The sequence below is a fragment of the Dipteris shenzhenensis genome, chromosome 33, assembly GCF_047967505.1.
Source record: "Dipteris shenzhenensis isolate YYH24624 ecotype China chromosome 33, Dip_SZ_1.0, whole genome shotgun sequence".
Lineage (NCBI taxonomy): Eukaryota > Viridiplantae > Streptophyta > Polypodiopsida > Gleicheniales > Dipteridaceae > Dipteris > Dipteris shenzhenensis.
In genome coordinates, this window is record NC_141628.1 from 13717084 (window position 1) to 13859610 (window position 142527).

Genomic DNA, 142527 nt, shown 5'->3' on the forward strand with positions numbered 1-142527 from the left:
CGCTAAGCAATACTGATCCTCATACTCCATAATCCGAGAGAGAGGTCCAAATCCGTGCCCAAATAAACAGTGAAATCTGCCACGGATCTCATAATATAAAGGGCATCTGCAAACAAAGTGCTCCTCAGTCTCCACCTCCCCCATAGTGCAACAAGGGCATATCCTAGTCTCTCGCCTGGGTCTATGTCCGGTAGCTGTACGACGCATCCTACCGGCCTCAACGTCTAATCTGTGGGAAGATACCCTGAGCTGGCCCAAGGCAATCCTGAGTGAGTGCGACATATGAACGCTGATATATCCTGGGGATATGATGAAGCCATCCTCTGAAATCCTGAGAAAATGGTCACGATATGTGGCCATCTTCGTAGGAAGCTTCGTGGGATGAACCCAAGTGCGAAACATGTGTAGCTGCAACAAATCTGCCCTGATAACCTGGCTGAGCTCATGTCAAGTGAGAGGGAGGCGAGGGGCATCTATGCTATATCGAAATGGTGGCAGCCTATCCATATCCAAGCCTAGCGATGTGAGCCATCTGGAGAGTGTGTGGTACCAACAAAAAGTATGACCTCTCTCTGCTAACATCTGCGAGGATGTCAGTGCTAGCCACGGTAATCGTGCTCTGCCTGCTGCTGAGTCTCCGAGTGCCCTGATCCTATGCAAGTACGTAACTGACTGAAATGCTGCATCTAGCGCTAGGGGTGTAGCTCCAAACTCTGCGAACGTAATCTGATGCGGTACCGTGGGCTTCGCTCTGATCAATCTGCAAACATGAGAGAGGGAGAGAGAGAGAGAGAGAGAGAGAGAGAGAGACCTTATACTTGAACACCTTTTCAATGCTTAATGTTTAGAATTACTTCACATGGCATTATTTTTAAAATACCTTATATATTAGATGTGTGAATTGAGATATCTAAAATTCAAAATGATACTCCTAATTTTAAATGTTTATGTTAGATTTGAATAAACTATAAACTGAGATAAACAAAGTAAGAACAATATCATGAAAGTACCAAAATGGTAATACATCATAAAAGTAAGAACAACATCATGAAAGTACCAAAATGAATGTGTACATCATCATCATCATCGTGTAGAAGTGCATCCCTAAACATATCTCCTCAGCTCCCAAAGTCATGCATCTGCAAATACCCGTGCCTCAAATCCAACTCAAGTAATCGTCTCTACATGTAAAAGACGCTGGTGCCTCGCCACCCAAGCTGCTGCTCCACCCACTGCTGCAATGATATATGAAGCTCTGCCTCTCGCTCAATACAACGTGCCTCCTCTGCTCATGCCTCGTCACCTAGCATGAAATTGCCATACGAGAAGTATCATGGAACACATCCTGCAACCACTGAAGTATCATCACCCTCCTGCTATAGCAAAGCTCTCTATGCCTGCTCCCTATAGTGCTCTGTCAAGACCACGTGGGCAAATGGATCAATGGCCTGACAATGACCAGGATACAGATCATCCATGCCTAGTCCTCTGTATGTGGCCACATCAATGTCAGCAAAGCATACAGGGCACAGTGATCGTGCCACCATAAGGCGGGTCATGCAATGGAGATGTGCGATGTGGCTGCACCCTAGTTGCACCCTAGTCCAAGCCACCCTACAGTGTCAAAATCCTCGTGGCAAAGGACGCAAGTGGCAGTAGGAAGCTTGGCTATGACTGGTGCATCTATGGGTGTCCTAGTCAACACATCTACAGGAGGGCAGGAGTACAGGGCCACACTGGGGTGGATTCTATGGCGAGATGGATCACGACTAATATGTCTCAACTGCAAAATATAGTGCTCCGCTTGATGGTAGGCTATGCATGTCCGAATCCTTTGCTCCTCCAAATCCGCCTCCAACTGTCGTACACGAGACTCCATATCCACCTCCAACTATCGTACAAAAGACTCCATATCTGCCTCCAACTGTTGTACACGAGACTCCATATCATGTAGCAATAATAGATGTGCCTACCAAGCAAACATGTCGCGTACATGGTGAGAATGAACCAAAAAACTTCAGTTCAAAACACACAACAAAAAAATAAACTAAAATAATCAGAATAACTAACCTTGACCCTAGACTCAGACAACAATGCCTCCAACTTTGCAATCCGTGTGTCTCGAGTATCCAACTCATGTTGAGGTGGTGTAGATGTGGAAGGTGGTGCACATGTGGGAGGTGGTGTAGATGTGGGAGGCTCCATAGATGTGGGAGGTGGAATCAAAAGTGATCTCGATAGGGTAGATACCATGTCGTGCAAGGATGAGGCCATTGAATGAACATCCCTCCTAATTCATCCTTCAATAGCTCGCAATGTTAGTGTAGGGATAGTGTGTAGCTGTGGTGCCTTGCGTCGATGCCAAACACCTGTAGTCTAATGCTCCTAACACCCCATCCTACCATGTCCCACTCCTGATCCTAGACGGGTACTAAGGTAGTCTACCCGAAAGCACAAACTTGGCATATAGCTGCATGGCAAATGATCTAGCTATCTAACGGTTGTGAGGCAATCGACCACCATTCGTAGCAAGATATCTCGGATAAATGTGTGTTGCTATAATGGGGTGCCTACAATGAAAAATATAAAAGGGCTGCCCTCATCATGGTCGCATCGCCTCAGTGTCACCATCCCAAAACATATTCTCTAATGCCTGCCTATGAGGTGACTCGCGCACAAACAACTCTTGAATGGCTCTCCAACCCAAGCCATGACCACCGATCTCTACCTCAGCCTGTGCCTGAAAGGTATCCAAAACGTCCTCAAATGTATCTAATCGACCTAGAGCATCGATGACTGAATCGAGACTCGAGAACAAGTGAGGGGGTGCCCTAGCATCCTGCAGTGCCCTCATCTCAGCTCTCAAAATTGCTATCTGCATATGAACAGTGGTGTCAGAACCTGCACGCTGGTTGGTGCATGCACAAAAAAACACATGGAAACTAATATTATATTTTGGTAATGAAAATTAATATTCTATTTAATGGGACTTAATATTCTATTTGGGTAATGAAACTTTTAGCTAGCCAATTTTGATTGAATTTTTGCAAAAGCTCATGACAAGGTCTCATGGAATCATATAAGTCTTTGTATTTGTCTATGTAACTATATCCATACATAGATCTATAACCTTCCCTAGCTCCCTATTTCTATAGTTTCACGTGCCACTTAAAGGGATTGCTAGTCACATGATCTACCCTCTCCATGCATCAACCTCTCGCACCATATGATTTGAAAATGATGTGTAGGTGAATGTGTTGTTCAAATCATCCTATTTGTTTGATTGATTACACTTAGTCAAGTACTCCTTGATGAGGTAGGATGTCGTTGGGATCATCCTATGATGGTAGATGGGCCAAATGTGTGGCGATGTCTACAACAGTGCTATTTTGCAAATGCAACACATGCACTCTTGCATGCTCCAAGTTGCTCCACTCTTCAATGGAAGATGCACACACGATAGTTATTTAACGGTGTTATTTCCAAAGGGATTTAGATGTACATCCTTGGTCTTATTTTATTTTTAAAGAAATTTCAAACTTTGTGTTAAAGCTACTACACTTTCTATTGTATAGTTAGTGGTCACGTACATGGTGATAATATATGCTAAGAGAACAACCATTTTGGCAAATATACTAGAAGGACAAGTTTAGTAGAGCTATGTTCTTTGAAGTTGAACACTTCATTTACAATTTATTACACATTGAGTTTCCCATCAATATATTTAAAGTTCCATGGCTTGGTAATAGCCCTTTAAGGTACTAGCTTCTATATGAATTTCAATCACCTATTGCTTGGTTCTCTTACAACCCTACACATCGATCGATCACTCGCATGATGGTTGTAGACTACATGCAATTAATTTTTATATAATCGATCGCATGATGGTTGTAGACTACATCTTTTAAGTATAGAGTCTAAAGCCTCACCCTTTCAAAAATAATATAAAAACTATATTGAACTCGTGTTTTCTCTTTTTTTTTAATATATGATTTTTAAAAACAAACTATATATGTTTTTACTTTTGACATTTTATTGAAAACTTCACTAACTTGAAAAATTATATAAAAACTACTTTAAACTCTTGTTTTCTTTTTTTTTTTAAAGATGATTTTTAAAAATAAAATTTAAACATTTTTATATTTAATTAAAAACTTCACTAATTTGAAAAATAACATAAAAACTACTTTAATCTCTCTTTTTTTTAATAAATGATTTTAAAAAACAAAATATATACGTTTTGACATTTAAATAAAAACTTCACTAATTTGAAAAATAATATAAAAACTACTTTAAACTCTAGTTTTTCTTTTTTTTTAATAGATGATTTTTAAAAACAAAATTTAAACGTTTTTATATTTAAATATAAACTTCACTAATTTGAGAAATAACATAAAAACTACTTTAATCTCTTTTTTTTTTAAAGATGATTTTAAAATACAAAATATATATGTTTTGACATTTAATTTAAAACTTCACTAACTTGAAAAATAAGATAAAAACTACTTTAAACTCTTTTTTTTTATAAATGATTTTTTTTAAGAAAAATTATTATTTTTATATTTAATTAAAAGCTTCACTAATTTAAAAAATAACATAAAAACTACTTTAATCTCTCTTTTTTTAATAGATGATTTTAAAAAACAAAATATATACGTTTTGACATTTAAATAAAAACTTCACTAACTTGAAAAACAATATACACGCTATTTTAAACTCTTGTTTTCTTTTTTTTTTATAGATGATTTTTAAAAGCAAAATTTAAACGTTTTTATATTTAAATAAAAATTTCGCTAATTTAAAACAGAAAAACTACTTTAATCTCTTTTTTTTTAATAGATGATTTTAAAAAACAAAATATATACGTTTTGACATTTTAAATAAAAACTTTACTAATTTGAAAAATAATATAAAAATTACTTTAAACTCTTGTTTTCTTTTTTTTTTAAAGTATAATTTTTAAAAATAAAATTTAAACGTTTTTATATTTAAATAAAAACTTTGTTAATTCGAAAAATAACATAAAAACTACTTTAATATTTTTTTTAATCGATGATTTAAGGAAACAAAATATATACATTTTGACATTCACCATGGTAAGACTTCCAGAGATGGGGCTTGTACTTTATAAGATGTTTCAACAATATACCCACCACACACAAAACAAGACATTATCATAGCCACAAACAAGATGACTAGGTGGATAGAGGCCTAATCCTTGTGAGACAACTCATCTTAAAGCATACCCAAATTCATCATTGAAAAATCATCTATATCTATGGGTGCTTGATTGAGTCCTTAGCCCTTCATAAGTGACCAACGAACACACTTCATGAAAAAAGTGTTCAATATATTAGTAAAGAATACCTAATGTTCCATTGAGTAGAAGTAAGATACTACCTGCCGTGTAAAGGCTAGGCAAATTCAATGAGCAAAGTCATAAAGTAGACCTATTCTCATAAAAATAGTTAGTGCACACCAATAAAACTAGGATGTGAAGTCAAATGCATCTCTTTGGGCCTATATCATATATTACAAGGCCACACCAAATCTAATACAAATTTTAATACCTTATCGGTTGGAAGTAATTGTGCCCTTAGAATTCTTGGTCCCAGGTCTTTGAATAATGGCAAAGAATCAATGTAGAGAACATGCTATCCCTAGGAGATTTGGATAGCTAACAGAGTTGGTGGATGAACTTAGACTCTAAGAATAGTGGGACCAATAGGTTATCCAAAGGTAGAGAAAAGCACGGCATGACCACCACATCATAAAGAAAAATATAAAAAAGAATATGCTTGTTCTTCTTTACAATTCAAAGACTGGTCCACTAAACCAAACATCAAGTTAGGGTGGGATGGACTCTTTAGGTTAGTGAAAGTGTTCCAGCATAGCCCAACTTCCAACTTACAGGGGAAGCTAATTCTTGAATTGTTCAATGGAAGTAAATTAAAAGATTGTCATGCAATTACCTTTCAAAATTTGCATTTATGGTACTCTCATGTAGGAGCAATGTCACATGCATAGGGACCATAAAATCGAGCAGAATGTTGCATAATCATGGAGAAGTAACATTGTTAATCAAAGGAGATCAAACCCAAAATGATGGTGTCAATACAAACAATAGCTTGCTTTTGTCTTCTCTACTTGCCCTTGCATAGTAGCCCTTCTATCTAGCTTGCATCCTTTTATTCTCCTTGTAGCTCCAATAGAAGCTCCTTGGGGAGGTAGCAAGCTAAGGGTGTCCACTTCCGGACCACCCGCGGGGGAGTGTGACACCCCCTCAAGTGAAAATACAAAGGTTTTGCTTTGGTGTGCATACCTCAATCGCAGTATTGTGTCTAATGAAATTGGCACATGTGGACATCCCAACCGAGCTAATACCTCGATCGAGGTCTTGCATTTTAATCAACCGCGAACCGAGCCTATACCTCGATTGAGGTATCGTGGCATGACAACTATACCTCGATCAAGGTATTGTGGCAAGTCCACATACCTCTATCGTGGTATGCTAGACCGATGACATGGAAGCGTGTCAAATACCATGATCGAGGTATGTGGCATCCAACATGGTATTCAGCGTAGTGTGCTGGCAGCTGACATACCTCGATCGAGGTATCGTGGCAAGTCCACATACCTCGATCGTGGTATGCTCGACCGATGACATGGGGGCATGTCAAATACCACGATCGAGGTATGTGGCATCCTACATGGCCAATGGATGGACTTGACATGGAACGATTTCCTTATGTGGAGAAACATCCAAGATTATATGTGGCACAAATACCACGATCGTAATGCATGTGGACAACCACGTATGCATGTATAGACATGGCAATGCATGGCATGATATGTTCATGTGAAATACCATGATCGTGGTATTTTGAAACCCTAAATTTTCATATATAAAGAGAGGGACCTCGATCGAGCCCCTCATTGTTCAAACCTCAATCGAGCTCCTCCTCATTGAAATCAACGGAATTCTTGGAGCGACGGAGAACGACGAACGGAGATCGACGGAGAACGATGGAGTGACGGAGATGGATCGAGCGGGAGATTCTAGGTAAGGTTTTTTTAAGTGTAGCATTTTTTTTTCAAAAATTTATTTAAATTTTAGTTTATAGGAAAATGTAATTTAATTATAAAATATTTGAAAATTTAAAATACATTTTAAAGTTTTTATTTTTTTTAAAAACTGAAGTTTTTATTTAAATAGTAAGGGCATATGGTGCTGAGGAAATTTCAGTTCTTGTTATTTGGCAAAAATTACATTCATGCACCACATCTCACCATCTTTGAAAGATTATTCCACCATTTCTTGACTTGAAGTGACCTCCAGCGAGTCCTTTATGTGCGTCTATGGACACACTAGCTTATTCATGTGGCATCAACCCACTTCCATAGGACTCCATTTATGCCTTTTCTATAGAGTTGTTTTCCTATTTAAAGCATGCATCTCCAAGTTTTGAAAGTTAGTTTCCTTGATTTTACTTGGGGTATATTGTCAATAAAGGTCATTTGGGATAGCAATTGTAGCATATCTTCATACTTGTCTATGGGTATGTCAACTACAAACAAGTGTGCATCTCAAAACTTGTGCAAACTCCTTTTTCATTTCTAGGTGTTTGAAGTCTTGAGAGGCAATCCACTCCGAAGTGTGACTTCTTGAGCTTGTGTATAACACAAAAGCTAAAATCCTACACAATAGCATTCAATGCACCAGTCTTCCTTGAATGATTGCTTTTTTAATTAAATAGAGCAATTCTTGGTGTTAAACATAGCATAAGTATTGCTTCGATTTTTGGATGCTATAAACCATACCAAGACCTTTGCACTTGGTGATGCTACAATTTCACTTGGAGACCGCCATCATTCATTTGGCATAGTAGACAAGACAATCTAGTTGACCATCTGATTGTGCCAAGATTATACCTATGGCATAGCCCAAGGCAAACATATACATGGAGAATTAGATGGCAACTTGGTTGGCACACGATGTATGTTGCTACAGTTGCTCATCTTTTTCAAGCTTGGAATTCTTTGGACAAGTTTTCATTCCATAGACTGGGCAATCTAGTCAGCCATTTGATTGTGACAAGATGATACCTATGGCATAGCCAAAGGCAAACATGAACATGGGGAATTAGATGGCAAATTGGTTGGCACACGATGGATGTTGCTACTGCTCATCTTTTTCAAGCTTGGAAAGCTTTGGACAAGTTTTAATTACATAGTTACTCCACCTCCCTTTTTGTGAGCTTGTAAGTGGCACTATAAGCATAGCAAAGTCTTTGATGAATCTTCTATAGAAGATAATGAAGCTAATTAAGGAGTGGAGCCGGTTTAGTTCCTTGGATTTTGAAATTTCCTTTAGATAGCTTCTATCTTGATTGGTAGAGTAGTTAATAGGTTGCATAATCAAGTATAGAGTGACCAAGGGAAAAATACCATCAACACTGGCCATGTAAATTTTAAAAGGAGCTAAGGGATATAGTTGGCTTCCAATTAGTTAGCTTATGGGAAGATAGAAAGGGTTTCCTAGATGCCCTTGTAAACAAAGATCCCTCAGTTGACAATATTGCTTCTAATTCATAGGTGAGTATAGATGGTGTGTGATTGGTATTGTATATTAATGCTATTCATAAGCCCACAAAGTGTCCCTAAGGGTGCAACCAAAAACATATAACAAGAGGATGTGGGTTCAAGAGAAGGGGTATTTAAATCCTTGAAATTTGCAAATATTTACAAGACCAAAGTGATTTTTAAATCATAAATGGTATTATAAGGGGAAAGGGATCTAGGTCCTATATGGAAGTAAGGGATTTCTTGTTTAATTTTAGTTGGACCATCACAAATTCATTTTTCACCTTAGTTAGGGTTTGTCTTATCTTGTGAGAGCACAATAGCCACCCTCTATGATTACAAACTTTGAACAAGGTGGTCACTTTGTAAACATGTATCATAATAGGTTCATTAATGGAATGGAACATTAAATTTGGGGAATTATAGGACATATACGAATAGGAGGATGTTTTAAAATGTTTATTTAATATGATTATGATGCTACATATGACAAAATATGAAGAGGGGAGAGGAGAAGAGTGGAGATGAGGAGAGAGGGCACAGCTAGAGAGCACACCACAAATGAGTAACTGTACACTAGAATTAGTTTAAAAAATATAATATATACAAACCCTTTTAGGGTTAGGGTTAGGGGATCTAACCCTTTCCTTTATAGCACTCTATAAGGTTAGTGCTATGCACATATGATCACTTGATGGTGCTATGCACACATGATCACATGATGTTGAGCGTGAACTCTCAACACCTTCCCTCAAGATCAACATCATGAAGTAGGCCTTCCCTCAAGATGATGATTCTGGGGAATCGAAGAAGGACTGAGCATTACATTCCATCACACCCCTTTAATGGGAATGTCCTTCCTCTGCATCAAACCAAGAGCTAGTCGGTGTTTCTCGAATAGCTCTTTACCGAGTGGTTTGGTAAAGATGTCTGCAACATTTTCTTTGCTATCACAATGCTGCAGTGTGATGTCACCAAGTAACACTCTTTCTCTAATGAAGTGTTCTCTGACATCAATGTGCTTTGTCCTGGAGTGATATACTGGATTTTTGGCCAATGCTTGAGCCGATTGATTATCACAGTATATTGTTGTTGGCTTTGACTCATCAAAGTAATCTGTTTCTGACAATAGTCTTCTGAGCCATATAGCCTCACATGCACCTGTAGTGAGTGCTCTATATTCTGCTTCAGTCGAAGACAAAGAAACAGTTGGCTGTTTGTTTGACAACCATGATATAGCACCTTGACCAAGGAAAAATGCATATCCCTGTGTCGATCTCCTGGTCTCATGATCTCCACCAGCATAGTCACTGTCACAGTATCCATGCAACCGTGGATGACTTCCTCTGTATTCTATCCCAAACTGTCTTGTACCTCTGATGTATCTCAAGACTCTTTTGGCTGCATTCCAGTGAGACTGTTTTGGATTTGCCATAAACTGTGCTAGTGAGCTTACTGCATAACAAATATCTGGCCGTGTGATTGTCAGATATATAAGAGATCCAATGAGTTGCCTGTAGTATCTGTCATTGACTGTAGGCTTTTCTGAATCTTTAGTAAGTTTCAAACTCTGTTCCATGGGGGTGGCTGCAATCTTGCAATCTGCCATATGAAACTTCTTCAGGAGACTGTCAACATATTTGAGCTGACTCATGAATGTGCTATCTGAATCTCTCCAGAACTCAATTCCAAGACAATAGTGCATAAGTCCAAGATCTTTTATGTCAAACTCTGCAGATAAGTCTTGTTTTAGCTTTCTGATGAAGCTATCCTTTCAACATAACCTGCTGGTTGTTGCATGTAGACATCCTCGTCTAGATAACCATTGAGAAATGCATTCTTGACATCGAGCTGATACACATTCCATTTACTGAGTGTCGCTAGTGATATCAAGAACCGTATGGAATCCATCTTTGCTACTGGAGCATAAGTCTCATCATAATCTTGGCCATATTGTTGTGCAAATCCTTTTGCAACTAATCGGGCTTTGTATCTCTGAATACTGCCATCTGGATTGTACTTCACTTTGTAGACCCATTTGTTGGCTATGGCCTTCTTTCCTGGTGGAAGGTCGCATAATTCCCAAGTGTTATTTTTATACAAAGCATCCATTTCTTCATTCATAGCAGTTTGCCATTCTGGCTTTTCTACTGCGTCTTCGAAGTACACTGGCTCTTCTGTAGCCATGATGGTAGTCATAAGAGAATAGTTGGTGGTTTCCACCTGAATTGCTTTGCCTTTCTGAGCATATGTCAATCTGGCTGGTGGTCTGCTTTCCCTAGTAGACCGTCTGAGCTGCTGTGGCACTACTTGGGGTGTTGCTGGCAATTCTTGCTCTTCTTCATCAACCTGTTCTGTAGATGACTGTGAAGTCGATGCTTCTATCTCCTGTGTAGGTGAGGTTTTCCATTCTGATTCCTCATCGAAGATTACATCTCTGGAGATAATGACTTTGCGGTTGATGGGATCATACAATTTGTATGCTTTGCTTTCTTCACTGTAGCCAACCATGATGCATTTGCGTGACTTCGCATCCAATTTCCTGCAATGATCATCATGTATGTGGGCATATGCTATGCAACCAAATATGCAGAGATGCCCAATGCGTGGCTTGTGTCCAGTGAATGCTTCATAAGGAGTCATACCTTGTATCGGTTCGGTAGGAAGCCGATTAAGCAAGTAGTTAGCTGTAGCTATTGCTTCTGCCCAATACAAATTCGGAAGATGCTTTTCACTAAGCATTGCTCTAGCACTGTCTGCTAAAGTCCCATTCTTCCTTTCAGCTATTGCATTTTGCTGAGGAGTATCTGCACATGTGAATTGTCTTCGAATGCCGTGAGTTTTGCAAAAGTTCATGAATGCTGAAGACATGTATTCACCTCCTCTGTCTGATCTCATGACCTTGATCTTTCTGCCTGTTTGGTTTTCTACCATGGCTTTGAATTCTTGAAATCTGGTAAACACTTTAGATTTCTCTTTCAGAAAGTAGACCCAACAATATCTACTGTAGTCGTCGATGAAGGTCAAGTAATAAAGTGAACCATTGATGCTGCGGGTCTGGGCATAACCCCATACATCTGTATGAATCAAATCAAGAATACCTCGTGCACGAGAGGTACTTCTGACAAAGTTGGTTCGCTTTTGTTTGCCGAAGCAGCATGCTTCACAAACTTTTCCAAGAAATTGTAGCTTCGGAATCCCAATTGCCATATTTTGATTCCTGAGATCTAACAAGTACTTGAAGTTGACATGACCATATCTCTTGTGCCATTTTGCAGATAGTGGCATCTGTTGCATTTGAGCTGACATGGCATGCTTATCTGGTACTGTAGCTAGCATCCTGTATAAGCGTCCTTCCTTGACACCTTTTGCTACTAGCTGACCTCTTTTGGATTTGTCTCTGATAGTGCATTCATCACCGTCGAAGATGACTTTGTAGTTGTGTTCCGTCATTTGACCTACTGACAAAAGGTTCTTGCTGAGCTTCGGAACATAGAGCACATCTTTGACTAATCCTTTTGTACCAGTGAAATTGTTCATAGGGATAACACTTGTCCCTTGAACCGGATTCGGTGTATTGTCTACTGTGTAGATGACATTCTTTTGACCTTCTAATGGTTTCATTTCTGTGAACCATTCCTGATGATTTGTCATATGAGATGATGCACCGCTGTCGATGTACCAAGGATCCTATTCCACTTGGTCGACTTGATAGCTGAAATCCTCTTTGGGATTGAAATCAGTGTCTGGGTGCATTGTATCAGTCTGATGCAATTCCTCACTTGCAAGGAACATATTTCCATGTTCATTTGCAAAATGACTGTGACTAGAATGTCCACCACGATGATTTCCTCTTCCTCTAGAATTCCCTCGATTACTGCTGGATTGACCGCCTTGGTCATACTGCTTCTTGCGGCAATCTCTTTCATAGTGTCCAAACTTGTGACAATAGTTGCATTGAATGTTTGACACATTGGTGGATGCATTCCCTCGTCCTTGGAATCTTCCTCGGTTGGAATGATTTCCTCTTTGCTGATTTTGATGTTGCTGATGCTGATGCTGATTTTGTTGATGATGATGACCACTTTTCTGATATGATCTACCTCTGTTTTTGCCTTTGCCTCTGCTTCTGTCTGAAGCTGTGAATGCTTGATCATTAGAATGACCTTTACGTGCTTGAATGGCCTGAGTCCTGAGTTCTTCACCAAGTAGAACTGACTGAAGTTCTTCCAGTGTTGGAATTTGCCGTTGGATGGCAATACTCTGGACTAGATTCTCATATCCTTCTCCTAGTCCATTCAGGATTACTTGAACCATTTCTGCGGGATTCATAGTTTCTCCTGCTGCTGCAAGTTGATTGTTGTAGTCTTTGATGCGGAGTACATAAGCATGACCGGTTTCACTGCTGTTGCGGAAACTCTGGTTGATTTGGTTTCTCAGGGTGAGAATCCTGGATGTGTTCTTGGACTCGTAGAGAGCTGCAAACATATCCCATGCTTCTTTTGATGTCTTGACTGTGTTGAGCTATCCTAGCATGACATCTTGCACATTCTGCTTGATCAGGTGATAGGCATACTTATCTTTCTTATCCCATTCTGCTTGAGCTCGGGCAATGGCAGGATCTGCTACTGGTGCGGAAACTGTTTGTGTAGATGTAGATCCCGATGTAGATCCCGTTGCTGGTGCTGTGACAATAGATGGAGTAGAGCTACTGGTGGCTGGATCTGCCAATGGTCTAGGTATGGATCCATCGACATACTCCCATTTGTTTTGAAGCACAAGAATGGTCTCCATTCGGTATTTCCATGTACCGTAATTGGAGTTGTCTAACTTAGCAGATGCCTCCAGATTGAGGTTGCTAGTCGATATGGTGAAAACAATGTACTCAAAAAGTGTCCTGAAAAACTCTGTATGAATCAACTGCAAATACACTGAAGATGCCAAGTGAAATCTCTGTACCGTCGGTGAAGATAGAACTGCAGTAAATAAGATCTGATCTGTGTTACAAGGCTTGTGGCAATGATGCCGGGAATAGCCAAGAGGCTTTACAAGGCTGAAAAATGATGTGCACGATGCCGTGAGATAGCCAAATAGGCTTTACAATGGTGGCATGTGTGTGTGAAATCAAGTGCTATCTGCCCACTGAATCAATCTGCAATGCCTCTGAAGTCTGAAGTCTGCTCACTGAACTGATGAACGTAAGGTTTCAGGTAATGTAATGATGTGAAATCGGATGTGAGCGTATGGACTGACTCCGAGTAGGTACTAGTCGAGAATTTCGGGCATGGCTTAGATTGGCAACTTGGGGATTTCAAAGCGTCCCCTCTATGGCGATCTAGTCTACTCTGATCTAGATCTAAACCAACCGTCGATCGATGAAAGAGCAGCAAATAATTCCTTTTCCTTTGTTCTTTTTAAGTGCTGGGTCAGATGCGTCGATGTAGAGGCAAATGTGCGTGAAGGAAGTGGTTTTGTCGGCGAGGCTCAAATGTGAGTGTAACTTGCGCCGAAATGTGTGCGTGATGTAACGAGCGCGTAGAGCACGAAAAATCGAGCGACTTTCCTTTTTGGAGCACCCTCAAATTCTTCCTGGATCAAGAGATATGACTTGATCTAGGTGGAGGGGCAAAAGGAGTGCAAATGGTGCTCAATGATGATGTGTCACTGTGAGTCACATGCAGTGATGATGTGGCACTGTGCTTAGCAAGAGGTGTGCCAGTGAAGCTCTGTGCTGAGGTGGCAGGAGTGTGCACATGCAGTGTGCTTGGCAAGGGACTGTGCCTGCAGAGGGTCAGTGCTGACTGGACTGCTGAGGTGGCACAGATGATGTCAGCAGGGTGATGTGGCACTGATGACGTGGCTTGATGATGTGGCCTGATGATGTGGCAGTGCTGACGTGGCAGTGATGACATGGCAGTGCTGATGTGGCAGTGATGACGTGGCAGTTGACGTGGCAGTGCTGATGTGGCACTGTGGATAAGGGTGCCACGTGGCTGATCCTTGACCACACCTGTGTGTGTGGTGACCCTGGGTGGATAAGGTTGGGGATAAGGCCACGTGTCTCAAGGAGGGAGACCGAAATCTTTGAAAGATTCTGATGGAATCTTCGAGATTCCGTCTCCTTGCGGATTTCCGTCGATGGGCTGGAGGCGTTAAAGCAGTCGGTTCGCTTGTTGCAGGCGCGCTTCGAAGATGGAGCAGTACCTAGAGCCTGCTTACGTAGATGTGAGCAGAAGGAGCAGCATTTGCTGGGAGCCCGTGAGCTCGTGAGGTCATGTTGGAGACGCCATTGGCGTTGAAGAAGGAGGTCGTAGGAGCACAGGAGCTCGAGTGTATAGATTACTTTGTGGATGTTGGAGCTCTGGAGCTAGAGCCTCTTGACGATGGAAGACACTTGTGAATTCGGGGCTGCTCGGCCTTTGATGCAGGGTCGCTTGGAAGACGGGAGCTGCTGTAGGTCGATGGTGGTGATGCAAGGGAAAAAACTCTGTGACGCTGTGGTTGATTTGCCGCTGTTGGTCGACGCTTGGCGAGCGCGCCGTTTTGGCGAAGCTTTTGTCCTCAAATCTGCTGCTGCACTCGTCTGCGTAATGGCTATGGCCTTCGCAGCTCTCCTTCGAACCCAGTCCAGCAGCGCACGCCGTGCCACCGCAGCTGCATGGAGCGCTCTCCAGCCAGCTGCTCGTCATTCGTCGGCTTTGCTGGAGTGTCGTTGCAGCTTGATGGTGGCGATGAAGGCGGCTGGCTGTAGTGGCTTCACGATGGCCTTGAGAGCTCTGCGCCTGCTGGCTATGGTGGCTTGGTGACGGCGATGAGAGCTCTGGTGGCTTGGCGATGGCGCTTGCGAAGGAGCCTTCGCTGCTTGAAGCCTCAGGTCGTTGGAGGCGCACAAGCTGCAGTCGTTGTATTGGGAGGCTTAGAGCCTTAGAGCTGTGGAGTCCAAGCTTTGGCTAAGCGAGTCATGGGCTTTGCTTGAAGCCTTAGATAAAAGCTTGAGTGTTGGATCTGGTGATGCTGCTCGGTGGTCGACGTTGATGTTGGGTCTCTGTTGCAGGTGGGAGCTCTAAGTTCTTGCCCTTCTCTCAAGCTCTCTCTCTCTTTCACTCACAAAAGTTCTCAGAGAACTTCACACATCTCAAGGAAACCTTTCTTTCTCATAAATCACAAAGCTCTCTCACACAAATATAAAATAGATATATCTAAATCTCTCTCTTCGGAAGAGAAGAACTCTCACTCTCACGAAAGAATGAACGGAAATATCTCACCAAATGGACGGAATTTTCTCTCAACGGAAGTGAAGGGAAGGATCTCACAATCACTCAAGAGAACTCTCAATCTCACAATCTCTCTCACACTCTCAAGAAACTCAATGTCTCAGTGGAAGACAAGGAAGCTCTAATACCATGACAAAATATGAAGAGGGGAGAGGAGAAGAGTGGAGATGAGGAGAGAGGGCACAGCTAGAGAGCACACCACAAATGACTAACTGTACACTAGAATTAGTTAAAAAAATAGAATATATACAAACCCTTTTAGGGTTAGGGTTAGGGGATCTAACCCTTTCCTTTATAGCACTCTATAAGGTTAGTGCTATGCACATATGATCACGTGATGGTGCTATGCACACATGATCACATGATGTTGAGTGTGAACTCTCAACAACATATACAAAGGGTACTTTATCTAAAAAAGTTTTTTTAATATAGTGGCATTTTAAATGTGTGCTTTCTTGCAAATCTTATATTGAGTTAATGGTCTTAATCTTGATATCCCCATCTACCTCACCTCTTGATTTAGGGACCAACTTGGTGGTCAAAATAATAATTTTGCTAGATTGATTAATATATTTTGCATGTTTTATGGGTTTTATTATGAACTAATGTTCTTGTTGTTTTGGAATGCTCATTTTCTTGGAGCTTAAGCTAAATCCTAGAATGCTAATGTCAAAGTGGTATCTCCAAAATTTCATGCAAAGGGACAATTCGAGTACTTCAACTAAATACATCCACTTTGTTCTCAAGGTCTTACCACTAGGATAAATGAAGATGTTGTGACAGACCACCACTGTATCAAATGTTGTAGGGTGATTCAACAATTCTTGTTGCCATCCTTTATAGCTGGTTTTGGTATGAAGGAATTGTTTTGTCTTTTAACATTCAATTTTCTCAATGTAATTTATGATATTTTGGAAATAATTGGCAAGAGCAAGAGAATGGTCACTCTTGCATCTTTTAGAGAGAAGCTCCTATGCTCATTGCTGCCTGTCCAAAGCATCATACTAATCATATACCATTTGCATGGTTGGGCATGCATTTTTCATTATTTCCATTAGGGGAATTTTGGACTCAAAAAGGACCTCATAAGGAGTGTATTATCAAAATGTATTAAGAACTAATAAGGCCTATAGAGGGTCCCATCACCCCCATATGGGGACAAAAAAGTACATCTCCCTAGTCCCTTGGTGGTCCCCAAAAGTGCACCTCCCTCTCTCACTTGAAGGGGGCCCCAACTCTCAAAAATTTAACTCTCTTTATAACCTTTAGGTGGTCCACATTCCCAAAAAGTATTTGCAGGTACCCCCCCCCCCCCCCCCCGATAAAAATTTGAAGATTTTAAAAATTGCCCAAAATGTCCTAAAACTCTTCCAAACCTTCCCCCAAACAATGCCTATGCACCCAAATCACTTTCCAACATCTAAATCCTACTCCTTCTCACTATAATCATCTTCCAATCCCTCATTCATACTCCTACCATAAACACTTTTCAACATCCAAATTCAATTTCTTCTCATCATTTTGTCACAAACTTGCTTCCATTGATCCTATTATATCCTTTATCCTTGTAGATCTTTGCTCCTTTGAATTTTGAAATCCCTCTCATGGCTCCATTTGAAGATCACACCAACAAGTCGCAAAAAAGCGCCTTGCACATTGAAGTTGCACCAGATTATGCTCGTCAATGCCATGGCCACAATATTGTCATCAAAGAAACACTAGATCAACTACGACAACAAGGAGCAAAGCATGTTGACTTGTGGAGTGTTGGTGGGGTCTATGCAATGGATCCTTTGATAAGTGCTCCACCTATGATTGAAAATGTGATGAGTTTGATTCAATACGTAGGAGATGGCCTTCAAGGCTTACTAGGGTATTGTAAACGCATTGGCCATTCCAATGTTGAAGCAAAATTTGCCAAGGTTCACTTGTTGAGAATGGATAGAGAGACAAAGATACCTAAAAATACCATGCATAACCTCCAAGAACAACTAGGGCCAAGAACAAAAAAAACTTGCTGATTCTAAAACTGCAAAATAAAGGTCATAAGAGACAACCACAAGATTCATAGATGAGAAGAACCCCTCTAGGTTACAAGAATAGGATCAATCATGTGCAACCAATCGAGAGCTTTGCATATGGTGGTGGAGCAAGGAAGCGCAGGATGAAAGCTACAAGGTATGTATGTTTGGACTATTTTGTAATTATGAAGCATTACTTACAAATGAGTCATTTATTTTTCTAATGTTATCATGCTTTTTACAGAAATATTATAAAGGAGGTTATTGGGAGAGATTCATTTGATAAACTTTATGCCATAAAGTGTAGTTAAGAAGAAAGAACTCATTTCTATTCATAGGGATCCCCATCTGTGTGCATTGTTACATGCAATATTACAAGAGGTTGCAGCTGAGTTAGAGAATCTCATAGATCCATTAGAAGTTTTCCATGCATGTGATGCTACTAGCATTAGTCAGAAAGGGTACTTCGAGGTGAAGGTGTAAAGAATCCTTTATTTCTAAGACTTGTATATGTTAGAAATGCAAGGAAAAAAACAAATTCCATTGTCCAGGATTTATTGGGGAGATTTATACAAAACTCAGAAAGCACGATGTTGGAAGACACAAAGAAGACAAATGGTCAACAAAGCAAAAAGAAAGGAGGACAAACTACCAAAAGGGCAAAGAAAAGACCAAGCACCTTTGAGTACATAGAGCATAACAATGTCTTTTTGGATGTACATAGGGTCCAAGCTGCAATGGTGGAGTTTTACAATGTGAAAGCATGGGGTAGGTACAATTATATTGTTTAGAGAGCTGTAATTTTTATTGAAATCTTTTCTAATCATGTAAATATTTTAATCTTTCAGATTGTGAAGGAAAGTTAGTCTTCATTATCAAATTGAATGAGTGCAAAGTTGTAAAAGGCCACAAGTTGGAGAGGGTTAGTATTACTTTGATGAACAAAGCCCTTGGAAATGCCAAAGATAAGGAAGTTAGGGGAGATTGTAGTTTGCAATCGAAAAAGCACATTTGGTGGCTTGTTGCGTTTGAACTTTCTAAAGAGACACACTCATTCTTGAAATGTGTCTTTGATAGATCTCAAATTCAAAGTGTCATAGATGCCCAGACAAAACTAGAGTTGCTTCAAGTTGAAGGGTTTGGATCGTTTAAAGTTGAATGGCACATGGCAAGAGATTTTAAAACATTGAAGTGTATGTTTGGAATGGAATTGAGTGCAAATGCAATATATCTGTGTCTTTATTGTATGCATTTACAACAACTTTGAGGCAATAACATAGGAATACATAGAGGAAAATAGAAAATAAAAAGAGGAAAATACTTTGGGAATGCTAAATTAAAGATGTAATTAATGACATCATAGATGTAGATCTTGGCAAAACTTTAATTTTTTTCTCATAAAAGTTTCAAATCCTGGCAAATATTTCAAATGTTTATATTTATTAGGGCATACAAACTTTTGACACCAATATAAATTTTTTGAGTCTTAATGAAACTAACATGAAAAAATCGTCCATGGGTTGATCCTAATGGATCCTGGAAAGAAGATGAAGCTAGATCATGATATGGGCCGAGAAGAAGTGGAAATAATGACATCATAATGGGGGAAGATGGAGATCACGACATTAGGGATGAGCAAGGGGATCAGATACCACCTGCTGGGATACGAATCTCCACGGCTAGTGGCAAATCTTCTACTCGTACGGGTTACATCTACAAAACTATACCATCGGTGCTCTTTCTAAGCTACTGCGTGTGCATTCGATTTGTGCGTCTCCTGTGCGACAGTTCTCTGGACTGCTGCGATTTCTGGTTGTGGACAATTTTCTATGCGACAGTTCTCTGGACTGCTGCGACTTCTGGTTGCGGACAGTTTTTCTGCGCTCACCTGCGCGACAGTTCTCTGGACTGCTACGATTTCTAGTTGTGGACAGTTCTCTGGACTGCTATGACTTCTGGTTGCAGACAGTTTTCTGCACTCACCTACGCGACAGTTCTCTGGACTGCTGCGGCTTCTGGTCGCGGACTATTTTCTGAGCCCCTGCAAAAGAGTAACAGCAGATCCTGCGCCCCCCTCTCTCTTCTCTTCTTCTTCTCCTTCTCTTCTCCTTCTCCTTCTCCTCTCCTCTCTTTTTATTAAAGAGTAGGATTGGAACCCAAGACCTCCCCCTTCACAAAAGAAAGTCTTATCATTGGGCCAACAAGTTGGAAGTGGTAAAAATGTAATGATTTTTGTTCATATATTGAAATCGCGGGAACTGTAACTCTCTAACCGTAGGGAGTTTGCTCTTGCTGTAAAAAGCAAAAATACTTCATTTTATGTGCTCTATCCACATCTCTTGCTAGATCGCCGATTCAGAACTTCTCCAAGCTCACTTCACGGACGCACGCCACACGAGAAGGGTGGACATTTATGTCACTTCTCGACGCGTTTAAGGAATTGGTGCCTGTTCCTCTGCACCTTACGGCTACCAATGCATGAGATGTCTTCCTTGATCTTCATGTCGACCTTCAACGGCAGATTGTCCAGTGCATTATTGAAGGAGATGACGAGTGGAATGATACACCGTGGATGATTCATGGTGAAGAACTACTGATACGCTGGGAGGATTTTGACTTTACTTCTACTCATTGTGCAGTGATCGAACTACTTGCTGCTTCAGAGGTAATTAAAACGGTGTCCTTCATCGAAGGGTGGGATGCTCCCCAAGCTTGGGGGAGATTTGGCGCATCTACCTGTTGATTCCTGTGGAAAAGCTCGTCCTGAATGGTTTATTCACAATCTCATTACAAAGGTTTCTAGGCCTCGGCTATGGTTGGTAATGTTTCGACCAAGGAATCCATTTGTACCTAATCAGCCTTTTGTGCCTCATTTCTAGCTTCAAATTGTAATTCTTTTTGGGCTTAAGATAAACTATCAACAAAGGATTGCAAGTTTATTTGGTGCTGAACGTTTGGCTCAAGTGTTGAATTCTCCCCACCCTCTTCTCCTACCTATCTTGGGCTACCGAGAAACTTGGGATGTCCGAATTTTAGTCTTGGTGTGATGACATCTTGGATTCTTCAATTTGATGGAGCTTACAAACCTTCAACCAAGGCGGCTGGCGTGGGTGTGAAGCTCACTTCACTGGGTGGTGAGGAGTATTGTTACAGCAAGTCTTCACCCGCAAGTACTTGCAATCAAGCTGAGTACTCAGCGCTCATTTTTGGGCTACAAAAGGCACAAGAACATCATGCCAAGCAATTGGAGGTGCAAGGAGATTCTCAACTAGTGTGTGAACAAGTTAGTGGAAGGTGGAAGGTGCGGAGCAAAGGCTTGGTTCCATGACATCAACAAGCCTTGGAACTTTGCAACCAATTTGAAGAGGTAAAAATTCAGCATATCCCTCGAGCTCGAAATCTTGCTGATTTCTTGGCACGTGAAGCTTGTACTTCAATCACGCTGAGCGAGTGGAAGCGCCACCCCAACAAAGCCGCAAGCCATGAAGGAGGGTGATCATTTGTAAGGAATGCAAAGGTTGTGGTCATCATGAAACTAAGTGTTGGGCATACTTGATACGAGTTCACCGACTTCGGAAGATCATCAGGAGGGTTCTCAAGGACATTCCTCAAAAGAAGGATGCCAGATTGCACACCCCTTGAAAAAATAGCATGGCGACTACAAGAACTGGAAGAAGCTGAAGGTGATGTGCAAGCTCTCCAACTGTTGACATTTGTCATGGCATTCTTGTTTGCCTTGATGAAAAACCTCATGCAACACCGCACCTCTAACCCTCCCTTGTAAAGATCAATGTGATATCATGAGGGTTGGTCCTTTTAAGATTGTCTATGTGCTATTCTATGCTGAAGATTCTTCTCGTGTAATATTTCACACTACACCAGTCACACCCTACCCTGCCTATGTGTGTTTTTTGGATGTATCTTCACCCGATTTTCGGTTCAAGCTTCCTCTTACTATTGTTCATCCATAGATAAGCCCCTCTTTTCCATCTTCCAAGCATGGCTGACATTCCCGTGTTTTGTGGACGGGTAAAAGAAAATCCAAATGAGTATCTTGTGGCCTTCAAGCGCCGTTGTGTTTCTCTCAACTTTCTTACTAAAGACAGATGGCTATTGGTTCTTCCCACATTTCTAGAGGGTTTGGCTCAAGTGTGGTATGGCTCAAGTGTGGTATGAGAAGCAAACCGAAGACGTTCGCCAAAGCTGGCCAAGGTTGCCGGCGGCAATGATTGAGTATTTCGACAAAGAAGAGGAGCCGGAGAATGTGTACCTGCAGGTGGCAAACTTGAAGCAGTCAGAAGGTGAGACGGCACGTCGATTTGTGGATCGAGCGGCCGTGCTCCTGGACCGTTTGATTGCCACACAGGAGGACAATGCCGGGTTTCGAGTTGGAATGACTCAGCATGTGCTCGGCTACCTTGTAGCAGGAGCGAGTGATGAATTCCGCCTCAAGCTTAAATGGGAGAATCCAGAAACTATGGTGCTAGCACATGAGATTGCTCAAAAGTTTGATAAAGTTCAGTCTGACCCTGCTTCAAAGAAGATGATTGTCCCTCCGCAACCCCCTCAATTCCTGCAACAACAACCTGGGGGGTCTAACTCAGGGGCATACCCCCACCCCTCATCAGGGATGTATCCACCGCCTCCACCTCAAATGTATGGTCCTCCCTTAGATGCTTACCCTCAACAAGGTGGATATCCTCATCCTCCGCCTCAAGGATTTCCCCAGCCTTGCCCACGAGCTCCCCTCCTCTCTACTCCCGTGGCCCCTCCAACTAAAGAGGCCCCCCCTGCAACAGAACCTGGAGTCAATGACCTAGCCAAGGCCCTGAATGATCTCTTGAGATGGTGGGCATCAGAAATCAAGCCAACCGCCCTCCAAGAGATCGTGGTAATGTTGTATGCTACGAGTGCCATCAGAAGGGTCATTATCGCACAGAATGCCCCAATATTCCAAGGGTGAATATTCTAAGTGAGTCGGGCACTGAGGATTCTAATGTCGAGATCCTTGATCTCGGGAAAAGAAGTCGTGCCACCTCGGACCCCTCTCCAAACCATGGACCGGGCCGCCCCAGAAAGAAGGTGTCCTTCTCAGAGCCCTCAGATGCTGAGATGGCAGACCCACCAACAGAGAAGACTAAAAGATCTCGCAGGAGTAAGTGGTCACCCTCGGATTTTCCCATCGGCTCATGGCAAGAGGACTATTCGATCGTTCAGGACCTTGCTCATCGGTCTTTGAGCATCACACTCCCTCAACTAATAGCATTAAGCCCTAAGGTGAGGCGTGAGCTACAGCAAGGTCTCTCAACAAGGAAGAGCAAGAAAAAGGGAAAGGTACGAGAGGTATCTTCTATCTCTAAAGAAATTGATCGGCACCCACATACAGTAGATGTCATCATAGATAATTGCCGTGTCAAAAATGTGTGTGTTGATGGGGGAGCTGCATGTAATCATGGTGCCCCGAATCATGAAGAAATTGAATTTGAAATGTACAAGGCATTCCTCCACTCGAATCAAGGTAGCAGATGGTTAACGACTCGCCAGCATGGGAGTCATTGAGGATTTGCCCATCACTGTCAACGGGTTGACCACCACTGTCAATTTCTATGTAGTGGACATTGAAGATACACGCAGAAGTTACCCAGCCATACTCGGGAGACCATGGTTGAGAAAAAGTGATGCAGTCAGCTATTGGAAGACAGGACACATGTCTTTTGGTGCTTCCAAGGAGAAAATCCCGGTGCAACATGGTGCCATGGAACCGGAAGAAGAAGAGGAGCATGACAGTGATACTCTCTCATCCTCAGTGTCTGAGTCCATGGAAGAATCAGACGGGGGGAAGGAATTCTCAGAGGAGGAAGTTTACATGATGGGGGTGTCTCCGACCCTTCCACCTGCAGAAAAGATAACAGCTAGTCCTCAACAGCTCGAATCAATGCTTTCTCTAGACCTCACTCCAGGTGAGAAAGATGAGTTTCTTGAAATGTTCAAAGATTTCCCTGACCTCTTTGCAACTAGCTACCACCACCTTCGCCATGTGACTACCATAGAGCACAAGATAGAGCTGAAGCCTGATGCAAAGCCTGTGGCTCAGAAGTATCAGAGCTTAGGGCTCCTGCAGACCGATGCTTTGCGCCCAGAGTTGCAGAAGCTTGTAGAGGCTGGGTTTATTGTTCCGGTTCACAATACTGAATGGGTTTCACCAGTGGTAGTCATCCCAAAGAAAAACAACAAGTGGCGGGTCTGCATCGACTATAAGAAGCTCAATGCTGCCACCAAGAGGGATCATCATTCTCTGCCCTTTCAAGACCTCATTCTTGAGAAGGTAAGTGGTCATGAGATGTATACTTTCTGTGATGGTTACTCGGGGTTTTATCAAATTAGAATTGCCGAGGAAGATGTGCTTAAAACCACATTTGCCACACCCTGGGGGACATTTGCATTTAAAGTAATGCCATTTGGCCTCACCAATGCTCTTGCTACCTTTCAAAGATTTATGCAGATGGTGTTTGCTCCTTATTTGGGGGATTTCTTGGAGGTGTTTTTAGATGATTTCTGTATATTCTCGTCACGTAAGGAGCACATCATGAAGGTTAGATTGGCCTTCCAAAGGGTCAATGATGCAAATGGCAGTCTCAACCCTGAGAAATGCACCATTGGAGCCACTCAAGGGAGGTTATTGGGACATGTTGTCTCATGCGAGGGCATCAAGCCTGACCCGAGAAGGTAGAAGCCATCCTCAAACTCTCCCCACCTACAACCAAATGTCAGGTACGCTCATTTGTTAATCTAGCAGGATACTATCGCCGCTTCGTTGATCAGTATGCTGCTTTGACACGGCCCATGACTATGCTATTAAAAGATGGGGTTAAGTTTTTCTTGGAATGAGGATTGTGATCATGGGTTTGCACAAATCAAGAATGCTCTAGCTTCAGAACCCATTCTATGCAATCCAGACTGGTCAAAGACCTTCTATATCAATCCTGGGTTTGGTGAGCATACTCTGGCAGGTATTCTTCTCCAGCAAGGGGAGGATCGGTTCATGTATCCCGTTCGATTTGCTTCTCGACAATTGCTCGACACTGAGCGACGCTATTTAGAGGCCGACAAGCATGCCTTGTCTTTAGTGTTTTGCATTGAGAAATTTAAGCATTATGTGGCTGGAAAGTCCTTCTTTATACTCACTGACACTGGTCTTGCAAAGCAGGTTCTTCAATCACCAAATCCCATGGGCAGGTTGGCCAAATGGTTGGCAGTTCTACAAGAATATGATTTCTCTTTCAAAATTGTAAAAGGGGGTTGTTTCAACTTGAAGAATTCTTTGATTGATTTAGAGGAGTGCCTTGATGTAACCCTTGTAGCAGCCATAGAAGTTGGGGATCCTTGGTATGGTGGTATCTACAAGTTTTTGACTGCTTTCTCCTTTCCTTCAGAAAGTACAAGCTATGAGAGAAAGAAGATCCGCAGAGATAGTAGGCGCTACACCCTCCTTGATGGGGTGTTGTACCGTCAATTCATGGATGGGGTACTAAGACGGGCCATTGATGCAGATGAAGTGCCTAAGGTATTGAAGCATTATCATGATGGATTTTGTGGAGGCCACTATGCTAGTGACTATATAGCTAAGAAGATTTTACATGCTGGATACTATTGGCCGACCTTGTTCAAGGATGTCACTTTGTATTGCAAAACCTGTGAACCATGTCAATTCTTTGGTAGGAAGGATTTGCGTCCTGGGCAACATCACCCAGTGATGTCCATCCATCCGTTTCAGAAGTGATGCCCATGACTGCCCTGAAAAAGAAGTATCTTTTGGTAGCCACTCAGTATGTCACTAAGTGGGCTGAAGCTATCGCCCTGTCTGCTGCAAATGGCAAGGCAGTTTCAAATTTCATCTTTGAACGTATCTGCACAAGGTTTGGGACACCCATGGAGATAGTCTCTGACCATGGGAGTCCATTCTTAAATGAAGCAGTGGAGTTACTCATGGATCGCATGGGTATTGATCATCACACTTCTAGCATCTATTATCCAGCATCCATGGGTCAAACAGAGCGGACCAATGGCCTCCTTTGTAAAACCATGGGAAAAATGGCCGCAAGGAACAGGAGCCAATGGGATCAAAAGGTCACTGAAGCCGTGTAGGCTTACAATATCACTCATAAAACATCTACAGGTCACACTGCTTTTGAGTTGGTGTATGGTACTGAGGCAGTTTTACCACTAGAGATAGAGATTCCGGCCTTGAGATTGGCACAGGAACAGAGGATGACAGAAGATGAACATGTAGAGGCCAGATTGGTACAACTTGAGAAGTTAGATGAGACCTGACGCCTTGCACTACACCAAACAGAGATCCAAAAGAATCGACAAAAGGCCCGATTGGATGCTAAGATTCGCAAGGGATGGGAAAGACACTTTGCTGAGGGGGATGTTGTGCTATGCTTTGATAATAGATTGGACCACCAAATGGATAAGAAGTTTCTGCCACTGTGGGCTGGTTAGCCCACATGGGAGACTTTTCCACACATGCATGTGGGAGGATACATTAATGTGGAGAGACCCCCTCTTTTGGCTATAAAAGAAAGGGGCTATTCCTTGATGAGACACGCTCATTCTTGTAAAGCCACCTAGCTAGTATTTTGATATTTCCCTCTCATCCCTTCTTTCAAATAATGTATGGTTCTCTTCCCTTGATGTCTACATCTCAACATTCCTCCTCCTATCATGTACATGCTTCTCTTCCCCCTCTCCTTTTCCCCTTGTGTCATAGTCTCCCTTTTCCTTCCCTCCACTTCTAATTCCTTTTTCACCCCTATGACATCCCTTCGCCCTCATGATCTCCTTTTCTCTATGGCCTTTGACCGTCGCCATACTTAGCCTCTAGCCTCTGGTCTCGATTACTTTTTTGGCTAAAAGTGTTCTTTCACTTCCGTTGAGTGATAGAGAAATTTCCGTCCATTTGAGAGGAATTTTCGTCCATGAGAGATTTTCGTTAATCTCCTTCCATTTGATTCATTGTTTCATTGAGAGATTCATTGTTTGTGAGAGATTTGTGAGAGTGATTTCCATCTTTGAGAGAAAGAAAGAGAGAGTTCTTTGAGTGTGATCTTCATTCGAGAGGAAGAGACCTTGCTTGTGTGAGAGAGAGAGATTCTCAGTTTTTTGTGTTCTCTCAGAGGTTGTCTGTAGGAAGGTTCTGTTCTCCTTCAACCTTAATTCAACAAAGCAATAGAGCTAAGGCTCCTCAACCGGCAAGCTCCTTCTCTACAACTCTACATCATCGACTCTTGCAGCTTGATAGCCTCTACACCAAGAAAAGCCTCCTACAACGACTGGCTACTTTAACACTACACGCATCATCAGCGACTCAGCACGCTCCAACAAGCTTCCACGCACGGGCTTCGACCTGCATTTGTGTTCAGCCTTGACCTGCACAACAAGTATAACCTTGCAACAGATGAGGTTCCAATAGCCCGAGGCCTTAATCCTTGAGCAACTCAGAACGTCCTCCAACGGCCACCTTCAACAAAAAACACCATATTAGAGAATTTGGGAAAATCCTGATAATTTGGGAACTTTTGAGGGGTTGTAATTATGTAACATTCAATGTTTTTCATTGATTTTTCCCATAGATTTGGGAGTCCATCCAAATCTTGCAAATGTGCATGGTTTGCATCAACATAAATAAAATGTCAAATGTTGAAATTTTGACCAATGCATGGTATTTTTTGAGGGGTTACAATTACAATGCATTGAGTGCACTCCATTGACTTTCTCCTTGGATTTGGCCGTGTATATGAAATTCACAATTTGGGGTGTGCCTATTCTGCATTAGCCGAGAAAAAAACATCATATGTTTGAGTTTAACGAAGCATTTTTTGCCTCTTCTCAAAAAAAGGTGGTGTTCAAAAACACCATTTTAGTTTAGTTGGAGAAAAAGTAAGAATGCAACACTAGTCCTTGATATTTTGTCGAGTGTGCAAAACTTGCAACCACAAAGCAATGGTCTGCAAAAAAAAAGATAAAGAAAAAAGATCAATGTCATACCTTCCAAATATTTGTCAGTATTCAAATAAATTATTGTTGTGCAAGGAAAAAAAAGTCATGCTTTTCAAGTACCTTCACTCCATTGTGGAGTCAGCATCAGAGTCGGAATCTGTTCTATGAGCCAAATTGGATAAAGCTCGCTTGCGTGCAATGGTTGGTATCTTCACCTTGATGGGGAGGTTGCTGCTCTTCGAGGAAACCTTCTTTGAGAGGTTACATTTTGGAACCCATGACCATACAATAGCATCAACAGATTCCCAACGTGGAGGATCACCTTTATTGCACATCCAAATCTTGTTCCAACAATCTGCATACACCTCCTCAATTTCTGCATTGTGTCTTTTGCATATAGGTGCCCAATATTGTATGAAAACCTTCTTGAAATTTTTAGATTTATTATCCTTTTGTACATCAGTTTGAGCAATGCCTAGCCAAATTGGGTAAATTTTTTCTACTGGTCGGACCAAAAGAAAGTGTCCTTTTTGTACATCAACCATTGGATCAAATGATTGTTTTGGCTTTTTCCTTTGAGGTCCACAGTAATGATCATTCAACTCTTCAATTCCTTGAAACTCATCATTTTCATTATCAAATACTTGCACACAATCAATATGTTGCGTCTTTGGCCAAAATCTCTCGTACATGCCCTCTACACTATTGTTTGGTTTATCAAGCTCATCAATCATGTTCTTCCAGTTCTTCACTACTGGCTTGTAAAACTTTGTGAAAGATGCATCTGGACCTTGCAGGTGTGCCCATTTTTCCCAAAAGCATACATACTCCTTGATACCAACTATCACATCTAAGTGATCCTTCACATACTTGAACATGGTTACATAAGGCGGCTCTCCACTTGGTAGCATTGGCCGGATGTCTCTTCCATAACTCAATGCCACCTTCACTTGGTTGCCAATCTAATGATCGTGGATGCACTTTATATTGCATGATAGGAACTTCATTTCGCATAAAGAACCGAAATTGGAGAGGCTTTGAGTGTCCCACTAAAGAATCTTTCCCATCGCATAGGCATCCATCAACATAGCTCTTGAAATCAGGGACTTCCGTTACCAAAAATGGCGTCACTAGGAAGATTTGGCCACATGGATAAATCTTCAAACGTTAAACTTAAAAATTGAAAATCCAGATTTTAAATTTTAAAATTTAAAGTTCAAAATTCAAAATTCAAAATTTAAAATAAAAAATTCAAATTTCAAGTTTCAAGTTTCAAATTTTGAAATTCAAATCTAGAGATCCTACTTTCAAAAAAATCGTACATGCTTTTCATGATTCACGCTATTACACTTTAAAATCATACTATTACTTTAAAAGCAAACTAGAAAATCTAAAACTATTAAAAAACCAAAACTTTAAAAGGCAAAGCTAAACAAACCTTTTAAACCAAGCATAAAAAGTAAACCTATGAGAAGGAATTGAATTTGTCTTCATGGGGGATCAAGTGCTAGGCTCACCTTGTTCTCTCCCTTCCTAGATCTCCAATGTGTACGTAGGGTGGTTTGAGAGCTTTAGGACAACGTCTTAGATGGGGTAGTTCTTGGAAAACACTCCTCCCCCCTTGCTTAGCTAATTGCAAGCAAAAAAGTTCAAAACTATGTCAAAATGAGAGGTCCCGGGAGGCTCCCCATCCCAGTTTGTTCCTAACAATGTGTACTTAACTATGTAGGTTTTAAACTTCCATTACCAATTCAACTCTCCATAGATTCCACACACAATAGTTGGATTAGAAAGAGGTCTTTTTTTTTCTTTTCTTTTCTTTTTTCTTTTTTTTTTTTTTCTCTCTTCATGCTTTTGGGTGGATTGCTCCTTCCCCCCAAAACATGCTTTTTTGGGGGGAATTGCTCCTTCCCCCCAAACTCTGCTTTTTTTGGGGCATGCTTTTTTTGCCTATCTTACTCCTTTCTCCTCCCTCGACGCTGCTCCTCCCAGTCCTTTCCCCTCCCACGTCGCTGCTCCTCCCACGGCCCCTCCGCGACGCTGCTCTGCGTTGCTGCTTCCTGCGACGCTCCTTCACGGTCCCAGTACCTCTCCCCTCGCGGCGCTCTTCATTCCCTCCCACGGCCCCTCCGTGACATTGCTCTACGCTACTGCTTCCTGCGACGCTGCCCCGCGACGCTCCTTCACGCTGCTTCTTCTTGCAGCCCCTCCGCGACACTGCTCCTTCCCTCCTCCACCACACTGCTCCTTCCTCCCCTACGCGGCACTGCTCCTTCCCTCCACCACGCCTGCGACGCTACTCCTTCCCCCCATGACGCTATTTTCGGCCTGCTTCTTCTTGCAGGGCACTATTTCGACCTATTTCCTCTTCCTCCGCATAGTTTTGACCTTTCCTCCATGCTGTTTCTTCTTCCTCTGCACAGTTTTGGCCTGCTCTTGCCTTCAGTGGCAGGTTTCCTTCGATCGACGACGCTCCTTGTGTAGGCACAAAGGACAAATCTATTTCTTCTTCACAGCCCTCAGTAGGCCGCTCTTTCCAAACGAGATCTCATTTTGACGAAATCCAAATAGCACAAGCTCACAAACAACAATGGCTACTCAATCATCCAAGTAAGAAAACGAAAGAAATCGAAAGTGTACCTAATTCATGCATGTTCTCCATTTTCTCCATTTCAGAACACCACAATTTGAAAGAAAGACTCTTGTAAAAGTAGGAATCTCGAAGTGTGATTTGAAAGTAGGGTCTTTAGTATATGATTTGACTTTCAGGTCTTTAAATTTGAAATTTGAATTCTGTATCTAAGATTTTGAATTTTGAATTTTGAATTTTAAATTTTAAATTTTGAATCTAAGATTTTGAATTCTTTAGATTTGAAATTTGAATCTTAAGATTTGAATTTTAAATTTTAAATGGGGAGATTTGGCCATGCGGCCAAATCTTCTGGCTTCTTTCAAAACATACAAGATTTGGCCGTACGGCCAAATCTCCCTAGACCTTGGTGATTTCAAAGAAGCTATAAAGATTTGGCATCACAACTAAATCTTCCTAAACCTTGCTGCTTTGAAAAGATTTAGCCATACAACCAAATCTTCCTCGACACTCGTGATTTAAAGAAGATAGCAAGATTTGGCCGCATGGCCAAATCTCCCTAGACCCTCATGATTAGAAAGAAGCTAGCAAGATTTGGCTGCATGGCCAAATCTCTTTAGACCTAGGTGATTTAAAAGAAGCTAGAAAGATTTGGCATCACAATCAAATCTCCCCAAATCCTGCTGCTTTGAAAAGATTTGGCCGCACGGCCAAATCTCCCAAGACCCTTGTGATGAGAAAGAAGCTAGTCGCACAGTCAAATCTCCCTAAACCCTTGTGACTTATAAAAAGCTAGAAAGATTTCGCATCGTAGCCAAATCTCCCCAAACCTTAGTGCTTTGAAAACTTGGTGCTTTGAAAAAATTTGGCTGCACGGCCAAATCTCCCCAAACCTGGTGCTTTGAAAAGATTTGGCTGCATGGCCAAATATTCCTAAACCTATGCTTTGAAAAGAATTGGCCGCACGGCCAAATCTCCATAGACCCTTATGATTAGAAAGAAGCTAGCAAGATTTGACCACACACAAATCTCACCAAACCCTGGTGCTTTGAAAAGATTTGGCTGCACAGCTAAATCTCCATAGACCCTCGTGATTAGAAAGAAGCTAGCAAGATTTGGCCGCACGGCCAAATCTCCCTAAACTTGGTGCTTTGAAAAGATTTGGCTGCACGGCCAAATCTCCCTAAACCTGGTGCTTTGAAAAGAATTGGCCGCACGGCCAAATCTCCCTAAACCTGGTGCTTTGAAAAGAATTGGCTGCACGGCCAAATCTCCATAGACCCTTGTCATTGGAAAGAAGCTAGCAAGATTTGACCGCACACAAATCTCCCCAAACCCTGGTGCTTTGAAAAGATTTGGCCGCACGACCAAATCTCCATAGACCCTCATGATTAGAAAGAAGCTAGCAAGATTTGGCCGCACGGCCAAATCTCACTCATAGAGGAAAGCAAACATCATCATAAAAGGATATATTGTTGCTTCATAGACTTCCGCAAAGCCTTTGACACAATCCCACGGACCGGGCTGATGCAAAGACTACAAGATATTGGAATACCACATGAGATGCAGTGGGGGATATATGCCTTGTATGAGATGGTAATGGCCGAGTTAGAGCACCTAGAGGGCTGTCAGATGTAGTTATGAGTACTATTGGCATGAAGCAGGGGTGCCCTCTCTCTCCCACACTATTTAGCATATACATTGATGAGCTCTCAGAGTATATCGACAAGATAGGAGGACCCAGAGCCAGCCTTTACAGTTGCAAAAGTGCTAGTGTTACTAGGAGTCAAGGAATATTGGTATTCAAACCTTCGACTAGCGTAGGTATTTGTCACTAGATATGACATACCCATGATTGCACTCATGATTGTGTGTGAAACAATTTATCACAAAAGGTCATGAAAGAGATTGTGTGATTGCATAAATGTGCAATCCCTATTCAAGGTTGCTTTTTCTATCGTTGAGATGTTTGGTGGAGAGAAGGAAAAGCATGCTAATCATGTAGAGTCATGATTTGCATCAACTAACAACCAAATAATTTAGATTTCTAAAATATTTATAAGAGGAATTCACCGAGGCTATTGGAATAAGATTATTTTCAAAGGATCAAATTGCCTAATCATTTACCACCTGCTTGAGTAGTTGACAATAAAGTAGACCTATTTCCTTGTGGATTGAGTCTCAAGGAAGAAGATGAGATAGCAAGGCAAATTTAAAAACGGTTGAGGATGGTTCATATTAGTCCAAGTCAATCCTCATGGGGTGCACCAATATTATTGGTCAATAAAAAGGGTGGCAAGATACATATGTGTGTCAATGTCAAGAAATTGAATAACTTTACAATCATGAAAAATAAATAGCCAACTAAAATTGATCTACATATGAGATAAGAATTGATTTTAAAAAGTAAGCTTAGAATAACGTATGGCCACAAGGGAATGGGAATTCATCATATTATCATTGGTCTCACAAATAATCCTTCCAACTTTCAACAAATTATGAACAATTTATTCATGCATTATTTGGGAAAGTTTTCATCGTATTTATGGATGGTATACTAGTTTATAGTAAAACATTGATGGAGCATGTTAAGAAAGATAAATGTCAGTGGTGGGGTAGGTTGGTTACGTGTTACAAGCCTATAGTAGTTAAATGTCTTAGGTGGAGTAATAAATTGATCCAACATTGCAAGCCTATAGTTAGTTAAATGTCTATGGTGGAGTCATAAATTGATCCAACGTTGCCGAAGCACTTGTGGAAATAAGGAAAAAGAATTATGATTGGTGAGGCAAAGAGCACAATAATATTTGGAGTCTAGGTTAATATTTTGGAATATTTTCATTCTTTGCATGGCATAAGGCCCTCATCATTTAAGATTTTATGTAGGGATCAAGTAGTGTGTTGCAAGCCTATAGTTAGTTAAATGTCTAAGGTGGAGTCATAAATTGATTAAATGTTGCAGAAGCACTCAAGGAAATAAGGAAAAAGGAATGATTGGTGAGGCAAAGAGCACACTAATATTTGGAGTATAGGTTAATATTTTGGAATATTTTCATTCTTTGCATTGCATAAGGCCGTTCACATTTTAGATTTTATGTATGGCAATGTAGGTTATATGTTAGAGAAGGTATATTTGAGGTTTCCTTATTAAAATTCTTGTCAATGTATTTAATCCAATGATTTGATTCTTTAATGCATCCCATGCATATCAAAATTTCCCATTCATTCTTTTATACTCAATGCCAACATTACTCTTCAAATAACATTCACAGAAAAAAAGTATATTATATAGAGATCTATATTTAAGAGGAATTTGCAAACATAGTTCATGGGTGTCAGGATAACACACAATTAACACACTAACAAGAAGTACTTTTTACTCATTAAATAAAGTAATTTACTAGCACTTGGCAATTTCTTTCCACCTCAACAACTATCATTCAACCAAACAAAGGGGAGAAATTTGAAAGAACTAGGATGTATGTGTAGGCACAAGCATAGGTACAAGTGGATATCGTAGTTTTTTTGTCCTTTTGCCCTAAAAACCACCATATATGACAAAAGAGCTAACATGCTAAAAAGTAGCACCTCCTCCGACCTAAGCCAATGAAATTAAAAAATTAATCAAAAAGAAAAAAAGAAAAAACCTAGTATGTGTATGTCAATGCAAATAGGAGCCTCATATCGTGCCTAATTGAAGCCAAGGGGGTACATTGATGTGGGTTGAATAGAAGGGGTTTTTTTACTACAAATTCATAGAAATATACTTATGAAAGAGGTGTTTAATTAACAAAATCTAAAATTCATAAATTCCTATAAAGGGAAATGAATGTAGGAGGGTCTGTTGATTTAGCATTGAAGTCCTTGATCAATGCCTTACCATCTTGGTAGATAGCCCATTTATCAAGAGTAGAGTAGCATGAATATTTAGCAGCACCCCAAGTGCAATGGTAACCGTTCCAATTCATCATTTCTTGTAGTCCACCCTTGGTAATGTGCATCCCTAACCTCGATTTCTAAGATACTAACACAAAAGGACTAATTCTCATCTAACATGATAATACATTTACTAGTAAGTACTTTCCATATAATCTTGTATAAACAATAAAAGGGTGGGAGTGGGGAAGAAAAAGTCAAGGATGCATGTTTAGACATGTAGCTACCATCTGCAAGAAAATGATTATAGGTAATTGGTCCCACTTTATTTTTCGAGATTGAGACCTCTTTTGGTGCTAACACATTTTGAAACGATGTCACACTTGGTTGCACTTTGAATAAGTCTCCCTAATTGAAGAGAACTCCTTATCTCATTAATTATCGTATAAGGGACAAAATAGATTACACAATAAAAATTAAGGAGAAATTCAATTTATAATGATATTCCCAATCTAAAGATACCAACTCGAATCATTTTTGTCTTTGCCTCATCTCTCTCTCTCTCTCTCTCTCTCTCTCTCTCTCTCTCTCTCTCTCTCTCTCTCTCTCTCTCTCTCTCTCTCTCTCTCTCTCTCTCTCTCTCTCTCTCTCCTCCCTCCCTCCCTCCCTTCCCTCCCTCCCTCCCTCCCTCCCCCCCCCCCTCTTTCTCTCTCTCTCTCTCCCTCTCTCTCCCCTTGATATGCTTTTCTTGGATCCTTAAAAGGAGGCAAATACAAAGCCCATATATTATCAAAATTTTCATTTGAGCATTAGGTCTCCTTCTTTCTCCTTGTCCTTTTGCTTCCTTCTCTCCCCCCTTTTGCTTATGTTCATCCTTTCACTTCTCTGTCATTCCTTGGCCTCTTTGTAGATTATTCTTCTTGTCTAGTTTTAATGCCTTGTATTGACCTCTCATAATTATTCTACTTTTGGCTTGTTCAAATGATTTTGATCATACTTTTTGGAGGTAGCAAGCTAAGGGTGTCCACTTCCAAACCAACCGCAAGGGAGTGTGACAACCCCTCAAGTGAAAATACAAAGGCTTTGCTTCAGTGTACAATAACTCAATCGAGGTATTGTGTCCAATGAAATTGGTACACGTGGACATCCGAACCGAGCTAATACCTCGATCGAGGTCTTGCATTTTAATCAACCGAACTGAGCCTATACCTCGATCGAGGTATCATGGCACGACATCTATATCTTGATCAAGGTATCATGGCAAGTCCACATACCTCAATCGTGGTATGCTAGACCGATGACATGGAGGCGTGTCAAATACCACGATCGACATATGTGGCATCCGACATGGTATTCAGCATAGCATGCTGGCACAACTGACATACCTCGATTGAGGTATCGTGGTAAGTCCACATACCTCGATCGTGGTATGCTGGACTGACGACATGGGGGCATGTCAAATACCATGAGGTATGTGGCATCCTACATGGCTAGTGGTTGGACTTGATGTGGAACAATTTCCTTATGTGGAGAAACATCCAGGATTATACGTGGCACAAATACCACGATCGTGGGGTAATGCATGTGGATAGCCACGTATGCATGTATAAACATGGCAATGCTGGCATGATATGTTCATGTGAAATACCATGATTGTGATATTTTGAAACCCTAAATTTTTGTATATAAAGAGAGGGACCTCGATCGAGCCCCTCATTGTTCAAACCTCGATCGAGCTCCTCCTCATCGAAATCGACAAAATTGCTAGAGCGACGGAGATCGATGAAGAATGACGGAGTGACGGAGCGATGGAGCAGGAGATTCCAGGTAAGGTTTTGTTAAGTGTAGCTTTTTTTTTGCAAAAATTTATTTAAATTTTAGTTTATAGGAAAATGTAAATGCATTTTAAAGTTTTTTTAATTATTGAAGTTTTTATTTAAATGTCAAAACGTATATATTTTATTTTTTAAAATCATCTATTTAAAAAAAAGAGATTAAAGTAGTTTTTATGTTATTTTGCAAATTAACGAAGTTTTTATTTAAATATAAAAACGTTTAAATTTTATTTTTAAAAATCATCTATTCAAAAAAAAAGAAAACTAGAGCTTAAAGTAGTTTTTATATTATTTTTCAAATTAGTGAAGTTTTTATTTAAATGTCAAAACGTATATATTTTATTTTTTAAAATCATCTATTTTAAAAAAAAGAGATTAAAGTAGTTTTTATGTTATTTTTCAAATTAGTGAAGTTTTTATTTAAATATAAAAATGTATAAATTTTGTTTTTAAAAATCATCTGTCCAAAAAAAGAAAACAAGCGTCTAAAGTAGTTTTTATATTATTTTTCAAGTTAGTGAAGTTTTAAATTAAATGTTTTTGTATTTTTAAATCATCTATTTTTTTATTTAAAGAAAGAGATTAAAGTAGTTTTTATATTATTTTTCAAATTAGGAAAGTTTTCATTTAATTGTAAAAACATATATAGTTTGTTTTTAAAAATCATATATTTAAAAAAAAAAGGGAAAACAAGAGTTTAATGTAGTTTTTATATTATTTTTCAAAGGGTGAGCTTTTAGACTCTATACTTAAAAGATGTAGTCTACAACCATCATGCGATCGATCATATAGAAATTCATCGCATGTAGCCTACAACCATCATGCGAGCGATCGATTGATGTGTAGGGTTGTAAGAGAACCAAGTAATAGGTGATTGAAATTCATATAGAAGCTAGTACTTTAAAGGGCTATTACCAAGCCATGGAACTTTAAATATATTGATGGGAAACTCAATGTGTAATAAATTGTAAATGAAGTGTTCAACCTCAAAGAACATAGCTCTACTAAACTTGTCCTTCTAGTGTATTTGCGAAAATGGTTCTTCACTTAGCATATATTATCACCATGTACGTGACCACTAACTATACAATAGAAAGTGTAGCATCTTTAACACAAAGTTTGAAATTTCTTTGAAAATGAAATAAGACCAAGGATGTACATCTAAATCCCTTTGGCAATTACACTGTTAAATAACTATCGTGTGTGCATCTTCCATTGAAGAGTGGAGCAACTTGGAGCATCCAAGAGTATATGTGTTGCATTTGCAACATAGCACTATTGTAGGCATAGCCATACATTTGGCCCGTCTACCATTAGGTGCATAGGATGATCCCAACGATATCCTACCTCATCAAGGAGTACTTGACTAAGTTAATCAATCAAACAAATAGGATGATTTGAACAACACATTCACCTACACATCATTTTCAAATCATATGCATGGATGATCTGTATCTTGATCATCGTCAGGCCATTGATCCATTTGCCCATGTGGTCTTGACAGAGCACTACAAGGAGGAGGCACAGAGAGCTTTGCTGCAGCAGGAGGGTGCTGATACTTTAGTGGTTGCAGCGTGTGTTCCATGACGCTTCTCGTATGGTGATTTCATGCCACACGAGCAGAGGGAGCAGAGGAGGCATGCCATATTGAGAGACAGGCAGAGCTTCAAATATCTTTGCAGCAGTGGGTGAAGTAGCAGCTTGGAGTGTCTTCTACATGTAGAGATGATTACTCGAGATGGATTTGAGGCACGGGTATTTGCAGGTGCACGACTTTGGAAGCTGAGGCGGACATACATAGAGGAGGCGAGGAGGCAAAGATGGCAGGGGTCATGTAGCATGCCCTCCTCATCATCAGGATGAGGCTAGCCCATCTAATGAGGCTTTGCCCGAGGGTACACAGCAGATGGTTGGGCAGCGGGTCATACAGGAGCCACGTCAAAGGACGACTACAGGATCATATGTGGAGTTATTAGATTCTGATTCAGGATGATTGTTCATGCTTCACACATATATTGTTTAGAGATGCACTTCTGCATGATGATGATGATGATGTACACACTCATTTTGGTACTTTCATGATGTTGTTCTTACTTACTTACTTTTATGATGTATGAGCATTTTGGTACTTTCATGATGTTGTTCTTATTTTGTTTATCTCAGTTTATAGTTTGTTCAAATCTAACATAAACATTTAAAATTAGGAATACCATTTTGAATTTCAGATATCTCAATTCACAAATCTAATATATAAGGTATTTTAAAAATAATGCCGTGTGAAGTAATTCTAAACATTAAGCATTGAAAAGGTGTTCTCATGCTATGTTGATTTGGATGAGGAAAACGTCAGCGGCCGTTTATGCTCCCTCTTGCTTGTAAATATTTTCTGTTGCAATCAAGCGCGTTCTTGCGACCGTTTGGCACTCCATATAGTACCGCTCTGCCAGTAACGTCATCATGCCATCTTGTGGGTTGTGTCCTCGTGGTGCACGTTGAAGCGCACACACAGGAAAGCAAAACGTGGGACGGGTTGAGGGCACGTGAAAGCAAGTGGGGAACGGTGAGGGCCATTTGCATTCTCCATACCATTGTATAAATCGTGAACCATTTGGGTACCGAACCGGGACATTGGGATTGCCCGAAGGGGTCTAACGTGCCGACCCACGTAACGGCCGTTAACAGGGAAAGAAACGTGGGCTGAACAGGACGTTGCACGGTGGACGTTCCTGTGGGTCTTGGAGACCCATGTGATCCTGCAGACCAAGGTGTGTGAAGACTAAGGGCTTGCCCAGTGGGGCGTGGCGCTAAGTGGGGAAAAACGGTGGACGGCCTAGGCAGGGGTCGTGTTGGATAAGCTGCGCATAAAGGGGATTTGGTATCAACAGAGACGTTAAGGGAGGCTGGGACTCGGAAAAGTATAATGTCTCTCTCTCTCTCTCTCTCTCTCTCTCGATCCCTCTCTCGTGCTATGAACTTTATCATTTTGAATATCATATTGAATTTCGTATATATCAATGCTTGCAATTATTACACTAATATTGTCATTAATTTTTGTAAATTGTAGATTAAGAAAAAAATGTCAATGTTTAGCATGGAATGGTGCTCAATGGTAGTAACATGTGTCAAACATTAATACATGATTATGTACAATTGGTCCAAAATCATATAATACGTATAGAATTTTTCAAAGGTACTCACTAGTAGTGAGTGCATGCAAAAATGTATGCATTATACTTTCTACTTGGCACATACCAAATCGATTGGCAACCAAATCTTGCATGGATGTAGATCTAGGGTATCTTAAGAGCTGTGCAAAGTTTCATGCCCAACAGATAAGTCCACATGTGTATTTGGCTAGTATGTTCGCCATTTTTCATACGTAGTCACTAGTATAGTGACTGCTTACAAAAATGTACGCATTATACCTTCCATGCAGCATATACGAAATCGATTGGCAACCAAATCTTGCATGGATGTATGTCTAGGGTAGCCTAAGAGCCGTGCAAAGTTTCATGCCCAACAAATAAGTCCACATGCGTATTTGGTTAGTATGTTCGCCATTTTTCATACGTAGTCACTAGTAGTGAGTGCTTGCAAAAATGTACACATTATACCTTCCACACAGCACATACAAAATTGATTGGCAACCAAATCTTGCATAGTAATTACCAATCAATCAAGTTAAGCTCTACATAATGTAAAGACACCACCTACAAAGTTTCAATAACATTTAATCTAAAATGAGTGAGAAATTTAGAATTTAATATGACACTCTCTGTTCGTGACAAAGGTGTGACCACCCTGGAACCATGCCGTGTGACACAAAGAAATTTTTTGTGCATGCATCGAATTTTCGATTAGACCATACCATTGTGTGCACAATAGCATGTGTGATGTTGTGTCTGAAGACTTCAAAGACTAGATCCATAGGGAAGTAGGTGAGATTTGCATTTTTGTGTGCCAAAAAGCTTGTTTTTCCACCTCCTAAGGATTGGGGAGTGAACAAAAAGTAGACACCATTAGCTTGCTACTTCCCTTTTTCAAGTCTAGCACTATGATTTCTCCCTACTAGGTGCATACTTTAAGTGTTTTTTACACATTTTTCTTTAGCCCGTGTGGGGCCCTTGTGTGTTTTCTTTCCCCTTTAGCTGTGTGTTGGTGATCACCTCTATGCTTGGCTTCACAATGTACTACTACAAGCATTTGATTACATTATTTAATCTAGAGATAGGGTGCAAGTTTTTTGTATGAATTGTATACCTTTCATTAGTGAAGGTTTTTACAGCACCATGGGCATTCTTCTCCAATCAGTGTCATAGATTAGGTTTAAGATATGTTAGCTGTGTGATTAGCTTAAAGTCCGACTGGGTTTCTACTTAGGTGAGTTGTGTACTTCATTAGGTTAGCTCAGTTGAGGTTGTTAGTGTTTATTTAACATTGTCACATGTGGCATTATTTGATACTATGATTTTTGAAATTTTGTTCCTTCTAATGTAGACTCATACATTTTCAACTAGCGTTTATCATTGAACATGATTTTCCCTTGGATATTTATCTTTCCAAAGTGATCAGTTGTACTCCATTCTTCTTCCCATGTTGTGTAACCATTTGGATAGGAGATAAGTAAATTCATAATGTCATGAGGTCATTTTTTCATGTAATGAAATGGAATCTATTTAATATTAATGAAATGCCACCACATTAAAAGATGATATTGGAAAACCCAAGCCTTTAATCATTTCATTGAGCAGTGTACTAAGCAATATACGAAGGTTGCAAGGCAAGTTGCAAAAGGATATCAAGTTGTTTATAAGTTTAAAAAATATAGCAGAACTTTGAGTATCCTTCATTTTCCTCTTATCACTTAGAAGATGTTGCAAAACTAATGCCATGGAAGCCTTTTGGACTAATTCAAAGACGATTTTAGCATGTTATAGTTAGAAGAGGTGGTTCTCCTATTGAGATAAGAGTCAATACTTAAGAGTTAAGTTTCTTTGCATCCATTTCCTATGGATCTACTAAAAGAAATTGGTATTCTTAAAAAACCAAAATTCTACATGGAACATTTAAAAGCACAAAAACACACACATGGTTCCATAAAGTATCTATGTTGATTAAACGTATTAAGCTTTTAGAAAGGATACTACATCTTTGCACAAAAGAGATGCCGCACATGCATGATTGGTTTGGTATTGGAACAAAAGAACATGCTAAGTTTTGACGGCATCGTCATTGTTCAATCAAGCATCTAACTCGGACCCGTATAAATATGGATAGGATTCTCTACGCTAAACCGAGTAATAAGACTTGATAAAAGAAAGAGAAAGGGACAACTGGTATAGAGCACGGCGCATAGGATGCAAACGTAGCAAATGGGGTGGGTATTGAAAGCGAAGCCGAAACGGCAATGAAAGCGTGGAATGTAGATGCTGAGAGGTCATAGAAAGGTCCCTTGTGGCACACATGGCATCAAGTGACGAGGCCACATGTCAAGCACTAGGCTAGGAGGGAGGATTCTTGAGGAAGCTCAAGAAAGTTGGTCTAGAGAGAGAAATCTCATGATTAGAAGAGAGGATAGGTCTCTGGCTAGAATCCGTGGTTGGGAGGTCAAACATATGCAATCCCTCGTTGTGTCCATGGCATTACAATGTGACTATGTGAATGTGACTATGTGTTAGTCTTCTTCCCATCAAATTACAAGGTCAAGACCTCAATAGCTCAAGGATGCAATAGAATCCATTCCTACAACCCATGGAAAAAGTTCCAAATCCCCTTCCATATGTATGGCTAGATGTTTTTTTAATCCTTGCACCAAGGAGAATGGCCCTAAATTTCGGATGGCAAGAGTGCCATCCTCTGTTGGAAATCCAAAATCATGGCTTTGAAAATGGATAATGGAAAGAGTGCCTTTACCCACAACATCATAAGATATTTTAGAGAATGGCATTAATGCCATTCTCACCTTGCAATGGAGAGAATGGAACTTGCCATTTTTGCAAAGCCAACTTTTTAGTTCCTCCATCATCTAGTCTTTTTCAATGTTCAATGCGCTCTGCATGTTGCATAGCCATACTATTGTTTGAGCGATGTGAAAATCTTCTAGAGTATGGAATTGGCCCCGAATATGCAATCGAGCTTCCTATGAATCTCAACTTCTATAGGGATCACTGCTTGTGCAGCTCTGAGGAGGGTTTCATGCATATGTCTAGACTTCGTCCAAAGGTTTGAGAAAGGAAGGTTCACAGCTTGCAAGCATATTTGATTGTAGGTCTTTGTAATGCATGTGTGTCTTTCCATAGGAGAAGAATGCATCTTTCAACACCAGCATTCTATGTCACTTACTCTTCCATCATCAAATACACTCTCCCCTATGCTTGGATTGGGAATTCTTAGAAACAATGCCTAAAAATTTGTGCTTACCCTTTTGATATTCCCTTTTACATGGCCAATGGAATGGAGCCATTCAAAGCTCCCAATGGAGACATCGGTGTCGATGGGATGGTGAGTGTCATTGGGCACGAGCTCGCAGAGCTATCCTCCAATCCCTTGGTCAATGCCTAGTTTGTAGGTACCGACCTGAAAGCTCCCACTAAGATTGCAAATTTGTGCAAAGTAATGTATGGGCCGGGTGTTGGTGGAGGATACACGGGGATGGTCTCACAAGATAGAGTACGCAATTGTTATAGAAAATGCAATTGGAACAGAGAAAGTGGCCAATGCAAAGTCCTCATTTTTTTTGCCTTCTCATACCATTTTTCAGGAAGAATATGTGACTCCTCTTGTGAGAGATGATTTACAACAATGTTGCTTTCAATGAAGGTGCAAGCCTATGTATATGCTCGGGAACTCCCCCATCCTTTGTGATAACATCATTCAAAAGAGTGGGTTTTCCTCCTTTCTCCAATCCCATCTTACCTTCTGAGGACAATAGTGAGGGTCATGGACTATGACTGGGCCTCGAATAATACATGCACAAGGATGAGCAAATTGTAAGGGTCAACCTCAAAATAGCCCACCCCATGACCAACAATCTATTTGTGGCCGAATCAAAAACTACCCAACGTACTACACCCATCAATGTGTTCCAAGCTTGTAACAAGAATGACATGGGAGAGGATTCAGATGAGCACTATTATGCTCCGCTACCAGAGCCTCAGTTCTTCCAAAATTGGACGCATGTCCTAGCGACCATCAATGCAGTCAAGAAAACAGGAACTAAGATGGCAACTTATGTAATGACTTTCTCCCACACAACCACCACTTTCAAATCAATTGCCTTCATGATCCTTTCTTTCCTTGTATTAGAAATTGTTCTTCTTTGTCTTCTTTTTCCCCTTAATTCAACCTCACCTGTGTTGGGAGAACTATCTAACACCACATTATTGGCCTGCAACATGTACCCTCCTTTGTTCAATGCATCCACTTTCTCTTGGCTCATATTAATTCCATTGACAGCTAGCCATTGCTATAGTGGCAATGTGGGTGGATTCACAATGTTCTTGTTTAGATGCCATGTATGAGTCACATCATCAGGACAAAACCACATGAATTGCATTATCTCACCCCCACTAGAAGCCCAGTTTCCAAAGAATCCTAGGTCTACAACATTCTCCATTTCCTTACCCAAGGTGATAGCTTTCCTACATTTTTCTTACCACTACTTGTGCCCATGCATATACCATTACTACCATTAGGAATGCGCCTAATTGACCAAAATGTTTTGTGAATCCAATTTTCCACCAAAGGTTGCACTAGCTAGACATAATTACTTGGCAATGCAGATCTTCGAAGATGCCCAATGTTTGATTCTAGTGTCCTTTCCACATTCACTCCTCAATGTCTATTCTATATGACACATTTGGAGAAGCATTAAGCCACAAACTTTGAATAGTCTTTTTCTTCTCTATAGTGATCTCATTCCCATCCTATTCTTTCTTTTTGGCACCCAAGAAATGCTTCATCAACAACATCACAGACAATATTTTAAAATCCTTGTTCTTAAATTATATTAGGTTTTTTTAGAACATCAAAATCAAGATCTTCTCTTGATATAAGACTCACACCTATTGAGCAACACTTATAACAAAATCCTTGATGAGAGGTAAGGCTAGTTGGCAAGGGTCTAGGACATGGATCTAGAGTGTGAGAGCTCAAGAAAAGAGGTCAAGGGTTTCAAAGGGCAGGTTCTTGTGTGGCTACATTTTCAAAGCATTGTAAACATGCATTAATCTTCAAAGCAATGCAGTGACTAGAAGCATTTGGTTGATTGGAAGAATGCATATCTTCAAATCAATGAAATAATTGGAAGGATGCATTTTTTATTTGAAGGTAACCATTCCAAACCTACATTCTAAATTAAACTTTCAAATCATTGATCTTTGATCCAATGCAATGAAACTAACAATCTCTCATCTCCATTTAATCTATATATACTTGTAGCCATATATCGGACCTATGGATGACCATATTTTCTTTGCTCCATTCCATTCATAGAACCAGTATTTGCATCCACTAGAGGCAATTCAAAAATACAGAGGTGGAAGTTCTTGCATAGGCACTATGTTTTCTATCCCATCCACAAGCTTTTTTCTTTTGTCCTTTAATGGTAATCCCTTAATCAAGGTTTCCAAATGTAGAACTGGAGCATCCAACTTGTCACGCTAGTTTTGTTCCAAGTGTATGTCTTCAAGGCACCCAAACTATTGAAAAAGGGCCTTCACATCATGTCTTGAATCATCTTCTAAGTCACAAATATTTTGTTTACCATGACCCACCTTCTACATGCACTTTCAAGGACAAAAAATATTGTAATCTCTCTCTCTCTCTCTCTCTCTCTCTCTCTCTCTCTCTCTCTCTCTCTCTCTCTCTCTCTCTCTCTCACACACACACACACACACACACACACACACACACACACACACATATAGAGGCACACATGCATGCACACACACACACATAAAACAAAAACAGAAACTCCTATTTTCCCCTATTCCATATTCATTTAAATAATAGAAACTGATTTCCACATACCCCATACATTCTAGATCCTAAACTCCTAAAACCCATAATAGAACCCAATTTCCACATATTCCATACATTCTAGATCCTAAAGTCCTAAAACCCATATGGTACCAAATAGTATACAAGCATGACTTTTCAAAAAAAAAGAAACTCTTTATTGGAAATAGAGTACAATAGGGTTTAGGGTTTAGGGTCTTGGGTATAGGCTTTAGGGTATAGGGTATAGGGTTTAGGCTATAGGGTTAAGGGTTTAGTGTTTAGGGTCTTGGCTATAGGCTTTAGGGTGTAACATATAGGGTTTTGGGTTTTGGGTTTTGAGTTTTGTGTTTTGGGTTTTGGGTTTAGGGCTTAGCGTTTAGGGTTTAGATGATGTACTCTCTAGGATTCGAGTCCGATTCAAGTGACGTTGGGCACAAAGGATAGCCTCTTGTACTTGCTGTTCACAAATTTCCTAAGCGGAGGATAGTGGTGGCGGTGGAGCGGGCAATGGCACCGGTTTACCACTATGGCTCGTTTTCTTTTCCCTTTGAGCTAGTGGGAGAAATCGAAGGCTTTGTTCGTGTCCAAGAAGTATCAATTTGACTGGATGAAAGGTACGGGTATACAGCTGGTACCCAGAGGTCAAGTAATTAGGCACCTTGGGGTCCCCATTGGATTTGGGATATCCATTCAACAGAGGTTCATGTGGTGATGGCCCAAGTTCAAGGCCAAAATCGAAGACTGGTCCAAGGTCATGCTGAATATGCTGGGTGGATGTACCGTGGTGAAGCACATCCTGGCTCCAGCATCCTTTTACATACTGTCAGTCTACGCATTTTTTAAGATGCATTTGAGAATAAAAATGAGAAGGATTCAAATTTCATATCAATAATGTTATGTTCCGATTTGAATATGAATTCTAGACTTACAAAATTTGGACTTGTTAGCCTTAAACAATATCTGTAGCAACATGATAATATTATTATATTGTACATTGGTAAATATAATAGATTACAATGTGCTCCTCATAAATATTCGAGGGATCATTGAACACCAAGTTTAAGGTGCAATGTGACGAGTCCATGCTATAATTATTGCTTGTTCCTAGTACTTCGTTGCATGATGCACTAAGTCATGGAGTAATCAATAATATTAAGTTCCTATTTGAATCTGAAGTCTAGACTTGCAAAATTTGGACTTGTTAGCATCGATCAATAATTGTAGCAACATGAGAATTATTGTGTACATTGGTTCATACAAATGATCACACTATGCTCTGAGAGAGAGAGGGGGCAGGGGGGGGGGGACAATCCAATTCCAAACAGCTTAGATAATTTTGGGAGAATCTTAAAAGACTTCACATGTCAGCCTTTGTGAAAGTTTTGTCATTTCAAATCATTTGGGGGGAATTTTCAAAATACTGCGCAAGTAACTTCAAATGAATCTTCAGTCACTCTGTTCCATGAACTTCCCATCACTATTTTCCCAAAAGTGTGATTGTCTGGGTCCAAAACATGTGATCATTGCCATCAAACGTCATACCCTCCATCGCTCTATTCCAATGCACCTCCCTTGGACAATTGGCTAGCATGTTGCAGCTGCACCATTCTGTCCAGCCTTGGGGATGTGCCTCATCGAACTCTACTATGCTCCACCTTCCATACGATACTACAGCTTGCTACACCTCTCCGTCCACATTTGGAGATGCATTGTCCTCATCCTCTACAACCTATTGGAGCAGTACATCACGTAGGTTGGTTCTTTCTTTATTTATTCTTTATATTTTTTCAGGCATATATGTGATATTCTATCAAGATAGTTTCCTACTGGAGGTAATCGGAATCAAGGTTGAACTTTGATAGGCAACAAAAGTAGGGTTGAACTATGATAGGCAAGAGAAGCAGTGTCATGCATTTCTATCAGATAGTATAATTTTTGCATTGTGGTAGTATAGCAAGCACACTTTTTTGCGCACATAAAAGATTGAACCCACACACATTGCAGAGAAGGAAAGACCAAGTTATTTGTTTTGCTTGGCTACGTTTAGTCCAATGCTTTCTTTTGCCCATACTATGCAACATTGTGTTGTTATTCCAAACCTATGCAGCACCCCCTTTTAAAACTACTAGTGCATGACTAGATCTGGCCATTGGGTGCTGCTAGTGCTGAGCTCTCTGGATAGAATTAAGCTAGGAACGAGCCGATTACTACCAAAACCCAATGCGACGCTAGCCCAAGATTTATAGATCAAAACTTGATGGAATTTCTTTTAAAGAATCTTTCCTACTCTACGTTTATCTTCAGCCATTGCCATCATGACATGTGGTTGTCGAGGCTCCTAGCAAGAACTCTCCTAAGAGGATGATTATAATGACCCGACGTGGTTGCAATGTCTATGTTTTGATATCAAAATGATGCGGGCATCATCATTCTCTGCCTTTTCTTTTTGAAGCATGGTTTAGTGCCAACCTAGAGTATTGGCCATCCTTTAAGTCTAGTATGCGGGTGGAGGTGGGATGTAATATCACTTGAAATAATTTTAATTCAATCAACTTTAATAATATTAATTCATTCCAATTATGATGTACTAAATAATTAATTAATCAATTAATCAACATATTGTTGATTAATTATAATCTAAATATAGTTAAGTAATTGAGAAAAATGTCCTTTTTTAAGGAGATAAGAAAAATATATAGGATTGTGTGTATCATTTTAACTTCTAATAGAGATAGGTAATTCATTTTGATACATCCAAGCGAGCTGTCCATGTCGCGTACATGTGGGATATAATGACTTCTCATCAGAAGGACTTCTAGTGTGGTTGGGAGTGAGAGAGAGAGAGGGATTTCTAGGGGGTGGAGCATTGGTGTCACAAAAGGCCATGCAAGAATGGGAGGGGAGGAAGGGTGGATGAGAGGGGAAAGAAATGCAAGGATGAGAGTGCGAGATAGGGTGGCAAAAGAGCAAAATAAGAAGAGAGAGAGGGTAGAAAGAGATGATCAAATTTGTCTCGAAATTGAGGGATCGTCCCAAAATTACTAAAATAGTCTTCAAATACCTATTCTCAACAAATTCTTGCAACAAGTACATGTAATACATCTCACTTCAAGTTTCAAAAAGCTTCCACCATGCCTCATGTTGCAACTAGACAATTGTGGATTAGAGGGAAAAAATAGATATGTTTTTGCACAACTATCTTTACAAGGTGGGTTTTGTTAATGATAGAGATGGGTTTCTTAATGGTTGGTCATACAATTGAAGATGTTGATGCATTTTTAGTCATTCTTCAGAGCACTTGAGGACAAGTTATACACTCACTCTAGCATATTGTATGAACAATTTTAACGAGTCCATGAGCTCAGGCCCTATCCCTTTTCTGATCGCAAAAGTTCTAGACTACAAAGGGTTTATGGATGGTTGCTTTTGTCAAGGCCAAGCTAAATTTGATGGACATTCAAATTCTCTTCATTTTCTCATTTTCATGCAAGATGAGACTCTAGTAAAGCATTGCAAAATGAATCATTGCATGCCAAAGGGTGGTGTCATGAAGTTGTGGAAAAGAGATGCTCTTGGAAAACGTTTGTTGCTAGTTGGGGACCCTCCCCCCTCCATCTCCACCTCCCCCTCCCCCCTCCATCTCCCCCCTCCATCTCCATCTCCACCTCCCCCCCTCCATCTCCACCTCCCCCTCCTCCCCCCTCCATCTCCATCTCCACCTCCCCCTCCCCCTCCCCCCTCCATTTCCACCACCCCCTCCCCCTTCCCCCTCCATCTCCACCCCCCCCTCCCCCCTCCATCTCCATCTCCCCCTTCCCCCTCCCCCTCCATTTACACCCCCCCTTCCCCCCTCCATCTCCATCTCCCCCTCTCCCTTCCCCCTCCATTTCCACCACCCCCTCCCCCTCCCCCCTCCATCTCCACCTCCCCCTCCCCCTTCCCCCCTTCATCTCCGCCACCCCCTCTCCAGTGGTCAATGGTATAACGGACTATATAAAATATTGGGACAAGCATCGGATTGAGAAAGGCTCACTAGACGCTTATTCTATAGACATAATTCCAGTGATTCAATATTGGGAAACATGATAAGGAGTTTAATGAAGTGGGGCGGGAGAGAGAGAGAGAGAGAGAGAGAGAGAGAGAGAGAGAGAGAGGAGTGCACACGTTTTAGCTACCTGAACACTATGTTGCAATGAACATCAACATGAATATATACATGTGAATCACTTAGGGTTAGGGTTAAGGTTAGGGTTAGGATTAGGGTTTGCCTCGAATGCCCTTAAGATATGTTGCAATTTACACCATCCTCAACACCCCCTCTTAAATTGCACTGGGTAAGTAGAGGGTGCATGTACAAGATCTTTTTATGTTTCATTTGGTGCATATGATAGCATCCAAAACTTAAAAAGAAAACTAGAAAGAATCAAAATGTCATGAGCATGTATGGACACAATGTCAATGCTATTTCACCACTTCCTCTACACCTTCAATTAATGGTTTTTTTCCTTTTCAATGACCGTGCTCTAAACTTGGTAGAGAAAATTAGCCATAATTACTTAGTTGCATTTTACTAAATGGTGAAAAAAACCCTTATAAATATCTAAATCATACCTTCCCAATAGAATTAATACGCTACATGACAAGATTTGGATTTGTCAATCAAAAGATGTAGGTTGTCAAAGTGTGGTTCTTTTCGCAATCAACAGAGATTTTTTCGAGAAAAAAAAATGTTACGGTTACCCAGCGATTTGTCCCAATTTTGAATGAGCACCTAATTTTCTAAAATTTGCCTTTGAAAAAAGCATTGCCTTCCATGCCAAATATGTCCATCCCTACTACCCTCCTCTTGTCTAATGATTTGAATCCTATACTTCTACTCTCTCTAGGGTCGTCATCTAGCAATGCCTTGAGGAATATACACTCTTAGATCGTAACCTCAACGTTACTACCGAGTAGGAATGCTTCAAGGCTACCCCTACTAGGTACAAGAGGAAACATAAATGGTACTAGGAGCCACTCACCTCCAAGTCCCTCAATTGATTGAGGTATTGGGGATTCAAGCTTAAGGATGGAGGTAACAACGTAGATTTATAATGATATAAGGGAGGAGATAATGATGTAGATTTATAATTGGATCCAATCAACCAAGTGGCATTAGGCCCTCTTGTGATAAGGCATTTGCCACTTGAGTGCTTATTTTATTAGAACCACTTGTGGGTGTGCTTTACTAACTACCCTAGTTGGACCCATTTGTGGGTGTGATATACTAACTACGCTAGTTAAAGCATTAGTACCGGTTGTGGGTGTGCTAGACTAACTACCCTAGTTGGAACATGCATAGTTAGAGATCTGTTGATGATGAGGATCTAGGAGATGATTTTAATATGGCAGATCACCGGAGTTGAGATTGTTGATCTCCACCTGTCTCACATTGAAAGGTTAATCCTTTTGAGAACCTTCCACCATGAATCACCAAACTAGAGGCCGCCTTGCTCAATTTCACCATTACGATGTAATCTTACCCAAAACACAAGCTTTCACATACTCAATCAACACTAGAACACTCTCAAGAAACAAAAAGATGGGGAAAATGAAAGCTTGATTTCATTTCAAAGGGGCATCATTAGGTCGACACCTAGTGGTGGATACTAGCTACAAGCTCACAAAAGGGCATAACTAGCTAAGACAGAAGATAGATGGTGATCACTAAGGGTCCGTTCTTTGACAAAAATTCAACTTCCCTTTTAGGGTAAACGATGGGTAAAACCTTGCCCCTATATGAGCTCATTCGGATTGTTGTGGGCCCCCTCCCTCAACTACCTTCATTTGTAAGGTGATATGCTGGAATTCTAGGAGCTGGGTTGAGGGAATCTTGTGGCATCCACATAGAATCTACAAAATCCCAACAAGCATATGCAAGCTTTATTTCATACAAAGGGAGCTTCAGATATGACAGTCAGATTGAGTGATAGGTGGCCTTGTCTGTGGTGACTGGTCCATACCACCTACAGTATGAGGCAGGAAAAACCAAGCAGGAATGCGAGAAGGCTATGTTTCGGGCTTGCAGCAAAATGCTTCAATTTACAAAAGTTTACCAAGCATTTTAATTGGGACAGTAAATGAAAAGGATACATGGACTGCTTACGTTGAAAAAGTATGCTACTTTCTAGACTTTTCAAAGAATGATTCTGATACTAATAAACTCAATCATTTCAGTGCCACTTCAAAACTAAATAATTTTGATGGCCTTTTACTGGTGAAGACAGTACATGGACTCGCATATCTTTAAAAGCTTCTGAAGGATTCCAGCATATCACTTGCTTTCCTTCCCATGTTTTTATCCCTGTCAACTGTTCCTTTTCAAATGTCAATCTTGAATCCCTTTGCAATATGTAAATAAGGCACCCCCAATGCCAACACAACCACAAACCTCCCAACAAAACAATATTTACTGCACTACAAGCTTGATCTCCCAATTGTTCTCTATACTTTCATATTATTAGAACCAGGGCCTTTTCTTTTCGGCAGTTTCCTCAGCTGTTTGAGGTGTCAAAAATGAAATCTGAACTGTTCTTGAAAGTTTTAATACCATGTTCACTGTACATTTAACCTCGATTATAAAAATTTCAAATAAACTACTCGCAATCCTGCAGCTGGGTAGCCAAGTCGCTCATAAAAATGCATATGTTAAGCGCGATCAATCAATTCCTAAAAGCTCCCAATCGACCATGTCAATTTTTTTTGGGCTAGCTGATGTAAAAAGCTTACAGAAGGATGGACATATGCCAATAGGGCAACTGTCTGAAAATAGCTGTACAACCTCCACCTCCTGTAAACCTACTTACATACCCGCCTAGCACTGGAAACCTGATCTTTATTAGAAATTGTTTAAGAAAAGCTGTACAACCTCCGCCACTTCCAGAACTAAGCTGATGAAACTGCAGTCTCCACAGCACTGGCAATGTGATGCTCAACACCACCGCTGGTAGGTCTGCAAGGAGAAATTTTAGAGAGAGATGATCCCCAAGAAGCAGCCATTAGAAATAACCAAAGATGGAACCAGGCGCATTTTTCGAATTGCTGCACCTTTAATTAGGAATGATGAGCTATCTGATCGATGTACTTACAGGCCAATCAGAATCTTGATTGAATCATATGTAAACCATTGTATCGTAACCAGAGGACCCACCAACATGATGCGTATAGGTAGGCTTCTTGTGAATAGCCCACGCAAACCAATGCTTCTAATAGCCTGTCAAAAACATGAAAGAATGTGCAGTCACTAAAATACATTAAGACAGTTCAGACAACACTTGACCATATCATGTCACATAATGGCCACTACAAATGTCAACACCAGACAGAAACCAGCAACTTTATACATTCCCATTAACACACTGACGTATGAACAAATACTTGGAGTAGAGTTTCCGCTTGTTATGGTGATTGAAAACTGAACCCCTGGGCTCCTTATATAGGCTTGCGCCCAGTGCTGCTTAAAAAGCAAAAAACCCTGATTCAAACCCTAATTCATTTGGCCCTTGCAACTCAACCCAAGAATTGCTTGCTTAGCCCTAAGCCTCCCCAAGCTACCTGAGTGCGTAAAGCACACGAGGTATCGGCCAATCCAAAACCTTTTGAATACAATCCAGATCAATGCTAATGCCGTCCCTAGAAATCTTGTGCCCTTAAGTAAATGATATCCTTCATAAAGAAGTCACATTTACTCATCTTGGCATATAGCTTATGCTGTCATAACAGAATCAAGACAATCCTAAGGTGGCCAATATGGTCCTCTAACGTCCTACTATATATCAAGAGTCATCTAAGAACGCAACAACGAAGTTGCCCAAATAGGTTCAAAATGTCGTTCATGGTTTGCTAGAAAGTTGCAGGAGCATTTGTTAAACCAAAAGGTAACATGAGAAACTCGTAATGGCCACACCGAATACAACAAGTGGTTCTTTCTATGTATTCGACATAGATGTGTATTTGGTGATAACCAATACGCAAATCAATCTTTGCGAAATACTTTGCTCCTGCCAATCTGTCTATCAAATCATCTAAGCGGAGAAGAGGGTATTTATTCTTAATTGTCACTTTATTCAAATGTTCATTATCAACACATTCTCCATGAACCATCCTTTTTCTTTCTTAAAAGGACAGATGCACCCCAAAGTGATTTACTCGGGCGTATGCAATGTCACAAGAAACGTTTCTAGAAACGCGTTTCTAGAAACGTTTCTAGATTTTTACAGGCGTTTCATCTAGAAACGCCTAAAAATACGTATTTTATAGAAGTTATATATATAATATACTTCATAAATAATTGTCTTCAGATTCTCTCTCTCTCTTGCCTTGAGACACAGGAGAAGTCTCCCCTCCTCATTGAGACCAAGAAGAGTTACAAGCGTTTGGTGCGACGCAAAAAGCGCCAATTTCTAGCCCGGAATGAGGAGGAGCTGAGAAGTTACTTTTCAGCTGTGATTCCAAGGAATTCTGGAAGAAATTCCTTCGCTTGAAATCTCAAACTCCTCTTACAGACCCGCAGGTTTGGCTTGCCTATACTTCCACTTTATATGATATTCAAGACCAGCCACAGATCGACTTATCCCATGTGCCTAGACCCACCTCCTCTGCCTTATTCTCATCCAATAGTGTCCGAGCAGCAGCTCATCGTTTGAAGACTGGGAGAGCTAAGGACCATGATGGATTGCAAGCGGAGTATGTAATCCATGGGATTGATGCCTTAGCCACAGTCCTCTCCCGTCTTTTTAACGAGTCCATTTGTACAGGTCTTCCACCTAGTTGGCTAGAAAATACTATAGTACCCATACACAAGTCGGGGGATCCTTTGGAGGCGTCGAACTACAGGACCATTATGATTGGCCATGTCATGGCCAAGATTTATGCGACCATTCTAGAAGGACATATAAATGACCATGCCGAGGCGACAGGCATGAGAGCTAGAGGGCAGGCAGGATTTCGTGCAGAGCGCTCGACTCTAGATCATATCTTCACACTCAAGGCTTTGATTGAGGAGGCGAAGTCACGTAAGCAACGGCTCTATTGTTGCTTCGTGGACTTCAGAAAGGCATTTGACACTATGCCACGTTTCAGACTCTTCCAGCGACTTCGTGACTTGGGATTCAGTGGGGAGATTCAATGGGCGATCATGGCCTTGTATGAGAGAGTCACAGGTAGAGTCAGGACACGGGCGGGGCTGTCGGGGGAAGTACGCAGTACGATAGGGGTGAAGCAGGGGTGTCCTTTGTCTCCGACACTCTTTGGTCTCTATATCGATGAGTTAGAGATGTACATACAGACGATGGGTGGTACAGGTTCTTTGCTGGCAGGATCCACGATACCGATTCTCCTCTATGCAGATGACGTGGTTCTTATTTCTTCCTCCCAGCAGGGTTTACAGGCACATCTCCATGCACTCCACAGCTTTTGTCAGGACAGAGGGTTGTCTGTAAACCTTGGGAAGACCAAAGTCATGGTCTTCAACACGTCATACCAGGTTTATAGGAGAGGCGAGTTCTCTTTCACATTTGATGGGCAGGAGGTGGAGCTAGTCAGGGAGTATACATATTTGGGTGCCACATTTAGAGGTCCAGTCTTCACCATGACGCATGCAGCACGAGATAGGATCAGTAGAGGGTATGCCGCCTTGGCTCTTCTCGAGAGGCAGTGTGCACAGTCACATTTTCAGCATCCCGACACGAAGTCCTTACTTTTCGATACGCTGGTGAGACCTGCAGCCATGTGTGCTAGCCCCTTTTGGGCAGGAGATCTCAGTGTTGCAGATTGGAGACAAGTAGAGAGGTTACAGATCATCATGTTCTCCAGATTGATCAGAGCGAAGCCCACGGTACCGCATCAGATTACGTTCGCAGAGTTCGAAGCTACACCCCTAGCGCTAGATGCAGCATTTCAGTTAGTTACATACTTGCATAGGATCAGGGCGCTCGGAGACTCAGCAACAGGCAGAGCACGATTACCGTGGCTAGCACTGACATCCTCGCAGATGTCAGCGGAGAGAGGTCATACTTTTTGTTGGTACCACACACTCTCCACATGGCTCACCTCGTTGGGCTTGGATATGGATAGGCTGCCACCATTTCGATGCAGCATAGCTGCCCCTCGCCTCCCTCTCACTCGACATGAGCTCAGCCAGGTTATCAGGGCAGATTTGTTGCAGCTACACACGTTTCGCACTTGGGTTCATCCGACGGAGCTTCCTACGAAGATGGCCACATATCGTGACCATTTTCTCAAGATTTCAGAGGATGGCTTCATCATATCCCCAGGATATATCGGCGATCATATGTCGCACTCACTCAGGATTGCCTTGGGCCAGCTCAGGGTATCTTCCCACAGATTAGACGTTGAGGCCGGCAGGATGCGTCGTATAGCTACCGGACATAGACCCAGGCGAGAGACTAGGATATGCCCTTGTTGCATTATGGGGGAGGTGGAGACTGAGGAGCACTTTGTTTGCAGATGCCCTTTATATTATGAGATCCGTGGCAGATTTCACTGTTTATTTGGGCACGGATTTGGACCTCTCTCTCGGATTATGGAGTATGAGGATCAGTATTGCTTAGCGTTGTTCATCAGGGAGATCACCAGATACAGAGAGAGATTCCTCAGAGAGCACCGTCGCATCCTTGCCAGAGACCTGTTTATTCATGAGGAGCAGGACGAGGCGCAGGACCATGAGCACAGAGATAGCCCATCTTGCGAGAGAGCACCGATGGTTCCACCCCGAGGATGTACATATGACATGATCCGACAGCACCACAGGATGATCTTACACAGAGGCCGTACCCGTCGCTTTATTTCTAGACGACGGAGGATGATTGCAGATTTTCGGAGGAGATTGCTCCATGGAGACTTGGCACCGCCAGCAACCCACTTGACACTTGCCCAGATCTTCACACTCATGGCAGGAGGCATGGTCGATGGCCATGACTTCCATCACTTCTTTGGATCACAGACCCCTTAGGGAAGACGATGTTCCTCATATTTCATATTTTACATTTTGTATCTAGGCATTTTTGGTACTCTATTTCATTTCATTTTGTATCTAGATTTTTGTAGCCATTTTTGGCATCTTAGCTGTATTACGACGAGGCCACCTAGTTGGCGCATCGTTGATGATGTATTTTCCTTTCGGATGACTTTGTGTCCCATAGGCCATGTATGGCCTTCCGTGGACCTTTAATAAAATTTATTTCTGTCTTTCTTTCTCTCTCTCTCAAAAGAGCTCTCAGACTCCTCTCAAAAGAGCTCTCAAATATCCATATTGTGCACACAATGCACATTGCACACACATATTACACAGTTGAAAGAGTAAAAAGATGCGTCACACAGCCTATAGATTGAGGTTTACAAAGACAAAAATCTTCCAGTTTACAAATTACTATTAACTAATTAGTTGCAAGTGCATATGGCTACTAGCAGCTTCAGCCCCGGCTCCATGGGAGTGGACATAGGCTTGCAATCATGCATGTTGAATCTGTCCAAGAGCTTTTGAACATACTTGGACTGAGACATAACAATGCCACGTTTCTCTTGAATAAACTGGATCCCCAAAAAGAAATGTAACAAGCCCAAGTCTGACATATCAAATGTAGCTTTCAATTGGGCCTTGAAATCTGCAATTACTTCCTCATTTGATCCGGTGAGCAGCATGTCATCTACATAAAGAATGATGACCAAAATATCCCCCCCATCCTTCTTGATGTAGAGGGTGCTCTCAGTTGGACTATTGTGCAGCCCCTTGCTGGTCAGAAAGGCATCAATTTTGGCATACCATGCACGTGGGGCTTGTTTCAGCCCATACAAAGCTTTATTCAGCTTGCATACCTGAAGTGCATTTCCTGAAATTTCAAAGCCCGGAGGTTGTTTGACATAAACCTCTTCCAACAAGTCTCCATTAAGGAAAGCTGTTTTAATGTCCAATTGATGAACATTCCATTCAAAATTTGCAGCCATGGCTATAACTGACCTGATGGTGGTCATCCTCGATGTAGGAGCAAAAGTCTCTTCATAATCTATGCCTTTTTTTTGAGCATATCCTTTTGCAACCAGCCTTTCCTTGTACCGATCAATGGACCCATCTGGCTTTCTTTTGACTTTGAAAACCCACCGTGTACCTATGGCATTCTTACTTGGTGGCAAATCCACAACATCCCAAGTCTGATTTTTATGAATGGACTGCAACTCATCGTGCATGGCATTCATCCAATGCACATTATCTTTTGCTTCTTCAAATGTCTCAGGCTCCTCCTCATCAAGAAGAGTACCTGCATAAGCTGATTCAACTGAATGAGCTCCCCCCATGTGCCTTACTGCACTACGAGTTCTGCCAGGCAATGGAGCTTCAAGCCTACTCTCCTTGAGAGTCTGAAGCAACCAATGCGGGACTGTTTTGGCTGCATTTATCTCTTGAATTTCTTGCCTGACAACTTCATCGACACCCTGAGGTTGTACCAATTCAGCTGGAGGCTGAAGCTGTACTTGTGGAGCTGGCGGAGGTTGCTATAAATTCTGAGTTTCAGCGGGGGAACCAAATGCTATAGGAAGCATCCCCTCAAACACATCATCTGAAGAGGCCGGAATCTGAAATTCAAAATTTGTATGTAGAATTTTCAGAGAATATGACATCTCTACTAACAAAAATCTTGCGTGTAGCAGGATTGTAGAGACGATAGCCTTTGCTTTGTGAACTATATCCCACAAAAATGCATTTTAGTGCCTTATCTGACAACTTGTGTCTGAACTCCACAGGCACGTGGGCATATGCTACACAACCAAAAACTCTGAAATGGTCCACTGAAGGCTTTCTCCCATGCCATGCCTCATAGGGAGTGACTGTCTTCAAAGCCTTTGTAGGAGCCTGATTTAAAATATAGTTGGCACACATGAGGCCTTCTAGCCAAAACCTGTGAGGCAACTTCTTACTTGTAAGCATGCATCTATCCATTTCCATGGCGGTGCGATTCTTCCGCTCAACTTTGCCATTCTGTTGAGGTGTAAGCCTCACTGTAAGCTGATGCATAATGCCTTTTTCTTTCTGAAATGTCTCAAATTCATGAGACATATATGCCCCCCCTCGATCTGTGCGAAGTGTCTGCACCTTGAGTCCTGTCTCATTGTCAACCATAGCCAAAGTGTTTGAAATGCATAAACACTTCTGATTTTGCCTTGAGACCATAGACCCAAGTGTAGTTGGTAAAGTCATCTATGAATGTAACAAAATAGAGATAACCCCCAAAAGCAGGTGTCCTCATGGGACCGCACACATCACTGTGAATAAGCTGCAATTTTCTTGTAGCTTTCACTGCACCATCCTTCTTGAAGGGAAGCCTATGCATTTTGCCAAGAATGCAACCTTCACATGCATGAGGAGGAGGCGACTCCAAAGGAGGTAATGCATCAACCATATCATGCCTTTGAAGTGTCATTAAGCTGCCATAGCTCATGTGCCCATACCTGGCATGCCATAACTCCGCATTCTGCATCGCAGCAATGGGAGTGCTAACTGATAATGCAAGATGGGATCTTTTTTCATATAGATCAAGCTGAAAAAGACCCTGATACAAAGTGCCAGACAACCTCAAAGCATATTCATTTTCTTTGTCTCTGACTACACAATTGTCATCATAAAAAACAACTTGAAATTCTCCTCTATTGAGTGAGGACACTGAAAGCAAATTCTTCTTTATACCTAGCACATAGAGTACATCTGAAATTCTGAAATTTGTGCCATCAGTGGATGTGAGAATAATGTCTCCCACTCCACACACTGAATAAGAAGAATTATTTGCACAAGTTACCTTCTTCTTGGTGGGTGAAGAATGCAGAGTTACAAACAGATTTTTCTTGAAGTGATGTGCTTTGAAGCACCACTATCAAAATACCAAGTATGTAGTGTCTCATCAACACTGAAAGAGCATTCATCCTTTGAAGGATCGTAACCGCAAGTAAGCATATGGGTCATCATGATTAGTGGCTGTAGTATCTGAACTACCTACTGAAAAATCTGAAGTGCAAGACAAAAAGGCATAGTGCTCTTCAACCAAGTTGGCTGCAACATCTCCTCCATCATGTCAATGTGGACCTGAGGCATTTGATACAGCCATACCGGAATCCCTTTTCTTTTCTTTGGCTATGCGCTTCTTGCACTCTCCAATATAATGACCTGGCTTCTTGCAATAATGATAGATGCCCTTCTTCTTCTGCTTGTTTGTATCACCTGTGCCTTATAAGAAGGCTGCCCAGAATCAGCTTTATGCTGATGTGTGGGCTGATGGGCATGTGGCTTTTGCTGCCCTTTACCCTTGGGCTTGAACTTAGAGAGCACAGCGTGCTCGCCAGCCCGGGTTGCCGTGTTTGTTCCTCCTGCAACACAAGTCCTACCAACTCGTGAAAGGAGAGAGGATTGCTGCCCCCCCTCAATGACAAATTCAGCGAGGTGTGGAAACCGAGATAGGACTCAGGAAGAGAGTTCACAGTGGTGGAGATCATCTCTCAATCCGGAATGACTTCATCAATGTTCAGCAATTGTTCCCTGAGATCCTGAAGCTTTGTGAGGTGAGAATTCATGGAATCTCCCTCCTCCATATGTGTATGGGAAAGTTCTCGCTTCAGAAAGGAAACCCTGGCATCGTTCCTTGCTGCAAACATACTCTCAAGTATTACCCAAGCTGCCATAGATGTCTTGCATGACCGAATATGAGGTATAATGAACCTCTTGACAGAAAGAGAATTTACTGAAAGAGCTTGTGCATCTCTAGAGTCCCATCTTTTCTGCTTTGCTGTGGGAGCTCCTGGAGCGGCTGCTCCAAACAATCACCTGTGCTGTATTTGTACCTCTACCCCTGCCTCCAGCTGTAGGAGTGACAGGTATAGGCGTTGTATCTGGTCTTCCTTCATCTCCATTGACATAATCCCAAAGATTTCTGCCAACCAAGATATTGCGAACCATGAAACTCCACAAGGAGGAGTTGGTGCCATCCAACTTATCCTCCTGTGTGAGAACCCCGAACGCCTCATTTGAGTTGTTCTGAGCCATTTTCACCAAATAATTTCAGAAAAAATACAGTAGACGGATCCAGTGAAATCCCTTCTTGGGATATAAAATGCACAAGTAAAATCTGCAAAGAATAATATGCCCACAGTGACAAATACTGTCACAGCCTGTCAAAGGCTCAAAATGCACCACTCTGCTCTGCTCAATGCCCCAAAAATCTGCAAAAAGTGGCAAAAGTCTGCAATTTGACTCGTACTGAGTCCAAAACTGTTTGCAAACTTCCAAAATGCCCTTTTATCTGCAAAATTGCAACCCAAATGCAAAAGCCCCAATTTCTTGTGGGAAATTGCATACAAAAGAGGGCAAATGATATGAAAGCCCCAAATGTTGCACAAATTGAACTCTGCTTGCAAAAGCCCCAAATTTCACTGCAAAATTGCAGTGTAATTGCGAAAGCCCCAATTTCTCGCCAGAAATTGCATCCAAAACAATGGCTCACTGCACAAATGCACCTGTGTGCACATGCAAACAAAAGAGCCCCAAAATGTACTTATAGTACGGGGCTGCAACCTCAAAGAACCTTGAAGTTGGGAACAAAAGTATATAGACAACTGCACAAAAAGCTGTACGGTCGATAGTGTACGGATGCCAGTGTACGGACGAAATGTACGGATGTATGGATTGGATCTGCGAGCAGGGAGCTTGGAGCAGGGAGAACTTGCGGGCAAGGAGCAAGGAGTAGGGCAGGGAACTAGGAGCAGGGTCTTGCTGCTCTGATACCAAAATGTTAGAAAAGAGAGTGTGAGAGCAAGAGAGCTGAACGTAGTGCTTGCAATAGAAGAAGTGACTACTACAAGAAGTGGGATGGGTTTTGTCTAAGTGACAAAACCTTATCCTTTACTAACCGTAGTTAGTGAACTAACTGTGGTTAGGGGGAAAAACCTCTAAAGCAGGAAAAAGTGTGCCCCTAACCTACTTATTACATTACATTGGTCACTACTAAATTATAATAATAATTCTAACAAATTCCTTGGTCTTAAAATTTTACATTGGTTATGTGCTAAATGCAAATTGTTATATGACAAATGCAAGGGCTATGTTCTAAATTGGAAGTGCTATATGCTATATGCAAATTGATATAAACCCAAGGAAGGGCACGTTCCTTGGTCTTATAATTGTTGGAGAGGAGGTGTGCCAACTCTCCCCCCACACAAATGTGTGGTTATGTGCTAAATGCAAGGTACTATAAACAAAATGCAAAGTGGTGTGTGCTAAATTCAAATTACTATGGGAAAAATTCAAATTTCTTTATACTAAATGCAAATTGAAACGAACTCAAGGCACGTTCCTTGGTATTATAGTTTTTAGAGAGGAAGTGTGCCATCTCTGCACCCATACAAGTCTGTGGTTATGTGCCAAATGCAAAGGACTATGTGCAAAATGCAAAGTGCATTGAACTCAAAGTGCTATGTGCTGAATTCAAATTACTATGTGCAAAATTCAATTTCCTAAAAACAACACGTGTGGTTATATGCTAAAATTACAAAATCCAAATAAGACATTCTTTATCATTATAGCTACCTGCCCAGATCTAGTTTAGTGAGCTGTTGTGTAATTTCAGCATGTTTGCCATTCATTGTGGCCTGCATGGCAGCCATCTCCCTCTTGAGGATTGCATTTTTTGCTCTAAGTTCCTCCATGGCTTTGCAGCCCCCTTCTAAGGTCCCTTGCATATCTCTCATTTGCTGTAGTTCAGTCCCTAGTGCATGTATCTTGTCATTGAGGCTGGTTCTCTCAGTTGCCCATCCTACTTTCTCTTTCTCCCATTCTTCATGCTTTGCCTTTTCTTTCCTCCACTCCTCTTGTATTTTCCCTCCTTGCTTCTTGATTCATTAAGTGTCTTATCCACGTGAGCCTTCTAAGCCATTAAGGCCACATTTTTGGCTTCCAAACTATAGGTCCTCTCAATGAGTGCAAGGCATATTTTGTTGAGGCATATCAGTACATCATTTGTTGTTTTGTGATGTCCCTGATGATGAGAGGGCTATCATGGCATTATCCAGAGCTTGTTTGTCCCATGTGTCTTCTATGAACCCTCGAGTAGGCATTGTAACTGAAAAAATCCCTTGTGATGAAACCTTCAAAAATCTGAAAGTGTACCTCAAGAAATTTCTTGGAGCGCTTTGGTGTTTTCTTGGAGTGTTCTTGATGCTTTCTTGGAGCTGTCTTTTCGTCTCTGATCCACTGTGTGTAGGTCCGAAGTGTGCTGGCAGCAAATAGTTTTGGCCGTGGAGCTTGGAGCAGGTCGGGGCCTGTTGCGCACTATGTCGAGCCCTAGGCAATGCCTAGGGGCTGTAGAGGCTGCGCTGGGCAGCCTAGCTTGGCTTGGCCAAGCTAGTGACTGCTCACAGCAGTCACGTGGCCCAGCAAACAGGGCTAACAGCCAGGCGACCACAGCGTGGTACAGCCCACAGGGCCTGGAAGAGGCCCACAACACCAAAGATGGCGCCATTGGAGGTGCAACAACAGTGGGTGGAGTAACCAGAACAGTGCGATAACAAACAGGCAGCGGGTCCCTAGTACGGCTGTGTGAAGGTAGGTCGGGTGGCAGAGAGAGAGAGAGAGAGAGAGCGAGAGAGAGACGTCCTTGGGAGGCCTCGTGGGCCTATGGGACAAAGTACACCAAGGGAAAATAACTCAGAAGGGCTGAAGCAAAGGGTGCACTAGGGCCCTTGATGAGTGCTATACTAAGCTAAAGAGCTCAAGAGCTCAAACAAAACTCAAATACAAGCTAAAAGCTGAGACTCAGAAGGCGAAACCTGGCACCGTGGTGGCTCTCTGATGGCTTGCAAGGATAGTCTGTTGAGTTGTCTTGCGCTGTGGTGGGGGACGTGGTCTCATTCCTCTGGATCTGATGGGCAATGTCAAGAGTGATGTCTCGTCTTTGGCAGTCCCCTTTGTGAAAAGCTGAGATTGGCCGGACCTCAATTGTATGTGCACTGGTCACTCTCCATGTTGTGTGTGGTCCGTGCGTCCCTCACCCGGCAGCGTTGTGGCTGCTCTCTTTGCTGATCCATACTGCCCTCATATCAGCTAGCTCCTCCTCCTCCACCCCACTGTGTCTTGTAGCTGTCTCAAATGCATAATAATCAGTGACATGCCTCTGTGCTCGGTCTACCTCAATAACCTGTGGCGTTTTCACCTCTTGTTGCTCTCTGATCTATCTCAATAGTGTCTTTGTGTCATCGCATCTCAATCAGATAGAGCCCAATGCAGACCTGGTCATGGAAGTGGATCAATTGTGAGAGTGGCCGTGCCCCTCCTATAAGAGACGATGGTATCGTCCTCAGATCTCACAGTAAGCTGGGGAGATACATAGAAAATGTTCCTTTGTCTTGACCTCCCAAGCGTGCACAACCTACAGATCTATAGCTCTCTCTCCCTCAATCCTTAGCTGATGGGACGAGACATGCATCTGTCCAATGGCAATCCTCAGTGCATATGAGACTCTTCTATCCTCTAGGTACTGGGGTTTAATGATGAGTCCATCTTCTGACATTCTCAAGAAGTGGTTGTGATAGAACTATATCTTAGTGGGGAACTCCTGGTCCTCCCGCCTCGCACCCAAGTCCGAGACGTATGGAGCTTGAGGAGATCTAACTGTTATGATACGGTTAATCTCATCTCGTGGGGTCCACTCGAGCGGTGCATCCTAGCTGTACTGAAAGGGGGGAAGCTGATCCATCTGAATACTGTGATTGGCAAATCATATGGATATGCGTGCATACCATACTGTATCTAGCCGTTTGGATGACTTTAGTGCCAGCCTCGGTATCCCCAGTGAGCTAGGGCCCAAACTCTATGGAGGAATGTCAGTGTTCTAAAAAATGGCATCAACCTGGAGAGGTGTCATGGCGAACTCTGCTTGTACTATTTGATGAGAGGCTGAGGGCTTACCCGAATCATCATAGACCCCATAGTCACCTATACTGCTCAAATCTCCTCCACTCTTGTCGCCAAAAGATCACTCCCTCAAAAAGGTGCTGCATACATGGCAGCCAAAGAGAGAGAGAGAGAGAGAGAGAGAGTGTGTGTGTGTGTTTATTAGAAGTCTTCGAAAGACCAAAAAGGGTTTGTGAGACTAAAAGAAGCTGATACAATGAGCTGAAGGGTGTCAACTTCAGGATTCTTTGAAGATGGGCTGCATACGCCCAGTGTCACCAAAAAACTCGTTTCGGGGCACCAAAACGCGAAGAAACGTTTCTTCGAAACGCCCGAAACACGCAATTAGGGCGAAACGTTGCCTGTCCAAAAATCCGCCGCGACGAGTTTCTTGCAGATTTTGGCCGCCGTTTTCGTTTTTTCGCTCCTCCCGCGCCGCTCCATTGCTTGCCTTGCTCCAGCCTCCTAGTGCCTACCATCTACAGTCTACTCTACCCTCTACTCCACCTTCTAGTCTCCTCTACTCTTTACTCTCTACTCTACCCTCGGGCCTCTACTCTACTCTACTCTACCCTCTACTCTAGTCTGTACGGTTTAGGGTTTATACTTTGAATCTTGAATCTTGAATCTTAAAATTTGATTCTGAAATTTGAATTATAAAGTTAAAAGTTTATTGTTTGAACTATGGGCCATGGAGGGGACCTTTGACCATGCATCTATTTTGGCTTTGAATTTGTGCCACCACCACATAAATCTTTGCATGATTGTGATTCCATCTCCGATAGGAATGCCCAAGTGTCGAATTACCTAGCCTCTAGTAGATCTCATCCACTCCGTTGGGTCTCTCCTTGATACGAATAGAGCTTTTGACTTGTCCCACTGAATCCTGGAGCCTGAAGCCACATAATGCAGTTCAAATAGACCGAGGACCAACTTCAGCTGCTTAGGGTCAGCCTTGCATATGGAGTTGGAGTCATTCGCAAACAGCTAAGCAAAGAGTGGTGAGTTTGACCCCGGCAACCTCATGGGATCCAAGGAGCCTCTTGAAATCAGTTTTCGGAACATGGCGAGTAGCGGTTTAGTAGTCAGAGCGACTAGCAAAGGTGCCAAGGGGCATCCCTGCCTAATGGACCCCTTTAGTTCAAAAGACCCTACCTCTGAACCGTTAAATTATCCTATTGGTCTGACAGCCGTTGACCCGTGACCATAGCGTCTATCCCCGCGGCTGTTGTTATAATGTTATCCCATCGATCGGTGTCTTCAGTCATCCCCACGTCCGTGGCCATATTCGTATCCCGCCGATCCATATATCCCCTTGACCGGCGCGGTAAGATCATCCCTCCGACCACTTCCATCTTGCTAACCCCACACCCATCGCTATAATTATTCCACCGATCGGCACGTTAGTCATTATCCCGCCAACCCCATTATCCCTCCAACCGTTGTCTTAAACTCATCCCTATGTTCGTGGGGATACCACCTGCGTCCTATCCCACCAAACACATGGCACTATCCATCCTACCAACTGGCGCGTTACATCCTATCCAGCTGCCTGCTGCTTTACTGATATCCCGCCGACTCGTGCAATAACCTATCCCTACGATTGTTGCCATAGAGCTATCCCTATGACTATCGCCATAGAGCTATCCCTATGACTGTGGGGATACCTCTGGGATAGTCTAGAGTAAAAATTCCAAAACTACAGTTCAGTGTGAGTGTGCCTAGTTGGAGGTCTCATACATGCACTTGCGGTCCAGGAGAATTTTGTCCAAGGATCCTGTTAAATTACACAGCATAGCGGATCAGAAACTGAACAAAGAATAGAGAGTACAGAGCAAACTGGAGAGGAACAAACTTTTCCTTCAATACTGATGTAGTACAGATGATGGCTCTATCCACCCGTGCGCTCCCACAGTGGAGCTTAGATGGCGATCTAGACAGATACTAGGTGAAGAGCTACTAGCTGGAAGATCTAATCTGATCTAAACTGATCTGATACAATGGACTCGGGAGGTCGCCTCTTTATAGCTATGAGGGCGGTAGTCAGATCAACGTAGTCGATGGAGTCGACCAGTCGACCTAGTCGATGGAGCTGACCAGTCAACCTAGTCGGTGGAACCGACTAGTCGTCCATGGAATATTCAGGGAATATTCCCTATACCCACAATGCATGATGCAGGTGAATCAATTGATGTCACACTCTATAGTCAGGCTGTTGGATGCCTCATTTATCTCTGCAATACACGACCTGATATTCAGTTTTCAGTTTCTCAGGTGAGCAGGTATATGCACAGCGCAAAGATTATGCATTGGCAGGCTGTAAAACGCATCTTCCGTTACTTGCAAGGTAACAAAGTCTTTTGGCTTGATGTTTCCTGGGGGGGTGACTTGATGATGCATGCTTACAGTGACTCAGATTGGGCTGGAGACTATGATACTAGGCAGTCCACCAATGGGAATTGTTTCTTTCTAGGACATGCTTGCATTTCTTGGTTGAGCAAGAAACAATCTACAGTGGCTACCTCCTCATGTGAAGCTGAGTACAGGGCAGCTTTCACAGCGTTGGATTCTTAGAACTTTGCATTCAGCACAAAGCCATTTGGATTTTGCGTCTGGCAATTTGAATTCGGCACATAGGACTTTGCATTTGGCTTACAGTACACCGCATTTAGCACATAAACACACATTTGTGTGAGGGGAGAGTTGGCACAATTTCTCTCCAAAAATTATAGGATGAAGGAATGTGCCCTTCCTTGGATTTATATCAATTTGCATTTAGCACATAGCAATTTGCATATAGCATATAGCGATTTGAATTTGGCACCCTTCGCAAATGGAGAACTCAACTGCCTCTGCACTCCGATGGGCTACCTTGGTAACTCCAAAATAGTGATCTTCCTCGTAGGGTGCGTTCTTACTTTGCCACTTTTTGTATCCCCACATGGCCGCCCTTGTTTCTCAAGTATCGCATTGATGCGCCTTTCTCTCCTCTCCTGTCACACGAGGTCAACCAAGTCATCCAAGAGGATCTTTTACAGCTATACACATTCCGGACTTGGTTGGGACCGAGCGAGCTTCCAATGAAGCTCAGCTTCTACAGAGATCATTGTTTACGTATCATAGAGAAGGGTTTCATTGACCCACTAGGATATACGCATATCCACTTACCCCACCCACTGAGGATCTCTATTGGGCAGTTTCGGGTCTCTTCACATAGACTGCACATCGAGAGCCGCAGAGCAGAGGGTCTACCCTAGGAGAGGCGCATATGCACATTATGTGACATACATGAGGTCGAGTCGGAGGAGCATTTTATTTTTAGGTGCCCAGTATACTATGAGATCCGAGGACGCTTCTACTACCTCTTCATGGGAAGTTTTGGGGTGTTGTCTAGATTTCTCTCCTATCCAAACCAGAGATGCTTGGCAGCTTTCATCCATGAAGTAGTCAGGCACTGCGAGCATCTACTTCGATCACGGAGATAGGAGCAAACCTCCTCCTTGGTAGACTCTTCTCTAAGCTCAATCACGGAGTTCTTCCAGCCAGAGCATGTGGACCCCCATACTACGAGGCCCCGATATGATCAGGATCCAGAGCCAATGACGCGACACCTCAGACAGCGGGTTGAGGTGGCAGTTATAGCATTACGAATAAAAGATTATGGTTGATTAAAGACTCTTTACCTATTTATGGAGCATGACACGTGGCTCATTGAGAGGCTAGATTTTCATTTCATCACACAATGCTACCTGCCTAAAGAAACGTGAATGGACAGCAATGGTCAAAAAGGGAGCAGCAGCCCCTAAGAAGGAATTCATTTCAGAAACTCTCGAAGAAGAGTAAAGGAGGGCCAGCAAAGCATTAAATGTACTGGTAAGAGGCTTGACAATGGTAGATACTCCAATGGTAGATGCCCAAGTTTTGTTCACTAAGATGGGCATCAATCTCACACGTGAGACAGGTTGGAGGGTAGGTAAGGCGGAGAGACCACCAAGACTTTTAGTGCTGAAACTCCGGACTGCCATGGATAGATCTACCCTCATGACCATGAGGGCAACTCGAAAAGGGACAAAGATATACTTGGATGACAACCTCACTCTCCTACAGTAGGAACACAGAAGGAAGAAAATGGTATGAGTAATGGCAGCAAGAGAAGCAGGAAAATGGGCTGCCTACAGAGATGGTAGAGTGATCATCAGAGAAAGAATAGACAGGGTTGAGAAAGAGGATAGGGAATTATGACGGTGTCATACCAATGGGCTGGATACACAAAGGGGGCTGACAGTAGTAGTGTGGAATTGCAATGGCACCGGTACCCTTTGGTCTGATCCTGGTGGAAGTTTCTTGGAACTCACGGATACACAATTTTACTGTGCCCCCTCCTCCACTCAGTCCCGACCATTCATAGCTTGCCTTCCGTATCTCAACCACCATGCCAATCATGAGGAGAGGCCCTCCCCACACCCACTCGTGTTCAAATCCATTTTGACCATGCTGTTGACTAGGTATACGTGAGCCACCTGGCCTCGGAACTCCCAGTCTTACTTGGTGATGGGATGGACCTCACCCATGCCTCAAATACCCTTGTCTCAGTGATACAAGAGGCTGCCACCAGATCCTTTCCCATGACTCGATCTGCACGTGTCCCAGACGGGAAGATGCCCTAAAACCCCTGGTTTGACGACGAGTGCAGAGAGATGAGAGCCCACCTCACACGTGAGCGAGCATTGGAACATTGACTTCACCAGTGGCACAGCGGATCTCACACCGAGTGACACAGCGTAAGAAGCAGGCTTTCCTCATACACAGGATGGATGAGGTGATTGGATCCTTTCACGAAGGGGATCCTACCACATGGTGGGTGCCTTATCGGAGGGGAAGCCACCCATCCCCATCACATATCCAGATGTTTGGCACACATGCATGCTCCCTCTATGATGTCCCAGGTCAAACACCACCTAATATGGCCTCTATAACCAGACCCACTACGTGCCACCTGTTTACTACACAGAATGTATGGGCTGCCCTTCACAGGCTTCATAACCGGAGATCACCACATCATGAGGGGCTACACACACTGAGCACTTTGTACATGGGCAGGAGGTCTTGACCCCAATATTAGCGCAACTGTTTAATCATGCTGTATGCCATGGCTTCCCAGCTACCTGGAGCACTACCACCATAATACCAATACACAAGGCAGGTGATCCCATAGACACTGGAAACTACCGTATTCTCATGATTGGCCACACTCTGGCTAAGATATATGGATCGGTACTAGAGGGAGATCAGCAGCCACACAGAGGATCATCGACAGCGAGCTCTGGGGTAGGCAGGTTTTCGGAGACAGGACTCCACCTTGAACCACATCTTCTACCTTGAGGGCTATTATTGAGGAGGCGAAGTCGAGGCACTAGAAAGTCTACACTTGCTTTGTAGACTTTCGTAAGGCATTTATATTGCCACGCGCTCCCGCCTAATCAAGAGGTTACAAGAGTTGCAACTCCCAGAGATCATGATTTGGGGAGTGATGAGGATGTATGAGTCCATCAAAGCGAGAGTAATGGCCTATCGGATTGGGTTGAGAGCACTATCAGAGTGCAGCAAGGCTTCCCTCTCTCACCAACTCTCTTCGGGCTCTATATTAATGAGATTACATCCTTTATAGACCTTTTGGGTGGACAGGCTTCACTTCTGGCTGACCTGATGGTGCAGATACTACTGTACACATATGACATAGTCCTCATATCATCCTCAACAGAGGGATTAGGGAAACATCTAGAGGCTGTGGAGGTGTTTTGCACAGAGAGAGACTCGGCAGTTAACCTTGGAAAGACTGAAGTTATGATCTTCAACACCTCGCAAGCAATGTCCCATTGCCATAGCTTCACATACTAAGATGAGCCAATGGAGATAGTGAAGTCTTACACATATTTGGGAGTATTGTTCACCGGGCCAGGCTCCACGATGACCCACGCAGCTACAGCACGACTGACACGAGAGCGGGGTGCTCTAACCCGACTAGAGAGGTAGTGCTTCCAGGCACAATTCCAGGCAACTCCGACAAAGGGTTGGACACCCTGGTGAGACCGGCCGCCATGTATGCAGCATCCTTTTGGAGGAGTGGCATTTCATTGACGAACTGGAAGAGATTTGAGAGGCTACAGGTGATCATGGGATCTAGGATGATTTGGAGTAAGCCCTTCGTCCCCCATCAGATCATACAGGTAGAGTTCGACATGACCCCTCTCAAGGTTGATGCCATCTTCAGACATTGACAATCCTCCACAGAGTCTAAGCCTTAACCCAGTGGAGATTATCGAGGCTAGCATTGGAGTCCTTCAGGCGACTGGTAGAGAGCAGTGTTGATACAGTATGATACGCACGCATATCCACATGGTTTGGCAGCCATGGCATTCAAATGGACAAACGTCCCCCCTTTCAGTACAACATGGATGCACCACCCGAGATGATCCCACGAGATAAGATCAACCGTATCATACGGTTGGACCTCCTCCAGCTTCATACATCTCAAGGTTGGGGAGGAGAGGAGCTCCCCACCAAGATCTAGTTCTACCATGATCACTTTCTGAGAGTCTCGGAGTATGGTCTTGTCATCAGACCTCAGTATCTAGAGGATAGGAGAGTTTCACACTCGTTGAGGATCGCCATCGAACAGTTGGAGTCTCGTCACATCAGTTGAGGATTGAGGCAGGGAGAGTTGCAGGCATACCCAGAGAGCAAAGGATCTATAAGCTATGCCCAATGGGGCAAGCCGAAACAGAAGAGCATTGTCCATGTGTCTGCCCATGAGATCTGAGGACGATATCACTGTCTCTTTCAGTGGGGGAATGGCTTTGCTCCGCTTACGCGACTGATCCATTTCCTGACCAAGTTTGTGTTGGGCTCTATCGGATTGAGATGCGACGATACAGAGCAAACTGATGCAACAGGAGAGGCAGGAGGAGATGCCACAGGTCATCGAGATTGACAGAGCACAAACACGTGTCACGAATTTCTATGCATATGAGTCAGCTAACGGGGAGGTTGAGGGAGAGGAACTTGATGAGATGAGAGCACAATTGATTAGCAATGAGAGTCACCACTGATAGGACAAAATCTGTATCAAGTTTTTGAGCACTGTATATAGTTGTGGGTAGGCACATAGTTGTACACATCTAGGGTAGGTGTGGGCTTTTGGCATTTGTGGATTTTTCTTTCATAAGCATGATGGACTAATGTATAGTTTTTTTAAGGCAATAAAGTATGTTTTGCAGGGACTTCATGGGAGATGATGAAATGCGATGTGGTTGTACTAGACTTCCAGAGCAAGGGTGTCCAGTGTGTGGTCAAGTGAAATGTTTTTGGGGTCATGTAAAGTCAATTCATGAAGGGTTTTCCTGAGTCAATGTGCACTTGCATGTTACGGGAATTTGATATGTTTTGGTGCCCACGTCAAGGGGCTTTTCATGTGTGTGTACAAGGGTGCATGCAAGCTTTAATGTGCACGCTAATGTGTGTGGGAATTGTGTGACTAAAGGTCCAAAATGTGCATTTAATGTGCCTTGGGGGGATATTTGTTTTTTAAATGGGAGAGTGGTAAAATGTCACTGATGAGGTGGCAAATTAGGCTGAGGTGGCTGGACTGATTGGGAAGGCATCCTGCTCATGCAAAGGTGGCTACGTAGCAAGGAATGTAGAGCGTCTGGATTGCAATCGATCACGTGTAGAGAAATCCAAAAAAAAAAATGTCACTGATGAGGTGGCAAATTAGGCTGAGGTGGCTGGACTGATTGGGAAGGCATCCTGCTCATGCAAAGGTGGCTACGTAGCAAGGAATGTAGAGCGTCTGGATTGCAATCGATCACGTGTAGAGAAAGCCAAAGGCTAAGCGCCCATCAAAAAAAAGGCCTATGTACATGATGGGATGGGGATTTCCGACTGCATGCTTGGCACAAATGAACACTAGGTCCTTGGTGATGATGAGCTCGGTGGTGTAAGTGGCACTTATCAAATGGAAACTGGTCTGGATGTATATCAGGCAATTGCAACCTAATATAATTGCTTTGCAAGAGCATAATCAGCATATGTATGCTGGTCAAATAGGCCATTTTGCTGGTTATGATATCTTCTATGCTGGAGAGCACTCCTTTTCTGGTGTGGCTTTTTTGGTAAAGCACGACCTTCAACCTGTTGTGGCTCTCAATGATCGCCATGGTAGATGGATTATTGTTCAATGCCTTGTTCAAGGGGAAATTTTTGAATTTGCATAGGTTTATGCCCCCCAGTCTTCTCATGATAGAGCTTTGATCTGGGCTGCCATGCATACTTATCCATGGCGACAACATGCCTTCATTTGTGGTGACTTTAATAATGCCCCTCAATCGGGTGACAACACCTTAGGCCACACTCATATGTTGGCTTTTGAAACACAGGCATGGTCTGATTTTTGCTTCAATTGCGCTTGGTTGATCTCTGGAAGAAATTACAGCCCATGCTTCCAGGTTATACCTTTCAGCATAATGCTCAATCTTCTTATCGGGCACACTTGGACAGATGGTATCAGATTGATCCACAGCATTGTGATGCCTTTACTTGTCAAATTTGGGTTGATCATGCTTTCACACATTCGGATCATGCTCCTCTTTGGTTAAGGCTTTCCTTACATGAATTTCGAGATTATGGCAAATCCTATATGCAAGCCACAAGGGAGACTGTAGCACATGCCAAATTTACATGTCAGAGTTTGACTGAGCTTGCTCATCTTCGCCCTTTGTCTTCAGAGGAAAGCATGCTCTTATGTCAGGCTCAATTCTCTCTTCAATCTAATGATCGCAGAAAGCTTGCTAAATGGGAAACTCGATCCAGACAACGGGCATTTTTGGATAAAGGCTGCTCTTCCAAGCAATTTTTTAAGAGTTTATACTACAAAAGACAGGCTGCCAATATCTGTCGGATCCAGAAGCCTGATGGTTCTTAGTCAACATCTCGTTCAGAGCTTGCTGATTTGTGTGTGCAGCACTTCTCCACTCATTTTGGGCATCGGGATACTCTTTCTCCTCGGGTCGTGTCTGCACGTCAGCTTCTTTTGCAGCATATTCATCCAATTCTGTCTGATGCTCAGGCTTTGGAACTTGACTGAAAGGGAATTGTCTGATGCACTGAGATCCTGTGGCAGATGGAAATCTCCAGGATGGGATGGTCTCACTGTTGAATTTTTTCTTGCATTCTGGGATCTTCTTAAATTCACCTTGCTGCAAATGGTAAATACAGCATGGCAAAATCAGCAGATGCCCTTGTCATGGAAAAAGGGTCTTCTCAAGCTGATTCCAAAAAAGCAGCTATGTGATTCACTGGGTGATTGGAGGCCAATCACGCTCATGCCAGTCATTTACAAGATCATTGCCAAAATGGTGGTTGATCGGATTAAAGGTTATTTGCATGATGGGTTGCATCCCTCCCAATATGGCTTTTTTCCACGTCACCATATCACAGATAACATTGCCAATGCTTATATTGGGATTGAATATGCCAAATACACGCAGCAGGATGTTCTACTCTTGCAGGTAGATATTGCAAAAGCCTTTGACACAGTTCAATGGGATTTCATCTCGCAAACTATGCGAGCTTTGGGGTTGGACAAAGGGTTTGGACAAAAAATGCAGCAGGTTATTTACTGGCTTTACAGAGATACCAATGCGGCTTGCATTATCTCTGGGGATATCTCTGATGAGTGGACTCTTCGTTGTTCGGTCCGCCAGGGATGCCCTCTCAGTGCTTTACTGTATGCCATTGCTACTCATCCTATGCTGCAATATATTGATCATCTTGTGGCTATAGGATCACTTCATGGCTTGGAATTGGATGCTAATCGCAGCATGGTTGCTCAAGCTTATGCTGATGATTCTTTCTTTACCCCGAAGAATACGCCCCATGATCTTGGTGCCTTGATGCACGCCCTCTCTATTTATGGTTTGGCAGCTGGTCTTCATGTTAAGTTTCAGAAGTCTAAGCTGCTCCCTTTGCATTCCAAAGATTGGCATAGTCTATTATGGCCCGGGGATATCATTCCACCCACTCAGTTTATTCGTCATCTTGGTTACCCTTTGGGGTGGGAACTCACTCGCCGACAACAAACTGATTGGGCTTTTGCTAAGCTTCGGAAAAAGCTTGAGTATTGGAAACTAGCAACCTGGCCTTTGCACGTTCGTCTTCGAATAGTGCAGTCCATCCTTGTGACATATATTTAATTTTACTTGCCATTGATCATGTTCACTAAGGCAGATCTTACATCTTTCATGTCTGTCTTTATGGAACTCTTCTGGCGATCCAAACATGGCAGAAAAAGTCTCAGGCTGCTTTCGATGCATCACATTTGTTCTCCCAAGATGCATGCTGGATTGAACATCACGGATATTCATGTGCATATTCTTGCCCACAAGGGGAAAATGTTGCTGCAATTTCTGCAAGGTGATCAGCCTTGGGCTCTTATGATTAGAACTCTGGTCACTCATACCAGTATTTTTGTGTTTGGTCATTGGCAACTCGATCACTGGGATTTCTTTTTTGGCTGCACTGATGGCACTTTGCATGGATGCCCTTTTGTCTCCCGCTTGCTTCTTGACTGAAAGCATGTTCTTTCTCATCTGGAATGGAATGGATGGCAATCTTTGCTTGGGAATTCTTTGAGAGCTGAAAGCATTCACTGGTCGAAAGTCTTTCAGCCTCCCTTGGCTTTACAGGAACCTCGACGTTCCTACTTTGTCTCGTTTACAGGCATCACCTTGGTTGCTGATGTTATAGATGATGCTCGTACTGTGCTCCCCTTTTCTCTAGCAGCCACTACATATGGATTGGGCTCTCATTATCGCCCTTTGTGGCGACAAATTACTTCTATGCTTTGGCCCTTTGTTCCTATTCCTCCTTTGGAACTCCAAGACTGACTGGAAGATTGGACTTTGACTTCTCCAGGGTCCTCTTCTCATCCTTTGAGGCTATCTCAGATTACTGTACCTGCATTGTATAAAATCCTTTTGCCTCAACCTTGGGTTTCAGAGAGAGGTGACTCTGTTTGGCGAATGCATCGCCCAGCCAAGTGGTGGAGGAAAAGATTACAGCAACTTTGGGCCTATAAAATACCGCTTCGGCAACGGGTTTTCTTTTGGCGAGTTCTTTTGGGAGTGTTTCCATCTGGACAGCTATTAGCTCATCGACACATTGCTCCTGCACTTTGCCATAGATGTTCTACTTCTTCGGAGACTGTGCCTCACTTGTTTTGGCATTGTCCGTGCTCTCGTGAGTTTTTTGATCTGCTTCGACAACACCTGCGAGCGAGATTCCCATCTATTCCGTTTGGGAAGTTCTTTTGGCTATTTGGGTTTCATCCATCCAGACCGCAATTTCATCTTTTCTTCGTTTGGGTTCGCTACTAGGCACAATGGACTTTATGGACATATAGGAATTGTAAAGTCTTTGGTGATCCTACTTTCTCTCTGTTTGGCTTTTTTAGGCGTTCTCTGCAGCAATCTTTCTTTGGTTGCTTGCAGACCCGCTGCATAGATCATGAGGTCTTTTTGGCATATACTAAAATTTTCAATTGATGTAATTGTAGCACCTTTTTTTGAGGTTGCTACTCATATAATATAATCAATCAAAGATTTCACCAAAAAAAAGTAAGTGGCACTTACTGAAGTCCTGTAGAATTTTGGCCGTGTGTTGATAGTGCAGTTGAAGGAGAGGATCTTGGGTGATTGAGTCTGTGATCTCCACGAAATCTAAGAGCATGGGCTGACTGTTATTCAGGGTACACGTTCGCTTCAAGGCTGACAGCATGGAGGCTTTGGCCAAGCAAGTGCCCGATGATGGCGCTGAAGATCTCCAGAGATAGCGATCTGTTCGTAGTTCGCTGAGCAAGGCTACCTTACAGGCAGGACCATCGTCGTTTGCACGTGAGCTGATACGAGGAATGTATGGGCTGGTTTAAATCATCTGAAGACTGTTGGCGACGTGAAGTATGAGCGTGGAGTACTCTGTGGGCAAGAGAAGAATACATACGCTGGAAGTGGGTTTGTAATGCAGAGATGGTTGATGCGACCTGATTTGCCAGTCCCTTTCACTCTTGGGTCGTTGACTGCAGCTTTGGGGAGAGTTACGTGCTGTTGTCCTTGATGGAAGCTTAGGAGTGGGGGCTGTGGGTTCATAGTATTCTGAGGCTGACTGTTCTCTGAGTTTTGGGGGGAAGTTCAGTTCTAAATTTATCTGTTTCGGGCTGTGTAGTCTTTTGGCTCTCTTTGAGTCTGTGTGATCCATGTTCAGTCAGTTTTGTGGGGGTTTGTCTCGGTGCCTAATACAAAGACACATGCTCTGGAACCTGGTTCATAAGCTCATCATCTACGAGCCCACATTGCAGCTGATCCCTATGAAGTCTCAGCTATCTGACGTGGTGAAGTACATAATTCCTGGTTATTTTTCCTTTTTTTTCCTTATCACCGCCACGATGCTGCCAGGCACACTCTACATGCAGCGTCGGAAGTGACCAGAGCATGCACGATCGAGGCCCAGTCTATTTTAGCCCTCCTCAGAGGAGATTGCCAGAGACGAGGCATCACCCTTGACGTAGCCCACCAGATACAGAGGTCGAGGAGACCATGCCCTCTGCCGCCTCGAGAGACAGCTCGACAGCAAACACAAATACGAGAGCTCCTCACATCCCATCAAAGAGCCACCAGGGCGGATATATGTACCTGGTGCATGCACTAGGAGCGTTAGCTCTAACCACTTGATACTATTTTGTCATTTTGCTACTCTGCTATTATGCTCGCTAGCTTATCCTTCCAGATTCAGCAAGGGCCTTAGTGCGCCCTTTGCTTCAGCCCAAAGCGGCTTGTATGAGTTAATTTGATTTTGTACTTTGTCTCATAGGCCCGCGAGTCCTTCTGAAGACATTGATACATCTCTCTCTCTCTCTCTCTCTCTCTCTCTCTGTGCCTCTGCATAGCTCCCTCCCACCATGCTGCTTCCTGCTCCCTCCTGCCATGCTGTTGCCACTCCACACCACGCTCCACCCCGCCATGCTGCTCCCCCATGCCTTCCTCTTCACACTGCTCCAGCTGCTCCCCTCCACGCTAGCTCCACCCTGCCCGCCGTGAGCCTCCCCGCTTGGCTGCTGTCTGCTCACCTCCCAGCCACGCTTGCTACTCTTCGCTGGCCCCCCCGCCATGCTTGCTTGCTGGCTGCTGTTACGGGACAGGCTGTGCCTGTCCCTCAAACCGTCATAGGACCTCTCAGCCCCCTCCTTTGTCGCAGGACTGAGGCGCCTTGTGCCAGGATACTTGTGTGAGCCCCACGGCTGCTCAGCTACACCAGCCAGCGCCATAAGGGGCCCAGAGGCTTCTAGCGCTGTGCATTGCTTGTGAAGCAGCCTTGACTGTTAGACATCAATGCTGACCTTGGTGGACCTCAAGGCCTGCCTACTACCTCCTCAGCCCTTGCAATCTCAGCTGCTTGGCCGATCATTGCAGGTCAATTGGGTTGATCCGAAATCCAGGAACTCAGAGGGGGTGTCAGAGTTTGACATTCCTTGATGTGTACCACTAAGTGAGGGCTTCTCTGTGGTTGTGCCTTCCCTATGTGAGGCTAGACTAGGAGGGGGATAGACACATACCAGGGCCACATCATCTGCCCCGGTATCATGGGGGATCCAACCAGTTCTAGGGCTGATCCCGGATGCCAGTGCATGCGCAAAGGTGCAACACAGGTTCAGGGCTGGTACGGCAGTACACGGGGGCAAGTACGGCTCAGATCAAGGCAGATTCGGGGTCCTATGAACAAGCCATGCTGCCGTGTGGAGCTGCCCCTACTGGCACCTATCCAGGTCCCAGGTTGGAGGGCTAATCAGGCCTCTCATCTGGTCAGGTAACCCGACCAGCATGGTTATGAACAAGCCATGCTGCCGTGTGGAGCTGCCCCTACTGGCACCTATCCAGGTCCCAGGTTGGAGGGCTAATCGGGCCTCTCATCTGGTCGGGTAACCTGACCAGCATGGTCAGGTAACCCCGACCCAGACCCGCCCCCTGGTTGGGTCAGGCTGACCCTGCAGGTCCTGTACAAGCAAGCCAACTGTAGGGACAGGGGGCTATATGTATCCCCCCCCCTCCCTCCTCTCTACCCTCTTTTCATCACTTGTACTAGAGGTTTTTGCGCAGCTGTAGAGGGTGTTTTCTCATGAGTTTTGGTGTCAAATCTCTCCATTTTCATCGCATCTTTTCTTCTTGTAAGTTTGATGTTTTGCTCTCAGTTTAGAGTTCACAAGCACGCTGCACTTTCACACCCCTATCTCTTTGGAAAGGAAGAAAATAATTGTTCTTATCCCTTATGCTGATGATCTGATCTTGACAAGGAACCGTGAGTGAGATCACAAAACTTAAGTCAGCCTTTCAGACAATTAAGATAATAGACCTTGAGCTATTCCTTTATTTTCTAAGATTCAAGTGCAACTTGATAGTGATGGCATTTCTCATTTCATGGCACAAGTATTGCAGGGAGATTCTTGAGTCTTAAAAGATGGGGAAGTTGCAACTCCAACTATGGTGCATGTGAGGCTGTCCAAAGACATATGCCCATTGGGTGGACATCACAAAGTGTTGGAGGTCGATTGGCAGCCTCATCTATCTATCCAGCATTAAACCCCACGTCAACTCTGCACTTGAATAATTGAGTCGGTTGTCCACCAATCCTAGGGAGGACCACTAGCAAGCTGCTGGATGTCTTCCAAAGTACATCAAAGATACTGAAGCATACGAGCATAAGATCAACATTTGTGACCATATAATCAATGTGTCACCAAAGGGTCCACTCCCGTTTTAAAGACCATGGACACCAATCTCCAAAAATACGGTTACAACTACAAAGGGCATTTGCTCCAGGGCTGTGTTGGCTTGGAAATATTCCCTCAATCAACTTCAATAAGGATACAATCCATGAACCTTGGACAAGGGTGGGTAGTCTTTTCAATGCCTCTATTCATCATTATCTGCAAAGATATACTCCTTCCAATCGTTAAAGTACCTTTCATGTTGGAGTCCATCTTTCCAATGAATCTGAAAAAGTTTAGAAGAACATGGGTGCAAAGTGACCACACCACATTGGCTTAGCATCTTAAAAGATGGAGGCATGAATAGGCACTTCAACAACTTCCAAAACTTTTCACTTAGTGGTCATGCAAACCGAACATGTAATCCGTAATAATTACACTGTCCATATAAAACAGATCATGTTATTGTAGAGAAAAAAATTGAAACAAACCTGAGATAAGGTCTGGGTCCGGTTATTGTAAAGAGAAGAAACAACATTATCAGCCGGGTTTGACACTATGCAACCAATTGCACCAGCCAGGTAGCCAGCTATGCATGTGACACCTAACTGCAACCCCTTAGAACAATCGTGTTTTTGCCTTTGAAGGACGCGTTTGTAAAGAAGGTCTACAGAGTACTCAAAGGAAGAGAACATGACCATGCTGACTGCAAGAACAGTTTAGAGTCAGTATACAATAGAGATCAAAAAAGATTACAGATATGATACAGATTGCAATCCTAATATGCAATAATTTAAAGAAACTGATACACAGACAACAATAACAAGCAACGAAAAACAGACTATGGTAGGTGCTTAAGTGCAAGCTATTGATTTAGCTTCGGGAACATGCCTAAATCTCCCAGATTTCTGAAATGACATGACAACAAAGAATCTATAATTTCTTGTAACTGCAATGTGTTTTTAACAGCACTGCGTTTAAAGAGGAGAAAAAGAGCAGGTTAGCATAGTCTAATTGAATTCAGATTCTCAGTGACTACAAGGATTGGATCTATAAGGATTATCACAGGAAATTCAACCAATATGCCTACATATGTAAGAAATCCTGACTCTTCAATTTATGAGTAGAGTATACAAAGTGAGGCTACTCCTCAAAACAAGAGATTATTTTGTTACATTCCCAGATCAAGTGCATGCTTGCTTCGAATCAATAGGGGGCCCCCTCAACCAACCTGTCCTGAACCAGGCTGTAGGGACTGGCCAACCATGGTAGGATGAAACCCAACCAGTAGTCAGGTCACCTGACCTGGTTGGAGGCTTGGTTGGCCCTAGGTAGCTCCTATGTGTGGTGTCTACATGGCAGCATCAAAGATAGCCCGGGGACAGTGTAGACTCCCATGCACCCCCCCTGCATCTGCTCATAGCCTGTGCGCCTCCATGGTGGTCTGCAAACAGCCCCGAATTCACCCCTACCTGTCTACACCTCACACGGGTGGACGCACCCACATCCATCCCTCACTCTACATATGATACAGGAGATGCTAACTCTAACACCCCCTCTCACCTCTTGGATCATGAAATCACCCTCAGGGAGCTGGAATGTGCACCAAGCAGCTGCTGTGACAGTGGCTTGGTAAACAGGTCGCCATGTTGTCCTCCGTCTTACAAAAGATGAGCAAGATCACTCCATCAAGCACCTTCTCTCGGACATAATGGTACTGTATCTCCATATGCTTCGTCCAAGCATGAAATCTCGGATTATAAGCAAGTGCTATACAGCTTTGATTGTTATTGTGCATGACCGTTGGAGACATCTGTGGGTACCCAATCTCACCAAGCAATCTGCGAAGCCAGACTGCCTGATACAAGCGGCCAATACTCAGCCTCAGTCGAAGACAAGGCTACAGTGGGTTGCCTTTTACTGCCCGATGTGACTGCTGGTGAAGCAATATCACGTGGTCGAGCGGCAAGTGTCTAGATCTCCTCCCCAATCGAAATCACTCCAGCCTTGTATCTGGATCCTCGACTAATGCCCTGCCTGATAGAATAATCCTTGATCGAGTGTACCTTTAGATACATGAGGATCCTCATCCCTGCATCCCAATGGATCTTCGTCGGAGCCTGCATAAAGATGCTCAACAGCCCCACAGAGTAGCTGAGATCCAATCTGGTGTTGAGAAGCCAGATCAGGAGTCCAATCAGCTTACGGTACTGACCTACATCCACCGACTCACTAGGATCATACTTGGACAGTTTGGTGTTGGGATCCATGGGGGAAGAGATAGACTTACACTCCTCCATCTGACAAAAGCTCATGTACATACCGCTTCTAAGACACGAAGTAGCCCTCCTTTCCCTACCAAATCTCCAGGCCAAGGAAGTATATACCTAGATGAATCCAGGAACATTCCCAATCTCATCCTCTAAAAACACAACATAGTGCAGTTTCAATCTCACGATAGTCATTCATAAGATTGAAAACCATAAACTCCATCATGCATAGCAAGGCTAGCTACTATGACATCCCCATTGACGTCAATAGCACCCAACAGTGGGTGTAGACCATAGTATAAAAATATGCTCTCACACATTCAAATTCACACACCCACACATACTGGAGCATCCATTTATACAAAGTCTTCATACTGAGTTTCTATCGGCACTCTAGAGGTGAAGTGTAGACTCAGCCATGATGAAGGCTAACACTAAAGGAGAAAGCTAATCAAAAAGTAGTCCAAAATCTCTTCATTCAAGCTACCACTGCTTGTGAAGTCTAAACGATTTCATTTTAGTCTCTCCCAATCGAGCATCTAAATGTAGCTAATAGGGCAACGCACCATTTAAGATAGAAAGAATAATCACAATACCAACAGGCCGCAACTTGGACGAAAACTTCACAAGGTGAAATTTGCATGTTTGCTAATACAGCAAAAGCATATACCTAGATGAATCCAAGAACATTCCCAATCTCATCCTCTAAAAACACAACATAGTGTAGTTTCAATCTCACAATAGTCATTCATAGGATTGAAAACCATAAACTCCATCACGCATAGCAGGGACTAGCTACTATGACAAGGCCAAGGAAGAAATGAAGTAACCCTAGATCCATCATCTCGAATCATGAATGCTTATGATACAGCAGCCTTCGTCTCGGCAATGTGTATCACATGACTGCCCATAATGAAAAGGTCATCGACATACAGCATTATAAGGGTAGCTAGACCATCTTCCCGGAAAACATATAGATTCAGGTCTGCTCGTGGCCTCCGAAAACCCTTCTGTAGGTAGAACTAGTCATTTTGTTGATTCCATGCTCGTGGGGCCTGCTTGAGTCCATACAGGGCGCCTTCTTGTCAGAAGAGGTCCTTCGACCTTGATTCCTTCCCTTCTATAGACAAGGCTTCCAAGCTACCGCCTAGGGAAGGGCCCTAAAAGCACTCCTCATAGCCACCAACTCCTCCCAAGTAAGTGTACTCATCCTCCCACTAGTGATCAAGGGTGAATAAAAAGCTGAATACAGGGAAGAGGGATGGGACAGCAATGTAATGGCCATGTCCTCAGATGAAATCTCCTTTCATGCCTAAAGAACCTCCTACTAAAGCTCTTGGAGCTTGTTGATGTGTTCTAGCATGGTTGATGACTTTGCAAGATCCAATAGTCTCATCTGGACCTCAAAAGAGACTCTCTTCATAGGAGAAGTTCTGTTAAACGCCAAGAGCTCCCAAATCCCTTTGGCTACCATCGTATGCTTAACATGATTACATGATTTCAGGAGTATAATTCAAGAAAATGAAAGAACTAAACCTTGCATTGACCCAGTCCCAAAGCTGAGCCAAAGTCTCAGCCTCCTTCTGATCCAAGATCCCTAGGTTTGCTTCAAGGGGATCTAGAGTCCGCAAGATCATAGGACTACAAGACTGGCTCCATCATGACTCTCCATACATCATAACTGTTCCCATCCAATTGACGGACCACTGAAAAGGTGGGTAATACTGGGATCTCCACATTGTCCTCAGCCATCTCAAACAGGGTAGCCATGTCGAAAGGAAGAGGAAGTAGATCTGAAAAGGGAGGGTGGGTGGGAATGAAAGTAGACAAAGGGATTGAGGGCTGAAGAGAGGAGAGGGCTGGAGAAGACAATGGAGAGGCTTGCTGCCTGAAGTACCTTCACGTCCAGCTGTCCGGCCCTGGAAACACCTCCTCCCTTATCTGAAAACACCCTTCAAATGAATTGCCCCTTGCTGCTGTACACCCGAGCACTCCACGCCTCCTTACTCCTCTTCAAACAGCTCCGAACAGGAGCCCGAAACTCAACGCAGTTCCGTGGCTCCAATCGCCCTCCACATCTCAGGTCCTCAGCCAACCTTTGGCTCTAATACCATGTGAGAGGGCTGCAGAAAATGAACAGGAAGAGAGAGAGAGAGAGAGAGAGAGAGAGAGAGAGAGAGAGAGAAAACACCAAAAGCAATGAACTGCAAAATGGAAAGAGAGAGACTGCACAGGAACTCAGGAAAAGGCCCTCAACTGCTGGGCAAAACGTCCAAGGAATGAGATGAATACAACAACGGGGGGGGAGGCCCTACTTATACGGGGCCCCCTCAGCCAACCTCGCCGGCCCAGGCTGTAGGGACTCGCCGACCATGGTAGGGTGGAACCCAACCAGCGGGTTGGGTCACCCGACCTGGTTGGGGACCTGCATGGCAGCATCACGGGGGTGGGTGTAAACTGCCCTGTACCCCCCTGCATCTGCCCGCAGCTTGTGCACCTCCATACAGCCCCGAATCCATGCTCTACCTGTCACAATACAGCCCACTCTACATATGCTACAGGAGATGCTGACTCTAACAGGCTATTCTACAAAGGAAGACTTTGTGTATCTCTCAATTCCGGTCAGCATATTTGCATGCAGCCCATGATTAGCAGACATTGAGGTATTCGAGGCACATTGGAGAAATTAGAGAGAATATTATTTGCCGCATCTTTGAAGCAACGTACAATTCGTATACTGCTGAGTGTAAGAAGCGTTAGAAGGTGAAGATTCCTCATGGGAAGGTGCCTTGTTTTCTCCAGGCCCTTTGGATCCCAGATCAGCCATTTTAAGCAGACTAGCATGGATTTTGTCACAACGTTAAACAACATAAGTTTGACCATTGTGGACAGACTTGTTGATTCCGTGCAATAGAACCATTGGCCCCAAAGACAAGGCTCATTATTCATCAAGTACTGGTATTCAATGTGTAGGATTCCCAACGACATAGTATCAAATAAGGACTCAACATTCATCAGGGCATTATTCGACAACTTCACTGCCATCTCAAATGATCGGAGGTGGTTGAGCCTGAACAAACTCTGCTTCGCAGTTCAAGAAAGGTACTGACCCCCGCCAGCAACTGTAAGCAGTCAAATTCAAGCACCAAGTTCCCACAAGGCACCATGTGTTGATGAGGAATTTTCTCAAATTACAGTCACCTCCTTGCAGCATATAAGAAGGCATTCAGCCTCCCCTAGTTCCAGCTTCAGCAAAAGGGAATGTCATGGACATCTACAGCCCATGGCATGGCTGCACACTTGTCTGCCAAATAGCCAGCCACCTATGCCACCTGTGTATAATCCCACCAATCAGACAATAGTGCCAGCATCAAATTATGAATCCTGCAAGCCCTCGTCACATTAATTAATGCCAACAGTTTTCTGTCGAAACAAACAGTCCTACTGCCCTCTCCCAGGGAAGTGTCTCATCTCAGCCCAGGGGTAGATTTCTGAGAATACCTTGTCATACCAGGTTATCCTCTCCAACAACCTGTATTCTAGTAACCTCATTTTCAATCCACCATTTCATGATATGAGCCCAAGGCATGTGCAAATGGAAAAGTCTGGATAAACTTTTGCATGGCGTACCTATAGTCTTAGCTTTTACCTGAGGGAACCCTAATCCTGCCTATTGCTTTCATGCTGTCACCCCACTCGAGGGGATCGTATCTATCTTGGCTAAACCATTCATGTCAGACCAAAGAAACTTCTGAACAGCTTCCCAAACTTCTCCCAATGAGAGCTATCAGACAGCCATACACTGCAAACATACACAGTAAAGGCAGCTAATACTCCAATAGTGAGTTTGCTTTATCCCTCTCAATCAACCATTGAAATCTTTGTTTCCTTGTGAAATTGACACACAAAGGACTACCTGAATGCAGATATACAGTATGCTCTGTTCTATCCACTAAGTCCAGACTCGGCTAACCACTCTTATTTTGTCCCATGGCTTGAATATACTGCTTAGCACTTGTCCAGGATGATGACAGCCCCAAACCACTCCATACTCCTTGACTCCTACGAGCACCCATGTTTTCCTCATTGAACATGGTGGCAACATCTGTATCATTTGCAAACAACTGCATCAGTACACTATACCAGCTGGCGTTCTAAGACCTTGCACCCTTACTCTTAGTTGGTTATCTTTAATGACTGAAAATAAAGTCTAAGTAGCAATAGCTAACAAAAAAGAGGCTAAAAGGAAGCCCTGTCTTACAGAGCACTCCACACCAAAATGCCCCATAATTCTTCCATTCAGGCAAACAGCAGCTGATGCATTACTTAAAAGAGTTTGGGTCAAGGTTTACAAAAATGGGATAGACCCCCCTTAATGGTTATCTCCCTTGCATGTACAAGGATTAATCTTAGGCCTTTGTGTGGACCTAGTTTCTCATGTCTACAAGAGGTACCATGGAGGCAAACACATATCACATGGCCTACATCATATGGTGACCATAGGTGATTTACAAAAAACCAAGACATTCTTTTTGGAGTACTACTCCAGGCAGAGAACCTCAAAAATTGAGTACATGACCAAGTGGTGACTAAAGTGCAATATGTTGGACTCTAGAAAGCCCAATCTACCACAAAATTTGATTCTTCATTTGCTCATGGAGTTCTTCCTTCAACAAGATTTGCTTTGTTGTTAATGTAGCTCTTCTTCACATGATATGCTTCATTCTCTTTGGAGTTGTAGTGGGAGTCATTCCTCTCCTCTTCCAAAAGAGAAGCTTCAATATCCATCAAGTTGGATGTAAAAGTGTTGCTATACTCTTCATCTAGAAGACTTTTGAGTAAAACTTGTGCACCAAATACCTTTTCAAGTTGCACCCAAACTTCATGTGAAGTCTCACACCCATCTATGTAATGAATGTATGAGTCACTAAGTCCCAATGCTATGATAGCAAGGGCCTTTTCATATTGGACTATCCATTATACTTCCCTTTTTTTCAGGATGGTGAGCTTCTTGTTCTCCATAATCTTCTTGAAATGTCCAAGATTTATCTTGGTACCACAACATATCATCTTGATCATATCACATCCAAGCTCATCACTTATAATCTCTTTAGACATCAAGGGCAGGGTAGAGCACCCAATGAAAAATGATGATCTTTTATATATGTCACTATGAACAAGTAAGTACCTTTGGGCAACTCCTTCACCTTGTGAAGACATGATATTGAGTAGGTCTTACCACTTGATATATTATTCAAGGGCAGTGTCTATACTCTTACAACCAATATCTCTCAACACAAGTCACCTATCTCCAAAATGATGACTATCTGAAATACTACCCGTAGAAAAACAACCAACAACACTCTCATTTTCTCTCCCTCTCTCTCTCTCAACAGAGACACTAGGGCCCAGGACAATCGTCGGGTTAGACCCCCCCGAAGGTTTTTTTATTCATCAGAGAGTAATTGAGTACATCAGTTCAACGTAGGAGCTGTACATACATAATCCAAAACGTGAATGAATGAATCATTACATGAGCTCTCAGGCTCCCCTTCTTGGCAACAAGCCACTTGTCAATTTCTACACTACTTTCCTAATTACATGCCACTAAGGGCAACTCTGGAGTCTTCGAAGCACTTGGTCACGCGAACCGCCTCCTAGACTCTGATTAGGCTCCCATAGTGCTTAGGAAAATAACTCTTCCTAGTACCTGCAACAATTAATTAAAGCGCACCACCATAGCACCCATTAATTATTAGCGCTTTGCATGCAAACAACACATTGTGGACTAGTTCTAGTCACGGTGGGCGTCCCACTGAATACATGTGCACACATAACAAATATAATAAATATATATATTTATTCTCTCGTTGACCAAAGTCAACGCTCTTGATCATAATTAAGGGGCTTTGACCAAGGATCGAGGCGCCCAACCGAAGTTGGCACAACTCTCCAACCAAAGTTGGCACCTCTTGGTTAACCGTGGTTAACCCTCTTGGCGCATGCCAAGTCTCATTGATCGAAGTCAACACTCTGACCGTAGTCAGCTCTGTAGTTCTCTGGTTAACCGTAGTTAACCCTCTTGGTAATAAACCAAGTCTCCCCGACCGAAGTCAGGCTTACCTGACCAGAGTCAAGTATCTTTGACCATTAAAAGAACTCTTTGACCATAATTAACACATATAAAACTCTTTAATTATGATCAAATAAATGGTCAATTGTACTTTGACTTTGGATATTTACATTGTGGTGACATCCCCTCGGCTTCTATTCAGTTGACCTCAACTGAAAAGCTTCCTTGTAAACATTCAAAAGCTGTGGATGATCGGATAACAAGTCTTCGTCCATCCACTTGGCATCTAATGCCGTATAATTCTTGAATTTTACAAGATACCTGTAAAACTCCTTGCCCTGAGGGCCTTTGCGTACAGTATGGTACACAATTTGCTCTGGCTGAAGGACCTCCTCCAGCTCATCCACTTCTGGTGGATCCTCTGATACTCGCTCTGTAGGCTCTAGCCCCTGGAATTTCTTTATAACACTCACATGGAATGCATTGTGAATCCTCCAATGCTCTGGCAATGATAACCTGTATGCAACCTCATTTATTCTTTCTGTAACCTTGAAAGGGCCATAGTATCTGGGAGATAACTTTGCATACACTTTCTGTTTGCCTTTAAACTTGCGGAGCCTAGCTTTTTCAAACTTCAAAAGTACCCAATCCCCTTCCTTGAGATCTAACTGTCTCCTATGCTTATCTGCAGCTCTTTTATGTTTCTCTTGAGACCTTTCGATTGCTGTCCGGACTTGGCTGTAAGCTGTCTGGAGGTCTCTCACAAACTGATCAGCTGCAAATATTTCATCCTTGGTCCTCAGGATAGGTGGCAAAATCACCTTCCCATAAATGACCTCAAAGGGGGCTTTCCCTGTAGAGCTGTGTACTGTATTATTGTAAGCAAACTCTACCAATGGTAGGTACTTTTCCCAGTCTGAACCTTGGTCACCCACGTAGCATTTCAGCATATCCAATGCTGTAGAATTTGCTACTTCACTTTGACCATATGTCTGGGGATGGAAAGAAGAATAAAAATTCAAATTCGTCCCCATGTTATCCAATAAATCTCTCCAGAATAGACTGGTCATTCTGGAATCTCGATCACTGACAATGAACTTAGGCATACCATGATGCTTAAAGATCTGTGCCATGAAAAGCTTAGCCATATGATCTGCCTTTATGGTTTTGCGAACCGGAATGAAATGAGCTTGCTTGCTGAATCTATCAATGATAGTCCAAATACCATCATTCCCTGACTTTGATCTTGGCAAATCAAAAATAAAGTCCATTGTAATACTTTCCCATGGTGCTTGAGGCACGGGAAGAGGCATAAGTAGGCTAGGTGCCTTCCGTCTATCATACTTCACTTTCTGACACGTAAGGCATTCAGTAACAAACTGATGTATATCTTTCCGCATCCCTGGCCAAAAAAATACCTCTCTAGTGCTAGAGCTGTTGCTGTAATTCCTCTATGTCCAGCATAGGGAGGTGCATGGCATTCCTCCAAAATCTTTTTCCTCATCTCCTGGGTGATGCATAGGTAGTCATCTTTCATTAGATACCCATCTTTCAGGGAATAGTGACTAGTGGACTGCCCCTCTTGCATTTGCTGTAAAATCTCGCCAAAATCTGCATCATTAGCATATTGTTCCCTCATGCCTTCCAGGTCCTGATGATAGGCAATAGTCACATTATTGACCTGGGGTCTTCGAGACAAGGCATTTGCCACTCTGTTCCGAATTCTTGGGGTATGGACAATCTGAAAATGATACACTGACAGCATGTTTGCCCATTTCATATGCTTCTCGGAAAGCTTGGTCTGAGTCAAAAAGGATCTCAGACTTTGATGATCTGTTTTAACAGTAAAATCTGCACCCAAAAGATAGTGCTTCCATGTATGGATGGCATGAATTACAGCCAATAACTCTTTCTCATAGATTCCCAGATATCTTTCAGCATCACACAATCTTCGGCTCTCGTATGCTACTACTTGTCCATTCTGATGTAATGCAGCCCCAACACACTCTCCACAAGCATCGCAATCAACATCAAAAGGTTGATAAAGATCCGGGACTACAAGAATAGGCTCTGTAGTCAACTTCTCCTTTGAGTGTATTGAATGCTTTCTTCTGTGATATTCCCCATGTGAAGGCTACATTTTTCTTAGTAAGGTCATGTAATGGAGCTGCGATATCAGCAAAATGCCTGATAAATCTCCTATAATAGGAGCAAAGTCCCAAAAAACTACAGACTTCATGCACAGTTTTCAACTCAGGCCATTCTTGGATGGCTCAGATCTTTGCAGGATCCATCTGTATCCCATTCTTGGATATTATATGCCCCAGATAATGGATCTCTTCCAAGAAGAATTCACTTTTCTTGCTATTGGCAAAAGGTTGATGATTTCGAAGTTCTTGAAATACCAAAGCAAGATGTTCCCTATGCTCTTCTTCTGTCTTTGAAAAGACTAGGATATCATCAAAGAAAGTACCCGTGAAATGCATGTACTTTCGGAAGATGCGATCCATCATTCCATTGAATGTGGCTGGAGCATTTGTCAACCCAAAAGGCATCACTAAGTATTCATACAACCCGAATGTAGTGCGAAAAGCTGTCTTATGCACATCTTGTGATTGTATCCTGACTTGATGATAGCCACTCTTCAAGTCTATCCTGCTGAAAACTATTGCTCCTTTGAGCTGGTCAAGCACATCATCTATGCGTGGTATCGGAAATCTATTTTTGATGGTCATCTTATTCAATGCACGATAATCAATGCACATTCGAAAAGAACCATCTTTCTTCTGTACTAGAAGTACTGGTGAACAAAAAGGAGACGAACTAGGCTGAATCAACCCTTTGGACAGCAAGTCCTGTACCTGAGCCATAATCTCCTCTCTCTGAGTCGCACTGACTCTATAAGGTGGTCTGTTTGGTGGCTCACTACCAGGCATTAACTCTATCTGATGATCTTCTGGTCTCTCTGGGGGTAACTCCCTTGGCAAAGCATCGGAAAAGCAATCTTTACAGTCTACAAGAAACTGAAATTTATCTTTATCTGCATCATTCATTTCAGCATGCATATCATTTTCTTTTTCTTTTACAAAAAAAATGTACGCGGAAATTGCAAACTTTATTGCTTTACCACATGTAACATCAGATACAATGGGGATAGTCTCCCCTTTATTCCCGGCAACTAAACGCTGGTTTTTCCCCCTATGGATAAAACTCAGCACCCTCTCAGGGTATTCTATCGTCACTTTCTTTCGATGGAACCACGGTGTACCAAGTACAACATCATGCTGCTTGAGAGGAGAAATTAAAAAGTCCTCCTGATCTACATAGTTCTGCACATGGACACAAAGCTTTCCAATCAAAGGAGTAACTTGCACTGGATTCCCTTGAAACATTTGATCAGCATCAAGAGCTCTGCCTAGCTCTTCAGTTTTTATCCCTAATCTCAGGGCTAAATCTTCAGATATGAAATTGTCTGTAGACCCTGGATCAAATAGGATTAATGCTTGATGATCTCTTATCTTTCCCCATGATAGCAAAAGCTCTTTTTCTTTTGGGTCTGAGGTACTCCCCAAAACATCTGGGACTACTCCCACCATTGGCCTCAGTGGTACTTGTGGCTTTTTCTGCTTCTTAGAACCCGAAGGCTTCTCAGGGCACTGGGCAGCTATATGTCCCTCTTTCCCACACTTAAAGCATTTCCCATCTCTGCGGAATTCATCTATCTGTTCAGGAGTGAATGGGGATTTGCCTTTATATGACTTTGAAAACTAAGTACCCCTCGACTTCTGAGGCCGAAACCCTTTCTTTTCAACCTTGGGATACTCTTTCTTTTCTGATTTTGAAAAATCAGCTTTCTTTCTTTCAGCACGTCCAGCATGCAAGGATAGTACTGTGGATGGATCTTGTAATGGCACAAGACTAGCTACTGAAGCTGAATGCATAAGGTCTTGAATGTTCTTTGCCCCCAAAGCATTTACTACTGCCTGGATTCTTGGACTGAGACCTGCTCTATACTTTCTCATTTAGGTTCCTTTGGAGATCTTTTTGAAAGGTGCAACCTGTAAAGAAGCATCCCAAAACTTTTGGTTGTACACATCCACTGTATCTCCTACATCCACATGCAAACTGTCCCAATCTTGAAGAACATGATCTCTAAACTATTTAGGCATAAACTGCTGATAGAAGGCTTTCTTGAAGTCCTTCCACTTCTTTGGGGCTGACCCATCTGTGGTCAATGCACTCCACCATGCACTAGCTGTCGCTGTCAAGTGCAAACTGACCATTCTTAACTTGGAGGATTCTGAAAACTTTTCTGTACCAAACGCAGCATCAAACTGCCTCTGATGAACTGCAATGCTTTGTCTGTATGACCATATTGTCCATTATAGGTCATAAACTTGACAGATTTACCTCCCTCTTTGAATTCCTTGGTCTCTCTGGAAGACTTACTCTTCCTAGACTTCTTGTGTTTCCTTCTTTTCCTGGATGGTTTATCTGATAAAGAAGATACAGAAGTCGAGCTCAAGGTAGACGATGAAGGACTGAGAGATCGGTGATGATGCCTCGATCTCTTCCTGCTATGAGACCGTCCCCTATGAGATCTCTCTCTCTCTAGAGCTGTACACAAGAGTGTGCCTCTGGCATTGGCACATCATAAGCTGCATTAGGCATAGTTTCTGCTTGAAACAAATGCTGAGCCCTTGGATCCTTTCTGAGATTTTCCATCTCTTGTATACGAGTGCGTACCATCTACTCAAATTCTTGCTGAGTTTGTTGCATAGTTCTCTGTCTTGGATGTACATCCCTATCTTGTGAATCCCACTGGATAGGTGATTCAGCCATTTTCTTACAACTCGTCTGAGATCTACAAGTTTCTCACACACACTGCGTATGCAACTGATGCACGCTGTCTTTGCTTTTCAAAGGGAAAAATTACCTCAACAAGAGGTGTCTTGCATTCACAACTTATGCCAGTGCCGGGCTGTCAACTCAAGGCATATACCCACAAAGTTGCCAAGGCATTAACAACTATATTGCCCCTTTTCTGGCTGCTGCAAAAAGCACTGAGTATGCATCTGATTCCCTTTTTCTGAGCACAAAGGCATGCATCCCTTTACTTGTGCAAATATTTGATTTCTCTGCTTTTCTGCTGCTTTTCTGACAGTAAAAGTCTGACAGGTAGGTGAAATCTGCTGGCAGAAACAGTCTCTGCAACTGTCTCTTTTTTTTTCTTTTTTTTTTTGGAAACAGTAACCAGATGGGTAACCGGCTGGTTACTCTAACCAGACTGACTGGTTCTGGTCTGGTTAGTCTGCAACTACACTAACTGGACTGGTCACAATCTAGTTACACCAACCAGACTGGTCTGGTTAGGCCAGATTAACTGGACCAAGGTTGAACTGACTGGGTACTGGTTCAACTAACCAGAGTTAACTAGCTGTAGTTAACTTGACCAGGGTTTCACTAACCACGGCACCAGGTCACATGTGTGCCACGTCAGCATCCACTCAGACCTGCAATTGTCTGCCACATCAGCAAGCTCTAGCTATATGCCACATCAGCATATGACACGTTGATGTGAAAAAAAAAGAAACACAAGACTATCCTCAGACAAACACAAAATGACTCAATACTTCATCGCTGACCCCCATACAATCATATCCACTTCTTCAGAATCCAACTCTAGAGGCAAAGTCGTATTTTCAGGACTTCTTCGGGATCAGTACTGTAATATGGTAGTTCTTAAGGTAGAGCCTATGCACCGACCTTCAGAGCGGGTATCCAGAGCACACAAGTACAAGTCAACCTCCCACACAATCTGACTAGAACACACCCAGACTCTTTGAAAGAGGGGAGAGACTACACAGCCCGAAACAAACTGAACTAGAACTGCACTTTTCCCCAAAATAAAGCTCAGAAAGCAGTCAGCCTCAAACACTATGAACCCACAGTCCAGTGCTCAATGGCCAACACGACTCCCAAGGCCACAAGCTATTCAAAAAGAAGAACTGGCCGATATCATCATCTGAAAAACTGCAGGTTTATTCACCGTGCAAACAGCCGTACAACTGTACGTACGACAGCAGGTCCGTACAACTACACAGAAATCCGTACAGTCTGCATTTAGTGATGACCATCTTCCGTACAGCTCGTAGAAGCCACCTTTGATGACCCGTACGTGCCTGTTCAGCCTGCGATCAAGGCACCGTACTACCAGTCCGTACTGATCGACAAAAACACCTCCGTACAATCTCGTACTGCAGCCCGTACAAAACCTGCACTTCAGTCCGTACTACCCGTACGGTTCTTTCCAGCCCTCAACCCACGCACGTCACCCGACGCAAGGCTGGCCCTCGTTCTCAAAGCTCCCTTCTCATCACGCAGTAGCCCATATTTTCATAGGCGCTCAGCCCTTCATCTATGTACACAGCTTTTCGTTCAGCCCGTCGTCCTCCACCGACTCCTCTTTTTTTCCTTTATCTGCAAGCTCCCAGACTCCACGTACCATGCTCACTCATCAACCAGAAGCTTCCCTCTTCTATTACGTAGCCACATGTATGAACACGATGCCTTCTCAATCTGTCCAGCCACCTCAGCCTAATCTGCCACCTCACTAGTGACATTTTACCACTCTCAAAACATTTCCCCCCAAATCACATTGAATGCACATTTTGGACCTTTAGTCACACAATTCCCACACATTAGCATGCACATTAAAGCTTGCATGCTTCCCCATATACACATATGAAAAGCCCCTTGACACGGGCACCAAAACACATCAAATTCCCGTAACATGCAAAACCACAGTGACTTTGGAAATTTTTTTTTAAAAAACCCGTCATGACTTGACTTTACATGACCCCAAAAACATTTCACTTGACCACACACTAAATACCCTTGCTTTGGAAGTCTGATACAACCACATTGCATTTCATCATCTCCCTGATAAGTCCCTGCAAAAAGCTTTTAGTCTTTCAAGTTCAAAATATAAGTGTCTTTTTACATGTGCAGCCAGTTACATTGGCTTATTCACACACAACCCGCAAATTAACACTATCATGTGTTCAGTGTCTACCCTCATGCACAATCTATGTGTGGAGAAATATATACAGATTTTATCCTATCAATGTCACTGCCACGTGTCAGGTGGCCAGGTCAGGGCCACGTCAGCCACATGCATGCACTACCACGTCACCACCGCACGTGTGGATGCCACGTCAGTTGGACCTGCTGGCTGCCACGTCAGCAGTCTGTCAGGCCTGCCACATCAGCACTTGCCACATGTCTCTATCAGAGCGCCACATCAGCAGGTGTGGATTAGCTGCCACGTCATCGCCTATGCCACGTCAGCAAGTGCCTAAGGTTCCAAACCTTGGCTGTGAATTGGTCGACGTCGCGCGTCGAGCCTTCTGGAGACCATCCGTCGTCGCGGGACTTTCTGCGTGCATCTAACCATCCTGGGCATCCACAAGCACTCAGCGGTGTGACACCCTATGCAGAAATGACCACCACCATAACCTTCCGTCGAAGACCGTCGTCTATCAGGCGCTACGAAGCATCAAAACTTGCTTCTACTCCCACAGCCACCGTTCGGTCCAATCTCCCCTCGTCAGGTCTCACGACGCTAATAGTCGTTATGCAAGCTTCGCCATCAGAAATTCTGTCAGGGTCTAGCAAAAGGCACCCCGTCACCTGATGTAAACACCTACGTAAGGGCGGTGCTCCTTTACGTCACTTAGACTCCTAGCGTTGGCTTACAAACAGTTTGCGCCTGCTACCTTCAGGTGATTTTCTTCTATGCGCCTCTTTCAATTCACAACTTTTAGCTCAAGTCCCACCCAGGCATCACACTAATCATCTCGCGTAACTTCTGCTCGCTACACTTGAAGCCCACGCGATGGCTCAAATCGTCAAAACCTAAAAAGGCTTTGATTGCTGGCTCTGATACCAATGAAATACTACCCGTAGAAAAACAACCAACAACACTCTCATTTTCTCTCCCTCTCTCTCTCAACAGAGACAATAGGGCCCAGGACAAATCGTCGGGCTGGCCCCCCCCGAAGGTTTTTTTATTCATCAGAGAATAATTGAGTACATCAGTTCAGCGTAGGAGCTGTACATACATAATCCAAAACGTGAATGAATGAAGCATTACATGAGCTCTTATTAAATGCAAACTTGTTTACTCCTAGCTTTACATGCTTCAGTGGAAACTGAGAGGGTGGTTTTAGTTGGGGTGTGTAGGGATTTCAAATAGGGTAGCCACCAGTCGTAGTCGGTTAGGCTCAATTGGATGACCGACCCAGTCCGCCCAAAACGGTCGACTGGGGGTCGGTCCTGAAATAGGCCACCGACCATACGATAGAACCGGTACGCAAAACAAAGCAACTAACCTATGGTCTCCGTTCAGCCCAGAGCCATCCGGGATCATCTGAGGCTCTAAACGGGCCCCGCAACCCGAGAGTGGGCTGCCCCAGAAAATGCTCCGTCTACCCTCAGTGCGATCAGTCAAGGGATGCCTTCCCGCACTTGCATGTAGCCTAGTTAGCGGTGTGCCAACTCTATCTAAAGCCGTCCAGCCATCAGGCCACACATGGCCCCCATCTGGTGTCCAAACCAGGACCTACCGGATAATCGAGCTACTCAAATGCCTTCTCCTCATATGGGGGGCTTACAAGTAGAGTTAGCTGGTTCCCGCGTAGTTACACGAGAGTGGAGCATTGATATCTAACATGCTTAATAGTGATATTATTCAATGCTCTGTAATCTATACAGAGGCGAAAAGTATCATCTTTCTTCTTCTTTAATATCACTGGCGAAGCAAAAGGTGAGAAACTTGGTTGAATCTACCCTAGCTTGAGGTATTCTTCCAGTTGTCTTTGCACCTCCGCCTCTTCAGTAAAACTCAACCTATAGGGAGGTCTATTTACAAGTTCTGCCCCCGGGATTAGTTCAATCTTATGCTGAACATTCCGCTCTGGAGGTAACCCATAAGGTAGCTCATTCCTAAAACAATCAGAGAACTCCTCTACTACTTGATCAGCCAGCTTGGCCATCTCTCCATTTTGGACAACATCAGTGCTAGCCGAAGAATCATCAATCGGCTCTACCAATGCTGTACAAAGAAACAAAAACTCTTCTTGAGCTTTTCGAACTTCCATTACGGAAACCAACGGTCCTTGAGGTATATCTTTTTCACCTCGTAAGACATACAGCACATCATTCATCTTGAATTGATAAATGTGCTTTTTTCAATCTATGGCTGGATTCTTCCTAGAATGCCAAGCCTGACCCAGGGCTATGTCTGCATGAGCAAGCTTAGTCATTTCAAAATCAAGCTTCTCAACATAGTCCTGAATTCGAAGCTCCAACTGGGTAACCCTTCGGTCCCATACTTCAGTTGAACTTCCATCTGCCATTCTGACTGTATATGCATAGTCAAATGGACTAGTCTTTAGTTTCAGCCTCTTTATAAGCTTGGAGTTAATTACATTGTGCGTTGATGCTGAGTCAAACAACACAATGACATCATGATTAGCTACTTGCCCTTTCATCTTAATTAACTCCGTATCATTAAACGCTGTATACCCCGTTGCTGCGGGCTTTGACAGGATATTATCAGGCGCACTAGTTACTAACTTAGCAACAGACACACATAACAAAATAGGTACTCACCTTTGAGAAGATCCTGCTAGCTGAATCTGCATCTGTTCTGCTCTAGGACTTCCCTCCATTTCCACGTCGCATTCTGAGACCACCATCTCAGCCATTCGACGATCCTTGTTTCGTGGGACAATCTTTCCACTGATGAGGCTGAAGGCATCCAAAACAACACAAGCCTTCTCTCCTCGCTTTTTCCCTTTGCTCTGGGTTCTGGGTTCAAAGAAGACTTCGACCAAGCCCGGGCTGCCATTGGTGTTACTTTTCTTTTCATTCCAATGGTGGTACTTGATTTTGGAGTCTCAACTGGTTTCGTCTGCTTGGCTTGACCACTAGGCTGTGAGGCACCCCCTTTGCTAATCCACTTCTTCTTAAACCCAGTTTTCTTCGGGTACCCATACTAAGTCCCAACCTGCACAAACCCACTTGGTCTGTTCCCTTTTGCATCCTCATAGTTCAGGGCTATTGCAATTGCTTCATCTAGCGTGTTCGCATACTTAGCCCGAACTTCCATCTTTATCCGATCATTCAATCCAAAGATAAAATCTTTTACTTGGATTGACTGAGGTAGAGGTTCATCAATCTTCATTACACTTTCTCTAAACTTATCAGTGTATTCTGCCACTGATAAATTTCTATAACGAAGGTTTCAATATTGATCCCAAGCTCGGGATGCTTCGTCAGGAGGTAAGAAGTGTTTTCTAAATTCCTTTTTAAAACCCTCCCAAGTAGTGGATGCCACTCCATCTTTCTATTGTTTTATCCACCACCTATCCGCTGCCTCATTAAACATATGGGTGGCCTCGCGGATTTTCTTCATATCATTCCTGATTTCACAAATGGCGAATGCCTCGTCCCATTTGCGTAACCAGGTCTCTATGATATCGGAACTATGGTCAGACATCCGACCAGAATACTTTTCTGGCCTATAATTGGCAATATTAGGCACCTTAGCCCTCCTAGGCTCAATCGTATGAACACTGGACTCCGGTTCCATTGGAGATTTACCTTTCTCTTCACGGGATGGTCTAGCAGACATACTATGTACCATTTTCCAGAGCTCAGATTGCCCTACATTTGCTTGTAATTGCTGCGCTAAAATCTGTTGCAAGGCATCCTCTAACATTGCAATTCTGCCAGATAGTGTATGACCTGCTGGGCGCGACACCTGCAGGGTCGGCCGGACTCCCGACTCTACGAGATCCATCCTAGAAGCTTCTTCTTCTACTTCCATTTAGGTCAATGGGGGTAGTCCCTGTTAGCACCTGCTCTGGGTTGAGCTGGAACCTTAAGAAGTAGGCTGCACAAACGTGAACCGGCTGCTCCTGCGAGCCCTCCCCCTCCCTACCGCAACCTCTACCTCCCCCTAGCTCCCTCCCGCCTCGACCACCCTCACCCCCTTGCCTCTCCGCCCTCACCCCCTCACCCTCCGCCTCACCCCCGCCGCTGCCGCCTGCGCCCCCTCGCCCTCCGCTCTTACCCCCTCGCCCCCTCCGCTCTCACCCCTCGCCTCTCCGCTCTCACCCCCTCGCCCCTCCGCCTCACCCCGCTGCGCCCTCACCCGCCCTCCCCCGCCCTCTCCCCTCGCCTCTCCACCTCATCCCCCTCGCCCCTCCGTCTCACTCCGCCCCCCCTCGCTACGCCTCACCCCCCCCTCGCCTCTCCGCCTCACCCCCCCGCCCCCTCGCTTCGCCCACCCCCGCCCCCCAACTTCGCTCCCCCCCGCTTCACCCCCCCGCCCCTTCGCTACGCCGCCCCCCGCCCCTCCCGCCCTTCCGCCCCGCCCCCTCCCGCCCTCCCGCCCCTCCCCGCCCCACCCCCGCTCCCGCCTCTTCACCTCACCCACCCTCCATCCTCAGCCCCCACCCCTCGCCACCTCCGCCTCCCGACCTCCCGCCCTCGTTTCCACCGCCCTCCGCCCTCCATCCTTCCCGCTGTCCGCCTCCGCTCTCGACTGCGCATCCGCTTCCCCCACCCGACTCACGTCGCCTATGCAAACAACACATTGTGGACTAGTTCTAGTCACGGTGAGCGTCCCCACTGAATACATGTGCACACATAACAAATATAATAAATATATATATTTATTCTCTCGTTGACCGAAGTCAACGCTCTTGATCATAATTAAGGGGCTTTGACCAAGGGTCGAGCGCCTTAACTATAGCCAAGTCTCTCCAACCGAAGTTGGCACAACTCTCCAACCAAAGTTGGCACATCTTGGTTAACCGTGGTTAACCCTCTTGGCGCATGCCAAGTCTTGTTGACCGAAGTCAACACTCTCTGACCGTAGTCAGCTCTGTAGTTCTCTGGTTAACCGTAGTTAACCTTCTTGGTAATAAACCAAGTCTCCCCGACCGAAGTCAGGCTTACCTGACCAGAGTCAAGTATCTTTGACCATTAAAAGAACTCTTTGACCATATTAACACATATAAAACTCTTTAATTATGATCAAATAAATGGTCAACTGTACTTTGACTTTGGATATTTACATTGTGGTGACACTATTCCTTTGCAAATGGCACTCCAACATAGAAAATGTAAACATCATCACCATAAATGACAAGTACCATGACACTTATGGAGTCCATTTCGGAGTCAATATCTAGTCAAACAGAGATCTAATAGTGCAGCCAGCTAAAACAGATATAGAACAAAAATTTTGACTGGTCAAACCTCTAGGATGGTCAAACTTTGACCAAATTTTGACTGTTTCCCCCAAATTGTACAATCTAAAGCTAGAGGGTGTAATTGAAGATGAAGAGAAAAGCTTTGAGAGGGATTTCAAAGGCAAATGGAAGCCTGCATACCAAAGAAGGTCCACCAGCAAGGGAATGCCGCGACGTGTCGCCTGAGGGAAGAGCTGGAAAAAAGACTAGTTTTTCCTCAATTTCTCCTTGAATATGCCATCAAATGAACTAAAATTTCATCAGCAGCCTGCTTATAGTGTCACCCAACTTGTGCTCAAAGCATTTGTCGAGATATGGCTCCAGCAGGCGGAATGCTCAAAACTTCGGCGGACAGTCAGAGTGTCGGCACGGGTGACTGGAGTCAAATTTTGGAAAATCCCTTGAGGTGGAGGTTCGCCCAGACGTGAGAAATCTTCAGCTCAAAGGGTTTGTCAAAAGACGAAGAGACGAGGGAGAACTAGCTCTTGCAAGATTTTGGAAAGAAAGAGGCTGAAATATGGAAGAAGGTGGAGGATGGAGAAGATGATGATGTGGCAACCTAGAAATCTAAAAGCTCAAGGAAGATCATAGCTCTGACACCACATGTGGGAAAGTGGCGGAGAATAGATGCATTATGGCAAGAGGAGTGAGAACACATAAGATATTGAAATGGGTGTTCTATTGATTTGAGAGGGAAGGCCCTCTTTTATAGAAATGGAGAGAGGGTGTCCTAAATCAGTGGCACCTCTCCTACATCAATGGCAATCAGCCCTATATTATAGGCACCCCCCCATGTGGGGGTCTTTGTACTACATCACCACCTATGTCATGGTCTTGACACATAGCAGACCGCTAGTGGATGCACACATGCACCTAGCAAGCCCTTGATCACAAATGTCCCAACAAAAGCACCATTGTGAGTGCTAAATAGAACTTCAAACTCTATTGTGAGTGCCAATGACCACTTTCATTCCTATTATGAGTGTTAAGTAGCACTACAGGCTCTAACGTGAGTGATAACTAACACACACCTTTCTCTAAGAACATTCCTCTTAAAGCTAGTTGCTGAATTTTCTAATGCTTTCGCCTCCTTATTGTCCAAGCCCAAACTCATAGGATTTGGCAAGGGTTTTACAACACAAGACTAAGGTTCAGGCACCTTCCTAGTGCATGGGTAGGGGAAGTAATAGGCCAAAACCCCACTTTTGAGGGGCATACACAAACAAGCTCACCTTTCTCTCTGACATCCTACCCAATTATCTGGCTAGAGTTTAATCAACATTCATATTTGCATACTAACATAAAGAAAGTAAATATAATATGCCTAGGCCCGCAATCAAGTCTCAATGAACAAAAGGTCACATGCCATACTTGCATGATGAATGATGATGCAATCTATATAAATCAAGCTGCACTTCTACAATCACTTAGCATTATAAGAGGAATAGTTATGCTATGCCCACCATGGATTGGATAATGGCTCACGAATTGTAATATGGAGTCTACATTAGGTTACGACAAGTGTAACTCTCGGGTCTTAGACAGTTTCTAGAGTTTAGATCTAGAATCTGGCATACATGGGTGTGGCGAAGAAGCTACCTAGCTCCCCATCAAAGCTCTCCCTGCTGCCCTGGTAACTCCCCCCGCCTTCCACCTTCTGTCCCCACTTCTGTCCCCACTTAATCGCCCCTCCCAGCATGCTTCTCGCCGCCTCACTCCCCCCCACGGCCTATTGCTCTCCCCCTTGCTCCACCTCGTTGCCATTTCCTCCCTTGCTTCCTCTCCCTCCACTCCCGTGGCTTGCTCTAGCCCCCTCTCCTCACCCACTTCCCCTCTCGCTACCCTCCCACCTGCCCTCATTGGCTGCCTCTCCAGCCCTCCTCTCACCCACTTCCCTCCCCGCTCTTAGCCTATCTTCTTTGCCAGCCCTCCCCCTTCCTCTCAGCCCCTCCCTTCCCCTCTTAGCCCCCTCCCTCCTTAGCCCCTACCCTTTCCACTCTCAACGACGGACATATCTCAACATTGTTCCAATCTGCCTTCCACCCATGATTGACGAAGAGACAACCATCCAGCCAATCCTCGAACTCCACTAGCCACGAGAACGTGCATTTTTTCAAAAGACGAGTTGTTACCTCTTTAAAAGGATATGGATTCAAGAGCTCCACCATTCGCTTTGCACGCATTCCCGCGTCCCACCCTTCCACATTACAAGCTAGGGACTGGATGCTTGCTACTTTATCTCCTACCTCACCTCCTAGGACGAGGTTTCTTTCAGCTAGCTTTAGACTCTCCTGCATCAATCCTAGCCCTTTGGCGTTCAGTTCCAGAAAAGATCTTTTTCAAACCCGTCTCTTTAGGCTTTGAAATGTAGAGTTCATGTTTCATCAAATTCCTAGATCTGTCATCAGCCCCTAGCCACGATTGGAGCTTTCTTTGGGCTGGTCACAGAGATCCCTCCCCTTGGTTTACGCGCCAGCAGAGGCGATTTGATCAAATGGTGTTCCTAGAGTTATGCTTATCGTGTCTTACTCTAATATTTCTTATGACCACATCATGCTCTAGCGACCTGATGGTTTGCTTTATCAACAGAGAGTCAAGATCATGGGCAGGTATGATCAGTGTCGGATATGCATAACTGTTAGGCATTTCGCTACAGATTGCCCAAAGAAGAAGGAAAGTCCCAAGAAGTCTCTAGTGCAGCCTGGCCTCATCTTCGTCGAAGTGTTCCATCGGCACCTCCTACACATCTAGCACCCACTACGAGTCTCGCACTTGCTGTCCCACATTGGGTCATGGTTCCTTGATTTGGGGGACCCTTATCTTGCCCCAAACCTTGCTCCGGTCGGGACCAGTGATATTCTAGTTCTGGTCGCAGCTAGTAATGCTCCTGACTCAGTTCAGGGTGCGGCCAGTGATACCCCTGATTCAACTTTGGACAAGGCCAGTGATGATGCTCCTTTAGATCCTCTTCTAGGTACCGCCTCCCGTCCGAGCAGCTCCTTTCCCCGTCAGCCATTTAGGGTCCCTTCATCAATGGAGGAAAGATTGTGGCTCCTTTCTCCTCAGCTCGTTTGTAGGCAAGGATACAAACTTTGATGTAGCGTTTTGGTTCAAAGGAACTCTTCTCTCATTCGCTGAGTTTGGAGAGGTAGAGTTTGTGCCCTCTACCTTTGGTCACGCGATTCTCGATTTTCTATTGACAGAGCATCTTCCTTACACAAGAGTGGGGATTCTTTTGCTTGTCGACTTCCCTCCTCTCCACAAATCTAGGAGATCCTCTACACAAGAGGAAAGTGCTTCTACCACTCGGTCGGGTAAGGTTTTCCAGCGTACTTCCTGAGTTACCCTCATATAAAACAGGAGAAAGAAGAAGGTGCCATTCATTCACTTGAGAGAACAACTCGAGATGCCTTTCCTTTTCAATTCAATGGTAGAGATGCTTGGACAGATGATGCCCTTCATATTTGCCTCATCCGTTGTTGTTCTCATGGTCAAACAAAAGACGACACATATGGAGATACTTTCCCCTTTGCCAGATGGGATCTCCAGCGGATGTAGGAGACATCCTACCTTAAAATGTTCAGCTTTATTGACATGGCCTTTTTGGCACTTCAATACATAATGTTGGATATCCTTATCTATTCCAAGCCAAAAGGATTGTCTTTTTAGAATCGCATAAATCTTAAGAATTTCCGAGTGTCCAACACTCGGACTATAATGACACTCAAACAAAATTTGGCGCCTAATGTTATTATTATCGATTATACAGACTCTACCTTTGTAGAGCACGTAGCCATCTTCAATATATTTTTTCCACTTGAGTCCTTTACCACCAACCTGTGGTGTGTCACCATTTCCATGTGACTCATCAATGAAAGCTCCTCAATTTGTTGGATCTCTCCTCATAATTGCTTTCCATATTTCAAAAAAGTGAAGATCAAGCTCACATTTCCTTTCAAGGACTCTAGGAGATCATTTTGGAACTGAGTAAAACTCAAGTCATGAACCATTGGCTATCGGCTTAGGAAATATGCTACCACATTAAACTTTCCCTTCCGATATGTCAATTGAATATCAAACTCTTGCACTATTTCAATCCACCTAGCTTTTCTTCCCTTAAGCTATGGATGATTGCAAGTCAACTTAATACTTTCCTGAACAAAAAAAATCTTAAACTTAGCACAATACAAATAATGCCTCCATTTCTTTAAGGCATAAACTATAACATACAATTCCTTCTCATATGTTGAGTAATTCTGTTGAGAAGGATCTAACTTTTTGCTATTGATTGATCCTTTGAAAAACTACCGCTCCAACAATAAAATCATTAGCATCTGTTTCAACCATGAATAGTTCATTAGGATCCACTACCTTTAAGCCAGAAGGTGCTGCTATAGCTACTTTTCATTTTTCAAAACTCTTCTTTTGAGCTTCATCACTTCCCTTCCCCTTAAGATGATCCAGCATCGCTCCACTAAAGCAAGCACTAGCGAGCCCTCATAATTCCCCACTTTATCATAACTGTTCCATAAAAATCCATGGTTATGGTTGACCTAACATGCAAGCTGTTAGATGCCACCCACTGTCGATGGAAATACTTAGGCTACCAAAACCAAGCAAGCTATCACAGCTGCCAAAGATCTGTAGGCCACTAAACCTCAAGTGCACCCATAACGGGATGTGGGTGCTTCCATCATGGCAGCAGCCCACTTCTAGTACACAGAAATTGGACAAGAAGGCAGACATATGCATCTCCATTGCCCATAGCTAGCAAAGCAAAGGGTACAAGCTGTACCACCTTGAATCATGAGTAGGACGTGATCTTCAAGGAAAGGAAAGTCACTATTCTGTCTCAAAACTGCAGGCAAATTTTGGGATAGATAAAGGACAGGATGCTCCCCAAACCCCTACCTCTATTGGCCAAAACAAACATAAGTTGCTGCAGCAAATCTTGCACCCGCAGGTGGAAAAACAGTAGCAACAATAACAATTGCAGCAGTCCGAAGAAGCCAAAAGAAATCTGAGATATTACCCACATGTTACATAAAGACAATGGAGGATGCAAAATTAAAGGCCTTCCCTAAGGGCAGCAGGAGACAACCAGCCAAATTGGTAGCCCCTCATGATTCATGTGTTGGGTAAAGATGACCCTCAAAGTTTCACTGAAGCATATGAGTATGTGCACTGGAAGAATGCCCTGAAATAGGAAACAGATGCCATTGTCAAGAATGACACTTGTTGACCTTCCACCTAGAAAGTATGTGGTAAGATGCAAAGTTGGTGTACAAAAAGAAAATCGATTGACAAGCACAAGGCAAAGATCAATTGCCAAAGAGTACTCGTAGGAAGAGGGGATAGATTTTACAAAGACTTTTGCTACCAATTGCAAAGTCGGGTGATGTAAGAGCAGTGCTACCCATGCCAGCATGCTTCTCATGGACCCTTATGGGAGAGGTCAAATCAACCTTCTTTAATGGAGACTTAAATGTGGAAGTTTATAAGCAACAACCACCTAGCTTTGTGCAAAAGGAACAAGAGCAAAAGGTTTGCAAGCTTCTCGAGTCACTTTTGGACTTAAGCAAGGACCTACGTGCGCTACACCAAGACAGATGCCTTCTTTCGAACATTTTACATGAAGAAGATACAACTCTCTGTGTTTTCCTTAGGGGGGATTGATGATGCGTGATGATGTAATCTCTCAGAATCTTTTTTTTTTCAGCATAAAAGTTGTATGTATATCTTAACTCAAAATATTTTACAATAATGTTTTTATCAACGTCCTCACATGAGAGACAGAGAGTCAAATTTAGATAAAACCAGTGTCTATCTTGAGAAAAGCATGGCATCAGAGGAGTAGACATCAGACCAGTTCCGCTTTAACTTTACCACAGCCCTAGATCATGTCCTCCTTGACATTGATATTCTGGTACTCTAGTCCATGTTCATCAATTTCTCTTTGTAAACGGCAGGTGGGCCTTGAAGTTCAGCACCTCCTGGTTCAGTCTTTCTTATTTCTGTTCATCCAAGTAATGAAAGCATCTTCAAAAGTTCGTTGTCTGGTTGAGTCTCTCCTCTACAATTAGTTCATAGAGTTTTGTGCAGAATAAGCTAGAGCAAAATGGACATTTTTTCCGGGACAGCTTTGACCCAAACCCTAGCAAACCTCTTCTTCCAGTAAACCCTGCTATCTGCTAGTTTCCACCTGGTCCTTAACACTTTGAAAACATCTTCAGTGTCAGTTAAGGGAATAGGAATGGGGAAAATATGAGAAGCCCCAACCGAGCTGAACTCTCTTCTGTAGATTAACGTGGAGCCCCCTTTCCAATGAGTGCTGCCACCTCATAATTCCAATCTGCCCATAACAAGATTCAGGTCCTAATAAATAAGCCCAAACTCTCTTCTGATTGCAGGCCAAGTCTTCCACTTCACTTCATCTTTTTGTGATAGCTAACCCAAACATGCAGCCCCTTTTCAAAAAGCAGGCTGGCTTTGACTATGTCTCTATCACTGAGAGGGTTTTCTTTCAAAATTTACAGGGACCCTGATAAAATCTAAGCTCCTTTGCCAGAGAAGAGGATCTGGCTTTTCAGAGCTTCAAAGGCTTCCACAATGACCCGCAGAGGGCTGCCTTTAGTGAAGCAGGGTAGCTAGCATAGGATACCTTTTCCACTTAGGTCCCTCAAAGGTCTTACCAGAGAAAAGTTCCTTAAGAGCAGTTGAGCCCAATCCAGCTCAGGACTTAGAATTGCCTTTACTATCCGTAAGGCTAACAGTTTACAGGCAGCCTACTGAATATCAACAATCCCCAGCCCTCCTTCCTCTTTGGGCCTTGTGCAAAATGACAGCTTGACTTTCGATAGCCTTCTGTCTCCTCCCCAAAGAAAAGACCTACAGAACCTAATAAACTTTTCAAGCCTTGTTTTGGAAGGAGACCAGCTGGAGAGATAGAAATGGCAATGGGATAAATACAATGATTCATGGAAAAATCTATAAGAATCAAGCCAGACTCCCACAACCATCTTGCATTATGGAGGGGATTGTTGGACTATGCCCACCATGGATTGGATAGCGCCCTCATAGCTTGTAATATTGAGTACACAATAGGTTGCGACATGTATAACCAATGTATAGGGTCCTAGATCTTGAACCTGATCTCCAATTCATTGAAGAATCTAGGATCCCCCCATAGGGGTACAATAATATTTTTTTGCACCATACATGTGGCACTATCAAGGGTTGCACCTAGGTCTATGGTTTAGGGTTTTCTACAAAACCCTAAATCAAGTGTTGCACTAGGACTTCATCTAGGTCTACGGTTTAGGGTTTTCTACAAAACATTTATTTTATCTTTCAAAGTGTGCGCAATTTATTCAGCTTTCTCAAGCTTTCTCCAATGTTGGATATGCTCTCCGCTCCCACAAATTTCACAATCTCTGATATGTTTTGCAAAATCTGATGATTAATCAATGGTTCATCATCCAAAATGCAAATGCCAAAATTGACAAGTTCCAATGGAATCTCGCTGCCAAGGGCCAAATATTAAACACCATAAATCATTGTGTATACATGTATGTCATTTGAAACTCCTACATGTATAAATTTAGAATCTACTCTCTATAGTTTACTCAATACCTTGACAAAATATGAAGAGGGGAGAGGAGAAGAGTGGAGATGAGGAGAGAGGGCACAGCTAGAGAGCACACCACAAATGACTAACTGTACACTAGAATTAGTTGAAAAAATAGAATATATACAAACCCTTTTAGGGTTAGGGTTAGGGGATCTAACCCTTTCCTTTATAGCACTCTATAAGGTTAGTGCTATGCACATATGATCACGTGATGGTGCTATGCACACATGATCACATGATGTTGAGCGTGAACTCTCAACACCTTCCCTCAAGATCAACATCATGAAGTAGGCCTTCCCTCAAGATGATGATTCTGGGGAATCGAAGAAGGACTGAGCATTACATTCCATCACACCCCTTTAATGGGAATGTCCTTCCTCTGCGTCAAACCAAGAGCTAGTCGGTGTTTCTTGAATAGCTCTTTACCGAGTGGTTTGGTAAAGATGTCTGCAACATTCTCTTTGCTATCACAATGTTGCAGTGTGATATCACCAAGTAACACTCTTTCTCTGATGAAGTGCTCTCTGACATCAATGTGCTTTGTCCTGGAGTGATATACTGGATTTTTGGCCAATGCTTGAGCCAATTGATTATCACAGTATATTGTTGTTGGCTTTGACCCATCAAAGTAATCTGTTTCTGACAATAGTCTTCTGAGCCATATAGCCTCACATGCACCTGTAGTGAGTGCCCTATATTCTGCTTCAGTCGAAGACAAAGAAACAGTTGGTTGTTTGTTTGACAACCATGATATAGCACCTTGACCAAGGAAAAATGCATATCCCTGTGTCGATCTCCTGGTCTCATGATCTCCAGCATAGTCACTATCACAGTATCCATGCAACCGTGGATGACTTCCTCTGTATTCTATGCCAAACTGTCTTGTACCTCTGATGTATCTCAAGACTCTTTTGGCTGCATTCCAGTGAGACTGTTTTGGATTTGCCATAAACTGTGCTAGTGAGCTTACTGCATAACAAATATCTGGCCGTGTGATTGTCAGATATATAAGAGATCCAATGAGTTGCCTGTAGTATCTGTCATTGACTGTAGGCTTTTCTGAATCTTTAGTAAGTTTCAAACTTTGTTCCATGGGAGTGGCTGCAATCTTGCAATCTGCCATATGAAACTTCTTCAGGAGACTGTCAACATATTTGAGCTGACTCATGAATGTGCTATCTGAATTTCTCCAGAACTCAATTCCAAGACAATAGTGCATAAGTCCAAGATCTTTCATGTCGAACTCTGCAGATAAGTCTTGTTTTAATTTTCTGATGAAGCTATCCTTGCTTCCTGTCACAATCAGATCATCTACGTACAAAAGTGCAATAGTAATATCTTCCCCTTGAACTTTGTAGTAGAGAGTATGATCTGCATTGGACTTCATGTATCCCAGATCAGCAAAATACTTGTCAATTCTGCTGTACCAACTTCTGGGTGCTTGCTTTAAGCCGTAGAGACTTTTCTTGAGATGGCAAACCTTGTTCTCTTTTCCTGGTTCAACATAACCGGCTGGTTGTTGCATGTAGACTTCCTCGTCTAGATAACCATTGAGAAATGCATTCTTGACATCGAGCTGATACACATTCCATTTACTGAGTGTCGCTAGTGATATCAAGAACCGTATGGAATCCATCTTTGCTACTGGAGCATAAGTCTCATCATAATCTTGGCCATATTGTTGTGCAAATCCTTTTGCAACTAATCTGGCTTTGTATCTCTGAATACTGCCATCTGGATTGTACTTCACTTTGTATACCCATTTGTTGGCTATGGCCTTCTTTCCTAATGGAAGGTCGCATAATTCCCAAGTGTTATTTTTATACAAAGCATCCATTTCTTCATTCATAGCAGTTTGCCATTCTGGCTTATCTACTGCGTCTTCGAAGTACACTGGCTCTTCTGTAGCCATGATGGTAGTCATAAGAGCATAGTTGGTGGTTTCCACCTGAATTGCTTTGCCTTTCTGAGCATATGTCAATCTGGCTGGTGGTCTGCTTTCCCTAGTAGACCACCTGAGCTGCTATGGCACTGCTTGGGGTGTTGCTGGCAATTCTTGCTCTTCTTCATCAACATGTTCTGTAGGTGACTGTGAAGTCGATGCTTCTATCTCCTGTGTAGGTGAGGTTTTACATTCTGATTCCTCATCGAAGATTACATCTCTGGAGATAATGACTTTGCGGTTGATGGGATCATACAATTTGTATGCTTTGCTTTCTTCACTGTAGCCAACCATGATGCATTTGCGTGACTTCGCATCCAATTTCCTGCGATGATCATCATGTATGTGGGCATATGCTATGCAACCAAATATGCGGAGATGCCCAATACGTGGCTTGTGTCCAGTGAATGCTTCATAAGGAGTCATACCTTGTATCGGTTCGGTAGGAAGCCGATTAAGCAAGTAGTTAGCTGTAGCTATTGCTTCTGCCCAATACTGATTCGGAAGATGCTTTTCACTAAGCATTGCTCTAGCACTGTCTGCTAAAGTCCCATTCTTCCTTTCAGCTATTGCATTTTGCTGAGGAGTATCTGCACATGTGAATTGTCTTCGAATGCCGTGATTTTTGCAAAAATTCATGAAGGCTGAAGACATGTATTCACCTCCTCTGTCTGATCTCAAGACCTTGATCTTTCTGCCTGTTTGGTTTTCTACCATGGCTTTGAATTCTTGAAATCTGACAAACACTTCAGATTTCTCTTTCAGAAAGTAGACCCAACAATATCTGCTGTAGTCGTCGATGAAGGTCAAGTAATAAAGTGAACCATTGATGCTGCGGGTCTGGGCATAACCCCATACATCTGTATGAATCAAATCAAGAATACCTCGTGCACGAGAGGTACTTCTGACAAAGTTGGTTCGCTTTTGTTTGCCGAAGCAGCATGCTTCACAAACTTTTTCAAGAAACTGTAGCTTCTGAATCCCAATTGCCATATTTTGATTCCTGAGATCTAACAAGTACTTGAAGTTGACATGACCATATCTCTTGTGCCATTTTGCAGATAGTGGCATCTGTTGCATTTGAGCTGACATGGCATGCTTATCTGGTACTGTAGCTAGCATCCTGTATAAGCGTCCTTCCTTGACACCTTTTGCTACTAGCTGACCTCTTTTGGATTTGTCTCTGATAGTGCATTCATCACCGTCGAAGATGACTTTGTAGTTGTGTTCCGTCATTTGACCTACTGACAAAAGGTTCTTGCTGAGCTTCGGAACATAGAGCACATCTTTGACTAATCCTTTTGTACCAGTGAAATTGTTCATAGGGATAACACCTGTCCCTTGAACCGGATTCGGTGTATTGTCTGCTGTATAGATGACATTCTTTTGACCTTCTAATGGCTTCATTTCTGTGAACCATTCCTGATGATTTGTCATATGAGATGATGCACCCCTGTCGATGTACCAAGGATCCTGTTCCACTTGGTCGACTTGATAACTGAAATCCTCTTTGGGATTGAAATCAGTGTCTAGGTGCATTATATCAATCTGATGCAATTCCTCACTTGCAAGAAACATATTGCCATGTTCATTTGCAAAATGACTGTGACTAGAATGTCCACCACGATGATTTCCTCTTCCTCGGGAATTCCCTCGATTACTACTGGATTGACCGCCTTGGTCATACTGCTTCTTGCGGCAATCTCTTTCATAGTGTCCAAACTTGTGACAATAGTTGCATTGAAAGTTTGACACATTGGTGGATGCATTCCCTCGTCCTTGAAATCTTCCTCGGTTGGAATGATTTCCTCTTTGCTGATTCTGATGTTGCTGAGGATGATGCTGATGCTGATGCTGATTTTGACTTTGTTGATGATGACCACTTTTCTGATATGATCTACCTCTGTTTCTGCCTTTGCCTCTGCTTCTGTCTGAAGCTGTGAATGCCTGATCATTAGAATGACCTTTACGTGCTTGAATGGCCTGAGTCCTGAGTTCTTCACCAAGTAGAACTGACTGAAGTTCTTCCAGTGTTGGAATTTGCCGTTGGATGGCAATACTCTGGACTAGATTCTCATATCCTTCTCCTAGTCCATTCAGGATTACTTGAACCATTTCTGCGGGATTCATAGTCTCTCCTGCTGCTGCAAGTTGATTGTTGTAGCCTTTGATGCGGAGTACATAAGCATGACCGGTTTCACTGCTGTTGCGGAAACTCTGGTTGATCTGGTTTCTCAGGGTGAGAATCCTGGATGTGTTCTTGGACTCGTAGAGAGCTGCGAACATATCCCATGCTTCTTTTGATGTCTTGACTGTGTTGAGCTGTCCTAGCATAACATCTTGCACATTCTGCTTGATCAGGTGATAGGCATACTTGTCTTTCTTATCCCATTCTGCTTGAGCTCGAGCAATGGCAGGATCTGCTACTGGTGCGGAAACTGATGGTGTAGATGTAGATCCCGTTGTAGATCCCGTTGCTGGTGCTGTGACAACAGATGGAGTAGAGCTACTGGTGGTTGGATCGGCCAATGGTCTAGGTATAGATCCATCGACATACTCCCATTTGTCCTGAAGCACAAGAATGGTCTCCATTCGGTATTTCCATGTACCGTAATTGGAGTTGTCTAACTTAGCAGATGCCTCCAGATTGAGGTTGCTAGTCGACATGGTGCAAACAATGTACTCAAAAAGTGTCCTGGAAAACTCTGTATGAATCAACTGCAAATACACTGAAGATGCCAAGTGAAATCTCTGTACCGTCGGTAAAGATAGAACTGCAGTAAATAAGATCTGACCTGTGTTACAAGGCTTGTGGCAATGATGCCGGGAATAGCCAAGACGCTTTACAAGGCTGAAAAAATGATGTGCACGATACCGTGAGATAGCCAAATAGGCTTTACAATGGTGGCATGTGTGTGTGAAATCAAGTGCTATCTGCCCACTGAACCAATCTGCAATGCCTCTGAACTCTGAAGTCTGCTCACTGAACTGATTAATGTAAGGTTTCAGGTAATGTAATGATGTGAAATCGGATGTGAGCGTATGGACTGACTCCGAGTAGGTACTAGTCGGGAATTTCGGGCATGGCTTAGATTGGCAACTTGGGGAATTCAAAGCGTCCCCTCTATGGCGATCTAGTCTACTCTGATCTAGATCTAAACCAACCGTCGATCGATGAAAGAGCAGCAAATAATTCCTTTTCTTTTGTTCTTTTTAAGTGCTGGGTCAGATGCGTCGATGTAGAGGCAAATGTGCGTGAAGGAAGTGGTTTTGTCGGCGAGGCTCAAATGTGAGTGTAACTTGCGCCGAAATGTGCGCGTGATGTAACGAGCGCGTAGAGCACGAAAAAACGAGCGACTTTCCTTTTTGGAGCACCCTCAAATTCTTCCTGGATCAAGAGATACGACTTGATCTAGGTGGAGGGGCAAAAGGAGTGCAAATGGTGCTCAATGATGATGTGTCACTGTGAGTCACATGCAGTGATGATGTGGCACTGTGCTTAGCAAGAGGTGTGCCAGTGAAGCTCTGTGCTGAGGTGGCAGGAGTGTGCACATGCAGTGTGTGCACAGTGTGCCTAGCAAGAGACTGTGCCTGCAGGGGTCAGTGCTGACTGGACTGCTGAGGTGGCACAGATGATGTCAGCAGGGTGACGTGGCAATGCTGACGTGGCACTGATGACGTGTCACTGATGACGTGGCAGAATGACGTGGCAGGATAGGGTGATGACGTGGCTCCGATGGTGACGTGGCAGATAAGGATTGAGTTAAGGTAGTTTAACCATGGTTCAATGACCTATGGTAAACTTGACCTGTGGTTAAGTTAACCAACCTTATCCACTCTCTAACCAGGGTTACGGTACCCGAGTTAACTTAAACAAATAAGATGAAGCCCGAGGGTGTGAGGTCACCCTAGGATAAGGTTCTTGCCACGTGTCTTTTTCTAAGGTGTTGAACCTTAGGAAGACAATACGACGGAGATGGCGACGGAGGTCGTTGACGGGTCGACCTTCAGTGGAGGCACTTCTGCTGCGTGGTCGACGTTTCGATGGAGCGCTGGAGCAGTTGGAGCATAGGAGCTGCGTTGAAGGAGCCGCCTCATGCTTCGTTGTGGCTTATGTGTACATTGACAGAGTGGTGCATCGGCAACCAGATCAGCCCATGACGTCGCTAAACGTTCGCCGTCTACTGATCACTTCCGTCATGCTAGCCGCAAAGGTCCTGGATGATGTTCACTACAATAACGCTTTCTATGCCGGAGTTGGAGGCATAAGCAATGTCGAGCTGAACAGGTTGGAGCTCGATTTGCTCTTCCATCTAGACTTTCGGGTTCAGGTCACATTACATACTTTCGACAGCTATTGTACCCATTTGGAGCGAGAATTGCTCAGACTTGGGCACAGGCCGGTGGAGAGAAGTCTGCCCATTTTTGGCGAGCCCGAAGAATTGATGGATACTCTGACCGATCTTACCAATAGCAACCACGTCTTGGTAGGATAATGTGTGTAGTCCGAACTCGATGGTGCTGTATAACTGTTATGCCTGGAGACCGATTATGGAGGCCGCGAAGAGAACCCAGTACTTCGAAGGCCAAGAGTAAGGTGCAGGAGGCTATGGCGGCCGAGCCAAGGAGATCGTTGTATTGTAGGCCGTCCGAAGCCCTCGACTTGCTTCGTGAGCTGTTGGCAGGATGCTGGGTGCGCGATTTGTATGTGAAAGCGCTCGAGTCGTAGAGATCGATGGAGCCGTAGGTTGACTATGAAGGTCGCTACTAGAGTCGCAATGCATGGAGTTGCTACAGGAGTCTGAGTCGATGAAGGCGGCTGCGCTTGCAGCAACAGGTTACTACAGTCCCAACTTCATGTCAAAGCTTGGCAAAGGGTAGAGAGTTGCAGAAATTCATGTCTCTCTTTCTCTCAAAACCAGTAGATCTTTAAGCGCTCTCGCTCAAACAATAGGATCTCTCTCACAACTCAAGAAGCACTCAAATGAACTCTCTCTTTCCCGAAATTCTCTCAAAGAGATCTCTTTCTCTCAAATGAAGATCATACTGAAAGAACTCTCACAAATGTCTCACAAACAATGAATCTCTCAATGGAACAATGAATAAAATGGAAGGAGATTAACGGAAATCTCTCACGGACGGAAATTCCTCTCAGATGGACGGAAATTTCTCTATCACTCAATGGAAGTGAAAGGATGCTCACAATCACTCAAGAGAACTCTCAATCTCAAAATCTCTCTCACACTCTCAAGAATCTCAATGTCTCAGCGGAAGACAAGGAAGCTCTGATACCATGACAAAATATGAAGAGGGGAGAGGAGAAGAGTGGAGATGAGGAGAGAGGGCACAGCTAGAGAGCACACCACAAATGACTAACTGTACACTAGAATTAGTTGAAAAAATAGAATATATACAAACCCTTTTAGGGTTAGGGGATCTAACCCTTTCCTTTATAGCACTCTATAAGGTTAGTGCTATGCACATATGATCACGTGATGGTGCTATGCACACATGATCACATGATGTTGAGCGTGAACTCTCAACATACCTCATGCCACGTCTATAACAAGTGCTTCTTAACAATAGGTCCTTTTTACTCATAGATATGTCAACTCCTAATTTGAAGGGTGGAATATCTGCTTAAAGCTTATATACTCGCTTTTTCAGTCTAATGGTTTCTCTTCATGTATTTAAGTTCCAAACAGCCATCAAGAGCAGACTAGTGGTAGTTAAAAACATATCGGTGGCCTCCTACTCCATAACTTGTCCAAGACCTGCATTGATAAAACCACAGGAAAAAAATGTTCAAGAAACAGTTATGATAGTACATGGAAGATTTCTGCTCCATAGTGGTAATAGCCCTTTGTACAACCTGCAGCCACCAAAAACAAAAAAATTGAAGCTCAACATATGAAACATTTTGCTTGCCCAGAAATGTAAACTCAAATTCACACCAGAGTCACCAACACAAAACTAATAGCAAAAATCCCTAAAGTTGTTGCTCATAGTCTCCAGATTATTTTTACAACCTTGAGGTATTAAGTGAAAAAGAATGCACCTTAAACTTGTAGAAAACAAGCATTTATGCTGCTTAACTCACCCAGATAATCCCCCTGATGAATACATCCGAGGAAACCCATCCAATAAACCTCTTGCAAAACCAGGCTTGGCTTGCACCTTCACTTTAACAGCTTCGAATGGACAGAGTGCTACATCAGCAATAACCTGTGCCGAAGAACTCCCAGCGAGATAGATGAGAGTCTTATAACGCTCAATATTGTTGGGCCCAGCAACATCACAATAATATTTCTTGAAGTACTCGTACAATCCAAACTTCAACGCTCCCTGGGCACTGTAACCATAAAGCTTCCCACCCCATCCTTTCCACAGCCCTGTGAAGCCCTGCTCTGTCCATATACGCTGAAAACCCCCCAGTATACTTCCATACTTGACTGGATCAACCTAATTGCACAGGCTCAAAAGTCAACAACTGGCACTGCATGTGTGCGTAGAATCAGTGACAACTCGGAAAATTTATATAGATCATTCCTTCCCTTTTAAGCAGCTGCGTTTGCTTATGTGAAACAATAAGGTAAAACACAAGACTTCTTGGAGATCTAGCCAGGCAAGCATGGATGGACTCTAGACCATGATACATTATTCGCAACAATCATGTAGACTTTACCTTTCACCAAAATTATTGAAAACACAACAGGATAGTTCAATGCAGTCGTAAGAGATTTTATACACAGATATGCCAAAAGTCATCAGGTAAAAGCAGAACAAGAAGTGCAGCAAAAGACATGGACTTTATCGATCAAAACCATCAGCTCAATCAAACATAGCAGGGAACAGAACAGCTGCTACAACATTCCACCGACCGTATGGACCCCATTTATACGATTACCAGAAGGCAAATTATGAAACGCTCTAATCTTCAACATACTTGCATGAGAAAGGATTCTATAGCACAACTTTCAAAAATTTTATTGGACAACTTTCATATCATCATTTGAATGAGGGCGAAATTAATCTTTTTCCAATTCCAGGTCATATTAAAGGATTCTATTGCACAACTTTCACGAATTGTTATCGTCATTTGAATTTGGGCGAAAGTAATCTTCTCCCCAGTCCAGGTTAAAGTTTGACAAACTACAATCAATTTACATGGTTCAACCATTAATGTAGCAACAGACCCTTGCACCACCCCTCGAAACCGAATTAGACGATAACGATTCGCGCCCACCCCCCCTCCCCCCGGGGGGAAAAAGAAAAGCTATCTTCAATTACTAGAGTGTAGACGCCAATTTTATCTTCTGTGTATATCCGTTAGACTGTTCAATTTGCGAGGATCTATGTAGAACAAGAACAGCGACTTGAATGACTATAAGGCGTCTTAGAAAAGTCCTCAAAGAGAAAGACCTGCATCTTCACTTTAAGCACGTCCAGAGGTGTGATGAGCAGATGGGTTGTTCCCGCTGAAAACATCCCACCCGCTGCACAAGCCGCGTAGTACTTTCCAGTGAACAACTTAATTTTTTCCTGCTGATCCTCCTCTGTCATGACAGTGCCACTCGAGAAGTACCTCCTAGCCTCCAACGTCGTGACACTGTCATTCTCCATGGAAGCAAGGCCTCACTGCTGAGATCGCATAACGGAGAGACGCGGCAAAGAGACGTGGAGAGATGGGTTGGCAGCGGGGATGCCAATTGGGTTGTCAAGTTTCGAAATGATGTGAGCTAGGAGGGTGAAGGAATCACGAGGGAGGCTTACGAAATGAGCTCCTGGGGAACTGAGGTGCAAGCCAGATGGGGGTAAGGGCTGCAGGAACTCGAATTGTGAGCAGGAAAGGGCAATAGGGAGCTCAGAAGAAAGCTCAGAAGAGAGATTGGAGGGGGTGGCAACCGGGGGTTTTGTGGAGGTTTTGCATTTTCCCTGCAGTCGACGTGTACGTTTTCTCGCTCCATAATTTTCGCTTCTTTTTTCTTGATGCCACTTGGCCTCCTCTCAATGGCCCCTCCCCACCCTAACTTTCATACCTCCTTTCCTTCCTTGGATTTGCCACGTGGCTCCATCCCACCTCTCACAATTAGATCCAGTGCACAAGTCCTCTTCAAAAGAAAGGACATAGCCCCGTAGCACTGCACCGCTTCTCGGAGCACAGTCCCACGATTGTGTAGCTGGCAACTTCACCCATCTTTTCACCCTACAAGAAAGGCTGTGGCCAAACCGGATGTAAGAGCGAGAGCTGAATGGACAGAGGAGCCCCAAACTATAAGGAGCTGTGAAGAATTGACTAATTATCATGAATTTAGCGACTTTAGCAAGAACTTCTCCAACACCAGTGAGCCGGGCAAACTTTAAGCGAGTTGCCTATTTTTTGGCTTTCCGTGAATTTAGGTTTTCAAGCCTTATGACATGGGAGGGGTTTTGTGGGAAATTGTATTTCCCATATGCTGAAAGGGTTTTTTTTTTGCATTTGGTAAGAAATTCATCCTATGTGGCAAGTTGTAATTTCCCACCTTTCCCCCTTGGTGTATTTGTGGGAAAAGAGTGAGGGCCTCCTCCTTATGACATGCAAAGATGTCCACATCATAGGAAAGTCTAGAAATGGTGGGAAATATTACTTTTTCCCATGTTCCGGATTGCATCTAACTTAGCTTTCCTTGCTCCCTCGCATTGAGAACATGCATCAAAAGACAGGAATGTTGTAAGAATTCAGATTGAAAATAAGCAATTTTGAATGGACGAGTAATTAAAAATATTTGTATGATAATATATAATATATAATTATTATAACCACACAGTGTGGGCGGGGTGGCGGTGCACTTCCTTCCCCAAAGAGTTATAATCCGATGGAACGGGCCCTTCCTTGGGCATTGAGAATATAAGCGCCGAGAATAAGTCTTGTGAATGGATAAGATATTGGCATATTACCTGCTGATGTCAATAGCCATAATTGCATTTCTGCATATTGGTCCTAAAGTCCACATTTTTCTAACGACTCCCATGTTAACTGTGCCCACAAATAGAAAATTTGTAAGTCAAGATTAACTTGAATCCTACCATTTTGTCAAATTTGAAAAGAAAAAAAATGAGTAAAAATATGGACATGAGACATAACGTGGTCCATTAAGACTTGAACCTTCCTGCAAATGTCAGGGGTAACCTTTTATTATTCATGTCCAAAGATTCATTCCTTTTGGAAACTAAAGAGCAATAAATACATGAATAAGGCTATGGTGTGAACTACAAACATATAATTACAGGTATTGTCATCCTTCGCTCTTGTACCCAACTTGGCTACCTCTATTGATTGCAAATGGTCTCTTTTGTGTTGATACCTGAATGTCAATAGTGATCGAGTAGCATCAACAGTTACTACTGCCATGTTTTCTTCAACATTCCAACCAAATAGTCAGTAGTAATTGACTACATCTCCCATACAGTAACTACAAGTGTGCTTGATTGTTGTCGATAGTGCATGGGCGATCAAGAAAAGGTGCTGCAACATCTCAAGCATCAACCCTTGGCCCTCTGTGCTCGAACTCACATTTGTTTAAATGGATTATTGCTTCGCGAAACCTCTTATTCGATTGCTTTGGAGCCTTTTCACTTTGGGTTCAAAACTTTTAGAAACATGACATTATCATCAATAACATTCAGTCATGTTCCCACACTTGGTTTGCTTGACTGGCTTTTGATCTAGAGCTCAAATCTATTTGAATCTAGAGACTTGATGCCCAGTTTGAATTTGAGGTACTGGGCTAGCGCGAAGGGGCGAGGCCCAGACTTGGAAAAGTGCTCAGAAACCAAAGCATCGCCTCAATCTCCAAAATCCTCTCATCAGATCGCTACCAATCCAATCACCTTCCTCTCCTCGTCCTGCAACACTGGACATCACAATCCCTAGTAAGAAAAACCATAGCAAATTCAATTTAAGTGTCCGAGACACACAAAGAAAGTAAGATCCCTACCAGCAGATGCCTTTGCAGTGTGAACCTCTCCTATCTTTCTTCTTTGGCTTTTCATTTGCTTTCCGCAGAGGCTACCTGCAGTTCAAACCTTCTTAATCTCTTGTTTAGAGCAATGATTGCCTTGTTCTGTAGTCGATTGTAAACATACAGTTTCGTGAGAAGATTTTCAGGTGCTTAGAATCCTTAGAAAGCTGCCCCAGGTGTTCCTTATTAGACAATTGATGGCCTTCCTCTTGCACTAGAGACGTCGAATTTTTTGAAATGGGACCAGACCCCATTTTCATGAGTTTGGATGTTGTTGGCCTCATAGAAGAAGCATTAACAAGCACATTTTTCTTTAAAATTGATGAGACGTGTGCAGTAGATGTCGGAGATGATTTGGCTCCAAAGGTGTTTCACCTGCTTTGAATAGAGGCCTACATTGTCTGCTCTGCGAATTGGAGTGCATATGAGGCAACAATAGTGTGCAACAGAATGTGACTCAGGAAGACAACCACATAAGGATGGCAAGGGAAGTTACACACTAGTTGCAAACAAAGGCATTGGTGAGGACCTCTTTAGAGCAACTGGGCATTGATTTGAATGCTAGTTCTAAGGAAGGAGCTTTTACCCTAGGAGCTTGGAGTAAAAATTAAGCGAGAAGTAGTTCGTGTGGTGAAAAGCTTCTCATACTTTTGGTGAAAAGCTTAGACAGTGCTTTTGTACTTGCATCATAAAATAAAGTTAAAATAAAACTAAATAAATTCACACCATTAGATTTGTGTAAATCAACGTTCACTATTGTGACAAGTGGTTCAAGGAAAGCTCAAAAAACACAAACTTCTCCCTAGGCTGTCTGCCGTGAAAAGAGTTGTTTCTAAGCAATTGGAACACTTTCTCAAATGTTCCATCTTTTCTTTTCATGATTTATACTACAGTAAATTTCTTAAATATGGGCTTAAGACACTGTTCATAAGTGTCATAAATGTTGCTAGAGGATTAGTTAAACCAAGTGGCAATATTTTAAAGTGATAATGCCCATACATGGTACAAAATGTTGTCCTAGGTACATCCCCTTCTCTAATTTGTACTTTGTGATATCCATATCTTAAATCAATTTTAGTAAAATATTTAGCCCCTTGGAAATCAAAGAGCTCATCAATGCAAGAAATGGGCTTTTATCTTTTATTAAAGCTCGGTAATCTATGCATTAATGCAAAGTGCCATCCTTTTTCTTTACTAGTAATACTTATGAAGACCAAGGTGATGTACTTGGTTGAATTTGGCCCTTTCTAAGATATTTAGTTAGCTGTCTTTCTACCTCGCATTCTTTCTCTTGGCTAAGTCTATAAGGGGTTTTACATAATAGGGTTAGATCTAGGAAAAGTGACTATTATTTGATCCACTTCTCTCTCGCAACCATCAGAGAGCCATAAGGCAAGTCAAATGTAAAAACATCTTTAAATTCAATTAAATCATTAAAAGAAGCTTTGTCTTTTCAACAACATCAAGTAAAAGTTTACTTTTTTCAAGTAAAAAGAAATAGTCAGTAAATAAATAGCTTTGTCTTTTCAACAACATCAAGTAAAAGTTTACCTTTTTCAAGTTAAAAGAAATAGTCAACAAAAAAAATTTCACAGATACATACTTTGCATTCTTGTTGGTGTAGAGGTTGTTTCAATTCCATCAAATAAATAAGTGGAGAATTAAATACATCATGTTCCCTTGAATGTGGAAGACTCTACCATAATTTTCAAAGACAATGGAGTTATTAAAATAACTCCACTTGCAAGATATGCCCAAGAATATAAAGGCCATTCTCAACCCAGAACAACACCTGTTTTGTCCATATGCATTATTTGGAAATCCAAAGCATCATGGTAGCCTTGAATGTCCACCATTGCAGTATGTATTATGGTGTCCCAAACTTTTTTAATCATTGCCCTTACAAGAGATACAACATATTTATGGACACTTGGACTCTCAACTAACTTCAATTTCTTAACTACCATCTTGTTTGAGAAATTATGTATGGCACAATCATCAACCATTATCCTTACTTTTTGGCCCTTAGTATTTCCATGCATGTGTTGTCTCGACAATGACTCTCTTGTCGTGAGGATCTTGAAGGAATGCTGAGGGAGACTCCACTCCAAGCTACTCCTTGTGAGAGCAATGCAAAGCACGAGCTGTCCACAAGTTGTTAGTATTATGTGGTCACCATCATCCTCACAGGTGACTCACAGTCTATTAAGGTTAGGTGGGAGAAAACCTTGCGAACACTTGGCAATGGTTGATTGGATGGCCGACTTGGAGATATGTGATAAGTACATGATACATAGGTTTTCATGGATGGCCATTTGGCAGTAAGCTAAGTCAGTGACCTTTGTATCAAGGCAAAAGCTACTTGAGCTGATCGTGGCAGTGGTGGCTGAGGTGGTTTGCAGTGATCTCGTTAAAAGCTTGAAGAGGCGACTTATTCCTTCTCTTTATTGAGGTTGTGTTCCTGTAGGTGTCTTGTATGAGCAGTTGCTCTTAGTTGGTCATCATCGAGTCTATTAGTATGAAGTCTTTTACATGAGTGTCTACACTATTGTATGCCAACAAACTTAGTAGAGGTGAGGCAGTTGATCTCTAGTTTGTTTTGTCGTGATAATAGATCATTTTTGGCTTGCTTATGGTGTCGCCTTTCTTCCTATTCTGACTCTATTCATGCTCTGTAGTTTTGATAAAACAACTCAATTGCATACAATATCAATTTATGTGATTATTTGTTCCAATACCTAGCAGTGGTATCAAAGCAGTGTATAGGTCTTGGAGAGAGTTCCTTTGCGAATGATTTTCTTGAGAACTGCTTTTATGATTTAGTTGTGCTCGCATGCAGAGCTTCTATTATGAAGGAATTTGAGTATTCAATGACTTTGCCATTCGAATTGCATGGCACAGCAAAGTTGAATTCTAGAGAGTTGTTCAAGGTTTGTTCAGCCCTGAACATTTCAAAACTACACCTTTCCAACCATTAACATGAAGCAAGCACAAGCATACACAGTCGAATAAGAGTCGGAAAGGTGAGGAGTAATCCAAATACAACTTTCAGCAAAGAACCATCTTCAACATTGGAACTACATCCAAAGTACTTCCCTTCCATTTAGGAAGGTGGATAATTGTCCTCTAGATCAGAATAGGATCAACAGCCTTTAGCTTGCCAAAAGGGAATATGCAGGCTGAATACTATTAGACAACAGTCTGACTGTTACTACATATCAAGAACCGTTACAAAGAAAATCCCAAAAGGAGTTATAATTGCCCACTATGGTTCTTTGTAACTGCCACTCATGTATAGGAATTGTGACCTTCCAACTTCTAGATGACTTTGACTTAGCCTAGGTGCCTAAATATCCCTCAACACCTAGCACTCTCAGTGGATAGTTCTTTTTGGAACAAAAAGACAAAGACTCAAACCCTTCCTAACCTCCATGGTCTAGGTTTTACTGATTACAGTTGTACCATTTCATGGCTCATGCCATCAAGAATGCGGAGTGGATCTCCCCGATCGTCATTATGCTAAAAAAGAATAAGCAGTTGCGGATTTGCATGGACTATCAAAAGTTCAATGCTGCAACAATAGTGCCAAACCCATTTCCACCCCCATACATGGACTCGATGTTATATGAGGTGGTGGGGCATGAGGTCTATTCATTTTTGAATGTACAATTGCTACAACCAAATCAAGATGGCACTAGAAGGCCAACCCAAAACAACTTATAGTACCACATGGGGAGTGCATGTGTGTACACTGATGTGGTTCAGGTTGCAGAATGCCCCATCCACATTTTAAAAACACCTGCGGTTGTGTTTCAAATGTGATCGAGAAGTCTCCTTTAGTCTCTATATGATGAAATGTGCATTCGTGGTCCATAGTGGCCGCTTACTGGGACATGTCATCAATGCAGATGGCACCGAGGTAGACCTCGACAAGGTGGTGTGGTGATCATGCAAGCGCCTACATTGACAATCCCAAAGGAGTGCTTGCAGTTCGTGGGGCAGATCTGCTGGTATGGATGGCAGTTGTAGTTCCTAGCTCACATGGCCATTCTGTTGAATGCTTTGGTGCATGTAGAGCCGAAGGCCTTTCTTTGGTCAAAAGAATGTGATAAAGCCTACCACTAACTCAAAGTCCAACTATCCAAATCACCAATTCTAGTACCTCCAAATTGGGACAAAACGTCCATATCTTTATGGATGCTTCTAATCAAACAGTGGGCAACATCTTGATGCAAGGAGAGATGGTGGGATGGTACCAACCCATCTCCTATGCCAGTTGTTTGCAAACTCTCCGCAGTGGAGAAGAACTACTCAGTGATGGAATGCAAGGGCTTGGGGATGATTATTTCAATTAAAAAAAATTCTCCATTATCTCTTGGGCCGCCGATTCATGTTCCATGTGGACCACACTACATTGCTCTATCTGGTCAAATAGAAAAATCTTACCAGCTGACAGGTACATTGGATGCTACTTTTGTGAGAGTTTGATTTCAAAGTGGTACACAGGCTGGGATCACAACATTCAATTGTGGATTATTTTTCCCGATTGGAGTTCGATGAGTCCACAATTGGCATTGTCAGATGTGGAGTGCAGTGTGGTCTTCATGGCAAATGCTATGGAAAGCAACGCAGAGGAGGTACATCCACAAACTCCATGGTCATGGTATGATGAGTTACTTTCTTTATGACCTCAGGTACAATGCCAAAGTACGTGACAAGGGATCAATGCAAGAGTTTGGCTTTGCAAAGCTGTGGATTCAAAGTAGTTGTTGGTCAACTCTATCATTGTTGGCACTTGACGGATGTGCTACTCCAATGCGTCCTTTCACACGAATAAGACACGATTCTCACAGAAGCAGATGGCGAAGTGGCAAGCAGTCACTTTGCAGGAGCACTCTTGGCAAAGAAGGTGCTGCATGCTCTAGATTATGGTGGCCCATGCTGTAGAAGGATGCCCAAAGATTTGCATAGTAGTGCGATGTGTGCCAAAGATTCAGCCATTTGATCGAGATTGGATGCTGATGCAATCGATGTTACCTCTTGAACCATTCCAAAAATGGGGATTGGATTTCATAGGTCCATTCAAACCCATAGCTGCAAGGACCAAGAACTACTATTTACTAGCCGCAACAGAATATTGCACCAAATGGGTTGAAGCATGGGCTTTGCAGGACAACACTGCAAGATAACAGGCAAGTGCCTTTACAAAGATATATTCTGTCGATTTGGTTGCCCCATCGAGTTGGTCTTAGCAATCGTAGGAAGCACTTTGTGGCCAAATTAGTCAAGAAGATGACTTCATTTTATATGGTAATTCATAAGAAGTCTTCCTCTTACTATCTGCAAGCCAACGGATAGGAAAAGTCATCAAATAAGCAATTCAAGTAGATAACAACAATGCTGGTGAAAAATCACTACAAAGACTGAGACAATAAGTTGTTATTCAGACTATGGGCTTACCACATGTCTTTCAAGGTAGCTGCAATTTTAACCCCATTCAAACTAGCATTTAGAATGGAGGCAATCACTGTGTTGGAATAAGTAGTGCTAGTTTCCACATTGCAGTGGAGGACCGGCTCCTTCCACAAGATTCGATGGTGTTCTAACTTGATGTGTTGGAGCAACTTGAGGAAGACCACATGGAGAGTTACTCTTTGACAGAGATGGTGCATGCACGTAGGAAGTGAAGGGTGGATTTGGCCTCTTAAAAGAAAATTTTCAAGAGGGTCAATTGGTTCTATTTTCAATAGTCAAATGGGACTAATGCATGCAAGTTGAAAATGAGATGGTTTGGACCTTTCTAGATTTTTTATGAATGCTGGTCCACATCATTATATCTAGCAAATATCCAAGGTGGCATGTTGCCTCTGCTAGTGAATGGATTTCGGCTACGATGGTACCATCATGAGAAGCGTCTTCAATGTCCATTCCCCGTAAAGCGAGAGGTACTCAATTCTTGGATTCAATAGGGAGAGACATCTCAACTTGGGGGCTCTAGTTGTTTCAAGCTAAACTATTAGGAGAGCCATCTCAATTTGTGGGCGGATGATGGTGGCTAAACTATTAGTGCTATCTCGAGTTTTGCACCAACCTTCATGCATGTCCTTGCCACTAGGAGTTTGACTGACATAGCATTGTGTCTATAGTATGTGATAAAATATGAGGAGGGGAGAGGAGAAGAGTGGAGATGAGGAGAGAGGGCACAGCTAGAGAGCACACCACAAATGACTATCTTTACACTAGATTTAGTTGAAAATGTAGAATATATACAAACCCTTTTAGGGTTAGGGTTAGGGCATCTAACCCTTTCCTTTATAGCACTCTATTGGGTTAGTGCTTCAACCCAAAGCTATAAGGCAGCCATGCGTGCACTCTCATGCTCCTTGCATGCTCCATGATTGTTCTGTTCATCCTCTCTGACACAAGATTTTCTTGTGGCACTCTGGAGTTGTCTTCTCTCTACAAATTCCATTGTATGGATAGTAACTATAAAACTCTTTGTTGCAGTCACCTCCATTATCAGATCTGAGAGCCTTCAACTTCTTTCTTGCCTCATTCTCAGCCAAAGCTTTCCATTTCTTAAAATTTTCAAAGACATCATATTTTCTTTGAATGCAATAAACCCAAGTTTTTCTAGTCGCATCATCAATAAAAGTAACATAATAGTGAGTACCACCAAGAGATTATACATCAACAGAACCCCATACATATGTATGCACAAGCTCTAACTTTTCTCTCTTATTTTCTTTCCCAACTTTGAGAAATCTGACTCTCTTATAGTGAATTACCTCTTCGCTACCTCCACTGCATGTGGCTGCTTCCTGAACACCACATCGCGGCTCGCTATGATCTTCTTTGCCTCTCGGTCATACAACTTCTAGGCTTTCTTCTCATTGCAATAGTCTAAGAAGATACATTTGGTGCTTTTTGGTTGTAGCTTGTTTCTCTCTTTATCTGGTACATGTGCATAGCATTCACACCCAAACGTTCTAAAGTGGGAGACAGATGGCTTCTTACCAACGGTAAGCCTCATGTGGTGTTTTACCTTTGAGTGCCTTTGTATAGTTGCGATTAAGGATGTAAACTGCAGTATTGACAGCCTCAGCCCAAAAATGGTTTAATAGTCCAGCACCTTTCAACACACACCTCCCCATCTCCATAGTGGTCTGCATTCGGCATTCAACAACTGAATTTTGCTTAGGCATATGTGGTGTCGTCGTTTGTCGCTTGATCGCTTTGCTCTTGCAAAAATCTCCAAACTCCATAGAAACAAACTCACCACCACCATCTGATCTGATTTTCTTCACTTTTCTCCCTATTTCATTTTCAACAAGCTGTAGCCATTCTTTCAATTTACCAAAAGCTTGAGCCTTTTCATGAAGAAAGTACACCCACATCTTCCTATTATAGTCGTCGATAATCAATAAAAATTAGGACGATCCCCCCAAGGCCTGTGTAGGCATCTTACCACACAAGTCAACATGTACCAACTCTAGAGGAGTGTTTGCTCTATTCTTGCTTTCTTGTGGGAATGCCTTTCTCTATTCTTGCCCATCATGCAAGCTTCACATGGTTCTTTGATTTTTGCTACTGCAGGTAAGTGAGCAACCATACCTTGCTTCTGCATCTCCTTCAACACTGCGAATCCGATGTGGCTGAATCTTTCGTGCCAAAGTCTGCTTGTGCCCACTCTAGCGATGGCTGTAAGAGCACTTAGCTCATACAAGTTGTTCCTTCTTACTCCTTGCCCTACACTATCTAGAATTTTTGCTCCTATCTTGTTGAACCTCACCTCATGGTCAAGGTCAGTTATGGAAGCAACTGATAGCAAATTTCTCTTGATTTGTGGAACATACAGCACATTAGATAGTTTCTTAACATCTCCATTTAAAAAAACAAATGAAACCGTACATATACCCTCAATAGGGCATTTTGCGTTATTTCCAACCGTCATGGTGATGGGTTCTTGTAGAGGTTGCATGGAACAATATAGACACTTCTTGCAGGTCATGTGATAGGAGGCACCACTATCCAACACCCATGAATCAGTGGTTGACACTTCTCGAAGTGAGGAACACTCTTCCTCAATGGCCAAAAATAGATCCAACTCTACTTCCGCTGTGTTAGCTGTCTCTTTCCCCTTATCTGTCTTCTTCAGGGTACCATTCTTTTCATTTGCTTTCTTGACCTGGCAATCTGCAATCACATGGCCCTTCTTCTTGCAGTAGAAGCATTCTCCCTGAAACTTCTTCTTGCTGCCCTTCTTCTTTTTGTCACCACTAGTAGAGGACTCACCTTTGCCTTTTGTAGTGGCAGAGAACACAGCATCCCCATTGCCGCTTCCATCTCAAGCTTTAAGCCTCAATTCCTCCTCCATAAGCAAAGCACATAACTCCTCAAATGATAATGGTTGGGGTCTCACCTGAGTATTAAGCGCTATTACCAGTCCATCAAACCTTGGTGGACATATCCGAAGACATTGCCGAGCTAGCTCTTCGCTAGTCTTTTATATCCCAGCACCAACCATTTGGTCACGCAGATTTTTGATTCAAGTTATGAATGCCTCCGCTGTCTCTCCTTTATTAAACTTCTTAGCTGTGAGCTGATTCTCAAGGTTCTAGATCCTTGTTTGATTTCGCATCTCATACTGACTCTTCAATATGTTCCAGGCTAGTTGCCTTAGATGTATGCTGAATCAAGGTCAAAACACTATCATTAGTAATTGTAACCAGGGCACACAGAGCATCTGCATTCCTATGTTTCCAAGCTCGTAGAAGGTCGGCATTATGAGGTATCATACTCCCCGGATTTGATGTGGGTTGGGGGTTCCTTATGGTTCTGGGTCAATCCCCAGTACTATCTCCAGAAGCTCATATGAATCCAGAATAGCAGTAATTTTAAACTTCCACAGAGTGTAGTTCATACCATCTAGCTGCTTGCCTTCAGTGAAGGCTGGTGGGTGAATTCTCAATGCTTGGATTGTTGGTGCAACAGCAGCTATTGTTGAACTCGAGCTGCTTCCTATTGAGCCACTTCCTGTTGCCATCACTCCGTATGTTGTTGAAGCCCTCGCCTCTCTTCTATTCTTCGATCCTTAGAGTCACCTAGGCTTTGATACCATGTTAAATTACACGGCGCAGCGGAACAGAAACTGAATAAAGAATAGAGTACACAGCAAACTGGAGACGAACAAAATTTTCCTTCAATACTGATGTAGTCTCCAACTAGAGTAAAATCTTCAATTTCATTTCTTCTAACTAGGGTTAGCATACCTCCAGAATTCTAAAAAGCTTCATATTGGGTAAGAGCATCAGGCCGGTCCTTTTAAGAATTCTAGGGTAGGCTCATGTATGGCAAAAGACCAATCTTGCATAACCATTTGCTGTGCTTTGTGAGATCAAGTGAGATCCTGAAATTGGCGAGGCTAGTCTACACCACTTGCTTCTTGAGAGGAGGCAAGGGCATCTCACTGTCGAACTCCGTGTCTTCTCGATTAGGAATGACTGTAGACTTTTCCTCTCTAGCTTCCTTCTTTCCAGGACTCTTGCGGGCTTCTTCCCCATGTTGGCGTTGCGTAGGGCAGTGTCGCTGAGAAGATCAAGCGACTATTCAGGAGCTTGTTGGGCAGCAAGGGTTGTGAGTCTAAGAGCTAGTTTGGGTGCCATATATGGCTCAGGGAAGGGAATGGAGTTTGTGGCAAGTGGATGCGAACAATGACTTGCTGTAAGCATGAGCTTCAATGATCTTGCTGTCGATCTAGGAGACGTGGAGAGACTCATGCAAAGTCTCTTACTAGTGCTGCTCGTCTTGTACTGTATGATTAGTTTCATTGGCTCCGAGTCGGTAATGATCAAGGCTTTTGATTTATGTACCTCAAGTGAATGATCAATCATGTCATCAAGATTTGCGACAATTCCTCATGCATCCTACATGTGTCTAGCTGCCATTCGGGGTATGGCAAATCGGGGTGGTTGTTGGAAGTGATCGTTTGTTGTTTCGTACAGTCGGATCTCCAGAATGGGCATTATGAGCAGAGTGGGCTTGGACTCAGGGCCCATGTCAGATTGGACTTGGCTTAGTCTTCTTGGTTGACCAAGTTAGTCAGCAGATCGGAGTAATAATAGTAGGTTGGTTGGAGTCAGATTTGCCAGGTGATAGCGGCTCGTTGGTCAAATTGGAGTTGGACGTCGTATGGTCGGGGATCAGAGCCTTGCCTATTTTTGCCACTATGGTCGTGCGTGCTCGCACCCTTGTACCTGCATTTCCAATATGGAGGTTGGAGGATATGATCAAGCATTAGCATCTTCTTCAATATGTTGAAGGCATACTCTTGTGATTCACCCTAAATGTAGGGTTCCGTTTCTCTTGTCGGTTTTGTAAGTGGATAACATATATCAACTAAATATCTGAGAAATTTGCAATGCCACTTGATTTGACCAATAAATCTTTGAAGTTGCTTTATATTTTTGGGTGGCTTGGCTTTTTGAATAGTAGCTCCCTTGTTGGGATCTATCTCCATACCTTGTTGAGAGATTATATGTCCAAAAAGAATGCCTCTGCTAATAGCAAACACACATTTGGCAAGATTAAGGCAGCCAACCTACATTTTGCAAAGCATAAGGCCAAATGATGCAAGTGCTCCATCCTTTTGCCAAAAACTGAAAAGTCATCAAGAAAAACCTTCATAAAACTTGTAAGATAGTTAGTGAATAGTTCCTGAATGTATTTCTATGGTGTTTAGGAGACTTCAAGAAGATGATCCTACATTGCATGATGTCACATTTCAAAAGCACATGGACTTTCTTGATGCTTTTGAGAACTTTAGAAGGAGTGACTTTGTTCGTGGAGAGGCTTTGTACCAAAGCCGATATGGCACTGACATCGAGAAGAGATACATGCTGGCAAAGAATAGATTCTTGGAAAGATGCAGGTTTGAGCCCATTGATGGGCAACACTTTTGTGAAGCTTGCAGGATCGCCCTTGATGAGGGAAGAAAAGGAAACTTGCCACAAATTGAGTGGATGGAAAAGTTTCAACGGAGCATTTGTCATATATGCATATTTAATGATGACTCGAAGTACATTCTAGAATCAGAAAGGCTGAATTCTACTCCATTTAGGTTGGAAAAAAGCTCTTCTCTTTCTGAGATCTTGATAAAGGCAAGGGAGTTATGGATGGGCTATGGAAAGCCACAAACAGTGAAGGGCAGGAGACCTACATCTAAGTACATGGCAAAGAGGACTCGGTTCTATAGATGCTTGAAAGGTGTTGTAAGCAATACGCAAGGCATACCAAGTAATAAGCTTGAGGCAAAGGGATGTTACTTGCATTGTCTTCTGCGAGGACTCAGTGTTTCAGAGCATCGTGGATGTTTGCCAAGCATATGAAACAGGGAAGATATCCTTTGAGGCACCAGAGCACACTGCAACTCAGAGGAAAGAAATAAAGAAACCGATGTCTATTGTTTTCATAGATGAATTGCAAGACCTTGCAGTGTCACGGATAGTTGAACTTGTGCGGTTTATCGTAGAAGGTCCTATGTAGATAAGAAAAGATCAACGTTGGTCCTGTTCGTGACAGAATCACAAAGGGATGCCTTGTATGTGAGTTTGACATCTGCATTTGGGTATTTACTTTCGAAAGTATACCATGGTATAGTGCTACATAATCATATGACTGTCTTGGAAGGCACTGTCATTGATACCCCCCATCAAATTGAGTTCTTTGACACATATTATAGTTGCACTACCTTCTTTGAAGAGGAAAATGTCAAAGAAGAGGATAGTGAGAAAAATGTCGAAGACGAGGGTAGTGAGTCTGAGGGTGATGATTCTAGCTCAAGTGATGATGAGGATGAAAGCTCTGCATCTGATGACTTACACCAAGAAGAAATCCACACAAAGAATAAGGGAGATCAATTGTCAACTAGAGTCAAGGAGGTTCCACTCATCATATAGGAAGGCTCGCAGTAGCAAGAAGTAGTAGTACAGCACGTCGAGAGCACGTCACAGGAAAAGGTAAGGCTAAAGAGGTGGAAGCACTTCCCTTGAAATTAAAAGTGAGGAAGGCACCCTTGATCTTGGGTGAAGGACATGCAAGTGGATCAAGCAAGGAAGCCTTACTCAAAGAAGATATGGACGAGGAAAGCATGACTAGGAGGAGTTACCAGGAGGCATAGATGGTTCTTCAACCATGACCTTACAGACTCCAGAGCAGCCTACTAGTCAGGAACCTAGTAGCCAGGTCCCTACTCACCAAGAACTTGGTCATGAGACTCTAGAGCAACCTACTAGTCAGGTGCTTGGAACTGAAGAGCAAACTACTGAGGACCTTGCTACTGAGACTCTAGTCTTAGAGCAGCCTATTAGTCAGGACCTTGGTAGTCAAGGGCCTAGCATTGAGGACATTGGTACTGAGTAACATGATGGCTGACGGCTTTGTAATCACAAGTTTTGAACTTCTATGTAAAGCGAATATCTAATAAAAAGTTTACTACCTTTTTTATTTCCTTACTCTCATTATTGTGTATAAAGATTGTTTATGAGGTCCATTTTATACTTAATGGTGTATTTTAAACTTTATGTCAAATGTATTTTTATAGTTAAGGGTGTTTTTTAATACCAAGTGAGGTGTATATGTACACCACTTACACATAAAAGGATTTATCTACACTACCTTTCTAAGGGGTTTATGTACACCACCTTTCTAAAAGAAATGGTCATAAAGGTGTGTGCACACCACTTATACATAAAGGTGTTTATTTACACCACCTTTCTAAGAGAATTGGTCATCTATTATTGGTCATCTATCAATGTTCTTAGGTGATAGTAGCTCAATTCACAAGAAGTTATGAAGATGTTCATGTAGACCACCTTTGTAAGAGATTTTTGTGAAGTTATGAAGATGTTTATGTAGACCACCTTTGTAAGAGATTTGGTTATGCATTGATGTTCTTAGTACTTAATCATCAAATCTTTTGTTTTGAGTTGTCAAATCTAGTTCAAAAAACAACATTACTAGTATATTCAAAATTTTTGTACTATTTTTTAGTCCATTTCTCAAATTGGACTTTACACAAGTCCAAAAATTTTGAATAGTGTGTTAGTGGCAGCCCTCACACAAGTGGATCTTCTCAGAGGCTCCCCTTACAGGGAAGGGTTCCCCTTTGATGCGGAGCCTTCATGGGATCTGGCAGAGGCTAGCAAGGGGTGTCATTCGTGCTCCGCCGCCTAGATGCAGAGAGGAGTTTGAGCATCATCCCCTTATAAGGCACCTAGAGATCCGAGATTAGGAGGGGTGAATGCTTGGACAGCGGATGCACATTGGTTGGGCACAGTGAGACAGGGGCTTGGTTCACAGTCTTCGCGGTCTTTTGGTTGATGGAGCAGATTACCCATGGAGTCAAAGGCGAGGCTTGGCACCGTAGCACATCTGCGAGAAGTAGGGCAGCGAATGAGAGAGATTTAGCCATCCCTGAGTCCTAGTGGGAGGGACTTCATGCTTGGAGGAACATCACTTGGTTGGGGCAATTTTCTCAAAATGGTGTCCCTTTGAGGAGGAGGATGCAACGAGGTAGTATGCACCCCGACTTCTACCATATAGGATCAGGAGGCCTACTCCACCCACTCATAGAGAGGGACCCTAAAATGGATGGGAGTCTAGATGGGATTTAGTGGAAAATGATCAAAGTGGTGGGGCGTTTGGGGAAGGAGTGGCACATTGACCCTCCTAGTATTTCAAAGCAGGATGGCGCCTCTGGCTGTGGGAGCGTAGACCCTTGAGGGAGGTCCAGTGGGATCTGGGAAAGTGGTTCTGGCCCTCCAGGGGTGGGCCTTGCTGAGCAAATGGATGAGATTCCCTTCTTTTCATATACCACACGGATTGGCAGGAGGCTTCAGATGGACTCTTCGAGGTGGACCCCCTTGAGGGAGCGACATTGGGTGACCCAGATAGTGCCCTTGGATGTCTGCTCTAGGTTTTGGATACGGCTATGGTTCAGTTTGTGACTGAGGAAGATATCCTACTTCTTCTGGCTAGCCACCCATGGAGGCTTATCCATTGGGCTATGGAGCAAATGCGCCATGAAGGGCAGTGCCATTATTGCTCTGGTGGTTTCCTAGAGATGCTTTTGCACTACCAATGGAACTATCGCAGAACAACGAGGATCTGGATGGGAGCCCTTCGGATCATGACCTACATGTAGAGTCTGAGGGACTACACCTAGGGGATGGTGGCCTGGTTGATGGAGGGAGGACATGCATTCCAAATTGATGAGGTCTCCCAAGCCTACCAGATATAGGGTTAGAGCATACAAAGGATAGAGCTCCATGAGGCAGTAGCTCCAGATAGCCTAGTTCCCCTCTCTCCTCTCCAGGACAGTGCTTGGGAGGTGGTAGCCAACATCATTGCGTGGAACATCTGGGTGGCTCGTTGCAGTCTCGTGATGGGTGAGCACCAGGTTCCACCCTCGGCTACCATGGTCGCCATTTGCCAGGATATCATCTATACTTTACGCTCCACCTGGGAGCATGGGACTCTAGGCTCTAGAGTGACTATTGAGCGGCGAGCTCATTTCTGCAAGGCTTGGCCTAGAGGAGTCTTCTACATCTTTACTCCATGAGGGATTCCCTAGTTGTATAGTCCCCCCACTTGGCTATTAGCCCCAATACCAAAGATTCCCTAGGCAGTGACCTGGGTTTCTCTGGAATGAGCCAGTATTTCTTTTAGCCTTTTCCTTGTTTTTTCTCCATACACAGCACCTTCAAGGCTACTATTTTGTATGAAGTTTTTCAAGCATTGAAAGAAGGTTCCTTTCTTTAGGAAAAAAACAATTTTGAAGAAGGCCATGACTGTGAGGAAAAGGAGCTTGAAGGGAGGGACCATAGCCCCCTTTAGGAAAGGAGCAAGAAGGGCCGAGCTTGCAACGAGAAAGCTTAAAGCAAGGAAAGACACTACAAGACACGAGCCTCATTTTGACACCGATATCGATGCTAAATACGAAGAATTTTTTTTAAACAAGTGGAAAGTTTCAGAAACTCCATCGGTGTGGATGTCACAAAGAAACCAACAGTGCAAGTGTCAGTGTCACCGTCAGTAAAATATGCCTGAAAGTGTCGGTATGGGTGTCGGCGTAGGCATCAGTATATACCAACACTATAATGTCAGTACAAGCATTGGTATATATTGACATTTAATAGAAGATAAAAAAAGTTATGTGGGGCAGAATGGGGCTTGTTTTAGTCCCATCCTACCCCACATTTTTTTCCATTAAAATCATGATTAAATGTTACAAATGCGGAGGTGTACATTACAATTTTGCAATGGAAGTCTACAAAGTAATTGCAATATGCGACAAAATGGCAAATCCTCCAAAGTAATGCGCTACAAAATGGCAAAAGTGCTAAACTCCAAAATGGCAAATCTATCGAGGCAATCTACTACAAAATGGCAGAAGTGCCAAAATATTGAACCACCAAAAGTCCTATCCTACTATTGCTCCTCCTCGCTCTCCTCACCCTCCTCTCCCTCGGACTCTAGTCTATGTGCACCCTCCTCATCACCCCCCTCACCCTCGGTCTCTCTATGTGTGCCCGATCCCTTGCCCTCCTCTTCTGTGTACCTAGCCACTTCTTCCTCAAATCCCGTCTCTCCATCTAGATCTCCAGATAGGTCGAGCGTGCCTCCCTAAGAATGAAACAAGTTAGAAAAATTAAGAGGGTTGATTGTAAGACACTGGTCATAGTCAAACGATAACGAAGAGAAATAGTATGATGCACCGCCACCCTTTCCCAATTGATGTGGACTCCTTCTCTCTCCTTCTCCTTAAACGGTGCCTTGGCTCCAGTCTTGAAGGCCCTTATGTACTCGTTGTCTGGAGGCCTTCCAATCACAGATTCCTATGGATCCAAATTCTAGCAGGGAGGAGTTTCTTTCACAGAGATGCTAGCTAGGGAGATGAGGACCTGAGAGTAGTTATTTTTCATGATCAGCAGTGGCATGGATCCATGGCCAGAGCCTGAGTTTAATAGGATTTCAAACAACCTACGTTTTTCTTTTGGCCAATGATGACATGATGGGCTACTAGAGCACCTGGATAGATTTTATATCAATGACTAGGCTCTAGTGGTTAACCAAGCATTGCTAGCTATAGCCTGATACATTGCCTCATGCTAGTGTTTTCATTGGGGTTGGGGCAACTACAGTGCTTGGTGTCGATTTTCCTCTAGTTTGGATCAGATGGCATGCACAACACCAGAGCCAGGGTGTTTTGGCAACCAATGATTTTGCCCCAGGCATAGGGTGTACTAGGCATTATTGATCCAAAGATGTAGAGAAAAGCCCTTTTGGGCAAGCTGTTAGTGAGATGCCTCACTCTAGAAGTGGAGCGCTAAAAGTTGCTTCTCCAATGAGGGCTTCTTGGGAACATTTCTTAGATAGGAAAATAGTGCCAATAGTCCTACAAGTGGATCTTCTCTGAGGCTTCTTTGATAGGGAAGGGTTCTCCATTGATGAGGAGTCTCTATTGAGTGTGGCAAATATTGGAGGAGGACTGATAAGGGATAGAGTGTGTTATAGAGAGGAGTTTGAGAGACAACCGCTCATTTTGCACTCATAGGTTAGAGATTTGGAGGGACGCATGCTTGGGCATCGGACTCACATCAAATGGGCACAATGGAACAGTGTACCATTGGCTAGATCCTTTGGGGCATAGAGGCAGCTTCCCCATGAGACAAAGGCTTGTAGACATGCCCTCTCTCACCTCTATAGAGTAGTCACTAGGATGTTGGAGATCGCGGCAGCAATCTTGGACCACATTGCATTGAGGGTCTGTCTGCAGTAGGCTCCTTAATCCCTCTTATCATGTGGTCCGAGATACCATATGCCCACATTGCATTGAGCAAACGGTACTGCAAAGGTAATGGATTCTTGTTAATTTAAGCAAAAAGTTTGTAGATGAATGTAGATAAAAGAAAAATGATTACATACCTTTAGTTCACAACCTCGTGCAAATCCCTTGTCCTTGTCTATCACTATGTCCCCTCTTTGACTAGCAGCTTCAAGAGCATCTTCTCAATGGTGCATTTAGTTTGTATACAGAGCCTGATCCTTTTTTAGAGATTGTTTTTTGGTCTATGCTTTGGACCCAATAGTTCTTAAACCCATTCCATGAAGGGGTGGTTAGGAGGGGGCAATGCCCCCCTAGGACATCGTCGAGGGTTCCAAGGAGGGCCGGTGACATGCAATAGCCCTCCCCATAGCGAGGGTTTGGAGACAACACCCCCAAAGCAAAATATACATGAAAATTGGTGTATGAGGTGCTTATGAGTTGTGTGGTAAAAATTTTATGATAAGGGTGTGGCCCACATAGCAAGAAAGCAGTGGATATACTGCTTGTATCATGTATCTTCTTGCTTGCTAGATAAGAAAGACACAAGGATGGCTGTTTCTTTGTGGATGTCGCCCATGCTAGGTGAAACATGTATATCAATGTCTCTTTGTCTCTTCCATTCTGTGCACTTTTTTTATTGTGTATTTTACGCATTCGTGTCTTGCATTGTTGCTCTATTATTACATTGCTCTAACAACTAGTATCAGAGCATTTGTTTGAGCAACGTCTGTTGGCTCATTCAAAACGAGGTTCCTGGTTTGAGTGGGAGTAATGATGGAAGAAGTAAAGTTAAAAGTCAAGAAGTTCAATGCCAAGAACTACCAGCATTGGAAGATACAAATTGAGGATTATTTGTACTAAAAGGGCCTTTTCTTGCCATTGGATGGGATTGCAAAGAAGCCTGCGAGTATGTCAGTCAAAGACTGGGAGGTTCTTTACAAAAAGGCAATAGGAATGATACGATTGTGTTTGGGAGCATAAATGACTTTCAACATTCTTGAACAAAAGACAATAAAGGAATTGATGAGCACAATGGATACATTGTATGAAAAACCATCAACTTCTAATAAGGTATTTCTTATGAAGCGTCTGTTCACTCTGAAGATATCTGAAGGTGGGTCTATAGCTGATCATTTGAATTAGTTCAATATGAATACAAGCAAACAAAGGTCTGTAGGAGTAAAATATGAGGAGGTTTGAGCTCTCTTGATTTTGTACTCCTTGCCAAAAAGTTGGGTGTTGAGGCCCACCTATGGCCATCACTTTGGGGAGTAACAGTAATATAAGAGTGGAGGTTGTTTTGTAACTGCTCACATTTATAGAGTAGTGGCCTTGTCTAGTGAATGATGCTTAGAAATCCAACTGTTATCGAAATACTATCGGAATATGTTATAAGCACCATGTCATCTCCTTTTTGGAGTTGAGTTGTATGCTGTAAGCTGGGAATACAAACTAGTTGCAAGCCTTTGTCTTTTAAAACATTGTTTCATCTCTCTGAATGTGCATTTTCTAATTTGTCTCTTTGCGACTTTAGTCAAACCTGAATCCGGATCTGGTAGTCCAATTACCAGAAGTGGATGTGTGTTGGTGTTTTTCTCCCTTTTGAAGACACCAGTAACACTATTGGTGATCCTCTACTATGTTCGAACTCCCAGCTAGTTGCTACTACATAGCAATTGTGCAAAAGAGTGATAACAGTATGATCCAAAATGACTTGAATAGCAAGAAACCAACAAATAATGACAACTCCAATGAATACAATCAACATCAGAGTGCCTGCAAGAAGGCTACTTCAATACAAAACAAAGACGACACAGTTGCTCAACAAATCGGTGCATTCATAACACGAATTCATACAAAAATCCAACTTCTAGTGGACTACGGTAGGAGATAGATTATAACTTTTTGCTAGCTAGAACTCACAGAAAGAACATGCTCAAGAGTCTCCATCAACCTTTGAACAAGTCAGAAGAATTGTGATGAGGTGCAAATGACTACAAAGTCTATTCTCGGATTAGGTCTTTGACAGAAGCCGATTGATGCCGGACTAGTTCCGACTGGACAAAGTGACAGAAGGTTGTTTTAAAGCAGTTCATCAATAAAATCAAGATCAATACGATTACATCGACAACAAAGTACTACACAAGCTTTCAAATTATCAGGCTCCATTAACATTACAAACAACTTTGTGGGCAAGACTGCAGTACAAACAGTCTGATGTAATAGTTCTCCTTCTCTTTTCTTTCATGGCGGATATCTCGTCTCATGTTAGATAGATTTTAGGAGCCATTGTCACCAAGATGAATAGAATACATCTACTTCACACATAATTGAGCTCATGTTGAAGCAGCAACTCAAACTGACCAGGATCAATAGGATATATTCCACAATCTAGATTACAGTGGAACAAGCTCGTCTGACAACTCACCCCATAGCAACAAATTATACGAAGCTCGTACTGAACTCAGTATGTTGATGACATCTACACCAATAGAGGAATTACTCAAAAGAACTCTTGCAACCAATATAGCAACAAGTGTGGTTGTTGCATCCCAAAGAAGATTGAACTTCGACCCACTACCTACACAAAAATGAGAGTACCAACCAAAGCTCCAGCTCAAAATCTAGCTCCACCAAGAATGCAGAACACATTAATGAAAGTAGCTAAGTTCATAGGCAGAAAAGGCTAAGACCCCAACAGCCATGTTGGGTAGTTTGAGACAAGGTGGACAGCAAGCGGCTTTGGCAGACTCCTAGACGGACACCAAAAAGGAGCAATCTGCAACAACCTTCAATGGTAAGGCAATGAATTGGTTGATGCAGTATGGAGTAGAAAAAGAAGACTTGGCACTAAGTCAAAGGCCAAAAAGCAAAAGAAAAAGAGACATTCGAACTCTGACAAGACTCTAAGACCAAGAAAATTATTGATGCAGAGGAAGAGGATAGTGAGGAAGAAGAATCCGAAACATCCGATGAAGACAATGAAGAGGAAGAACACACCAAGAAGGACAAGCAATCCAAAAGCAAATAAAAGTCAAAGACTAAGAAGAAATCAGACAAGTTGTCAAGACAACACTCCAAGTTGGAGCAAATGATCAAGGACCAGTTGCAAAGTTTGAAACCACCCCCAGCCCCACCCAAAGTTCATTGTGACTTTTGTGCGAAGGACAACCATGAAAAAGAGAGATCCTAGTACAATCCAAGTTATAGAGGATGAGTCCCACCACACATTCAACACATCCAAAATCAGGCCCCACCTGTGGCAGCTAATCAAGTTGTAGTAGGCAGGCAAGGACAATAAAGATTCCACAATGCAGCACCAATAAGTCCCAATTAGCAAAATTGGGGAAATCAACAAAGACAAAACCTAGATCAAGCATGCACATATTGTGGCTTGAATGGCCATAGACAAGGACCACAATGTGAATTGTGGTGTAAGCACAAAGAAGGAAGAGGAATACCTATCATTCAATACAATGAAAGAGGTAACCAATACTAGCAACAGTAGCCACCACCACATGTCAACATGGTTTACTTGGCACCAATTATTGATGATTATAATATACAAGGACATAGGAATTAGAGAAACATTGAGGCATTGGCTGTGACATGATCTAAAGTTACAAAGCCACTGCCCAAGCTCAGAGATGCCCCAAAAGATACAATGAAGGGCCCAACCAGGCACAAATCAGAAACAAAGCCCTACAACAAGTACTTGACATCAATGCAAGACAACATGCAAAGATAGCCCACCACAATAACAAAGTCAAGGGTAAAGTTGATCCGAGGCAAGTTGGAGCCCAGTGTGATAGTTCTCTACTAGAAATAGTCTGACAACAACATGCAGGAAATAATCTGCAACAAAACAATATTACTCAAACAAGAAGAAGTACAATGGATGCACAGGCATCAAGGAAAACTTCCTCCAGCCAAAAATATCTTCTGAAAAAGGAAACTGAGTTCACTAACGGAACAAGCTCGGAAACAGTTAAACAGCAGGACAGCAGTAGTAGCAAAGCACAGTTAATTGAGATTAAAGAGGAACAAATGGTTCCTATGCATAATGACACATTGAATGACAAAAGTCAGATGCAATCGAATGCAAGTGATCAACAATAGCAGTCCACACCACTCTTCAAAAAGCTCCTGGACTATAAGGTCCAAATTACATTGGATCAGCTTTTGAATCTGGCTCCAGCATTTAAGAAGCAAATATGTCAGAGTTTACACTTCGAGAAGAATACTCACATAAATAATCATCCACAAGATGAAGATGAGAGGAAACACCATATATATATACTTCCACCATAGAGAAGGTGGATTATCAAGTCCCACTAATAGATGTGGATTATAAAAGACAAAGGATCCCAGAAGTGCTTATAGATGGAGGCTCAGGAGTGAACATCCTATCTGAGGATTTATTCAAGAATTTTTGTTGCAATGAAATTGCACCAGCTCCATTTCAAGTTAAAATGGCTTACCAAAGAAGGATTCAACCACTTGGAATTCTTAGGGGTCAAGAGATAAGCATTTTGGGAATAACAAATAGTGACATTTGTGGTACTGAGAATGGAAGAAAAAGATTGTGCATATTCCATGCTCTTGGGAACACCATGGTTGAGAGCCGCCAAAGTAAAACAAGATTGGGGATAAAAAAGAATCACAATTAGGAAAGGAAAGAAGAAATTCAAGATCAACCTCTCTTCAAAGAGAAGTTTTCCAAAACAAGCACAACCACTACAAGTAGAAGGCATAAATATGATTGCAGAGTTTGATGAAGATGAAGAGGAGGTCTTCCTTAGAAGAAATCCTAGTGTGTTCCCCATATTTGAAATTGATGTGATCAAAATTATGGATCAATATACATACTTAGGTCAACAAGAAAATCTATTTGATTCATTGCTAGCAACTGCATAGTAGAACAGTGTCGGACCACAGTTGGAAGCAGAAACCATCAAATTGTGACAATCACTCAGATATAGAGGATGCTTTAATAGAGAGAAGCCACAAATCTTCTGCACAAACCATTCTTGAAGTTGAATGTCAATTTGAAGAGCATATGAAAAGGAGTGCAAGAATCAGACAGGATGACCTAGAAGAAATGAATCTTGGGGAGCCTGACAACCCCAAGACAGTATTGCTCAATACAAGTCTTCCACCACCATTCAAAATGGCACTCAAATACTTATTAACAGAATACAAAGATATATTTGCATGGTATTACATAGACATGAAGGGGGTAGACCCAAAGTTCTACCAACACAGGATCAATTTGAAAAAGGATGTTGTTCGAGTGGTGCAAAATAGATATAGAATGAATCCAAATTATGCCAAACAAGTGAAGGGGGTGAAGGGGGGGGAGGGGGAAGGGGGTGGGACGGGCGGCGGCCGCCAGCCTGGGGGAAGGGGGGTGGGGAAGAGGGGGGGAGGGTTGAGAGGGGGGGGCTGGGGGGCTGCGAAGGGGGGGTGGGGAAGAGGGGGAGGGGAGGGCTGAGAAGGGGGGGGCTGGCGGTCACGGCCGCCAGCCCGGGGGAAGGGGGGAGGGGGGGGAGAGGGGGCGGGGAGGGGGGGTGGGGAAGAGTGGGAGGGGAGGGCTGAGAGGGGGGGGCTGGCGGCCGCCAGCCCGGGGGAAGGGGGGAGGGGGGGGGAGAGGGGGCGGGGAAGGGGGGGCGGGGGTGAAGGGGGGGGAGGGGGAAGGGGGTGGGGTGCGAGAGGGGGGGTTGGGGGGCTGGCAACCGCCAGCCCGGGGGAAGGGGGGAGGGGGGGAGAGGGGGCGGGGAAGGGGGGCGGGGGTGAATGGGGGGGAGGGGGAAGGGGGTGGGGTGCGAGAGGGGGGGTGTGAGGGGGGGAAGGCTGGCAACCGCACGCGGTCGCCAGCCCGTGGAGGGGGAAGGGGGTGGGGTGCGAGAGGGGGCGGTGCCAGGGGGTGTGAGAGGGGGGGAAGGCTGGCAACCGCGGTCGCCAGCTCGTGGAGGGGGAAGGGGGTGGGGTGCGAGAGGGGGGGGTGTGAGGGGGTGCGAGAGGGGGAGAGGCTGGTGACCGCGGTCGCCAGCCCATGGAGGGGGGGGCGGGGGTGAAGGGGCGGGAGGGGGAAGGGGGTGCGAGGGGGGTGGAAGGGGGGGTGGAGGGAAAAGGGGGGAGAGGGGGGGCGGGGAGTGGGTCGAGAAAGGGGGGAGGGGGGGCTGGGGAGTGGGTCGGGAAAGGGGGAAGGGGGTACGAGGGGGGTCGGGAAAGGGGGGAGGGGGGCGGGGGGAAGGGGGAAGGAAGGGGGTGGGACGGCGGGGGAGGAAGGGGGTAGGGGGGGTTTGGCGGTCGTGGCCACCAGCCCTCGGGAAAGGGGGAAGGGGGGGTGGAGGGGGAAGGGGGTGGGACGGGGGCGGGGGGAAGGGGGGGTGGAGGGGGAAGGGGGTGGGACGGGG

General features: G+C 43.2%; 1 protein-coding gene across 1 annotated transcript; it reads right to left on the bottom strand.

Moving 5' to 3' along the window:
- Window positions 1–51432: 51432 nt before the first annotated feature.
- Window positions 51433–117131, bottom strand: PHT3;3 (phosphate transporter 3;3). Its single transcript, XM_087371826.1, has 6 exons — window positions 116642–117131; window positions 115320–115681; window positions 115048–115091; window positions 79470–79684; window positions 52309–52433; window positions 51433–52172 (listed from the first exon to the last, which is right to left on the bottom strand). Exons 1-6 carry the CDS (start codon window positions 116840–116842, stop codon window positions 52106–52108), a joined length of 1014 nt encoding a protein of 337 aa, XP_087227952.1. The 5' UTR covers window positions 116843–117131; the 3' UTR covers window positions 51433–52105.
- Window positions 117132–142527: the final 25396 nt, after the last annotated feature.